At 35.6% G+C, this 144,179-nt stretch overlaps 1 protein-coding gene across 1 annotated transcript; it reads right to left on the bottom strand.

Moving 5' to 3' along the window:
- Positions 1 to 40,974: 40,974 nt before the first annotated feature.
- LOC142358128 (uncharacterized) lies at positions 40,975 to 132,590 on the bottom strand. The gene is given in 12 exon segments (XM_075409593.1): positions 40,975 to 42,619; positions 42,945 to 43,849; positions 56,934 to 57,170; positions 57,660 to 57,856; positions 91,460 to 91,495; positions 91,787 to 92,466; positions 97,512 to 97,534; positions 97,536 to 97,780; positions 98,116 to 98,445; positions 106,168 to 106,443; positions 107,143 to 107,411; positions 132,176 to 132,590. Coding segments are annotated over 11 exon segments (3,993 nt in total). The 5' UTR covers positions 107,345 to 107,411; positions 132,176 to 132,590; the 3' UTR covers positions 40,975 to 41,757.
- Between the last annotated feature and the right edge of the window lie 11,589 nt (positions 132,591 to 144,179).

Raw genomic sequence — 144,179 nt, 5'->3', positions numbered from 1 at the left:
TGCATTTTGTAATAATTAACACTATTTTTCGAAATTACGGTTTTTCCCGTATTCATATCAAATCCGCCTGTGAAGGAAACAAATAAATCATCAAAGTTTGTAATAAACAAAGGAGTAGGCTTTCCACAAATATAAGTTCTTTCATTATTTATCCTCAGTTTTATGTCTCGCGTGTGGTCTATTTTCATGTTGTTTTGCAAACGATAAACATCATTTTGCATGTCGTGCGTACTTATGATGTAGTATTGTGGTGGATCTGGTTCGTTTGTGAACTTTATCATTTTTGCAACTTGAGTGAAAAGTTTTGTAACAATGCAATTTTCTGGCACATCCCATGAGTAAGCGAAGGGGTCTAGTGATGTTGTTTCACAACCTCCTTCCTTGAGTTCGCATGGAAGTTTTAATCCTAATGGGGTAAAAACTGATTTTGTTTCCTGATCAACTTCGAGTTCAACTCTTTGCATTTGTGTTTCAAAGGAATAAAGTTTTACTTCTCCTGACGCAGAGCAATCTGTGTTATCTTCTAAGTGGTCGTCCTCATTTAGACCACCGTGTGTATTGGTGTTTTAAAACGTCATTTGAAATGTCTAGCTTATAAGTTCTATCGTACTCTGTTATTGCTATTTTTCCTGTTTTGTTTGCACGTCTGCATTCTTCTGGCGTTACTATGACGTCAGTTGTAAGAGAAATTTGGTCATATGCTAAAGAAGAGTGCGATAAAAATCCACAGTGCCATCTTAAAGCTTGCGATTTTACTCGACACATCACTGCCTCTACTTTTGTTCTGTACGATCTTTGATACAGTGTCACCGTTGCAGGTGCAACTTTAATATTTTCCGGTTTAATGTTGCATTGAGCTACTTGATTTAAAGCATACATTTTGCTTTCTTTCATTTTTGAACAGTCATAATGAACAACTTTTAACGTAGGGGAGATGTCATCCAACTCATTTCTAACTGAGGGTCTACAAAAAGATACAACAGTAAAGACAAACAAAACAGTTAAATATTTATAAAGGAAGTTATTGTTTTTCATAATAACTTTATTTTATTAGTGATTGACTGAGTTTTTGGTTTTTTTAGTGTCAGAAAGCTAAGAATAAGGCTGGAAGAAGTAAGAGAAAAGGTCTCGGAAGTTAATTTTCCGATGATTTGAACCTTTAAAGTAAATATATAAGATAAGATTTAAGTAAATCCCGCTTGATAGCGAGCAGTAAGTTTTTTCATTCGTCCCGAAATTCGACGATCGATTCGAGATGAACGTTGATCATCCGAGGGAGTTGGGTTTGCTTCGGGTGATTGTACACGGGTTTGGGTTCTAACAGGGCTGACTCTAATGTCAGGTGGATCTGCAAAACGAATACGTGTTTCGGGATATGGGGTAGAACTTCTAGTTCTACTACGACTACGGTTATCAGGTGTTTGTGTGTTATCTACAAACGTAGTTGAAAAACCTTCTTGAAATCCCGAATCAGGTTTTTTTATTGTGGTATTGTTATCTTCAAATGTTTTTTCATGATTATTTTCATTTTGTATGTTATCCGAATTACTTGTAAAATTGTCTACTGGGAAAAATTCAGTTTCAGTATAGGGTTGTTGAAAGGAAAATTTATTCATTGGCTTATTAAGTTTTTCAACTTGTTTATTCATTAAATTTTTGTAGAATGGTTGGAAGTTTTCATTCCTTAAACCATAGTCAACAACTAATTCTGAAATTGCGTTTTCGATTGGGAAGTACTCAATTAGATGGTTTCTATGGGCAACTTTTTTGTCAGTTTTGTTTGAAACAAGTTCTATTTCGTAATTTACATTTGTCAATTTTTTTGTTACTTCATACGGTCCTGATCTTAGTTCATGTAACTTTTTGGATTTTCCGTCCTCGAATGAGTGGTTTTCCATTAACACTAGTTGTCCTACGTCTAAAGGCTTACCTAGTTTATGTTTGTTTCTGTTTTGATGTGCTTTGGAGTTTACTTCTAGGCTTCTGTTGTATGCAGTTTTGTAAATTTGTTTGAATTGATTTTCACGAGCAAGCAATGAACTACTTAGTTTTGGTTTTAGTAGTTTATCTATTTGATCGTTGTTGCTACTTTGTTCTGAATGCTTGTGGAGTGGTAAATCTTTGCAAAATTCTGAATTACAAGTTAAATCGGAAGACCTTAATAATCCTAATTTCAGAGAAAGGGGAATTTGGGGCTTTTGGCCAAAAACGATTTCGTAGGGTGTTAATCCTGTACTAGTGTTTGCTGTTGTGTTATGAGCAAACGCGAACTTTGGTGCTAAGTCACTCCAATTACGATTAGCTTGTTCAAAAAAGATTCGGAAATGTGTGCCAAGATGTTTGTTTTGGATCTCAACTTTTCCGTTGGTCCAGGGAGAGTATGCTGATCTAGGAGCATGCGTAATTCCAAGTTCATGAGTCCAACTTGTGAACTCCTCGTTCATAAAGGCTGATCCTTTATCATACACAAGTTTTTGTGGTATACCAAAAGTAAGAAAAAATTTCTCAAGTGCTGATATTGTTTCACTTGCTGATGTTGATGAAACTGGGTAAACTTGGATGTAACGAGAAAAGGAATCAATTATTACTAGGCAATGTTTATTTCCGTTCGATGGTGGATTTATTGGACCTTTGTGATCTATATGTACCGTGTGGAAGGGGAAAGGTACAGTTTCTGTCCATTTTTCAAGTGGTGCTTCATTTAAGTCTTTGCGTTTTTGTTTATTTTTTTGACAGTCTAAACAATTCGCTATTAAGTGAGAAACCCATTTATATAAACCTGGCCAATAGAAAAAGCGTTTTATGCTTGACAATGTTTTATCTTTTCCAGAGTGTCCAGAAAGCGAATCTTGGTGAGCTAATTGAAAAATTTTTAGGAAGAGGGATAATGGTGTGCATATTTTGATGTTTTGAATATTTGGATCTTCAGTTGGTTGTTTAATACATAAAATGTTTCCAATTAGGCAAAGATTTTCAAAATTATTCAAGTACGTTTTCATGGCTTTTGATTGTCGAAATTTTACATTTTTCTCATCTTTGTTTCCTGATTCAAAAAGTTGTCTTACAGTCTGAATGACTGGGTCTTTGAATTGCTCCTGGCTGATTGCTGCTATGTTCAAGTCAATATCTTTAGCAAAACTAGATAATTTCTCGATTAGTTCTTTTCCATCTGAAATTTCGTTATTTTCACAAATTGGTTTTGCTAGTCGAACACTTGCTATTCTATCAAAACTTGATTTGCTTGCTTCAACCTCGTTCTCAAGACTCATGTCATCTATTTCTAAATCTGATAATTCAACAGAATCTAACAGAGGATCGTCTTCTGTTGTAGAAAATTTTTCAAAGTGCTCTTTTTCCTTTTCCAAATTATCATCAAATTCTAAAGACAAATCAGAGTAGTAATTTTCACTGTCGTCTTGTTCGCTTAGGATTGGCTCTTTTAGTGGGAATTTTCCGCGATAGTGATTTATTGCATTTCCTTTCAAGAAGGATTCTGATATGTCCGAAGTTGAACAAATTCGATCACTGGGTTTATAGTTTGTCTGAAAAAATTGTTCATTTTCAAAATTCAGTTTTTTAACTCCTTGAAAAGTTTGTTTTAGAATGGGGTAGCAATCATTTTTCTGTCCCTTTTCATTGTCATGCAACACGAAGTATTTTTCTTCGTTGCCTGACTCGTCGTAGAATTTAATGTCTTTCGGAATTTTTTTGTGTTTCAGTTGATACTTGTCTAAGTCTTTTATCGAGACGTTTCTACTTAGAATGTCTGGAAAGGCTAGGTTTTTGCCTTCTGTCCAAATTATTTTTAAGTTTTGGAATTGTGAAATGACAAGTTGATAGCGGAAAAATCGATGAGATAATTTTCCTCTACGTCCCCAAAGATACAGTAGGGGCTTGTGGTCTGTGTAGAGATAAACTGGATGTGGAGAACCAATTATGTAATGCTCATACGTTTGTAGAGCAGAAATTACGCCACAAAGTTCTCTAGCTGTTCTACTCATTTTTTGCTCATCTTTTGTGTAAACTCGAGAATTAAATGAAACTATCCGTTTTCCGGTAGGAAATTCTTGGACTAAGATTGAACCTACACCAATTGATGATGCATCTACATGAACATGGAAGGGATATCTGGTGTCGGGAATTGCTAAGACTGTATCTTCACTTATACGATCCTTAATTTCTTTGAACAACTTCTCGTCTTCATCTGTCCATTGAAAAGTGGTTTCAGTTTTTATAAGATCGTAAAATGGCTTACTGTCTACATGCAGATTCTTTATGTACATGCTGTAAAATCCTAAACAACCTAGGACTCGCATTACATCTCGTTTATTCTCAGGTGTCTTTAAGGCTTTGAGATCTTCAACCCTTTTCTTTACTGGTTGAATTCCGTCTTTTCCTACTACATGTCCTAAGAATTGTACTTTACGCAAAAGGAATTTTGTTTTCTCAGGTTGAGCTTTCAGTCCTGCTTTGCGTAGCAAAAGATGGTACTTTTTTATGATTGCATACATCTCTTCAACTGTCTGAGCTTGCATGATTGTGTCATCAATATAAGTTACGGCTTGTCTAGATTTTATTAAGGGTGCAAAATGGATTGTCATTATCCTACTGAAAAAGTTTGGTAGTCCGCAAAGTCCGTAAAAACCACGTTGAAACGTGTATTGTTTTGAACCTATTACGAAACTCGTCAATTGTTGTGTTTCCTCCGTTAGAGGGACTTGATTATATGCAGAACATAAATCACTTGTAGTGAAGTAGTTTCCGTTTAGTCTAGTCAATAAAGAACCTATTGGCTCTAGAGGCCATGAATACTTACTTAGGTCTGTTATTGAGTTTAGATACCTAGCGTCTATTACTAGTTTCACTATGTTTCCCTTTGGAAGGATGATAACGGGATTAATAAATGACGATCCCATTTCGGTGTCGTCTCCCATTTCTCGAATTATTCCTGCTTTACAGAGCTGATCTAGCAAAATTTCAAGTTTTTCCTGATGGTGCAATGGCACTCGTGATGGTCTCTGCTTAGTCAAGGTTGAATTTGGTAGAAGTTTTACGTGAAATTTTTGCTTTATTTTGCCAACGTCATACTTGTGCTGAGAGTAGACGTCCTTGTCTCTGGCAAGAAGTTTCATGAGATCTAGTAATTGTGCATCATTAATGTCAGATTGACTGAAGTCAAATTTTTTGAGAAACTCACGGTCTGATTTACTAAACATTTCCAGTTTTTCTGGTGGTATTTGTTGTGGTCGAATTTCACCTTCTATTGTTGCTTTTGGTTTTAAGTCTTTTAGATCTTGACTAAAATCTGTTTCTAATTCATTGTGGTCTGCAAATTCTTTTTCTTGAACCTTTTTCTGAGCTTTTTTCAACTTCTGTCTAATATCTGTTTTGTCTAATTTCGGATTTTCTAAAGTCTGAATTGGGTTTTCGACTTTTTCAGTCACATGAAAGATGTGATTGAAATCTGTTTCAGTTTCTGTTAAGACATCTAAGAACGCGACGTTATCAATCAGTGTGTACTTTTGTGTTTTTTTACAAATTTCTTCCAAAGTGTATCCTATTGAACCTTTATCTATTGTTACTTTACGATCACCAGGGTTATTTAGCATTATTGGCAACTCTTTTTCTTTTCTTACACAATAGACGTTGTATGTGTAAATACCTTTGTCCTGGAGTCGATTGTCAATTATAAATGATGTTCCTTGTTTGAAAAATTGGTTTGATGGTGTAATTGTTAGTACTCTGCTAGATTTCGGTGCTAGTTCGAAAGGTCTGTTAAGTACAACTTTTTCAAATTTACTTACAAAAGGATAACTTTTTGTTTGATATTTTGAGAGTGTGATTGAGACGTTTGGATAAATTTTTAAATTCATTTTTGGAGTTGTGAACTCGATTGATTTTGTTGCAAAATTCAAAAAGTCCATTCCTAGGATGTTTAATTCGCAACCGTTTTTCTCTGAAACCCATGTTTTGAGATCTGTGTAATATTTGCCTTCAATGTCAAATGAGATTGGGACATGAATGTAGCCTAACAATTTTAATCGTTCACCGTTGACTGCAATTGTTTTCTGTTTTGACTCAATTAGTTTAACATCAATCAGTGACTTAAGTTCTTGTAGGAAATCAAAGTTTATTAGGGAACACGTTGCTCCTGTGTCAACTAGAAACTGCGATTCGAAACCGTTATGTTTATTACTGTCTCCGACGGCGTGAATGTACAAGTTAATAAAAATGTTTGTCTTTTTATTTTTGTACGGAGACTCGTCTAGTTTAAATTAATTTCATCTTGTTGATTGTCCACAAAGAATCCATTAACTTTATTTTCTCTGAATTGAACTCTGTTTGAGTTACGATCTCTACTGTTATCTCTAGAATTCTGATTAGAACTGTTACTTCTTCTATAGTCCTGTCTTGGACTGCTTGACTCACGATACCTTGTTCGGGAATCGTTTCGATCATATTGTCGTTCCCTGGAATAGTTCCTATAGTCCTGGGGTCTACGATCGTTGGATCTGCTATTATAGCGTCGATCTCGATTCTCAAAGCTTTGTGAGCGATTTCTGAAGTTATTGTTCTCAGATCTAGGATGAGGAGAGTATTGTCTGCGGTTGTCTTGGTTGTAGTAACTGTTATGTGGTCTAGTGTCTTGTCTGTATCTGTTCTGATTTCTATCATAACTATCTTCTCTTGGACGACGTCCTCTATAGCTTTGATAGTTATCTCTGAACTTATCTCTTTGCTGTGGTTGCTGTCTGTTTTGTTCTTTAAAGTCTCTATTTGCATAGCAATATGCTATTGTGTGACCTGACTTTCTGCAACATTTACAAAATCGTGTGTGATTTTGTTTGTTTCTAGGTTCATTTGGGTTGTACGCTGCGCTGATTCTGTTATTTTTCATTAAACTTGCTAATTCTTGGAGCTGGTCTTTTATACCATCTATCTCCATTTTATTGTCTATGCTGCTAGATGCTGTACCTGTGAAATCACTACTTACTGCAAAACTTAAGTCTTTAGTGCTAACTTGATTTCTAAGTTGTTCCCATGTTGCGTTAGGTGTTTCTATCAAATATTGATGCGCTTTTTGTTTAAGTGCTGGAGGAGTTAGTCCTCTTACAAAAAATTCCATACACTTAGTTTGCCTTTGAGCATCTGTGAATGGGTCTGGCCATCCCTTTTCCACTGCTTTTGTTAGTCTGTGTACGTAACTTTTGATTAATTCATCTGGTTGTCTACGAATGTTTTCTACCTCAATTCGTTTTCTGTACTTGTCTTTCTCGTCTGTGAATCTATTTAGGAAACCTGTCCTAACATCATCCCATGGTTCCGCTGCGGGCAAAGAATCGAACCATTGGGCTGCTGGTCCTCTTAAGACTGAGCCAAATAATGCTTTTCTACGTGCGTCATATGCATTTTGTGCATCTCCTGGTCCTGGTCTAACTCCTAATGAAAACTCTATTTTTCTCTCTATTAGACTTAGAAAATCTGCTACGTCCTCACTTGGGTCTAAGCCTGTAAATTTTTCAAGAGAAATGTCTGGGTATGCTACGATGTTAGCCATTTTTGTTTTAAGGTTTTTGTTGAATTATTACTAAGTTTTTATATGAAAAAGATACTATAAACGAAAGAAGCAATATAAAAGTCTAATCAAAAGAATTTGAAGCTATGAAAAGGTCAAACAATTTTTTATAGAATTTAGAAAATATTCAGACAATTTGCTTAAACAAATGGTCCTATCTCAAAAACACTATTTGGGGTACGAAGTGCGTCTAAAATTTGGTTAAACTTTGGGTTGTTTTCCGCATGTGTTATGTAACAAGCTAGTCCTGGAATGTTATCAAAATTAATAAAAATGTACAAATATTGCTTTTTCTTATCTAATTTATAACTAGTAACTTTGCCTGTATTATGACCAAGTTTGATAGTAATATTCAATAAGTTAGCGTCAATATTCATTTAATTCAACTTTTGCTCTAATAAAGGTGTAATTTTTGACAGTATAAGTTACAAAACTAGGTACTAGAGTGAACTAGAGTTCAATATAACTATTGGGCGTGTGCAAAGCTTTCAAAGTTTTGTAAAAATCAGGATTAGAACTTGCATATGTTATAAAACTGTGTAGGCGCGGATCGTTAACAAACCTGTAATAAATAATCAGAGATTGTTTATCGTTATTTAATGTGTACTTTTTAACTTTTGCAACTTTATCGTCGTACAAAATGGTTACATTTAGGTGCTTTGTACTAATATCCATAAGCTAGGTTATAAGACAATAAAAAGAAAAAAAAGTTTTTGTTTTGTTTTTCACTTTATTTTATACAAAAATATTTGATATTAAATAATTATAGGCATTTGTTCATTCGTTGATAGCAACCATCTTCTGTTAGCCGATATTCTATCCAGAAATATTTTCCCTCGTGACTAAATTTTGGTTTTTGATTGCTTTCAGAGAAGGCTGTTGTTAGTATTGGTCTGTATACTCTGACTCAATAGGAAATGATTTGATTATTGCTATCAGACTTCATTATTAGAACACAATAAACTATTTCTTTTTGGATTATTTCTTTAATAAAGTTGGGCAATGTGGGTGAAAACATGCAAATGTTTTCAAACTTATAGAGCCTATTATCTGGCAAGGGAACTAGTTTCAGATTTTGGCTGCTTTCACTCATTTATTGGAAGCTTGTGGTTGAGCGTACATACATTGTAAATCGATGATTGAGCCACGTTTATTAAGTTTGTTGAACAAATAATCTAAGGAGGTATTTTCAGTTTTAAATATGGTTACTTGTCCGACAGTTTTTGTTCTTTTGATACGGTAGACTATTGTCACGTATGATTGTTCAACGTCGGTGACGTATTTGAGCACTCGACAGTCTGCTGAGTTATCCTTAATACTTATTTGTTTGTCTCCTATTAGGTATTCCATAAACTTTTTGCAAAAACTTAAAAATTAAATTTGTTGAAGTAAATTTGTATGCAAAATTATACGTAACCCAACAAGTACAATCGAATATATGGCTCAGAAAAACGAAGGAGAAACTTAAATATCACAAAATACCAGTAAAGGGAACGTTTACTTAGAAAGGTTGCACGAAAAGATCGTGTTATTTCCGTTAAGTTTGCCGTTTTGGTGGTTAATTTTGGACAAAACGCTATATTTCTATTAGTATATTAACTTAAAACTGGCGTTAATAGTCTTCAAAAGCTATTTCTTGTCTCTGTGTTCGAATATTTACTCATACTTCAGGATTATCGGCAAATTTCATGAAATTATTTGGAATTTTGAGACCAATTTTGGGATTTGTTCCGCTAATTTGTATTCAAAATGAGATGTTTTTCTCTTTTTGTGTTTCAATTTGGGTAATTTTTTACAAGTTCCTGGCAATTTTTGGATTACCTGGGTGAATTTTGGGTCAATTTTGGGCAAAAAGTGATAAATTTGTGTCAATTTTAATGAATTAGCGGATCAATATAGGCGAAATTTTGAAAAATTTTGGCAAATTTTGACAATCTTTTACCAAAAACGGGTGTTTTCTTAATGAAACAGGGCAAAATTGGGAAAATTTTGGCTGAATTTGACAATTTTTTGACAAATTTGGGCTAATATGTCAATAATTTGGGCCAAATCTAATAGTTTCCGGTTGTAATTATTTCAATTTTGTATTTAAAAGCAAAATTTGTGTTTAAAACTTACGAAATATAGTCAATTTCTATTTAATTTTTGGATTAAAACCGATAAATTTGCATGAATTTTGGGTAAAAATTCAAATGTTTTGGTCAAAAATGGGTAAATTTAGGAAATTTTGGGCTCTTTGGGCCTAATTTTGGGCAATTTTTAGATAAAAATTGAAAGATTTTTGCCTAAATTTGGGAATTTTAGGACTTTGTGGGCTTAAATTTACAATTTTGGAGAATAATCTGGGCTTTTTTAGGTGAATTTTAGTTAAATTTGGCACCAAAATTCAATTATTTACTCAAAACTTTGTCGAATTTAGGCAAAAACACACAATTTCTACACCAAACAGGGCTAAATTCTTCAAAAATCTGATGAAAATTAAAAGTTTTCACTTTATTCCGGACAATTCTAGTGAAAAATCGTGTATAATTGGCTGATTTTAGGAGGAATTCTCATAAATTCCTGTTAAATTAGGCAGAAAATAGGCAAAATCGGGCTAAAAATCTCATAGAACCAACTTTGTTTAACTCAAAACTATGAAATTTTTGGAAATTGGGGGGCTAAATCGAGGCGTTATAGTGACTGCTGGGGTGTTTGGTTAACAATACAACGTTATTTGTAGCTATCAGAGTGATTTATTAACTTCTAGATACATTAAAAGGTACACTATGCATGTATAATGAAGCAAAACAACGTTAAACTAGGCTTATTTGCATGTGGGTCAATTTGTTTTTGCAATACTATGGGTTTGGAGGATGATAAGTTCGACAATTTAGATGATAAATTAAAAGTTAAGATGTATAGGACACGCTAAGGTTAAGTTACGGACAATAAATGCGAGCTAGATTAATGGATATTGATGTATGATTTCGTATATAGGACTAGGGGGGATAGTACAGTTCGTTATGCTAACAGTATTAAAGATTTGGTTAAGTTGAACACAATTATTTAGTCTAAAAGTAACATTAATGTGACCGGTCTTGTCGAATTTTGTGCGGGGGGGGAGTACAAATACGTCTTTTTATGATACACAATTATGTACTCACGTGTGCGCTTAAAAAACCAACCTACAGTGTCAAAATTTGGGTCTGAGAAGCAAAGAACAGGTGCTCAAAGTTATTAAATCAGTGGACTGTTCTTTTGTGGGGAGAACCCGTCTCTTTTAGTCGGTCGTAATTGAGACGTTCAGAATCTTAGAACATCTCACACAGGTACTGGGATAGCGCGGTATGTGGCCCTACCATAGAACCTGTGTGACCTCTGGGTTTTTGGTTTGGAAAACTAGCCACAAAAAGTCCACCAGGCTCCTAAATGTGTGAGCAACCGACGTTCTTTATTCCTCGTCGCACCAGTTTTTAACTCTGATGTGGTAGGTATTTTATTCGCTTGATCTTAATTACCACACTAGAGCTAAACCTATATTATTGTAGCGACCTTAATTGCGTGCTAGAATAAGTCTCACAATATGCTCACAATGTTCTTTGCTAATTTCCAAATCTATGTGTTATTTGCTAGAAAATAAAATTGGTTAGATACAAAGGTTAATTAGTAAATAGATAAAAATGATAGAGCACAATTGGGGGTTAATTCCTACTTGAAAATATGGTGGGGTATCTAATCTTAATCAAGAAATTGAATCCATCTTACTGCTGGATATGAATAATAATTTAACTCTATTTTTGTTAGAAAATTGGCAGACTTACAATTGCTGCAGATAGTCCCGCTTAGCGGAGAAAATAGTGGTTTCGCTCTTAGAGCAGAGAGAGGAAGAGAGAGAAGAGAATTTTTTGGTTAGATTTTTAGCGTCTTACTTTCGCGCTGGTTGAGTTTTGGTCTGATTTCCTTCAGCAGCAAAATCTAGTCTCGTGCGTGTTTATAATTGAGTCAACACGACTAAAAAATCACAAGACCTATGACTAGCTCCGAATCAATTCCTAGGTCATTCGTGGAGCCGACTACTACTCGTCTTTAGTCATATATTCGTTTCAGAATTGGTGCTGAAGAGCGGCCTGGATAGCTTCAGTATCCTTCACGTATTACGCGTTTTAATAGCGGTGGTGAATCAGCCGGTATGGGCCGCTGCATAGTGTATTAAATAATACACAGCAGTATTTGGCTATGAATATTGTATTCATTCACTCAACGAAATTCACGCAGCATAGCTCTCTCTTAATATTCCGTCAGTTTAGACTAAGTCTAAAGTGTTCACAAAGTCGACGGTTAAATAATTATACTCTCTGTAGTATCGGTAATTGCGGCGGCAATTATCCAATTAGCAATACTACATTGTTACGGTTAACGAGAAAATCTCCATAGACGTAGATTGCATTATCCAGAAAGGCTAGTTCACGTTTTTCTCATTCACTTTTCAAAGGCAATCTTATTGTTCTCAGCAAATGAAATCATAAGTGAAGCAAACTATTGGGGTTCTCTTTAAATCTGCAAATATTGTGTACATTTATTTTCTCTTGAAAATTATATTTTTTAATGCGGTTTGTAATTCAGGCATTAAACTGCCAGATTCGTAAATTAGTAAAAAAAAACTGCTAAAAACCTAGTAAAAAGCGAGTTTTATATGGAAGTGTTTATTTTTTGTGGGCGTTTCATTTTTTTCTCATTTTAAGACTTTTTATTTAAATGAGCACTTTAAGTTTTAATCAGAGCACCCCTTTCATATTCCTACGGTGAAAAGAAACTGATTCCTTCTCCACAAATTTGGCGAATCAATGAAACACGATCCATTAACAGAATATAGAATTCAGACAAGATCTTTGAGAGGCATAAAATCATTTACGCAAAACAGCTAACAAAAATATTAAAAACAAATACGAGTTTAGTCTTCAATTGATCAAGCTACAAATTTTAATTCATATAGTGTAAATTAAAACAATTAAAGCCCAAACTAAAATAGTTTTGATAGTTTTATCCAACAGATGACACTCTGATGACGTCCAAAAAGTGGAGAATTTGCGCGTAGTTGGCTGTTTATTTTTGGCTCATGAAGTGAAGTTGAAAGACCTAATGATGAAAAGTTTCCTCGAACACACATATTTTGAACGTTATTGCCTAAAATATTAGCCGTGAATTTTTTTGATTTCTCAATGCAAGTTATAGCCTTTCCTCTCCATTTTTGCCCAAATCACTGCGCTTTGTTTAGAGTAAAACCAAGTGGATTGACCCAAGTGTCCTCGTGAATCTAGTTACCGAAAATTTTAAACTAAGATTTCACAAATGTTTTAGTTCTATTTAATTTCAAATATGTTTTCTCTATGTTTTGTTGAGTTTAGTTTTCAGGCCTCTGATATGCACAGTTTGGCTACAAATGCATTCGAAACTCGATCCACTACAAAATCTGCCTGCCTGTCTTCGATGGTACGAATGTAAGCCCTTCGTGTCTTTTGTTGTGTGTACTGTAGAGAAGACTTGGTTTTAGCAATGAGAGTATACAAATTGAAGCGAAGGTTTGATTAATAAAATGGGGAAATTATGAGTAGGTTGGTGGAGGTCGGTGGAGGTAGAAGTGGGTGGAGGTCGGTGGAGGTCGAAATATAATTATTTGTGATATTTGTGTGTTGTTTTAGCAAGCGAAAGGGAAATCATAAACAGGGTCAAGTCGCTTCCTCCTCCCACTGATCAAATTTGTGATACTCCCACCAATCAACTTAGATGTTAGTTTATTCAGATGGTTCTGTTTGAAATATTCAATCTGTTTGTAATCATCTTTTACCTACTTTAATCTTTTAATTAATGGATTTTTTTGGAGACAGTCATTTTTTCGGCGCTCAATTAGTGCGGCATCCTTTATTAAGAAATTACGTGTAGGTTAATGGAAGTCGGTGGAGGTTGAAGGGAGTGGAGGTCAGTGAAGGTAGAACAGGTGTGGAGGTCGGTGGAAAGCGTTGAAAATGTAAGGTAAGTGCTGAAATTGTGTACGTCAAGGCGTTGAAAATATGAAAGATAAGTGCTGAAATTGTGTACGGAAAGCGTTGAAAATATGAAAGACAGCTGCTGAAACTTTGTACGGAGAGAGCTGCAAACATGTAAGATAAGCAGTGAAAAACCTGAAAATTATGTAAGAAATGCGCTGACAAGTGGTGAAAATAGAATATTTTTTACCGGATAAGTCCTACATAATTATCCGCTTAGTGTGTTGACACGTGCTGAAATTGTGCAAGCATTTTTTTGAAAACTTAGCTCATTCAGCGAAAAATTGTAACATTTATCCGCTGAAAAATCTTTTTTCTCACCGCTTGTCAGCGCATAGTTTTCGTTGTAATTTTTTTAACATAATTTTTGCAAGACATTTTGACCCGGGAGACTATAATGTGCGTCTAGAAACTTACTCCAGAAAAAAATGTCAAGAATTTTACTCCTCTGAAAAAAATGTGTGAACCACGGTATATAGAACAAATACATTATCTCTCTAGCGTTGTCACTAAAATGATCTCAAAAAAAGGGTTCCGTTTTTGAGAAAGTTTATGAAAATTTTTCAGTCCAATTTCAGCCAGTTTTATCAAATTCTTTTAATTATTTGTCCCAATGTCAATCCATATAGCAAAGTGTTGAAATCTTGGCAAACAAGAAAAGGCAAACCTTTGGACATTTGTCACAATTGGTTGGCTTGTTCATCGATTGTGCATACAATTGAAACAATTGTTCAAAAACTCATATAGGATTTCAAAAAAAAAGAACACTAGGTTATGATTTCTAAACAAGGCTTGGTGTAGAGGCAAAAATGCCTCAACAGCAATCATAAAGTACTCGTGTGTTTAATACTAACTTTTGTTACCTTGAAATTTTGCTACCTTGAAAAAAAAATTACATAAAAATAGTTTTTTGTTATAAATCTCAACTACGACAATATTTTTACACATCGTACTACAATATTTTTAATTTGGTCGTATTCTCTACAATATTGAGATTGGTTTGTGCGCAAGTTTGTTTGAATTTAGTCAAATATATTTTGTATATTTTAAAGTTCAGAACAGAAAAATAACATTTTTTATGGAAAAGTGGTTTGTTATCAAATTCAGGAGATTCTGTCCGTTTCTTGCATGCTAACTTACAGCAAATTATTTGACAGATCTCAAAATGTTCTCTTCTGTTTCACCCCTTTGCCACGCCGCTATCGTATGTAACAATTTTTATATTAATTTGTAGAAGAGTTTTTGATAAGTTGCCATTTATGTTCCAATTCTTCATTGTTTTCTATCGAATGCTCAACTTTGTCTGAAATTAAACTCCTAACGTGATCGGCATGGAAAGAGTAACGTCCTAAAGTAAAAAGTAACGATGTTCACTATCAACTTATACCTACAATATGAGTGCCGAGGAGATTATCAACAAAGACCGAGCCCTGGCCAGTGTACAAGACGAGGGATTATGCATGTTTTTGATTCAACTGGACCAGAGAGTTGACCAATAATAGCAGGCAACCCGGAATCAACTCCGAGAAATCCTCTCAATGCTGGAGGAAATCAACGACAGACTCAGGTCCACAGAACGCTATACATCCAAGGACTGCTTGGTTATAAAGAACCCTCCATTTGACCCCTGATACCAGCGAAAAATGTTAGATAAACCACTAGACTTCCAAAACTTTTTGAAAATAAACTTAAAACCTATCATATTTTGCCACGTGCTTCTATGACAACAATTATTAAAGACCCTGTAATTAGTAAATTTGTGTACTTTTATGACAAGGATGCTATTTATGCCGCCTCTAAGAGAAAGTCAATTAAGAAGAACTCGAAAAATCCTTTGAACGGCAAAAACATATATGTGAAAGAACGTTTTTCTTTAAAAAAACTAATTTAAAAATTGACATGGATAAGCTCGGATATGTGACTGTTAGAAAAAATTGTGCTATCAATGCGCTTTGTTTAGATAATGATGGGAACACAAAATATATTGCTATTAACAACTTGGAGGACTCGAAGATTTTGCATGAGCCAGTCTCTTGCAATTCTTAACCAGTTCTTCCTAACACTAAAGCCCGTGCTAGTACCAAATTCAAACGTTTCAATGCTCTAAAAGATGATGAAAAAGCTAAGCTACGTTTAATTTTTTATCGCCTGATCAGAAAAAAGTTTTTCTTGAGAAAATTAATACTCAAACTTCCAGTAATAATGTTGTCTCAATAAACATAAAATAATTCTTGTGTCGTGTGGGTTTTTATTCTTAGACGCATTCTCCACGCGTTAAAGCAGATTCTATAAACATTTCTGTCTTTTGTTCGAAATCTGTTTTGTGACTTAAAGCAATTAATTTGCCTCTTTTAGTTTTTTCGTGTTTATGTTCACGTTTATCAAGAGCATTTCTGAGATATAAGATAGGGGTTAAGGTACAATAATGCCTTCATTCAATTTGAATGAAGGTACCAAACACAAAATAAGAGTCGATATGTTTATTTTTCTAAAATATAAATGACAGATGAGAGTCGATTTTCCTAATCTCATCCGAGAGTGATGCCTTCTCTTCACTTCTCCATTTCTTCCTACTTCCTTTTTTTCATTTTTGTTCTTTCTGATAACTGTGTAGATAACATTCTAAAAAAAGTTGGTAATAGAATAGTTTGTGATCAGAGATGACTTTCCTTCTCTGGTTACATCAAGAACTGTTTAGCGCAGATATTAAAAAACAATAAATGACACTCTGGATAACTGAAATGCAAGATCTGACATCTGAAAGAAGTAGCGTACTGCTGCATAACATAAAATCAGCATGTAATTATCTGGATGAGTTTAGAGTTGTTCTGAAAAAAAACCTGGAAAAATTGTTGCAATTGTTCTGAACGAAACATAGATAATTCGCCGGCAAGCATCTATAAGCTTGATAGTTTAAATTAACCGATAATGTGCAACTGAGCCCACAGAGGGCGGAGTTTCAGTCTCTGTAAAAGATGGGCTAAAATTTAGCTTCGTCAAAAAAGTGCCGAAGATCTTTTGCTAATATTAACCTTTCAAAATCAAACGAACCCAACAGATATCTTCAATATCACATCTCTCTATAAGCCACCACAACTGTCCCAACTGTTCCTAACACATTTATTGATCACTTAATACCTGTGGGATACTTGAGTAGGAATTATTTGTTATGTGGAGTCTTTAACATAAACATGCTTTTGCCTACGAATTAATCAACGAGTTTGAAATATTTATTGAAGTGATTTGGTGTGACGATTATGAATAATCTCTACCCCATAAGAGCTACAGGTAACACAAACTAAAAGTTGAAAATGCCCATTTCCCTATCAATGAATACAGAAAACGCTTTCAGAAGACAAAACTGGAAAAAAACTCGAGCGGAAGCACTTCAAACAGTTTTTCAACTACAATTTAAATATTGCCCATGAAGAACAAAAACAGAATTTTTACCTCATAGAATTGAACTCAGACTTTATTTCGTTCAATTCGGGTATAGAAACTACACTCGACTTTTTTCCTACCCCTCAAGTTCAAGAAAGCTAACATAAAATATAAAAACTGGATTGACAACGATGTAAAGAAAGCTACAAGTTTAAAACAACAGTTCTGGCTACGGTATATAAACGAATTAACCCTCACTAACTTTGAGAATTAGATAAAAAAGACTAGTCAAAGCTATGATAAAACATAAAAAGCAAGAGTTTTTTGAATATAAAACTCTCAATAGCTATGATAGAAACCAATATTTCTACCAAACCATAAAAAAGTAGAAGAAGGATTGCCATGAACCAGAAGTTTTTATTGATAAATACCCAACACCAGCAAAGTTCAATTCGGTTTTCGTAAAAGTCGGACAAAAACTGCAATCCAATACAAACTTTTTTCCAGCTGAAGCTGTTGCAAGTGTGATAAAGATCTCAAATACTTTTTACGTACAGCCCTTTGATGTTCAAGAAACTTTTGATTGCTTTTTGTCTTTGAAAACTAAGCGCTCTTCGGATCACTATGAAATGTGAAACTGGTTCTTGAAAATTATCAACCCAGTGGTGGTTCCTCATCTCTATATTCTATTCAACAGAAATTTGGACGAAGAAAACATTCCCTTTTTTTATAAATAGCTAAGATAATACCACTTCACAAAAATGGAATCCCGAACAAAGACACTAATTACCGACCTATTGCGCTGACTCCAGTACTGTCTAAAGTAGTTGAAAAGCTTTTAACAAGGAACATTCAAGAGTTTAAAATTTTTTTAAATTACTCAATGTTGAACAATATGGCTTCAGGTAGAAAAGAAGCACAGTTGATGCAATTTTTAAAATAGTAGAGAACATAAGATTGTCTCCGATTTTCCAGGCAACTTTCTTTGACTTAGCCAAAGCATTTCACACCGTTGACCATAAAATTTTGATCCTTAAGCTCGAAAAACCAGGCCTCCGTGGCCCAACAAACCGAATTGTTTCTTCCAACCTAACTGGTCGAAAACAATTTGTTGATGTCAATCAGTCCACATCTAGTTGTTTGCCAGTTATTTGTGGAGTACCTCAGGGGTCTGTTTTAGTACCATTTTGCTTTCTTTTTAATCTTTATTAATGACCTTTCCAGTTTGCAAACAAAAAATCAGATAGTTCTCTTCACCAACGATGTGGCTCTCAGTGGTAAACTAGGTGTTGACACAACAGAAAATTTCAAAAAATATCAAACTGGGTGGCTCGAAACAGTCTTTCACTAAATAAAACAAAAACTAAAACACTTAATTTTGGCACAACAGCAGGCGCTAATCAGGCTAAGCAGTTTGTTCCAAAAACTTAAATAGTGACTTCTGCAAAATATTTGGTTCTTGAAATAGGCCACAAGTTGAGTTTCAAGGAGCATGCAAATCAGTTGCTGAAAAAAACTACCAAAAATGTTCCGTTGTGGTATCAAATCAAAAAGTTTTTGCCTTCTTCGTCATTGGTTAAGTGCATATAATGTTTATTCAGCCAATCTATCAGTATGGAAAACTGGTGTATGGTACTGCTTATAAAAAAAGTAATGGAAAAAAATTTAAAATCAACAGAAACTGTTGATCCGGATTTTTTTTTAAAAAAAAGAAAATTTCGAATCGACACTCAAATTGCAATCAAAATACAGTATCAAATAGCTAGTGAGGGAACTTCATATCTACGAGCTTTTGAAGCTTCTGGCAGCTGTTTTAGGAGAAACACATGCCATCCAGAGGTAAATAGCTACATAAGCCCCAAAGCAGTTCACACAATTCTGATCCGGATAAAAGAAATAAACTTTTGAAAACTGAAATAAGACTTACGAAAGAAAAAAAAATCATTAAGTTTCGCGTCAGGATCTTCTGCAATATTTTAGTGAAGTATGACATAAGTGTATCAAAAACATTCTACTACTTGGCAAAAAACATTTAGACTCTTGTTTGCATGGTAATAGAGATGTCTACTTTTATGAGAATCCAGAATTACCCGCTATCTTTTGGTAACAGAAATGCTTTCAAAAAAAATCAAGGCACCTGAGAACGGACAGTAATAGTCTAATGGTGGTCTTGCAAACTGATTATAACTTACTGATTGTATGCTAATTCTGTCTTTTGATATCAGTTTGAGAACGAAGTCATTATTACTATTATTTACTCTCAGGAACTTTATGGAATTGGCGGTTTTTTTTCTCATTTCACGCACCCCTACCCTTCAGGACTCCCCGTAACTATTCTGTTTCTCCACTTTATTTAAAGAGATCTTTTTTTGTTTAATCAATGATTTCGGCTTTTTCAGCAACTTGCGTAAGGCTAGTTTCAAAAATGCCAGGAAAGTTTGACCTCATCAAGTTAGATCCAATGCATTTATAGAAAAGTTAGTCAGCAAATGTTCGCAACTATCTACATTTTCCCCCTTTTTTTCTGCTGCCAAGTTCACTGTTTTTGCAAAATTGTTTGACAATTATTACAAAAGGAACTGCTTTTTTTGTACAGTAATGTTGCATATGTGAAAGAGAACCTCACCGACGTAGATACTATATGGTAGGATTGATTGAATGAAGACAACGGGATGTGATAAACTTGCAATTGCTTACGTTTAATTATTTTGTTCAGGCCTTTATTTTTGCTTATCAAGAGAAATAATTTAAAAAATTTAAAACTTTAAGCAGATTTACACAAAATTCGACAAGCATGTTATTTCTTTCACTTTTTCAGACAAGAGTGCTTCATTTGCAAGACATATAATTCAAATAGATTTAGCGCTAAATCGAAAGTGAATCTATTTTTTCAACTTTGGAACAAATTTAACATTTCTCCCTTGAACTTTTCAAAATTTTGTGTTTGGGTTACGCAACTTATGTAATCGTTTTTGTTTGCCACTGCTATGTGATTTGAAAAAAAATGTGGGTTACTGCATTGTTCTGATAGTTTGTTTTCTTGAACTCAAAGCTTAGTCGATCTCTATGAGTTTCATGGCAGTCATTTAGCACAGTCTGATAAAATATGGTTGTCTTGCCCTCAATTTATAACCACAAAGTTACCTTGTTAAAATTTTTCCAAGAATTGTTAATCTGAGTGTCACTGAGAAACTATTCTTTAAGTGAGTTTTGATTAGTTTTTTTGATCGAAAGTGTGTGGCATCTCTAGCGCTTTAAGACCAAAGCTGTTTTGTTGTTTGTTTGTTGTTTTTTATCTTGGCTCATCAAAATTTTTACTTTTTTAAACAGTAACTGTGCTTGGGATCAAGTCAGCCAGGTGTTCTGGACCGTAGTTTTAACAACTTTGGTGATTGTGTTTTCATGGCTATGTATTTCAACAAAAAGTATTTTTTATTTGACTTACTTTGCCGCCTTTTCAGCATTTGCCTGAAATCGTTTGTTTACTAAATACCAATTTTATACAGTCTTTCTTTGAAAAAAAAACACTTAAAAAGGCTTGAATTAACACTTTTCCTTATGGCTTGAATTTTAGCAGCCATTGATGCAATTAAAACAAACAAAATGAAATGATCTTCCTTCGGTGGATAGTTTTCCTGCTGATGAAAAAAATTTCTTTGCTTTCTTCTTTGGCGGTCTTCCTGTTTAATGACTAATTAACAATTGTATTTCAGCAAGTAGTTGTCAGAAAACCAAAAAATTTTGCATGATAATTTTCATATCGATATGGGAGCAATTATGGCTAAGGCTTAAATGTTGTTCCTTTATTTCAAATCACAGAGGGAATATTTTTAGCCACTCTCAGAAAGTTTTGCTTGTTCAAACTGCATCATATCCAAAATTTTTAAGGAATGTATTTGAAACAGGAAATGCCGCACGTAAAAGCTAATAAATTATTTCAAATTGGTGAACATGAAGAGCAGAGGGAAGAGTAGGTTTTGTTTGTTTGAGAAGTTTTGAGATAGCGAAAAAGCGCATAAAAAGTTACTGTGTTAACGAGCAGCGTTTTCGACGTAGATTTTTTTGTCTTAGCTTATTTTTCTCTGATTTTTGATACCAATGATCATTTTTTGTTCCTCCGTCTGTTTTGTTTTTTGACACCAAGTTCGCAATATTAAAAAAAAATTGGAGAAACGTATAGACTTTCACCATAAATTTTCTAGTTTTTTGTAAACTTTACCATCTTTAGCCGTTTTTTCTTATGTGTATTTCAATCATTCGTTTTCAGTAATCAATTTTTTCAAGCTAACGTGGTTATAATTTTCGAATTTCGTGTGCTTAGTTGCTGACAACTTGTTTTGCCAAATTGGATATATTGTCAAATTCGATCTCTTGTTTCGGGATAATAGTGTTTTCTGCGTAAACTTAAAATTGCAAGATAACTGAGAACATATTGATTGGAAGTATGCGATGGATCAAGTCTTAATTTACTATCTTTTTCATTAGTGAAAATGATCTTAATGAACATCAAATCTCGAAACAATTCAATTTTCTGCAGCTTTCAAATTTCGATAGAAATGAAACATTTAAATGACAACTAACTTAACGGTGGTTATCAGTACAACAGATCAGCAGTTTAGGAATTTCATTTAATCAGCGTTTTTTTATTTTTCCACATGTAAAATGTTCGTTTTTATTGTGCACACTTTGGTCACGTAAGAATAAAAATAGTAGAATTGTACATTAATAAGGCTCCCGTTTGCTGCAATAATTTTGGTAGCTCATCATATCAGGACCACTCGGCACTTTTTTATTCTGAATTGATAAGTATATCTGGCCAAAAAGAGCGAGCCAAAATCAATGACACAGAGCCCTTGATCATAACTGTCGACAATGATTGCAACAGCAATGGATCAAGCATCTCCCATCGGATAGGTCGAGCACACAAAAAACAAAGTAGTCAGTTAGGGAGCCCATGCCAAAAACCTTGCCGCTGATCCCCGAATAGTTGTGATTGACAGGGATTGCATGAGCTTACAGAGAACTACAAACAACCCCTGCGCTCGGAAAGAACGGTTGTCAATTAACACAGCCAACCGCTTGACTGTTTTTTGAAGGTTGCCGATATTCCGTCAAGGCAGTCAATTGCTAGGGGATCAAAAGCCATTCCTATTTTTGCGCAGCTATGGCGTTGAAGCAATAATTATGTTCATCTGCCGCATCAAACGCGTATCTTGCCTTTGTAGCCCCATTAGTGAGAGAGTTGGATTGCAGCAGCGAAGTAACAGTTACATCAAATGCAGAAGGTTTCCGCGCTTTTCAAGTTGGTACAAAGATGTCTCGTGATTAGAGTGATTGGCTTTCTGAATAGAGGTTGTTTTTTTCCAATACTCGTGAGAGATTTGCAGATGGGCAAGCAGACACTATTCTATCTCGAATCCGGTCATGTCTTGCAGTTGCGTCTCCTCGACAGTAACACTGGATGGCATGAACCCCATAGATGTCAAGAACTTCTGCTTTACAGAATAGTAACTTACCTTCGGCGTCGTGGACAGGAACACCCAAACTGTACTTTCACTAAATCTGAACTCATTTGGTGTGATATAAAGCCCATGAGCTGGAATGGGTGGAGCAGACAACCAAGCTCCAGCATGCCGAACAGACAATGAGAGAAGTCGGGCGGATTCTCTCTCACAAGCTATTTTCTCTCTGAGACCTTGAAATTTTTCATTATCAGGAGCTTGTTGGATTGTCCTTTGCGAAATGATTGAAGTCTCCAGTGGCAATCTACTGGAATAAGGATCCTGAAAAAACTTGGCAGCCTTTTGCGTTTTCACCAGTTATTTTTGAAACAAAATCTTTAAAGGAGAGAGCACAACCAACGTATGATCCTTTATACTGGTCTTGGCATTGGCAAACACCCAACCCTATAGGGATATGGGCAGGGTTGCTTGAGTGCAGCATTTTTCTGGAAGAACATTTCAAAGATATTCTTAAGTTTTCGCGCTTTTGGGCATCAATTTTTTTGGGGAAATTAATAACTGAACTTGTAGGCGTTTGACAACGCGAAGAATACACAATTTTGGGGGAACCATTGCAGTGGATTCCTAGAACGCACTGAGGATCATCAAGAAAAACGAACTCAAAAATGATTTATTTTCACTATCCTTTCGTTAAGATTCATTCAGAAAAATTCTGGGGTTCCTAACGCAACTCCAAGAAGCTCACGGCCCGAAGTATTCTTTCGTTTTGTTCTTATATCTAGCCTGTCTAAATCTACCATGGACTACAGTTGGCACTTGTCCACCCTGTCGTGGAGACCCCGATAAGGGCCGAGCTCGCATAGAAAATTCCAAGGTCTAATACGATCGAGTGATTAGTTGTGGTGTAGTGGTATGTTATTATCTTTTTCCAGTGTCTGGATTGAAAACTCAATGGTCTTCATGTGTTTTATATATTAGATTTGATTGCATGTTGCTTTCAATGAGTTTTCGCGAATACTGGTGTTTATAGAAATGGCAGATCCCAGTATCAAATTTTCTTTTGAGTAATCGGTTATTAATTAATAAATGCGAGTCATCGTTGCTTCTTGCCATAACCCATCCAAAAACTAGTCTTTGACGTGTTATTGTTACGTTCAATTCATCTATTCCAGAAGAGGATGAAAGAAATGCGAAAATGGTAAAACTGAATTGGAAAAGAGGGAAGCCAAATCAGAAGATCGAGCGTGATTGTGCTGTGGTTGTTAATAAGCGGCAGGTGAAAAAATTCAAGTGCTCTTATTGTGACTATGTGTCACGTGCACAATATCTCACTGCGCGCCACGTTGCAAGAAATCACGAACACAGAATTGCGAGCTCTTCGAATTCAAAAGCAATTATTCGTCAAATCAATGCACCATTATCAAAGATCTCACAATGTATTGAAACATGAAAGCGTTAAATCTGGAAAATCAAGTTCATAGTTTATCCTTATTCAGTCTTCATTGTTTAAAGTTTGAAGTTTGATTGTTACCTTGTTGTAGTTTTTTGTTATTTTTTTGTTTATTGTTTACTGATTTTGCTAGGTTATGTCTGATAACTGGTGCGTTCACTTGTGGGATTAATCATGTGAATCAGCCAGAAGCAGATACAACTACAAATAAACAGATACAGCCGACATTTTTATGGTACTCTAGTGCAATAATTGATGTGTTGAATCGTCCCTCTGAGGAAGCGTTTTTGTAAGCAAATTTGATTTAAAATCTTAATCATAGCACCCCATTCAAATTCCTACGGTGAAAAGAAACTAATTCCTTCTCCACAAATTTGGAAAATCAATGAAACACTATCAATTAACAGAATATAGAATTCAGACAAGATCTTTGAGAGGCATAAAATCATTTACGCAAAACAGCTAACAAAAATATTAAAAACAAATACGAGTTTAGTCTTCAATTGATCAAGCTACAAATTTTAATTCATATAGTGTAAATTAAAACAATTAAAGCCCAAACTAAAATAGTTTTGATAGTTTTATCCAACAGATGACACTCTGATGACGTCCAAAAAGTGGAGAATTTGCGCGTAGTTGGCTGTTTATTTTTGGCTCATGAAGTGAAGTTGAAAGACCTAATGATGAAAAGTTTCCTCGAACACACATATTTTGAACGTTATTGCCTAAAATATTAGCCGTGAATTTTTTTGATTTCTATTGCAAGTTATAGCCTTTCCTCTCCATTTTTGCCCAAATCACTGCGCTTTGTTTAGAGTAAAACCAAGTGGATTGACCCAAGTGTCCTCGTGAATCTAGTTACCGAAAATTTAAAACTAAGATTTCACAAATGTTTTAGTTCTATATAATTTCAAATATGTTTTCTCTATGTTTTGTTGAGTTTAGTTTTCAGGCCTCTGATGTGCTCAGTTTGACTACAATTGCACTCGAAACTCGAAAAAATCCGCCCACCTGTGTTCGATGGTACGAATGTAAGCGCTTCGTGACTTTTGTTGTGTGTTCTGTAGAGAAGACTTGAATTTAGCAATGACAGTATACAATTTGAAGCAAAGGTTTGCTTAATGAAATAGGGAAATTATGAGTAGGTTGGTGGAGGTCGGTGGAGGTAGAAGTGGGTAGAGGTCGGTGGAGGTCGAAATATAAATTTATGTAATAGTTGTGTGTTGTTTTAGCAAGCGAAACGGAATTCATAAACAGGGTCAAGCTTCTTCCTCTCACTGATCAAATTTGTGATACTCCTATCGATCAAATTAAATGCCAGTTTATTCGAATGATTCTGTTTGAAACATTCTATCTTTTTGTAAGCTTATTTTACCTACTTTAATCCTTTAATTATTGGATTTTTTGGAGACAGTCAATTTTTCTGCGTTCATTTAGTGCGGCATCTATCATTAGGAAAATACGTGTAGGTTAGTGGAAATCGGCGGAGGCTGAAGGAGGGTGGAGGTTGGTGATGGTAGGACAGATGTTGAGGTCGGTGGAAAGCGTTGAAAATGTAGGGTAAGTGCTGAAATTGTGTACGGAAAGCGTTGAAAATATGTACGATGCTGCTGAAATTGTGTACGGAAAGAGCTGCAAACATGTACGATAAGCAGTGAAAAACCTGAGAATTATGTAAGAAATGCGCTGACAAGCGGTGAAAAAAAAATTATACCGGAAAGTCCTACATAACTATGCGCTTAGTGTGTTGACACGTGCTGAAATTGCGCAGGAAGTTTTTTGAAAATTTAGCTCACTCAGCGGATAATTGTAACATTTATCACATTCATCAAATTTTTTTTCACCGCTTGTCAGAGCATAGCTTTCGTTGTAATTCTTTTTCTTACATAATTTTCGCATTTTGACCCGGGAGACTACAATGTGCGCCTAGAAACGCACTCCAAAAAAACTGTCAAAAATTTTAATCTTCTGGAAAAAGTGTTTGAACCACGGTATATAGAACAAATACGTTATCATTCTAGCGTTGTCACTAGTATGATCTCAAAAGAAGGATTCCGTTTTTGAGAAAATTTTTGAGAAATTTTCTGTCCAATTATAGCCAATTTTATCATTTTTTAAGTCATTTGACGCCATGTCATCCATTTAGAAAATGCTGAAGTCTTGACAGACAAGAAGAGGAAAACTTTTGGACATTTGTCACAATTGGTTCGATTGTTCATTGATTGTGCATGAAATTGAAACAATTGTTCAAAAACGCATATAAGGTTTCAAAAATTAAGAACTAAGTTACGATTTCTAAGCAAGGCTTGGTGTAGCGACAAAATTACAAATTGCCTCTACAGCGATCATATTGTACTCATGTGTTTAAAACTAACCTTTGCTACCTTGATATTTGAAAAAAAAATCTAATAGAAAATAATTTTTCGGTATAAATCTATTTAATACAATATTTTTAATTTGGTCGTATTTTAACAATATTGAGGTCGGTTTACGTTCAAATTTGCTTCAATAAGTGAAAATTAGTTTGTAAATTTTAAAGTTCACAAAAGAAAACGTTAAACATTTGTTATGGAAAAGTGGTTAGTTATCAAATTCACGAGATTCTGTCTATTTCTTGCATACTAAATTACAGCAAAATATTTGACAGGTCTAAAAATTTTCTCTTATGTTTCAGCCCTTTGCTATGCAGCTAGCGTATGTAACCTTTTTCATGCTTATTTGTTTAATAGTTTCCGATAAGTGTTCATCTAGGCTCCAATTCTTCGTTGTTTTCTATCGCTTGCTAAAATTTGTCTGAAATTAAACTCCTAAAGTGATCGGCATGCTTTCAAATTTGAATTAAGCATTTATGTTGACAAAACTAACATTAAGTGTAGTTGTCTTTCAACGACGAGATGTCATTCACTGAAAAGAGAATAACAAAAAGCAATCGAGTTGAGCATTTGACCGAAGAGCGTCTGAAACTGAACACAAAATTGCTCATTTTCTGAATTTTTTTAAACAAAGGCCAGTTATTCTACAAAAATTAAAGAATAACGGTGTTCATTAACAACTTAAACCTGCAATATGAGTTCCGAGGAGATTAGCAACAAAGACGAAAACCTGGCCAGTGTACAAGACGAGGGATTATGCAAGTTTTTGTTGGAACTGGACCAGAGAGTTGGCAAAAATTAGCAGGCAACCCGGAATCAATTGCAAGAAATCCTCTCAATGCTGGGGGAAATCAATGACAGATTCGGGGCCACAGAACGCTATATATCCAAGAACTGCTTGGTTATGAAGAGCACTCCATTTGACCCCCGATACCAGCAAAAACTGTTTGATAACCCACTAGACTTCAAAAACTTTTTGAAAATAAATTTTTTGTCGGAAGACCGCCTTAAATTCTATCATTTTCTGCCTCGTACTTCTATGTCAACGATTCCTAAAGACCCTGTAATTCTTAGATTTGTGTCTTTTCATGACAAGGATACTATTTATGCCGCCTCTAAGAAAAAGTCATTTAAGAAGAACACAAAAAATCCTTTGAACGACAAAAACATTTATGTGAAAGAACGTTTACCTTTTGAAATGATATTAAAAAAAAGCCGTTGATAAGCTTGGATATGCGACTGTTAGAAAAAATTGTGCGATCAATGCGCTTTGTTTAGATAATGATAGGAACACAAAATATGTTGCTATTAACAATTTGGAGGACTTAAAGAGTTTGTGGTTTAAAAGCATGAACCCGTCTCTCGCTATCCTTAACAAGATCTTCCTAACACTAAAGATTGTGCTAATACTACATTCAAACGTTTCAATGCTCTGAAAGATGATGAAAAAGCAAAGCTACGTTTAATTTTTTTCGTCTGATCAGAAAAAAGTTTTTCTTGAAAAAATTAATACCAGCAATTAATTTCAAGTAATAATTGTGTCTCAAAAAACATAAAGTAACTCTTGTGTCATGTGAGTTGTTATTGTTAGACTCTTTCTTCATGCGTTAAAGCAGATTCTATGAATACTTTTGTCTTGTTTTCCAAATGTGTTTTGTGACTTAAAGCAATTAATTTGCCTTTTTTAATTTCTTTGTGTTTATGTTCACTTTTATCGAGAACATTTCTGAGGCATAAGATAGGGGTTAAGATACAAGAATGCATCCATTCAATTTGTGTGTTCTGTGTGTTCTGTAGAGAAGACTTGAATTTAGCAATGACAGTATACAATTTGAAGCAAAGGTTTGCTTAATGAAAAAGGTAAATTATGAGTAGGTTGGTGGAGGTCGGTGGAGTTAGAAGTGGGTAGAGGTCGGTGGAGGTCGAAATATAAATTTATGTAATAGTTGTGTGTTGTTTTAGCAAGCGAAACGGAATTCATAAACAGGGTCAAGCTCCTTCCTCTCACTGATCAAATTTGTGATACTCCCATCGATCAAATTAAATGCCAGTTTATTCGAATGATTCTGTTTGAAACATTCTATCTTTTTGTAAGCTTATTTTACCTACTTTTATCCTTTAATTATTGGATTTTTTGGAGACAGTCAATTTTTCTGCGTTCAATTAGTGCGGCATCTATCATTAGGAAAATACGTGTAGGTTAGTGGAAATCGGCGGAGGCTGAAGGAGGGTGGAGGTTGGTGATGGTAGGACAGGTGTTGAGGTCGGTGGAAAGCGTTGAAAATGTAGGGTAAGTGCTGCAATTGTGTACGGAAAGCGTTGAAAATATGTACGATGCTGCTGAAATTGTGTACGGAAAGAGCTGCAAACTTGTAGGATAAGCAGTGAAAAACCTGAGAATTATGTAAGAAATGCGCTGACAAGCGGTGAAAAAAAATTTATACCGGAAAAGTCCTACATAACTATGCGCTTAGTGTGTTGACACGTGCTGAAATTGCGCAGGAAGTTTTTTGAAAATTTAGCTCACTCAGCGGATAATTGTAACATTTATCACATTCATCAAATTTTTTTTCACCGCTTGTCAGAGCATAGCTTTCGTTGTAATTCTTTTTCTTACATAATTTTCGCATTTTGACCCGGGAGACCACAATGTGCGCCTAGAAACGCACTCCAAAAAAACTGTCAAAAATTTTAATCTTCTGGAAAAAGTGTTTGAACCACGGTATATAGAACAAATACGTTATCATTCTAGCGTTGTCACTAGTATGATCTCAAAAGAAGGATTCCGTTTTTAAAATTTTTGAGAAATTTTCTGTCCAATTATAGCCAATTTTATCATTTTTTAAGTCATTTGACGCCATGTCATCCATTTAGAAAATGCTGAAGTCTTGACAGACAAGAAGAGGAAAACTTTTGGACATTTGTCACAATTGGTTCGATTGTTCATTGATTGTGCATGAAATTGAAACAATTGTTCAAAAACGCATATAAGGTTTCAAAAATTAAGAACTAAGTTATGATTTCTAAGCAAGGCTTGGTGTAGCGACAAAATTACAAATTGCCTCTACAGCGATCATATTGTACTCATGTGTTTAAAACTAACCTTTGCTACCTTGATATTTGAAAAAAAAATCTAATAGAAAATAGTTTTTCGGTATAAATCTAGTTAATACAATATTTTTAATTTGGTCGTATTTTAACAATATTGAGGTCGGTTTACGTTCAAATTTGCTTCAATAAGTGAAAATTAGTTTGTAAATTTCAAAGTTCACAAAAGAAAACGTTAAACATTTGTTATGGAAAAGTGGTTAGTTATCAAATTCACGAGATTCTGTCTATTTCTTGCATACTAAATTACAGCAAAATATTTGACAGGTCTAAAAATTTTCTCTTATGTTTCAGCCCTTTGCTATGCAGCTAGCGTATGTAACCTTTTTCATGCTTATTTGTTTAATAGTTTCCGATAAGTGTTCATCTAGGCTCCAATTCTTCGTTGTTTTCTATCGCTTGCTAAAATTTGTCTGAAATTAAACTCCTAAAGTGATCGGCATGCTTTCAAATTTGAATTAAGCATTTATGTTGACAAAACTAACATTAAGTGTAGTTGTCTTTCAACGACGAGATGTCATTCACTGAAAAGAGAATAACAAAAAGCAATCGAGTTGAGCATTTGACCGAAGAGCGTCTGAAACTGAACACAAAATTGCTCATTTTCTGAATTTTTTTAAACAAAGGCCAATTATTCTACAAAAATTAAAGAATAACGGTGTTCATTAACAACTTAAACCTGCAATATGAGTTCCGAGGAGATTAGCAACAAAGACGAAAACCTGGCCAGTGTACAAGACGAGGGATTATGCAAGTTTTTGTTGGAACTGGACCAGAGAGTTGGCAAAAATTAGCAGGCAACCCGGAATCAATTGCAAGAAATCCTCTCAATGCTGGGGGAAATCAATGACAGATTCGGGGCCACAGGACGCTATATATCCAAGAACTGCTTGGTTATGAAGAGCACTCCATTTGACCCCCGATACCAGCAAAAACTGTTTGATAACCCACTAGACTTCAAAAACTTTTTGAAAATAAATTTTTTGTCGGAAGACCGCCTTAAATTCTATCATTTTCTGCCTCGTACTTCTATGTCAACGATTCTTAAAGACCCTGTAATTCTTAAATTTGTGTCTTTTTATGACAAGGATACTATTTATGCCGCCTCTAAGAAAAAGTCATTTAAGAAGAACACAAAAAATCCTTTGAACGACAAAAACATTTATGTGAAAGAACGTTTACTTTTTGAAATGATATTAAAAAAAAGCCGTTGATAAGCTTGGATATGCGACTGTTAGAAAAAATTGTGCGATCAATGCGCTTTGTTTAGATAATGATAGGAACACAAAATATGTTGCTATTAACAATTTGGAGGACTTAAAGAGTTTGTGGTTTAAAAGCATGAACCCGTCTCTCGCTATCCTTAACAAGATCTTCCTAACACTAAAGATTGTGCTAATACTACATTCAAACGTTTCAATGCTCTGAAAGATGATGAAAAAGCAAAGCTACGTTTAATTTTTTTCGTCTGATCAGAAAAAAGTTTTTCTTGAAAAAATTAATACCAGCAATTAATTTCAAGTAATAATTGTGTCTCAAAAAACATAAAGTAACTCTTGTGTCATGTGAGTTGTTATTGTTAGACTCTTTCTTCATGCGTTAAAGCAGATTCTATGATTACTTTTGTCTTGTTTTCCAAATGTGTTTTGTGACTTAAAGCAATTAATTTGCCTTTTTTAATTTTTTCGTGTTTATGTTCACTTTTATCGAGAACATTTCTGAGGCATAAGATAGGGGTTAAGATACAAGAATGCATCCATTCAATTTAAATGCAGGTAATGAATACAAAACAAGAGTCGATTTGTTTATTTTTCTAAAATTTAAATGACAGATGAGAGTCGACTTTCCTACTCTCATCCGAGAGTGATGCCTTCTCTTCACTCCTCCATTTCTTCCTATTTTCTTTTTTTGTTCTTTCTGTTAAATGTCTAGATAACAAACTAAACAGAAAAAGTTGGTGATAGGACAGTATGTGATCAGAGATGACTTTCCTTCTCTGGTTACATCAAGAACTGTTTAACGCAGATATTAAAAAAAAACAATAAAATGACCCTCTGGATAACTGAAATGCAAGATCTGACATCTGAAAGAAGTATTGTACTGCTGCATAAAATAAAATTAGCGAGTAAGTATCTAGATGAGTTTAGAGTTGTTATGAAAGAAAAAAACCTGGAAAAATTGTCGCAATTGTTCTGACCGAAACATATATAATTCGCCGACAAACGTCTATAAGCTTGATGATTTCAATTAACCGATAGTGTGCAACTGAGCCCACAGAGGGCGGAGTTTCAGTCACTGTAAGAGATGGGCTAAAATTTAGGTTTGTCAAAAAAAGTGCCGAAGACTTTTTGCAAATATTAGTCTTTCAAAATCAAACGAACCCAAAAGATATCTCAATATCACAACTCTCTATAAGCCACCACAAATGTCCCATAACATGTTCCTAGCAAAACTAATAAATATCTGTGGGATACCTGAGTAAGAATAATTTTTTATGTGGAGTCTTTAACATCAACATGCTTTTGCCTACGAATTAATCAACGAGTTTGAAATATTTATTGAAGTGATTTGGTCTGACGATTATGAATAATCTCTACCCCATAAGAACTACAGGTAACACAAACTGAAAGTTGAAAATGCCCACCTCCCTATCAATGAATACAGAAAACGCTTTCAGAAGACAAAAATGGAAAAAAACTCGAGCGAAAGCACTTCAAACAGTTTTTCAACTACAATTTAAATATTGCCCATGAAGAACAAAAACAGAATTTTTACCTCATAGAATTGAACTCAGACTTTATTTCGTTCAATTCGGGTATAGAAACTACACTCGACTTTTTTCCTACCCCTCAAATTCAAGAAAGCTAACATAAAATATAAAAACTGGATTGACAACGATGTAAAGAAAGCTACAAGTTTAAAACAACAGTTCTGGCTACGGTATATAAACGAATTAACCCTCGCTAACTTTGAGAATTAGATAAAAAGACTAGTCAAAGCTATGATAAAACATAAAAAGCAAGAATTCTTTGAACATAAAATTCTCAATAGCTATGAAAAAACCGAGAGTTTTTCCAGACCACAAAACAGTTGAAGAAGGATTACCATGAACCAAAAGTTCTTATCGATAAATACCCAACACCAGCAAATTTCAATTCCGTCTTCGTTAAAGTCGGACAAAAACTGCAATCCAATGCAAACCTTATTTCAGCTGAAGCTGTTGCAAATGTGATAACGATCTCAAATACTTTTACGTAAAGCCCTTTGAGGCTCAAGAAATTTTTGAGTGTATTTTGTCTTTGAAACCTAAACGCTCTTCGGATCATTATGAAATCTGAAACTGGTTCTTGAAAATTATCAATCCAGTGGTGGTTCCTCATCTCTATATTCTACTCAACAGAAATTTGGACGAAGAAAACATTCCCAATTTTTAAAAAATAGCTAAGGTAATACCACTTCACAAAATTGGAATCAGGAACAAAGACACTATTTACCGACCTATTGCACTGACTCCAGTACTTTCTAAAGTATTTGAAAAGCTTTTAGCAAGGAACATCACAAAAATTTGAAAAAAATTTAACATACTCAACGTTGAAGAATATGGTTTCAGGTAGAAAAGAAGCACAGTTGATGAAATTTTAAAAATATTAGAGAACATAAGATTGTCTCCGAACTTCCAGGCAACTTTCTTTGACTTAGCTAAAGCACTTGACACCGTAGACCATAAAATTCTGATCCTTAAGCTCGAAAAACTCAGCTTCCGTGGCCCAATAAACCGAATTCTTTCTTCCAACCTAACTGGTCGAAAACAATATGCTGAGGTCAACCAATCCACATCTATTTTTTTGCCAGTTATTTGTGGAGTACCTCTGTGGTCTGTTTTAGGACCATTTTTGTTTGTTTTTAATATACGTTAATGAACTTCCCACTTTGCAAACTAAAAATCAAATAGTTCTCTTTGCCGACGATAGGGCTCTCGGTGGTAAACTGGCTGCTGACACAGCAGGAAAATTGAAAAAATATTAAACTGGGTGGCTCGAAACAGTTATTCCCTAAATAAAAAAAAACTAAAACACTTAATTTTGACACAGAAGCAGGCGCCATTCAGTCTAAGCAGTTTGTTCCAAATACTTAAATAGTGACTTAAGCAAAATATTTGGGTATTGAAATAGACCACAAGTTGAGTTGCAAGGAACATGCAGATCAGTTGCTAAAAAACTGCCAAAAATGTTCCGTTGCTGTACTAACTCAAAAATTTTTACCTTCTTCGTCATTGTTTAGTGCATATAGTGTTTATTCAGCCATTCTATCAGTATGGAAAAGTGGTGTACGGTACTGTTTTTAAAAAAAGTAATGGACAAAATTTAAAATCAACAGAAAGTGTTGATTCGGATTACTTTCAAAAAAAGAAAAATTCGAATCGACACTCAAATTGCGATCAAAGTAGCTTCTGGCAGCTGTTTTGAGACAAACACATGCCCATCGAAAGCTTCTGGCAGCTTTTGAAGCTTCTGGCAGCTGTTTTGAGACAAACACATGAAGCTTCTGGCATCTACGAGCTTTTGAAGCTTCTGGCAGCTGTTTTGAGACAAACACATGCCCATCGAAAGCTAAATAGATACATAAGCCCCAACGAATTTCACACAATTTTGATCCGGATAAAAGAAACAAACTTTTGAAAACTAAAATAAGACTTACAAAACAAAATAAAAAATCCATTGAAGTTCGCGTCAGGATCTTCTGCAATATTTTAATGAAGTATGACATAAGTGTATGAACACTTTTCTACTACTTGGCAAAAAAAAACATTTAGACTCTTATTTGCATGGTTTTAGAGATGTCTACTTATATGACAATCCAGATTTACTCGCTATCTTTTGGTAACAGAAATGCTCTCCATAAATATCAAGACATCTGAGAACGGACAGTAATAGTCTAATGGTGGTCTTGCAAACTGATTATAACTTACTGATTGTATGTTTATTCTGTCATTTGATATCAGTCTGAGAACGAATTCATTATTATTATTATTATTTATTATTTACTCTCAAAAACTTTTTGGAATTTGCTGTTTTTTGTCATTTCACGCACCCCTACCCTTCAGGACTCTCTGTAACTGTTCTGTTTCTCCATTTTATCAAAGAGATCTTTTTTGTTTAATCGATGATTTCGGCTTTTTCAGCAACTTGCGTACGGCTGGTCTCAAAAATGCCAGGAAAGTTTTGTCCTCATCAAGTTAGTTACAATGCATTTATAGAAAGGGTAGTCAGCGAACTTTCGCAACTATCTGCATTTTTCTGCTTTTTTCTGCTGCGAAGTTGACAGTTTTTGCAAAATTTTTTTGACAATTATTACAAAAGGAACTGCTTTTTTGTACAGTAATGCTGCATATGTGAAAGAGAACCTCACTGACGTAGATACTATATGGTAGGATTGATTGAATGAAGACAACGGGATTTGATAAACTTGCAATTGCTTACGTTTAATTATTTTGTTCAGGCCTTTATTTTTGCTTATCAAGAGAAATAATTTAAAAAATTTAAAACTTTAAGCAGATTTACACAAAATTCGACAAGCATGTTATTTCTTTCACTTTTTCAGACAAGAGTGCTTCATTTGCAAGACATATAATTCAAATAGATTTAGCGCTAAATCGAAAGTGAATCTATTTTTTCAACTTTGGAACAAATTTAACATTTCTCCCTTGAACTTTTCAAAATTTTGTGTTTGGGTTACGCAACTTATGTAATCGTTTTTGTTTGCCACTGCTATGTGATTTGAAAAAAAATGTGGGTTACTGCATTGTTCTGATAGTTTGTTTTCTTGAACTCAAAGCTTAGTCGATCTCTATGAGTTTCATGGCAGTCATTTAGCACAGTCTGATAAAATATGGTTGTCTTGCCCTCAATTTATAACCACAAAGTTACCTTGTTAAAATTTTTCCAAGAATTGTTAATCTGAGTGTCACTGAGAAACTATTCTTTAAGTGAGTTTTGATTAGTTTTTTTGATCGAAAGTGTGTGGCATCTCTAGCGCTTTAAGACCAAAGCTGTTTTGTTGTTTGTTTGTTGTTTTTTATCTTGGCTCATCAAAATTTTTACTTTTTTAAACAGTAACTGTGCTTGGGATCAAGTCAGCCAGGTGTTCTGGACCGTAGTTTTAACAACTTTGGTGATTGTGTTTTCATGGCTATGTATTTCAACAAAAAGTATTTTTTATTTGACTTACTTTGCCGCCTTTTCAGCATTTGCCTGAAATCGTTTGTTTACTAAATACCAATTTTATACAGTCTTTCTTTGAAAAAAAAAACACTTAAAAAGGCTTGAATTAACACTTTTCCTTATGGCTTGAATTTTAGCAGCCATTGATGCAATTAAAACAAACAAAATGAAATGATCTTCCTTCGGTGGATAGTTTTCCTGCTGATGAAAAAAATTTCTTTGCTTTAGGTAAATTGTTGTCAAAGAATGATGCCGGCTTTCCTATTTAGTTATAAGTTAACAATTGTTTTTCAGAGCAAGTAGTTGTCAAAAAATCAAAAAAATTGGCATGATATTTTGATATCGATATTGTAACAGTTTTGGCGAAGGCTTAAAGGTTATTCCTTTATTTCAAATTACAGAGAGAATAATTTTTAGACATTCTCACAGATCTTGCTTGTTCATCCTACATCAAATCTATAATTTTTATGGAGCAGAGGGAAGAGTAGGTTTTGTTTGTTTGAGCCAAAGTTTTGAGATAGCGAAAAAAAATACGCTTGAAAAATAATTACCGTGTTAACTCGCAGTGTTTTCCATGTAGGTTTTTCGGCTTAGGAGAAATGTATTGACTTTTACAAAAAAAATTATAGTTTTTCCCAATTTTATTAACTTTAGCCGTTCTTCATTATGCGTATTCCAATCATTCGTTTTCAGCAATCAATTCCTTCAAACTAATGCAATTTTATTTTTTGATTAATGTGTGCTTAGTTGCTGACAAATTGTTTGCCAAATTGAATATGTTGTCAAATTCGATCTCTTGTTTTGGGATAATTGTGTTTTCTGCGTAAACTTCAAGTTGCAAGATAACTGAGAACACATTGATGGGACAGATCTCAATTTACTATCTTCTGCATTAGTGAAAATGATCTTAATGTACATCGAAATTCAAATCAATTCAATTTTCTGCAGTTTTCAAATTGTTTTTTCACCACTTGGGCAATTGGAATTTATTACGTTTCAGACCCTAACACATAAAAGTTTACCCGGTCAACCTTTCGGCAGAAAAATAGGCTGTGGTAAAGGCAAACAAATAAATGAGATCTTGAAAATCATTTTGTTTATTTTTATTAACTTTCTTTATTTCATCGGTTGGCTCTAAATTGGTTTATGCAGCTTGTAATTCAACAAAAAGTGCAAGTTTTTTGGCTTCATTTGGAAATTATTGTTGAAATAATTGTGCTCGAATTTATTCTGGAAACCTTAGTAATATAGAAAAACAATAACAGAAAAATATCACCAAAACTTAATTTCTTTGAGAAATTCTACAAAATGGGAAAGGAAAGAATATAAATTTGACATTGACTACCCATAAAAAACGGAGAAGAGTGATTAGATCCAATTTTCACCTCAAACAAAAAAGAGTCTGGCATCAAAATTAACCCAACATAAAAAACGGGCAGCAGTTTTGCTGAGTACATCACTAACGATTGTTTAAGTTTAGGGAGAATGCAGTATCATCTGTGAATGAAGCTTTAAAACCGACCATTTTGCATTCTTTTATGTAATTATTGTAATTTATGAAAACATTAGGAAAAAAGAGTAAGCCCTTTAAAAGCACAAAGTTGATGAGCCAAATTATTCTCAAAAACTTTCTCACGATTACCTATAGCATCTTTGACCGACTAAATTTTGTACACTGTACAATACACTGCTCTCATTGGGTTTTGAAAGGAGCGCTCTTCTACTGATGTAATGAGTGAGCTCTACCGCAGTGTCCCCCATAAAACTGTTCTGGGCCCTCTACTTCACAACATACAAAAAATGATTTGAGTGATCACAAAAACGATCAATGTTGTGTTTTTCAATGCGCAGTTGAAATATTTGTTTACACTTACAATAGACATCTTAGCCGTGTGAACAAAAACATCAAAGATTCTTTCGAAAGGTTAACCTGCTACTTCAATGGTCTCAATCTTAACACATCAAATAGACTTCACTAAATTTTACACAAATTATGCAACCAACGCATGCTTTATAAATATCGGTGGCCAAAATGTTGACAATAAAATATGTAGTGAAACAAATAGGATACAGAAACTAAATGAATTCCAAGAAGATCGAACGTTACCAACAAAAAAAATGTGTAGTGAAAATGGCGTATTGCATAAGAGCAACTTGAACAATCAAAGAGTTCCTTCACAGTATACACAAGAATTTTTATTTGTGTCATTTTCAATACAGTGCTGGCTTTTGGTTTTCATAAAGCTCTTTCTTTAAAAATTTCTTTTGAGGGACAATTAAACTGAGCAATTAAGTCTTGCTTCACCAAAGAAAAAAGGACAAATTTCATGCCTCAATGTTACAATTTAAGACTACGACTTGAATACCTTTTGAGGTTTAAAGAGGTCACTGACTTGCTGTTTTGTCAATTAGTGCTCTAGTTTTTCTAAAATTAGTGTTGCGTAAACTGCAGTATTTAAAATACGCACAAGTTTATTTCAGTTCGACGCCAAATAATCACATTGACTGTTTATGGCCAGTGCTATAGAACTTGTAATAATTTCATTGCATCCAATTCATTTAGTGAAAACCTTAAATTTCATATTGGAAAAAAAATCAGGACTCATTGTTTTAAGAAATTTCAATGTTCTGGTATCCTATGTTGTGGGAGCTTTTTCGTGGAGTGACTGTAAACTTATTGTCATCCACCTATAATACAATAAATACCTTAATTGATTTTTTCCTGTCCATTCCTTGGTAGTTAAACTTGTACATTTACCCTACACTCCAAATGACATAGTAACTATATCTGTCATTGGAATTCAATTGTTTTTCTTTAAAACTCAAAAATGCTTCTTAGAATCAAATTTATTGGTCTAGTATTGGAATTTTCTCCAATCTCTGTTTGGAAAAATTGCGGCGAAGTCTATTGAACACAACCAATGATTTAGTGTAAATAGCGTACTACTTCGATTGCTTCTCCTTTCACACGATGTAAATTCAAATGTCACGTGTGGACCAGAAAGTGTCCAAGAAATAACCCCACCAAAAAAATCCACCCAATTTTAGACGGGAAAGAATATCCCGAGCAAAAAACTGAATTTATTAGCTGAAAAAAATTGAATTCTTATTATGATTATTTGTTCAGTTGTTATAGATTCATATAACGTGCCATGGGCCGCAAGGCATTACCATAGACTGCGAGGATTGGCCAAACGCTCTAAATGCGCAAGTCTTAAACAGTCAAGTGCGCAATTTTTGGGTGTTTATTTCCTTTCCAAAAACAAATTTTTTCCGTGGGTTATATTTCTTCAAAACCCGACCACAATGGCTTTTCATTTAAGGCCGAACAACAGCCAAGAGCTCAGCGAAGATATAGCAGTGATTTCGTTATCGAAGAGTTCGCAAACTACAAATAACATTTTCAAAATTTTGCTCAGTCAGTTATTGTTTCTTATGTATCTTCTGAAAGGGCTCTGTTAAAGGATTTCTACTAGGTTTTAGCCACTTTAAGCTTTCATTAAGCGTTTATATGCCTATTCAGAGCATTGATTGAGTTAACGCCACCTTCTGCCTGTTAGTCTGCAGTAAAAACATTGTAATGGCAAATGCGTTTTCAACTTATAAGCATTGTTTTTCTTCTTGTCGATGCATTGTTTGGCGCTAGTGAAAAGGGCAGATGTACCAAAATGTTGACGTCTTACCAAGTAGACGTACCAAAACATAGAATTTTAAACGAATTACTGGGTACAAAATTTTATGCGTTCAATTGACCTAACTTTTACTAAGTCTAATTCTAGATTATATCTATTTTACCACGTGAACATGACTTGCAGGACATGGCCATGCCTCAGCAGACCGTGGGACTTGATTTGAATCTATCAAACGAACTTGAGCTGTTTTCCCCCAAAAAACTATCCACATTGTTTTTGGCTTAACGCTCTGAGCAAATTTACGTAAACATTTGTTTCCTTTATTAAAACATGGAGCATTTGTTGTAATCAGCCATTTAGAAAAGAATATTATTTTCTCAATTCTGATTGTACAACAATAAAATATCAATCATAAACCAACTAATGTTGGAAGAATTGCTCTCGAACGACATGCCGGTAGAAAAACATTTGCCATCACCGAGATTCGAACCACTGACCTCCCTATCCATAACAAGATGCATTAACCACTCGGCTATCAGGCCCTTTCGTTTGCTATGCTTTAACCGACTTCGTATTAGCATCAAGCTTTACTTCGGAGTGAGAGCAATAGAGATCACTCAAAAATGCAGAACGAAAGCGTGAAAAAGTCACTTGAGAAGTCAAAGAATGTTCTAGAAGAAAAGCTCAAAATGGTCAAGCAAAAAACTTGCATAAAAAAAGACCAACACGTTTACAATTTATGCTATGAACTTCATTGAAGAGCAATTAACGATTTGGTAGGCGCTAGTGGGCAGATGTACCAACATATCAATATATGGCAGATGTACCAACACATCAATATTTGGCAAATGTTCCAACAAATCAATATATGGCAGATGTACCAACACATAGAAATTTTTATTGTTGTCCCATCAGAATTGAGAAAATGATAATGTTTGCTGATTGCACAAATGCTCATTGTTTTAAAATAGGGTATAAATGTTAACGTAAATTTGCTCATAAGTCGTGTTAAGCCGAAAGAAATGTTTATAATTTTTGGGGGAACGTTCGGTTGTGATATATTCAAATCAAGTCTCACAGGCCCGCTGAGGCATGGCCACATGTGTTAAAATATGTATAATCCACAATTAGGTTACGTAAAATTTCTTAACTAATCAGATTCGTTGAAAATTCTATATTTTGGTATGTCTACTTGTTAAGACGTCGCTGTATTGTTTCTTCTATCGTCCCTTCAGTCATTTTTTGATATACAAACTGTATTATGCCATCTGATGCCAAAATGATTCTCGAGTTGCACCTTGTAACGAAAGTTCTACTAGAAAATTCTGACAGATTTTGTTCTCGATTTAATGCTCGTCCGTCTTTTATTTTAGAATTAATTGAGTAGTATAAAGAAAATTGTATTGAGTTGAGTGAGTAGTTGACTCTGGACTGAGTTAAGTGTCGAGTTTGTATCGGATTCTATGCTTATCTTAAAAAGATTCGTGCTCTTCTTTGATAACATGAAAATTTATCATATTTAGAAATAAAATTTTAGCTCTCCGGGCTAGCAGACTTAAGCCCTGATTTACTAGGTAATAATAATTTCAACTCGAGTCCTAAATAGCAGTAAAAACTAATAACAATTAAGCCTGGCGTCAGCTGGCCCTGCATGGGGAGCTGAAATTTTATTTAATTTTGAACTTCAAAATATAATTATATTCCGATCACTAAGGCTCAAAACTAAAGTGTGCGTGGAAAAACAGATTTGCACGCAAATTGAATTTAACATTAATCGAAAACTTTACAGATATCTAAAACAATCACGCTTAAAAAGTCAATTAATTTACCATTTGATCTCTATCTACTTGATTCATAAAGACTATACATAATAACGGCATCATGGAATAAAATGTTGAGGAGCTTCGGCGCATCACATCATCAAACAGGTCATACCAAAAGTCATTTCTAAACGGTGGCATTTGTGGAAGTTAGAGCAAACAAAATTTGGATTTATTCTGCCAATATTTGCAAAACCCAGCTCATACTGTGCTCATTTTAAAGGTTTAAAATCTGAAAGCTGATTCTGAGGACCTATTCACAATTCCATACACTTGTCTTAATTACTCGATATTTGTCCCTCGCTATTAATGGATGTCAGCAGGGCAAATTTTCCAAAATTTTTACCCCATAGTCAAAATTTATTAGAAGTCTATTTAGCATAATACATCCGTTCGTGATAGAAATGAGTGTAAACAATATTTGCGATCAAATCAAACAGGCTACGGAGACAAAAATTGGGATTGGCTTTCAGATAATTCAATTTTAATTAAGTTACAGAACAAAGAATTTATGCTCAGGTAGCACATGTCATTACAACTATAATGAGTCGAGATAATACGATTATTCCTGTTAACATAGATAAACACACAGTGTGATTCGGAGCCATTTCTTTATTCTAGACAAAAATCCAAAAGTTTACGAGAACAATAGCACGCATACAAAAATAGATTATTTGAAAACATTTTAGCACCTCCGGGGGCTGAAAATTTACTTGTCTTTGTTTTGAGAATCTTGCGACAGCTTATTTCTCTTAGAAGCTGAGGGGTCCAACTTTCCACCATCGCTAGCACTTCGTCTATGAGTCCGGTGGCCTCTGTTGGACGAGGTCTGTTTGCTAATCTTAACCCCCACTCCCCTTAAGCTCCCAGTTAATTTCTTCTCTGGTCCCTGGGAAAACCAGGACTTGTCCTTTGGCCTATATGACTCCGTCAATTTGGACGACACCTCGGGACATTTCAACAGGTGATAGATAGGAGGAAGAAACTTCTGAGAATCACTGATTGGTTCCAGGTGAAAATCCGAAGTCTGTGAGCCCTTCTTTCCTTTCTTCGTGGATAGTGGCAGAGCATTTGAGAAGTCTGCATTATGTTCAGCCATGTCCAATGTTGCAGCTTTCCTTTTATGATTGGGCGTCGATAGAAAACTTGACCCATCCCCACCAACATCGATGATTGGTTCACTTTCCGCTCTGTGGTAGTTTCCATTGAAATCTTCATTAGTGATATCATTTACAGACTGATTTGTCGAATCATAAGCGGTGTCTGGGTTCTGTCCGCTGGCAATTGCGTTGGCGCTGCTTCCCGAAACTCCTGTCGTCGTGCCATTTGTGTAACTTGAGCCAGCAGAAGCACCAGCAGCGGCAAGAATGTTCTCTTCACTCGCTTTCTTGATCAAGTTGGAGGTTTCGATCACTCCATGGGAGACAGAACTGACCATGTACACAAACTTCTTCACACTCCAGTAGCAGACGACAATTATGATTAGAATGAGGAGCACGACCGAGTTCACATTACTCAACTTGGACTCTGTATCCGCTTTTATTAGACTGTAGATGAACAAGAGCACCAGGCTGAAATATAGCATAACTTTGCACAGAACAAGATTTTCCCTATAGACTGTTCTTAACACGTTAGAATGATAACATTAAGTTAAGAAGGGAATCAGACTTTACTACAAGGAAAACACAATTTAGGCTCTGATGTTTGCTGTCCTTTAACCTGCCATAATTTTTCCCCAACCAAGAAACTATATCAAAGAAATCTTATCAATGAAAAAGAAAAATAATTTGGCTCGCATCAAATCATGCAATTTTTTAAGTTTTATTTATACCGATATCCGGATTCAGAATTAATTCAAAATTCTCTGTACTTTTGTCTGTACTAAGCAAAACACACCTGAGGAATCCTGCGGACAACAGAATCACTGTAGAGGATTTATGGATGTCCTGATTGAGCTTGGAGGGCTCGAAGGAGAAGTAGAGGTTGTACCTGTCCACGTAATGCCTCATCAGACTGTAAATGAGTCCAAATGGAGCTATGATGGGACAGATGGGTGAGTATACAATGACCACACAAGCTGCAAGTAGTTGAAACGCATAACAGTAGCCATACGGGAACTGTAGAATGGATTGTTTCTTCACATACTTTCTCTCCGCTTTTGATTTCATCAAAATCAGAAGAATTAGGTAGAACAGCATATCGGCTATTCTCAATAGCTCAGCCATCAAACCCAACATGGCAGCTGATATGATATAGTTGACGAAAAACGCCGTGTTATCAGGTCTGAATATACACGAATAGTTAATTGATTTCACGCCATTGACAAATTTCTCCACCAAATCCTGGATATTGGTCAGACCAATACTGGGAAGTACCAGAATCATGAAGAACAGGAAAATGAACACCCGTCTGTAGTTATAGAAGTTCAGCCTAGAATGAGTGCTGAAGCCTCGCACGTCGGAGATTAAAAGCACCAAGAATGGTAACAAGGCTGCTAAGATCACAAAGATCAGAGGACCCACAAACACCTTCATCAATGGAATCCGTTCTAGGTAGTCCTGCCATTTGGTTTTCGAGTTGAGTTGCTTCGTGAAACCAATAACAATAGAGGGCGTTGAAATGAAGCAGAAAAGAATAACGAATAGAATTTGGGCAATGCACCACCTGACTCGCTTGCTAACTGTGCTCAGAGACAGATTGTCCCAAATGACGTCATCGACATTTGGTGCCAATGTGACCTCCCACTGGTGCGTGTGGAGCGTTTGCTCGTAAGGCAGAAAGTTGCAAATAGTATCCGCCACCTGTATAAATAAGCAGTTCACTGCACAGACATTCGCTGAGATCAAACAGATTGAAGCTTTAAGGCGATAGGCTTTGCGGATATAATAATATTTAAAGACATTTTGAAGAGATGGACCAGTTAAAGTTTTTTCTTGTACAATTTCTGAATTTCAAAAAGCTTCGAACATCTTGCACTTCAGTTGCAAGTTGGGGGCAATGGATTTAAATAGCGCCGTAATCAATTTAAAAATGAAACAAAAGTCATTAATTCACAGAAATCAAAAATGAGCGCGAGAATTTCATCCAATCAAAATACGCTATCAAACGCTAAGCTACTTGCTATTGATGTGCATCTCTATTTATATGATCCTAGTTTGTTTTGTATGCTTGAGTAATAAAGTCCTGCTGAACGCTGCGCAGCTAGGTTACTTGCACTTAACCAACCATCGTTTACAGTTGGTGATCTCAACTCACTGACAAACAGAAATGAGTTCAGCGATACAATTGCATGTATTTCATTTGTTGCATGTATTTCAATTGCATGTATTTCATTTGTTGCTGATTTTCACTCCAATTGAGATTAGAATAATCAATCTGAGCTATCACCAGCCATTTTTTTCTGTTCTTTTTCAATTTTAAAAACTTTTTTGAGGGTGTCAATTTTTGAGGTTGTAGAGAATTTCAATAGACTAATCGCATAGTATCTAATTAATTTCCGAAAATCTAGCAAATAAATCTAGCAAATTCGATTAAAAAAGTGTTGAATCTTCAGACTCAATAAAATAACGAAAATCGAATAACGAAAAAATTCTAAGTTCAGTAATGTTTTTCGCGTTCAAGAGTTCATAGTCCAAAACTATTCATGTAACAATTTTCATGAACAGAAATTCTTAATGAGACATGACCTTTATGAGAACTCTAAGCGACGCAAAGAGAAAACCAATTTTCAAAATCAAAATTCATGAACTCGAAAAGCCAAACACATAACAGACAGATTGCCAGAAATAGCCACAGTAGCCTTGCAGATATTCAGTTTCAAAAGATCGTAAGAAATAGACAAAAAGAGATTTCTTCCTTCCATTAAATGCCGAGGTTTAAATTTGTTATTTTTTATATTTTGATAAAGAATCTGTTTAACTTGTTGCTGCTTCTACTGGCTACTCCTAAATAACCTTTAATTCGAGTGTTGACCATATCTCCTTGAATTCAATTTTAGTTTAGTCATTTTGAGAGTGAGGAAGTCATTTTTGAGAGTAAGTCAAGTAAATCACGCAAATGAACTAGAAAACTCACTCTAAATAGATTGAAAAATGACGTCACACATGTAATTGGGTCATAAATTGAATCGAAGAACGAACGAAAAGCAGATTGTTCATTTAAAAAGGTGATCAGATGTCATACGATCGAAACAAAAATCTTGACAAAAAAAATCGCTTTGCGGCTATTAAACAATCCGTTCGGCTCAAAATTGAAAATTTCACCTCATTACAATAAAATTACGATTTTTTAACGTCTAAGACACACAACACACTTATAGGGTTACTGAATCTAACCCAGGGACTCAATCGCAACTTAAAGCCATCAGCCTTTTCTTGTAGATCACGTTTCAGAAATTAAACGTCATCAAACAATTAAAAAAAACAAGAACTGACTAACGTTGGACGAATTGCTCTCGAGCGACTGACGAGTCATTCAGTTTAGAAGGCGGCACAGAATAGAGCAACTTTCATGATGCAAAAATTTCTGACTCAGGAGGGGTTCAAAAAACATAACTGACTAACATCTCGCGAGGGGTGGGATTTGGTAGTAGCCAAGTGGCATGCTTGTAGCATTTGGGGGTGGAGAAAGCGTGTGAGCTCAAGCGATGGGGGGAGGTTTGGGAGTAATCAGCGAGAGGGGCTCGAAAGTACCAGGCACATTGCCGGAATATAGCCGCCGTTGATCACCATAATCGCAATTGGGATTGGAAAAAGAGAAATGAAAGTTAATTTTAGCACAGAAATATTTCAAAAAATCGAACTCTAAATCTTTTATATCGGTTACAATCGAGAGTGATACGCTTGTCGCATAAGCTATTTGGACTGGAGTCAAGATAAATACGTTCAAATACAAACTAATCAATTTCAACTTTAAAGCAAAACTGCACTTACAGTTCACTGCCAGTGTATTAGTTGTGGTCGAGGTCACAACTACCTGTCACTGTTGCTATCAATCGTAGGACGATTGAGACATGAAGTGAAACGAAGGTTATATACATACTGCGTTCAAGTAAGTATTATATCACTGCACTATGAGTCGTCAAGTGATACACAGGTACCACATTTTCCCCTTGTTCGAGAAAGAAATTTTGGCGAAAAATTTAGGCTAATGAAGTTTATGAAGTTCGAAAGTAAATACATGATTCAAGTAAACGATACAACGTAATGTATAATAAACTAAGTATTGATGTTTTGAGTTTTGTTTATCGACAAAGTTTTTTATCAGTGGAGCTAAGAGCTTATATCCTGTTATCATCAGTCTAGTATTCATGGGGCTGTAAGAGACGTTCTACCGAGCCCGGCTTGTAGATTGCGTTCACGTTGCCTGGGCAGTGTAGTCCTGGTGTGCGTCGTGCGGTGTTGGCGCGGCAACCTCGGTCATGTTGATTCGTGTGATTGGGGTGGTTGGGATGACGCTGTGCGGAGGCGAAGCAGGGGCCTGGATAGCGGATGGTCCTAGAGGCCAGTAGGTTGCGGTGCTTGTTCTCTTTAGTCTTTTGGGAGGGGTGTCGTCGTCCGATGAGTCAGCCGAAAATTCAAGGTCCGTGGTATCGCCGTACCGAGTCGGCTGCTTTTTGTCCCTTGAGCTACGTCGTGTGGGTGTTGCAGTGCGTCCGCTGTTGGTTTGGTCAATTGCGGGGTCTCGACATTGGCAAATTCTTGGCTAAAATATGTGTCCTGGTAGTCGTCTTGTTCCTTGGCGGATTCTTGCGAGGAGGCGGTCAAATACTTTCTCTTCTTTGCAGAGTTTTTCTTAGGTGATGGCTGGTAGCACTTTTTTCGCGGATTTTTATTCGGTTGACTTTTGCAAGGTTGGACTTGTCCTTCTTGTCTGTTGTGGACACTTGGGTTTCCCACTTTCGGATGGTTCGTTGACCTAGGATTTTTGATTTCTGTTCCAGTGTGTGGGTTTCCATGCTCTGGGAGAACTTAGCGTGATGATTGCGGACAGTTTTTCTGGCCGCATAGTTGATTAAGGGAAATTGCCTTTTTTCGGCGGTTCCAAATTTAGCAACATCGGACTTGTTGAGGACTGTGTCTGGCCGCATAGTTGATTAAGGGAAATTGCCTTTTTTCGGCGGTTCCAAATTTAGCAACATCGGACTTGTTGAGGACTGTGTCCTGGTGGCCGGGAACTTTAATCGTGAGAGTGGAATTGGTAGTTTTGATGAGTGCAGTTCCTTCGGGAATGGCTTCGTAAAAACCCCTGAGTTGTTTCTTGCTCCTCGCTGCGGCTATGGTTTTGCGTGCTAATTGTGGGCGTGGGCTAATTCGCGTCTGCGGTTGTGCAAAGGTAGCTGAATGGCGCTTAACTATTTGGGGTACTTCATTTGCCGCTTGCAGCTTCCTCCGCTTGACTTGGTCATCAGTGAGGATACACTAAGATAACTAGTCATAGAACATAGTCTTTCCGGTGGCGGGGATTTAATTGATGGATAATTTGATCAGAATTAGTGTTGTCCATTACTTTATCAAAGTTTTTTTGCTCGTTAGTAGCAAGCGGTTGACTAATGGATGTGTAAATTGGCAAATGCGCGTTTGCTATCGTTCGCTGTGTGACTTTTCTATTGCGTGTGACGTCACTATTTGGTGCGCTTGTTTGTGGTTTCTTTTGGTTTCGACCGCTGCGCAAGTAATATTTGCTATCCTTTTGTGGATTGTTTGTCCTTATAACGTAGTGTTGACTAATGCCTTTGATCACTTTGGAATCGCTTGACGTTTCCATCGGTGTTTTCTTAGGCCTACCCCGTTGTCGTTCAACTTTACCGGGTGTTATTAGTTATTTGGAATCGTGGGGTGATTCCAGCGGTTTTTGTCAATTGACTTTGAAATTGTCCTGTGGGTTTAGCTCTTCATTATTTGGTTGATTAATTTGTGACTTCCTAGGTCTGCCTCTTTTCATTGTAGGTTTTTGGCAGTTTCCTGGTCCAGAGGGCTTAGTCGGCTAGTCCCATTTTTGTGCCTGCTATGTGTTCGATGTTGAAATGGAATGGGATCAGACTGTCGTACCATCTAGTTAGACGGCTTTGATGGATTTTGCTTGTTCGTTTCTTTTAGAATTGATAGTACTGCTCAGTGATCAGTTTATATGGTGAACTTGAACTGACGTCATAGAAGGTAATGCATAGAATGTTCTAATGCTCATACGACACCTAGGAGATCTAGTTCGTTTAGACTGTATTTTTCTGCTTTGCTGAGAAATCGGGAGGCGTAGGAGATTTTCTGTGTATATTTTCTGTTAGGTTCTTGATAAAGTTCTTGATGGTTTCAAATTGGGTTTGATGGTGGTCTGTCTATATGTATTTAGTATCGTTTTGAAATAAATCATTGAATCCTCGACATGAAGTTGCTAGTTTAGTTGTGAACTTTGTCAAGTGGTTAGCACTTCCTAGAAATGACTTGAGTTGTTTCTGGGACGTTGCTGGCTTTAGGTAAAGAACTGCCTGTGTCTTAGAGACAATTGGTTTTTAGACCTTTTTCATCGATTTCGTAGCCGAGCCTTGTTATCTTGTTTTTTTTTGACAAATGGCATTTGTTTAAGTTTATTGCTAAATTATCGTTATTTAGTCTGTTCAGGCAGTTGAATATTTTGTTCTTCTGGTTTTCTATACAACCTCCTTTAACAATTATTATATCGTCTAAGAAACTGAAAGTGTTTGTTAGAATGTATGTTTTGTCCATGGCTTTTTGGAACTCTACCGGCTTGTCTTTTAATCCGTAGAATCTGGTGTCGAATCGGTACGTTCCGGTGGCTTGTCCCCCTATCATATTGAAATTAAACTGTTTTGATGTTTCTTTATCTAATGGTAGTTGGCTGTACGCGTAGCGTAGTTATTGTTGAGAATAGGGTTTCACATTCGTCGGACGATTGAGTTATAGTTTGTGCAATGCTGTCCATTAGGCAGTCGATATTGTGCATCAGGTATTTGTTCTTGTGGATTGCCTTATTGATTGTTTGGAGTCCATTGCTAATTTTATCGATTTGACTTTCTTCACTATAATGAATATTGGGGAAATGAATTCGTCGCCGCATTTTTCTAACTTAGTTGTGTCCGTTGTGTTGTAAATTTCTGAGTTCTTCTACTTGCGTTTCTAGGTGTAGTGGCACTCGTCTTCCTTTTTGATGGACAAGGGTACAGTTTGTCTGAAAAAGTGGCTTAACCTTAGGGTTTATTGATCGTTCTGATCGAGTGGTAAGATTTTTGTATTTAATTGCTACTTCCTTTTTGATCGGCCTTGTTGGGGGTGTGTCGATTGAGTTAATGTTCTTACCGTCTGCAGTTGGTGAGTCCTGCTGATTGAAGTGGATGCTAAGGGGGTTGAACAGATTTCTCCCCAATATTGCTCAGTGTTTGTTGGGGACTAATATCATGTCCGCTCGTCCTGCTTTGCACCCGTTGCATTCGATTTCGCAATAGAGCGTTCCAAGGCTCTTTTTGGGGTTTCAGTGTAGCTTCATAGCTGTTTCCGGTTTGTTGTTCTGTTCCACCACGTGTTACTGTCTTTCGCCTCTGCACCTTTTGCCATCTATTTCGTCACTATGCTTGTCAAGCAGCTTAAAATAGCATGACCAAAAATTTACAGTGGCCGTGTTGTATGTGTAGTTTTCATGGTGTAGTTGCGTGCCCTGCTGTGTCCATCTTATTTACAGAGTAGTCGTCTGCAAAGAGTCGTCATAACTCGAACAAACTTCTGGGTCTAGGGAAATCATATTAATTCCGTGCGACGAATGTTCAATGCCTTGGTTACTGACTTCGTCCACAGATGTCTGGAATTGTGGTCGATTCAGGTTCGATATGCATACATTCGCGTAGTGGTTCAGTTTGTTGCATCTGCGGCACGTTTGACCTATTGCTTGGCATTTCGCCCTGTTATTTATATCCCATGGTTGTCCACAATTTCTGCAGTTATTTGTGGGGGTTCTATAGTAATTACTCCTGAGTCTATTGTTTCCCCTAGTTAGTCCACTGTGTGTTGTTGGTGTTCTGCCTAAACCGCGGCAGCATGAACTTAAGATTTCCATAACGGGCACCTCCCGGCCGATGAATGGGGTAGTTGACGAGTCTGTCGGTTGCCTTGCTTGGATAGCTAGCTGGCTTCTTATGCCTTGTTCGATGCTCACTGCTATTTCAAGAACTTTTTCTGGGGTTAGCGTCGTTTTCAATAACATGTCTATCCTGAGCGTCGTTTTCAATAACATGTCTATCCTGGTCTATCATGTTAGCAGTTAATATATCCCTCGTCTTCTAGGTGACCTAACTGAGTGTTCGGCTAGAGACCTAAGTGCTGAATGGGAATGTTCTATGGTCTTCCGTGATTTTGTTTGCGAGTTAACAGGTATCTTTCGAAGGTGACAATTCTTGGGCGGATGTCTGCTAGAGTTCAATAAGTTTTTTTAAAGTTCATTTGTCTCAACGTTTGTGCGGGAACTTTTGTGGAGTGCATTTTTCGTCCATCGATTCCGGGATTGAGGTAGATAAGTGTTCTGGCTTTCCTGTCCGCCATGTCCCAAGGCTTATCGCCGCACAAGACGCCTACTGTCTATTTGGTTGCACTCGTTTTTCCATTTGATATTGCCTGGTGATACCTCGTTAATCGTTCCCTTTCCATTGTTTGTGTCGGATTTTGGACTGGATTCTACGGGTTCGTGGGGGCGGAGGGGGGGGGGGTAAATGACTGCGGTCGGTCTCTCTAGGAGGATTTCATATAATTCGATGTTTATCTTAGCGACGAGGGCCATATTGAGCTGGCTTCTCCACTTGTTCCATGAGAATTGGTGCGTTACTGCAGGCTTTTTTACAGAATGGTTTAAGGCCTAGTGTCGAGCGTCCTTTCAAAACTGACTGAGCAATGTTATACAAAAGAGTGATACGCTAGTCGTATAAGCTATTTGGACTCGATTCAAGAACAATACGTTCAAATACAAAATATTCAGTTTCAACCTTAAAGTAGAACCGCACTTACAGTTCGCTGCCAGTCTATTAGTTGTGGTTGAGGTCACAACTACCTGTCACTGTTGCTATCAATCGTAGGACGATTGAGACATGAAGTGAAACGAAGGTTATATACATACTGCGTTTAAGTAAGTAGTAAATCACTGCACTATGACTGGTCATTTGATACAGAGGTACCACAATCTCTTTTCGTAAAAAGGCACACTTAAAAACCGCAGAACCAACCATTCAAAAAACGAAGAGAAAAAAATAAGCATCTTTAAAACAGCTTCCAATAGAAAGGAAAACAAATAACAAGACGTCAGAGTACTATTGAAGAAAAATAGTACTTACGCAATTATTATTCCAAACAACGTTAACCTCCAAAGAGCTTTAAACAATAAGTGTAGTCAGCAAAAACCAACTTTGAAAAAACCACTGAAGACGAGTAAAAGAAAAAAATAAATGACATTTGCAAAAAACGATTTTACAATGTCATTAAAAACAACTGGCATAATGGTCAAAGAAACACGGATCTTAAAACTTGAACTCTTCAATATCTATTGAATTATCTATCAATAGAAAGATTATATCAACATAAACAATAATAAATGTAGTAACAAATGCAGGCAATAATCAACAGTTCAAAAATTTTCCAAAAAATGTCAAGTCCAATTCAATTATTGACAATACACATAAAAAAACAAACATACTCAATTAAAACAAGTTCGAGAACAAATTACACCTGTAATTAATGAGACTGACCGAAAAGACGACAAAAACCGGTCATACTATTTAAAAAAATACATTTTTTGAACGCAAGTTTAGTCAAATTTGTTAAAAACAGCACTTTTGAATTGAAAAACCTAAACAACCTCAAAAAAGCGTTATCAATGAGAAAATGAGACCTATCATTGGTTAGATGAAGTGGCAGACTCAAAGAAAACAAAAAAGTGGCAAAATAAGAGAAAAAAATTGATTAAAATGGAACCTCTAAATTGATTAAAATGGAACTCATAAGAGAGCCACTTAGAGCTGTTTAAAATGTGACCAATTGAGAACGAAAAGACTAAATTAATGGAAAAAACCAACAATATAGCTCAAATTTTTCCGAAAACAGTTAGCGACTGCTACCTGTCATTGATCAGACTAAACTACAAAACAGAAACAGGGAAATTCTAAAAAATCACAATATTCCAGTAGCTACTCCAGCGTGGCTAAAGTCACCACTCCAATTCGAGGTCTTGCTGAGGAAAAGTAAAAAAAAGACAGGAAAAAGATAATAGTCGAGGAAAAGAAAAAAAATGATGAACGAAGTCAAAATATAATAATCGTTACAAAATTCTCGGACAGAATTATCCAGAAAATGCTAACACGCTACTTCCCAACCGTAATTTTGAAAAACAGCAACCTTTAATTTTCTTCTAAAGCATTCAATCACCCGACAGCTGAGAGAATTAATTAAATAAGCAAAGAAAGAACTAAAAAAACCTGAGAATTGGAAATTTGTGTAATTTCATAGAAAATTTCATCTTCTAGTCTTAAGTGGCATATATTAGGCAACTGACAGAGTTTGATAAAAATAAGGATCAACCAAGAAAACTAGAGCAGGGAGCAAAAAATGAGAAATATGCAAACAACTTAGAAAAACAGACAAAAAGGCAAAAATTTTCTTAGAAATTACTACGTTATCTGGAAAACAACTCCAAATTTTATTTCATTTCGTAGTTGGTCATATTCTTGTTCCCTAATTACAGACTAGAGTGGATAATATCAACAGCAATAAGCTCTAGACGTGATAACGATGACTTCTAAGAACAAATTCTAAGTAATTGGTATCTAAAATGAAGCTTTATGGTTTATCCCGTTTCTAAATTTGATTTCTCTTATTCTCATTCTGTGCAATTTAGAATTCTTTGCTGAAAACTGCTGCTAAGGAAAACAACTGCTGTTTGGGAAACCACTTGGAGCATAACGACCGAAGAATAAAATTAACCGAGAAAAGTCAAGCACATTTCTTGAAAAATGTCGAAAATGAGGTAAAACAAAACAATTTTTTTTTAACTCGACGCAGTAAAAAATAGGGGCTGAGAAAAAAAATCCACAGAGAACATGAGGGTGACTATTAATTAATTTAAAAGGAAACAAGAACATCTAGAGCAACTTATTTTTCCACAAAACTCCCCAAATGCTATAAAGATTAGGACACATGAACTTTTCAAAACGCCTCGACTTGGAAAAATAGCTACAGTGAGTTTAAAAGTCTATTTTTTGCTTTGGACAGTTGCAAGCTAATTCCAACGCACTGCATCCTGGTAAGAAAGCTGAGACCAACGCCTTTACCTAAAAAAATTGCATTTCAAACAAAACTGCTTTCTAAAAGCGCCATTGATCAAAAAACTCGTTCGCTAAATTTTTTGAATTAAGAAATAGGAGCGCAATAATAGCTGGCCGAGAAGATGGAGGCGGCTAAAAACAATGAGTGAAATTCTTTGTGTCACAAAAAAGAATAACGAAACTATATTTTTAAAATTTAAAAACATAGCCGGCAGATTGCCGGAATAGCTGCGAAAGAATCGACCTGCGTGCCATATAATAGAGATAGAAACAGATACAGATCTAAATTGAAAAAAAAATCGACGCCGCTCAAAAAACTAGGTAACAAACATTCAGCGATAAATTAATAAAGCTTGCTAAATTTCATTCCGTAGAAGCCTCTTATTAGGGACCTTTACTGCACAAATGAGTTCCTTTGACCATAAACAAATTCAAACTAAACTTAAGTTCAAAAGTCATTTTATTGAGTGAGGTAAGTCACGTATGATCAAAATCTAATCACGCAAATAACCTAAAAACGTTTGCTAAAGCGAGTGAGAAATGACGTCACGCGCGCAAATGCCGTTAGTGAGAGGAAGAAGTCACTCAGAAAACTTGACTTTTTCAGCTTTGCTGTGTGAACAAATGTAAAACGAAAAAAGAGCGTCAGACGACGAAACAAAAATACATAGCAGGACACGTCCTGACGTACAATTCAAAGAATTTTCATTGCCTAAACAAAAAAACTAGACCTAGAAAGGACTATGAATGGATTGGGAAAACCATTTAGAAAAAAATCCTATCCGAAAAATCGAAAAAACAGAAAAAATCAAAGCGAAATTGCGGCATGTGAACAAAAAAACCACTAGCGAGAAAGCGAATTTTTGTTCAAACACCGTTTTCTCACTTTACTTTAAATTTAGAGCGAAAAAATTCACGCCGCAAAACCACTCGCTTTTTCACTCCACTTCCTGTTTCGGCGTGACAATTTGACTTCAAAAATCATGAAAATGTGTGAACAGATCTTAAAAAAAAGACAGCGCCCCAATACGATTCAAATTCTTTGAATTGTAAAAAACCAAGAGCACCGCAATATAGCTACGCTCAGCTTACAGCTTCGCAGCTATAAAAATAATCTATAGCGTAATTAACTTCATTTAAAAAAAGTATCTCATATAAAAAATATTTCATAAAAAATATCTATAGCTTAATTACCTTCAAGAGCAAAACAAAATTTTCTTGGGAAAAGTAGCAGATTAAAGCTTCAGCAACCTACCTTGATTCTTTTTTTTGACTACTTGACCCAGAGAGGGAGAGAGAAAACAAATTTTCCAATAGAAATTGCATTGAAGTTTATAGAAACGAATAAAATAACACAACAATCCGGTAGACCATAAATCAAGCCTGTCAAAAAACTAGCTCGGGAACATCGAGGAGAGACGCAACTAGACAAGCGAAACGCTGAAGCTCTGCGCTGAGAAAATTTTGCGTCCGCATAGATTCGTGGGGATCTTCAAAATAGATAAACCTGATCTACATGCTAAAAGGCAGCAAAAATAGTGCAATCACTCTGTGCAATTTAGAATTCTTTGCTGAACACTGCTGCTAAGGAAAACAACTGCTGTTTGGGAAAACACTTGGAGCATAACGACCGAAGAATAAAATTAACCGAGAGAAGTCAAGCACATTTCTAGAAAAATGTCGAAAATGAGGTAAAACAAAACAATTTTTTTTTAACTCGACGCAGTAAAAAATAGGGGCTGAGAAAAAAAATCCACAGAGAACATGAGGGTGACTATTAATTAATTTAAAAGGAAACAAGAACATCTAGAGCAACTTATTTTTCCACAAAACTCCCCAAATGCTATAAAGATTAGGACACATGAACTTTTCAAAACGCCTCGACTTGGAAAAATAGCTACAGTGAGTTTAAAAGTCTATTTTTTGCTTTGGACAGTTGCAAGCTAATGCCAACGCACTGCTTCCTTGTAAGAAAGCTGAGACCAACGCCTTTACCTAAAAAATTGCATTTCAAACAAAACTGCTTTCTAAAAGCGCTATTGATCAAAAAACTCGTTCGCTAAATTTTTTGAATTAAGAAATAGGAGCGCAATAATAGCTGGCCGAGAAGATGGAGACGGCTAAAAACAATGAGTGAAATTCTTTGTGTCACAAAAAAGAATAATGAAACTATATTTTTAAAATTTAAAAACATAGCCGGCAGATTGCCGGAATAGCTGCGAAAGAATCGACCTGCGTGCCATATAATAGAGATAGAAACAGATACAGATCTAAATTGAAAAAAAAATCGACACCGCTCAAAAAATTAGGTAACAAACATTCAGCGATAAATTAATAAAGCTTGCTAAAATTCATTCCGTAGAAGCCTCTTATTAGGGACCTTTACTGCACAAATGAGTTCCTTTGACCATAAACAAATTCAAACTAAACTTAAGTTTTAGAGTTCAAAAGTCATTTTATTGAGTGAGGTAAGTCACGTATGATCAAAATCTAATCACGCAAATAACCTAAAAGCTTTTGCTAAAGCGAGTGAGAAATGACGTCACGCGCGCAAATGCCGTTAGTGAGAGGAGGAAGTCATTCAGAAAATTTGACTTTTTCAGCTTTGCTGTGTGAACAAATGTAAAACGAAAAAAGAGCGTCAGACGACGAAACAAAAAACATAGCAGGACAAGTCCTGACGTACAATTCAAAGAATTTTCGACTAAACAAAAAACTAGACCTAGAAAGGACTATGAATGGATTGGGAAAACCATTTAGAAAAAAATCCGATCCGAAAAATCGAAAAAACAGAAAAAATCAAAGCGAAATTGCGGCATGTGAACAAAAAAACCACTAGCGAGAAAGCGAATTTTTGTTCAAACACCGTTTTCTCACTCTACTTTAAATTTAGAGCGAAAAAATTCACGCCGCAAAACCACTCGCTTTTTCGCTCCACTTCCTGTTTCGGCGTGACAATTTGACTTCAAAAATCATGAAAATGTGTGAACAGATCTTAAAAAAAAGACAGCGCCCCAATACGATTCAAATTCTTTGAATTGTAAAAAACCAAGAGCACCGCAATATAGCTACGCTCAGCTTACAGCTTCGCAGCTATAAAAATAATCTATAGCGTAATTAACTTCATTTAAAAAAAGTATCTCATATAAAAAGTATTTCATAAAGAATATCTATAGCTTAATTATCTTCAAGAGCAAAACAAAATTTTCTTGGGAAAAGTAGCAGATTAAAGCTTCAGCAACCTACCTTGATTCTTTTTTTGACTACTTGACCCAGAGAGGGAGAGAGAAAACAAATTTTCCAAAAGAAATTGCATTGAAGTTTATAGAAACGAATAAAATAACACAACAATCCGGTAGACCATAAATCAAGCCTGTCAAAAAACTAGCTCGGGAACATCGAGGAGAGACGCAGCTAGACAAGCGAAACGCTGAAGCTCTGCGCTGAGAAAATTTTGCGTCCGCATAGATTCGTGGGGATCTGCAAAATAGATAAACCTGATCTACATGCTAAAAGGCAGCAAAAATAGCCACCTGTCGCAAAAAAGTAGAGTAATAGCGGCAATAAGTTGGAACCTTTTTTGAAGGCAAAGTGAGGAAGAACATGGGCAACAATCTCTGTTCGAATGGGCGGGTGTGAACGAGCTTTACAATCTTCTCTACCACCTCGTTCCTCTTCTCGGAGTAGTACTCAAAGGCATTGCGTGTCTCCCTGCCACAGGGGCAGAATACACAACATCTGTTGAACTCCAGGTGCAGCTGATTCAAATGCATGCTGTCTCTGATCTTCATAGACGCCTTCTTGATAGCCACCTGAAGAAAGAGTCTAATTTATGTGACTAAGTTCATTACACTTTCAGCGATTCATTACCACGGACAAGAATTTGCTCAAAATAAACCATAAGCAAGCTCATCCGAGTTTTTGGGCAACATTTTTTAAAGAAAAAAAAGCATCCAGCTGAATTAATTGCAAATTAGAGGTTTTAAAAGATCTCTGGTTTCTTTTTTGAATGATAATTGTGAAATTCCATTAAAAATGTTAAGCTAGAAAGCAGATTGGAAAACTTCACCACTTTAATAATATCAACCGTAACTGTGACAAAATAAGGCCAGCATCGGCCTGTTATTAGCTGACCTTCAACTATTCAATTTTCACCTTGCAAATTTCTGTACAGTAAACACGGTTACCTGCTGTTCTTAACTGCAAACCTTTTAATTTGATGCTGGACAAAGTAATTAAAAAGTTGTGTCAATTCACTTATGTCAATTCAAAACTGACATAAGTGAATTGTTTCAATTTACTTTAGGTGACTGGCTCGGTCGCCGATTGTAAGTGCAATGAGAGGACGATGAGGACGTGGATGGTCCTGCAATCTGAAGATCTTCGTCCTCTCCGTTGATGTTGAGAGTGACCCTGTTGTTCGTCTCAGCAGCAGTAGCCACATCAGAGTCCACTATTGTCACGTCATCGCTCAAGTACTTTGACACTGGTTGCAGATCTAGAAAGAGAAATTGTTCAGCAAGTGATTTATGAACAAAACTAAAATAACAATTTGCTCATCATTCAAATAATTGCAACGCGTACACAAATCTAATCACCGCAAGCAAAAAAAGGTTTGATAGCCCGCCTGAGCTCACGGCTACTTTAAATAGTAGCGCAAGATTATGAACAAAATAGTGTCGTGCAAACTTTAATTTATTTCTTGCCAACGCTAACAAAATCAGATATGAGCCCAGCTCCCATCTTCACAGACCGCTATGCACGTCTCCGAATGTAAAAATAATTCCTGTTAACTGATGAATATTGTGTAAAGTTATGTTTGACAGCATAAACATAACCGACTAAACGTCTGAAGAACTGCTCTCGAACGACTAGTGGGAGCTCTAATCAATTGCAGCCTGCTTCACTCGGGGGGGGGGGGGGGGAGGGAGGGAGGGGGAGCCTAAACGGGACTAAAGTTCAATAGTGGGCTTCAAATAACCACATTAGAGGTTAACATATACCACTATTAGGATTTAAAGTAAAAAAAATGGCACCAGATTCGGCGCACTTTTCATTTGACTTTTAGTATTAAATTACCGCCAATTGAATTCAGCTGCTTGAAATTGCGATTGAGAGAGAATTTTAGATCACGCGAAACGCAAAATGTCAAGGGCGTAGAAGTCACTCAAGTCAAAATTGTCAAGCGAAAATTTTGCATAAAAAAATAGCGGGTAGAATACCGGTAAGTTGGCGCGGGGGCGAAGGGGTGGTAGGTAGGTGGTGGGGGTAGGTAGGTGGGGTGGGTGGGTCGATAGGTTGGGGAGGGGGGTAGTGCTGGAGTAGTTTGGGGGGTAGGTGGTAGGTAGTTGGGTGGGTGGGTAGATAGGTTGGGGAGGTGGGTAGTGCTGGGTAGTTGGAGCAGGTAGGTGGCGGTGGGGGGTGTAGGTAGGTGGGGTGGGAAGTAGCTACGTTACGGGGGGGGGGTAAGTAGGTACGAGGGGGGAGGGTAGGTACGTTGGGGTTGGGGGGGGATAGTTTTTTTTTTTTGGGGGGGGGGAGGTAGTTAAATGGGATCAAATTGTCCTCAAATTGACCTGTTCCCCTTGAATTTAAGACTATTACCAATTGCTATACATTACAAACTAAGCTATTGTTAAATTCCAATGTTCGAAAACAGAAGTCAACGATCAAAAACGGAGGTAAAAACTCGAATAGAAAGAAGTCAAAATTCAAGTCATGAACAAACTTGCTTTCTGCTAAAAAAACATAGCCGGTAGAATACCGGAAACGACTCGAATCGTCGTGCATTATAATCTCTAACATAACTTTACCGAAATCAGAACATCAAAATAGCCGAGAAAAAAACAAAAGTAGCCCAACAACCCACATTAGTGTTTTAAAAATTCCGACAATTTTTTAGGTGCGGGGGAGATAGGTGGGGTGAGTGGGTAGATACGTTGGGGAGGTGGGTAGTGGTGGGGTAGTTGGGAGGGGGGGGGGTAGGTGGGGTAGTTAAGTGAAGGGAGGGGGTAGTTTGGGGGGTAGCTGGGGGAGGGGGGGGGTAAGTTGGCGCGGGGGCGGAGGGGGTGGTAGGTAGGTCGTGGGGGGGTAGGTAGGTGGGTGGGTGGGAAGATAGGTTGGGAAGTGCTGGGGTAGTCGGGTGGGGTTAGCTAGGTGAAGGTAGGGGTAGTTTGGGGGGTAAATTGGGGGGTGCAGGGGCGGTGGTATGGGTGGGGGGGGGAGGGAGGGTAGATAGGTGGTGGTGGTGGTGGTGGTGGGGGGGGGGGTTTGTGCGGTGTAGTTTAGATAATTAGAGGTGACTTATATAGGAACAAAAAATCTCAAAATGACGTCTTCAACTTGAGCATTACCAGCAGTTCCTAATTACTATACATTACAAATGAAGCTACTGTTAAAGTCCAATGTTCGAAAACAGAAGTCAACAATCAAAAACGGAGGTAAATGCTCGAACAGAAAAAAGTCAAAACTCAAGTCATGAACAAACTTGCTTTCTGCTAAAAAAACATAGCCAGTAGAATACCGGAAACGACTGGAATCGTCGTGCAAAATAATCTCTGCCCTAACTTGGACAAAATACGAATATAAAACACTACAAGTAACGAAAATAGTAGACCAATATAACATAAAAAGCGTTAAAATTTTTTCAATTCAGGGGTGGTGTGGTTAGGTGCTGGTGGGGGAGGGGGGTTGGTAGGTGGGGGCAGGTACGTGGTGGTGGGGGGTGTAGGTACGTGGGGGGAGGGGGTAGGTAGGTACGTTGTGGGGGGGGGGGTAGATACGTTGGGGGGTAGGTACGTTGGGGGGGGGGGGGGGTATTTTTTTGGGGGGGGGGGGGCAGGGTAGGTAGTTAACTGGGATCAAATTTTCTCAAATTGACCTCTTCACCTTGAATAAGACTGTTACCAATTGCTATACATTACAAACTAAGCCATTGTTAAAGGCCAATGTTCGAAAACAGAAGTCAAAAATTAAAAACGGAGGTAAAAGCTCAAATAGAAAGAAGTCAAATTCAAGTCATGAACAAACTTGCTTTCTGCTAAAAAAAACCTGTAGAATATCAATACTCCTCTTCGAGTCGTAAAAACCTGTAGAATCTCAATACTCCTCTTCGAGTCGTAATAAAACCTGTAGAATATCAAAACTCCTCTTCGAGTCGTAAACACCTGTAGAATCTCAATACTCCTCTTCGAGTCGTAAAAAGACACACGTTTACAATAATTGCTATGAACTTCGTTCAAGAGCAATTAATAAGCTTCATACGAGCTCAAAATGTGTAGTATTCAGAGAGAGCATCGTAGTATCTACGATTTGAAGAAAAGACTCCTCACTAATTAGCTGTCATACAATCATGGTCATGGATGCTTAGAAGAGGTGTGATGCGTGCCCCTTCATGCTTGAATGTTCCCATTCAAACTACAGAAATTCCGCCATGCCTATCGATATTCGTGTCTACAAATTGGGAGAGTTTGCTGTAACGGGAACACACCCATCATTCTTAAATCACAGAGCTGTTTAAGATGATTTGCGTTGACACTAACGACAAATTAGAAGTTTAAAGCATATCCAACTGGAGAACTAACAAACTCACAAAACTGGGAGTTATGTGTCAGAAAATATGAAAAATGAACATATAGTTTGATTGTTGTTCCCTTTATTCATAGGTTTTACCCTATTTTTTTTTTGGGGGGGGGGGGCGACTATATGCTTAACTAGTTTTTTTGTTCAACTAATTTTGGTGGATCCATATTTTTGCCGCACAAAGATTTGAGTGAAGGAGCGTCGAATATTTAAGGGGAAGTGTATCTTGAATACGGCTTTTTCGAGAAACAATTGAGTTTTAAAATTTTGTGAACTTTTGACTGATTTTTCGTATTTAAGTCCACTTTCACAATTTTCCACGAATTTATGCAATTTTTCTATGGAATAATAAAATTAAAATCATTATATACATGAAAAATAATTTTAGAGATCAAAAAAGGCTGCCAAATTATACGGCTGTACTTTTTGTGTTCAAACTTTGGCTGATTTTGCTATTTTAGCCCAGTCTATCTTCTTTATTAAAAGGGGAATCGAATCACGCATTTTAGGCTGATTTTTGTCAATTATATCTCAGAAATTGCTTCCTATTATTGTGTGTTACATGGGTTCTGACTATCTAACAGATTGATCTGGACAAACGGTTTCGCCCAATATTGTGTTGGTTTCACTTTTGTTTATAAAAAAGTAAGGGTCAAATTAACAGAGCAATTGTCAATCTTTGTAAAAAAAATGGTCGAAAAGAAATGAAATTTTTGTAAACTAGAGCGACGACTGTTGAGGCTTCCATTAACTGCTACATATATCTGCAATTGCAGTTATCCCAGAAAATGTACTCAATTCCAATCGATATCAATATATTGCATTTGTAGCTGTTACTCTTCTCATTGCCACCATATCTTAAAGTTGTCACTTCTATCAGCTGCTTCAATTGACGTTGTGCTAAAATGTGACTCTTATTCTAGTAATGTAGCAACAAATTAAATTAACTTTGTCCAATTTAGCAGCAATCATATAAACATTACCCACTAACATCGGGCGAATTACTCTCAACCGACTCGCGTGTGGTTGCTTCATCTTTAGCTAAGCATGGCTTATTAGGTAGGCTAACATCAGCAGAATCGAGTGAGCAAGGGGTAGGGTGTAGAGCAGTGGATGAGTACGGGGAAGTGGTGAACACGGGGGAGGAGGGAGTGGTGGTGAACACGGTTGGGCCACGCGTTCGGGGTTACGGGTGGAGTGAAGCACGGGTGGAGTGAAGCACGGGTGGGTGGGTGGGTGGGGGGGGGCGTCTTCTCGCATACACTCTGAGTCGATTTTCGTTTATTTGTTTCATTGAGTACATCCGCCGTTTTGGAAACTTTGCTATGGCAGTCACAGACGTACACAGTGTGAAATCTTTTGGGAGTTAACTTTTTTTGGGTTTTTCTGATCTTCTCATCAGTCAGTCACCCGACTTTGTGCACCAGCGAAAAACTGACTGAAAGACGTTTCGTGTGTTTTGTTGACTTTTGAATTTGTTGAGTTAAATGAGAAAAATCCGCTTTTAATTGTGCTTGAACTATTTTAGACTGAAAAAATGAACATCGCTTTACAAAAACTTTGCTCCTGTGTTGACTACAATTTATTTTTTGTTCATTTAGTTCAAATGCCATTAACGGAAAAATTTGTGATGGCAGTCAAAACTAAATTTTAAACATAACCGACTAACGTCGGGCGAATTGCTCTCAAACGACCGGCGAGCGGTTGGCTTCGTCAGTAGCTAGTCACGGGGGGGGGTGCACCGGGGGCTGATGGGGGGCAACAGCGAGGTGGGGGGTGGAGGCAATAGTGGGGGAGGTGTCTCAACCTCTAAGAACCGCCCTTCACACCATAAGTATAAGTCTCCAAACCAATTTGAGCTGAAACAGAGCTGAAAGGCTCTAAGAGCACTTAATGCCCGCTGGGCGCTACCTGTTTATCCCGTTTTTGAGGACAAAAAGTCAAAAGCGTCAGACGAAAAATTGGTCTAGCGAAAAATCGCATAAAAAACATAGCCGGAAGAATTCCGGAAGCGACTCGAATCGTCAAAACTTCACTAACAAAACCGTTATTGAAGCGGAAGTCACTACCTTTTGTATTAAACCATTAACTCACTACCTCTCCAGGTCTGCTCTAAAAATTGGTGAAACTTGAACCACTGTCACCAAGAGAAACAAAATGCAGCAAAATTTTAAATTATTGAAAACGTTTGGCAACGTTAAAAAATCCGAAATAATTAAGCTGGTCAAAAACTTGATAGTCTGAAAAAGCTGACCAGGTTATCAACTGCCTTCATACAATTCATGATTCTAATCTGAAAAAAATTGCAAAAGCAAACGGGAGATAATAATCTTAGAAACTAAGTTCTAAGTTTGAACCAAGTTTAAAATCTTTTCAAAAAAGAAACCTGAAAATTAAGAATCAGAAAACACCAACAATTACAATTCTAATCACTGCAATTAAGACAAAAAACAACACACACCTGATCCTTGTTGTACATGTGCTAGACAACATGATTTCATACTAAATCAAAAATAAAATTGATCATAGAAAAGACATAAGTAGAAGAATATTCAAAGGCAAAAAATCGGTTAAAATATTACCAAGGCCAGAAGAAAGCTGCAGTAAATAGTCATAAGTGGAAATTTTGCAAAGGGCTTGCTGTCAAACGCTCAGTACTGCCTTATGTTGAATGAAATCAATTGCAAACCAAAGAAATGACGAAAATCTAAGAAAAAGCCGAAATCATTCATTTTTTACTACTGAAAAAATCAATATACCGAAAATAAATGTAGGTGCCAGGACAAAGCTACAAAGATACTAACTAGAATGTGAAGAATATCGGCACAATGTAAGGAACACTGTAACAAAAAGACATTCTTAATTTTTGAAAGTTAAAAATCAATTTCAAAAATTCAAGAAAAACGAATACATTTCATTGTTCAGCATTCAAGACATAGAAAAGATAACTAGTCATCCGATACAAAGATCTATCCTCCTGAAGAAAACAAAAAATAGGAAAAAGCAGAATTCATAAAAACGAAACATTGAAACATTTTGCAAAAAAATGGTCAAAGAACTTTTAAGTTAAGACTGCATTTATGAAAAAGTTTTAACTGTTTTTCCAAAAATTAACGCCAAGAAATGATTGAATTTTCATTGAAACGAAATTAAAGTCCCAAATGTTGCTCAAAAAAAACTATTTCTAGCAATTACAACCAAAATACAAACAAAAAAACTGACGAAAATCGAAAAAAACCACCAAAATCGGATTAGCATGTGTATAATTTTATGAAACAAATTTACATTGAGGTAGAAAGAGGCGTTGAGTATATAAATTATCAGAGAGAAGTTGCCATATGAACTGATTTTTGACAAAAAGACGGTTAAAAGACCCAAAAATGAAAAAAAATTATTAGAAAAAAAGCCAAAAACTAACTAAAAAATCAAGAAATAACGCATTTTTAGGCTCTGCAAAATACTGTGGCATCAATTTGCGAGGTTGAAATTTCAATATAGTATCGAAAAAAATTCATTTCTACAAGAAATCAAATTAAAAGTAAAAAACTTGGGCCACTTAGACGAAAAAACGGCTAAAAACGGTTATTTATATGTGCAATTCAATCAAAAACTACTTTTCAAAGTCAAAAAGTCGTTCACTAAACGCAGCGCATGATCAAAAAACTTCTCTCGCTTAGCGAAAATCTGTTTACCAAGACACCTTTTCTCACTTTCGCTTTTAGGTCAAAATGCCGCGTGAACAAATCTACTTCCTGCAAAAAAAACCGAGAGAAAACCAATACTCCTCTTCGAGTCGTAAAAAGACCGACAGGACTAATATAATTGCTACAAACTTCGTTTGAGAGCAATTAAACATCAAAAAATGGCGTAACTTTTATGGAAGTTATCTTGTTACGTTTTGTTGCTCCTATGATCAAGCACGTGAGTTTTTGCACCTCTGATTCGTGTCTCCACCCACTTTAACATTTTTGGAAGACACTAGAGGACAAAACATACCCACAGCCTTCTCTTGCCAATTTTGGAAGATTTATAAGAATGAATCCTTTGAAACTGTTTCAATCTCATTGTGGTTGAGCTGTTCAGTGTTCATCTTTCATTTTTAAAACTAAACTTACAGATTAATCAGATTTTCAGCTACAGTAAAAATAACACCTGAACAAATCATTTTCTTAGTTTTGAAAATTGTCTATAGTTTATCTTGTTTTTTTAAATTCTAACTTTTCATTAATGAATCCGATTCTCTTTCTTTGTTAAATGATCTTTGCTTAAAAGTTTTTTCGATACAGAAAAACTGATTGAGTGAAGTTCCGTTTGGTTACAGAGCTCAATTTCAAACACTGTACACATAAATGTTCGGGATCTGAAGGCCAAGATCAACGAACTTTTTGATTTAGCTGCATTCTGTTAAACAATCAAATAAAAACAAACAAAAATCATTTTCAAGTAAATCTATGGAAACATTACATTTTTATTTCTACTTTTTAAAAAAAAGTATTTGAGAATTTTTTTTGATTGGCTGGTTTTTTCAAACAATTCTTCTGGACAAAACTTGCCACCTTTAAAAAAATCATTTGGAGCAGAAAAGTTGACAACTAAATGCAAACCAATTTCTTCATTAATCGTGAGAAATTTTAAGATTTTTTATTTACCTTGATGCCTCTGATTAATGTTTTCACTTTAGCATTTTGGAAAACCATAGGAGACAAAACATGCATTCAACGGTCAATTTTCAGACTCTTACAAATTCCTGAATTTCTTAATACAATCTATGCTTCAATATATGAAGAGTCGTAGACACAAATGCTTTAAAATTGTTCCCATCTAATTTTAATTGGGGTCTTGAGTGATCAACTTTTACTTTTTTAGTTGAATTTCCAGATTAGTCAGATTTTCAGATATAGAAAGTAATAGTAAATTTAAGTAAAATGACAGCTAAACAAATCTATTTCTTAGTTTCGATCACAGTTTGTTTTTATTCTCTGACTTTTCATAAATGAATCCAATTATCTCTATAAATTTCGGCAAGAACCTCGACGTGTTTGCAAAAAACTAAAAAGTTCTCTGAGTATTGAATTTTTGCCCTTCATGCTGCGCATTTCGACTTCCTCAAGCGTTCCGAAGCAGCTTCGCTAAACGATTCACATTTAGTTGAATGGAAGTCGAATCACATTTAGCTCAGTGTAAGTTTTTGTTTCACAACTTTGTTCATTGCGCGAAAGAACGAAGTCATGAAACAAAAAAGGTCAAGCAAAACTATTGCATAAAAAAGAACTTACAACAACTGCTCAAAATTGCGTTCGAGAGAAATTAATGAAAAACTATGACAGCATTCTAATTTGCAATAGACAATTTACTATCCATGATACACATCCAATACATGCATTTGACGGTCTGCTGAATTTTAGTTTTGTAAATGCCTTGCCTCCCTTCACCTCTCACCATTATGCCAGAAAACACAGGTCAAGGTAAAAGGTCCCCTCCCTCCCTCCTCAATATAACGTCCATTCACAGTTTCTAAATAAGAACCAGAAAAAACAAGGAAAAGCATCTCGATAGCAACTATGCAAAACCAAATTTCTAAATAGCCAATATTTAAGCAGTAAAAAACAGAATGAAAAAGGATAACGTGCTTGTTAATTCAAACACGACAAAAATATTGCAGTCCTTCGAACTTTTTGTAATACACTATGGAGCCAAAAGGCTCCATAGACCTTCACAAACATCAAATAAAACACGAGCTTGAGTTAAAAGAAGTTCTTTGGTTACGCTTCACAACTACATTAGCTTTTTGTACAGTTCAGTAGACTGTTGATAGTTTCATCATGTTTTTTTACAAAACCCAAAGCAAATTTTCTCTAACTTTCCGAAAAAATTGTCTTGTTTCTGGTTTCGTCTCTGTTGCTTCAATATCGCACATATTCAACTGAATTCAGGACCAGGCTGTAAGCTAGTCAGTCTCCTTATCAATCTTTCGAAACCCCGCGCTCTTCGCCTGAACTTTCTGTTTCCAAGTGCACTCCAAGATGCAATCAACGCCATAATTGGACTTCAAAAATTGGATTATTTCCGTTTGCGCCCCTCCCCCCGAGTACAAATAAAAACATAACCGACTAACGTCGGGCGAATTGCTCTAAAACGACCGACGAGCGGTTGGCTTCGTCAGCAGCTAGCGACGGTTTAGTGACCTCTGTGCGCTACCTCTTTATCCAGTTTCTGATGACGAAATTCAAGTGGGTCAGACGCAAAATTGGTCCAGCAATAAATTGCAAGAAAGAGAAACAGGTATAATATTTGCTACAAAATGCTTTTGAGAGCAGTTAACAATGATTTTCTAAAAAGTGCCTGTTAGATCGTTAATGATTTAAAAAAACATTTCTACTATAACTCATTGTCAATGAGGACCAGAAATGATGACATTACGCCACATAATAGCAGCTGAAGGGCGGCATCAACAAAGAGATAGTGAGAGATTAAAAGTGAACGAAAAAAGTAAAGGAATCCTAACCGACAGAGAGAAAAACTGACAGGAATATTTTCCATGATTGGATTCGTCTCTGCAACTTCTAGTTTTCTAGCCTTGTTAATAAAAAAAATCATATAAAAAACTGAAAAAGTCAAAATCCGAAACGAAAAATTTTCAACTTCGCAGTAAAAAAAGTTCAAAACCATTTTTTTGTCTCCTGCAAAATCTTGCTAAAATTCAATATATTAAAATCTTAAGAACAATTTCATTGTCAAGAGACTATCCGGTATACCTGTTTCAAGCCTGAAATAGTGAAAAAGTTTCACAGGCTCAAACATCCATACATTTGAACGAAAAATTTTCCAAAAATTTTAAAAGCTTAAAATTTATGCAAAAATTACTAAAAAAGGAGTAGCAAAAATGATGATTACTATCCCAGTAACTCTGGAAACTATGCAGCAGCTTATCATCAGACCTTGGAGGAGGTCTCAGAGCCTCTGGTGCCGGAAAAAAATTCAAAAACAGTAAAAATAGCAAACATTTAAAAAATTGCTTAAATTCGTGATATTAAAATCTTGGAGAATCCATTACATCTATAAATTATGCAGTAACATATTAAGAAACCCCAGAGAAAAATCCGTGGCTCTTGAGGCTTAGGAAACCAAAAAATGACAAAAAAAATTTTAAAAAACTTAACAAATGCAAGTTTTATAAAAAAAAAATGCTAAAACTTGTGATATTAAAAAGCTGAAAATTAATCCATGACCAACAAAAATTTTCCAGTAACTTATTATCAAACCCTAACGGAGGTTTTCTGACCCTTGAGGTTCAAAAAATCTGAATAATGACTATAAATGTCAAAAAATTGCAAAATGGCAAAAATTGTAAAAATTATGCTAAAACTCGTGATGTTAAAAAAGTCAAAAGCGTCAGACGAAAAATCGGTCAAACGAAAAATCGCATAAAAAAAGACCGACAGGACTAATATAATTGCTACAAACTTCGTTTGAGAGCAATTAATATGGCACGTGCGCGTCTGTAGGTTGCAAATAATATGCACCCACTAATCTGGGGGATCACAAGCGGAAAAGATCCCAAAAACCAATATTTGTCAAACGTAACCGACTGACGCCGATGCGAATTCCTCTAAAGCCACATATCGGTTGGCTTCGGTAGCGATCTGGACGTGAGGATTCCAAAACAACATAATCAAGAGAGAACGACCAGTCCAAACTACCATTCAAAGACTTAAAACAACTGAAGACAACAAAATCTTACTCCTACAACAAACAAAACAAATACCAAGATGTTCACGAAAGCAAACAAAACATTACAAAAATTGAAAAAAGCAGAACCCTTTGAAAACCGACCGAACAAATTCACTTCATTTCATTTCTTCCAGAAAAATAGTGTCATTGAAGTTATTATTCCCAAAAACGTCTGGAGAAGACTTTTACACAAAGGGAGTTTAGACAACAAACACCAACTTTGAAGAAAACCACTGCAGAAAAGGGCAAAAACAATTGGCAAAAATGATTTTTAACGAATTTCATTAAAAACAAGTGACATCAAATGAAACACGCAACTAAAAGTTGAATTCTTCAACATCTGTTCCACTATATATAAATAGAAAGAGTATATCAAATTTATTGAAAACAATTGGGGGAACACGCAATAAAATTAGAAACAATCAAGTGTTCAAACACATCCAACTAAATTAGGGCGAATTGCTCATGAACGACCGGCTAGAGTCGCATTAGGGGGCGTGAGCGGAGTGGGGGGTTAAGCAACGAGAGCGCTGGACGAGAAGCGGGTCCAAATCGCCAGTTTGTAGCAGGGTGGATGGGGGTGTCAGGGGGTTAATGGGGGATGACTTTGGGGGAGGGTCACATTTCTAAGACCCAGAACCGCCCCCTAACACCTTAAATTATCTCCTCGGAACAGTTTCGGTGAATCGCACACTTAGAGAACATTAAGGCTCTAAAGGATTTTCTAAAGGAAAAATCGGTCAAGCAAAAAATTGCATAAAAGACCACAAACTAATATGATTGCTACAAATTTTGCTCGAGAGCAAAATAGTCGAAAACAAATGGTTTCGAAGCCAATTAAATTATTAGCTAAACCATTATATTGATCCAATTATGCGTAATTGAAGAGCAAATAAGACATATCATTAATGAGACTAGCCGACAAGACAACAACGAACAACTAAAAAAAGGCCATAATCCAAAAAACTAAGATAATTTTTGAAAACAAATCGTTATAACATGCAGCTTTGAATTGAAAACACTAAATTAACTCGAATATGCCCAAGAAAGAAAAAGCCACAAAGAACTATATTTAATGAGCTTAAGTGACAGAACAAAAAACGACTACAAAGGACAAAAATCCGAAAAAAGTAAGTGGTATCAAAGTAGTAAAAACTGTTTGATGTTGATGAAACCTTGAAAATGATCGAAATGGGATCCATAAGTAAAAGATAGAAAAATCCAGAAATTGCTAATATTTTCGAAACGAGATAGTGTCAATGTCGCTAAAACCAGTAATTCCAAGTCGAATCAGTAAATTAATTCGAACATGCATCAAAAGAGCCATTGAGACCGACCTATTATTGATGAGACGAAATAACAAAACTACAAAATAACAAAAATCCAAAAAAATTCATTCATTTCATGAAGATAAATAGCGTCAAAGTCTTCGCAAACCATTATTGGCTATTTGAGGGGTTAAACAGTGCAACTATGCATTATTAGAACATACGTATTTTTTTAACTTCTAGCTTTTCACTGCGCTTACTACTCATTTATTATCATTCTAATTCAGTAAAATCCAAGCTTCGGTTGGCTTAGGTAGCAGCCAGCTGGGGCTTAGGGATGCTAACTAGAACCTGCGTGCATTAGGGGGGGGGACTGGAGGATGGAGAGAGGGGTGGGGTAAGAACTGGGTGGTGTGTCAAACGCGAGAAATTTACCTTTTACCTTAAAACAGTATGAATGACTTACTTAGAGACTAACAAAGCTCTAAGAAAGCTGCTCAGCCACTTACTGCCCTCCGGACTTTCCCTGATTATCGTTTCTGAGTCAAACGATGCAGACAAAAAATCGCATAAAAAGCCCATAGGAATAATAGAGTTGCTACAAAACGTTTTTTGAGAGCAATTAAAAACATAAACCAACTAACGTCGGATAAATTGCTCCCAAACGACGGGGGCAACTTAATTTATAGGGGTGGTAGCTCAGAAAACACTTGGGTGCAAAAAAACAAACCCAAGGGGGTTCGAAACCCGGAACTCCAGGATGTTAGTCTGACATCTTAACACCTAAGCTAAAATGTTTTAGGTTAAGCTTCGCCACCAATCGCCGTTATAATTGCAAAAAAAACTTTATTTCAAGATGAGAGCAACTTGAATCACTCAAAAAGGAAGAATTGAAGCCTGAAAAACTAACACAAGAAGTCAAAGAATGTTCTAGCACAAAAACGCCAACGTCAAGTAAAAATTTCCATACAAAAACATACGCTGACAATAATTGGTTCAAATTTAATTCGAGAGCAATTAAACAAAATACATCCACAAATTGGCCCTTGACCTTAAAAACGATTATTTTGTTTTCAAAAATCATTCGCAACAATTGAAGGTACGCAAATAGCTCCGAATTGCCTCTTGTTCATACTTGCCAATTGTTGAAAAATACCGAAATGCCCCAAGCACTAATTTTTGCTACAACTATCAAAAATTAACATAACCGACTAACGTCGGGCGAATTGCTCTCAAACGACCGGCGAGCGGTTGGCTTGGTCAGTAGCTAGCCACGGGGGGGGGGGGGTGGGGTGCACCGGGGGCTGATGGGGGCCGCACTGGGTGGGGGGGGGGGCAAAAGCGCGGTGGGGGGGTGTGGGGTGGAGCCAATAGTGGGGGTGGGGGGTCAACAAAGGGGGGGGGGGTGTCAACCTCTAAGAACCGCCCCTCACACCATAAGTATAAGTATAAGTCTCCAAGACAGTTTGAGCTGGAACAGACCTGAAAGGCTCTAAGAGCACATAATGCCCGCTGGGCGCTACCTGTTTATCCCGTTTTTGAGGACGAAAAGTCAAAAGCGTCCGACGAAAAATTGGTCAAGCGAAAAATCGCATTAAAAAAAGACCGACAGGACTAATATAATTGCTACAAACTTCGTTTGAGAGCAATTAATAATTAAGAACAAAATAGTTAAGCAAAAAAAGTATTTCCAATGCCAGACGTGAAAAATGTCAGAGCAAAAAGTTTAATCTATTTTTCAGCAAGGAGTATGAACAAAGTCACTCACTCAATCAGCAATTCACGCTCTCACTCTCTCTCTCTTTCTCTTTCAGGAGAGATCGCAAACTTTATTCATTTCTCCAATTTGGGGCCTTATGTTCACTCCAGGTACACCAACTGATATCTAGTAAAAACCAACTTTAGAAAAAATATTTTGTTATTGATCTCTCCTTTATCAGAAAAAAGAGGAACATCCTTTCTCTATCGCAGTGACGTTTATTTTCCAAAAACAATGCTCAGCGCATTTGCTGTATTTTCTGCGAATCGTAGAAGTTGCCATTGAACAAACATTCAGGAAGTAAAGCAATTGCCAGTTCAAAATAATTATAAAATAAATTCTCAAAATGAACAACACCAAGCCAATAATGCCAAAAAAGAAGACAATGTATTTTTCAAAGAATCCAAAAATGTCTAGCAATAATAAAAGTTTTTTCAACTTTCAGCGCCAAACAATGTTTTAAAATCTCATTTAAACCATGAAAAATGCTTTTAAAAAGATACATACAAACTTCATACATACAAGCAACTTCGTTTTTCGAGGTCCAGAAAACAACATGAACCATATTATGAGTAGTGAAAACAAAATGTTTAAAAAACAAAATATTTGCAATTCTGATGTGCATTCCAAACATTTTTCCCAAAAAAGAGAAATGAAACCCACGAACTTGTGCTGCGTTATCCCGCCCTCCAATCGAAAAAAAAGTAGAAATGACCAAAAGAAAACCAAACAAATAAAACTGAACAAAATTTGCAAGCCCAGCAATTTTGTAACCAATCTGGCCTCAGCAACTAAATATAAACAATTAGCAAAAGCAGACTTGAAAAGACAATAGGAAAATATAAGCCTCATTGTTACGCACTGATTTTTAGTAGTGTTCCTCGTGGTGTTATTGAGGTTTATATTAGAAGTAATTGACTTGAATAATTGGCATTTTACAAGGACTTATTTTGGTGTTTCACAGTGCGATTTTTAGCAGATATATTTTGAATAAAATTAGCGAGTAATAGCCTTTTATTGAGCGGTTCAGATGCGTGATATATCCACTAGTTTGCCTTGCATTTTAGTGTTAAGTTAGTCGCTATTTCTTCTGTAACTAAGTTTACCAAACTTGGAGGTTTTCAAGAGAATTTCCAGTTCAATCTTTAATTAATTTTAGCAAGAATTATTTAATAATTTAACAAGAAGTTTCTCAAGTTTATCAAGTTTTATAAGATGATAGGCAACTGATTTTTAGGCTGGTTCTCCGGTGTTCTGGTGATAGTTGGGTCCGCAGGGTTGTGCCTTTAGTTGTATTGGTCCTTCGCAAATATTTACTGATTTTCAAGTAGGGCGATTTCCGGCTTTTGTACGTCTCTTGGTGTTTGTTCAGTACATATACAAGTTCCGTATTAGCACCTACTTTATCAGAACAATTACTTCACCAAGTACATAATCTCTCATGAAGTTATTTACTGATTATGTGAATTTATCATCAAGAAACTCAAAAAAGTAAATATTGAGGCTTTTAGGCACTTGAAGTGTTTGCTAGTAAAACTGTCAATCTGCGGTTGTTTCTCATAAACATAAACAAATTAGGGGTTACAGGCCTAGATGGAATACTGGCTATATATGGCCTTGAAACTAATTGAATATGAACTAATTTATAGCACTTATTTATGGATATTTAAGGGAAAATCATCACGTAACTATAAGGAACGAAATAGGGGCGTGACACTACCCGACTTTATGAAAATTTTCCATGAAAATTTTGGTGAAAGAACTGGGGTTTTACAGTTTTTCTATAAAACATATAATCTGCACAAGTATAATGGTATAAACATATTTTTGTGGGAGCCACCCAATTTATGTTTTCTTAGAAAGAGTTTTGGAACGAAAGCATTTAAGTTAAAGACAATTAAAGAAGTTAAGAGAAATAAAGGTTAAGTTAAGATAAAGTTAAAATGAAGAAGGTTGAGACAAGGTTAAAGGCTTTAAAGAAACATTTAATGGAGATAAAATGCGCTAAATCAGAAGAAAAGAGTGAAGACATAGATAAAGTGGCGGTTAAAAGAACAGCGGGAATTAGCACTGGGAATAATCATGGTTATTTCTGTGAATAATGGCTCTAAACTTTTGAGGAGACACATATGGTCAAACTAGAGGGATGGTTTAAAGCACTGGGTTAGGTTGTGAATTGAGGTACTAGTTTGAACTTATGAAGCACTGATTTATAGAACTTAATGAATGAAGGGATATTTTAACTGTTAAAAGAATAATACTTGTCAAATTATAAAAGACTTTCAAGAGCTTAAAGCATACTCTCCTCTCGGGGTTGAGCTTGATGATCCAGTTCGTCATCTGTGTTAAATCGGTCCATGGTATTAAGTGATATGGTAGAAGTTGCAGGCATGGAATTTCGTCGTTGTCGTTTGAGTGTTCCAAGTTCTTCTGGAGAGATGACTGTTGGCGGTTGCTTGAGTTGTTTGGCAAGAGTTGTGACTACATCTGCTTTTAGATGTTTGGGCACGGAAACTACTGGGTTTAGCGGTACATTGGTTCCGTTGAGCTTCATGAAATTTGGTACCATTCTTCGTACAAAGGCTACTTTATGGTATAAGAACATGAAGAGAACATGTAACGCTAGATTTCCGATAAAAACAATGATGGTTAATGAAAGGGAAAGTTTGATCGGTACGTAAGATTCAAGTTTATCAATTAGTGCTGGCTTGAATGTCTTCATTTCAGTGGTAATTGGCTTTGCTATGGCATCTAGTGACTCTGTTGATAAATTTCTGTTCGAGTAAATAAATTCCGTTTTAACTTTCTTCAATAGATCGAGATTTGCTTCGGTGGGAGAGTCATATTTCGGAAGTTCATGTATGTTAGGCACTGAATCAATTAAATGGGCAAGTGGATCTGGTAATTTAACATTAATTCTGGTTGCTGGAAGGTACTGACAACTTTGTAAATCAGCTCGAATCTTAATGTTGTCACTGAACATTGTATGTCCACATTTTAATGTGATTAAACAGATGTTACAACCTTTGTGAGGAACATTGATGTGTCGGCCATTTTCGTCCATACCAATCTCACTAAGGGTATAATCACTTGAAGCTGATGTTAGGAGCCAAATTCCATATCCGAGGTTCTGTGCTCGTTCTGGGTTGGGTAACACAACCTTCTCTGTATCACATACTTTCAATGCTGAGATTGTGTGGTGAAACTTGAGGGTTGCTAGACACGAGGAGAATCCTAGGTGGGTTTCCATTGTCTCATGACAGATTCGGTATCGAGGCGATCCAAGACAGTTGTCATACTGAGCTTTCGTCAGTACTGTGGTTTCCATCTGTCCTTCTGAGATTGCTAAGTACTCTCCCTCTATTACATATCGTAAGGCGTCTACGGAGTCCTTTTGAGGCATAGGGATTACTATTGCACGATAAACTTCGAACACTGTCTGGCTAGAGGCTAGGGGAATGGCTAGTGTCAGTAAAAGTCCGTCTTCAACTGTCGAAATCTCTTGTACTAATTTCGCATCGTAGTACGAAAGTATGTCAGTCATGGGTATTGCCAAAGTTAGACGATCTAAGGCGTTCTTTTGGCTATCATGGACTGAATCAAGGATCTTTATCAAAGATTTACGAGGCACTAAAGAGATTGGAAGACGTTTGTAAAGCAAAGTAGGAATGGCATTTATAACATTAACGCGAAAAGAATATAAGGCTGCTCTGTAACTTTTAATATCTGCATAAAGAGTGAGAAGTAATGAAGCTGCTGTATCAAAGTTAAAATTCAATTGTTGCTGTGATAGTTGGATTTCCATGCAGGTTGCTAGTGCGTTCAGATTGTGATCTATAATTGCAAACTGTTCCTCTACTAGTTTCCAGTTTCTGTTCTGGTTTTCTTGCATTTCGTTTTGAACTTTGTAAACCTTTGCAAGTTCGTCAGCAACTAGGAAGAATTTCTCATCGGTTTGTGCACCGATTTCCATTACATAGTCATTGAGGCTGTTGAAACTGCTGGCTAATCTGTCGATGTTCTCAGCATTTTGGGACGTTCGCTGACAAGATCCGAAAATTCCTGTAATTCCACCGCATCCTCCGCTACTCATTGCAATTCCTGGACCAAAGAGTCCAATTCCAGCGACTGCGGCTGCGATTGCAAGCGGGGCGGCTCGTTTTTGTCGATTGTGAGAGTCTTCTTCGACTCTGGTAAGGAGTTTTTCAGTCTCGTTGCGTAATTTAAGGACTTCAATTTCGGCTTCTATTGTTTCATTGAGTATTTTTGCGTAAAGCCAATCAACATTGAAGGAAGCTGTTTGGTTCCGGTAAGTAGTGCTGTGGGTAAGGTTGCAAAATTCCGATTGCGTGATCCATTTTTTCGAGAGTTCACTAAGTAGAGTCTCTACTTGTTGTCTGATAGTGAAATTATAGCGAGGAAACGGTACTAAAAATTCCACATTTATGAACTTTTCGGTAATCAGAATCTTTCCTTCTTTATGGAAGATGATGCCTTTATCCAGAGCTGCTTCTGTATTGATCGGAGTTTCAAAAGTGGGGCCGAATTAGGGTACGAGTTTTACAATGACATTTATGCTGAGCATGTGGACATAGTGTCATTTAAAACTCCAAAGTTGCTTGGTGCGGCTGGTGTTAGGGCCGAAGTTGGTGGTCTGTGTGCTCTCAGTGCTCTGTACTACACTTTAACTGGTCGGAAGTCAGGTATTTGTTATGTTTTATCGCAATTTTCACTAAGTTTTGTTACTTTAATTCACGTTTGTTTGGTTTGTTGCAGACAAGAAGGTTCCCAAGCATAATGTTCGCGCTCTACGCTTGGCTATTGTGGCCAAGATGCGTTCGCCTGGGTTCTCTGAGCTTGTAAAGGACCAGTTAGGGTACTTTGTGTCGGAGTATGAGATTGCTGAGAGTGAAGATAATGGGTCGTTGGCCGAGTTCTGGGTAAAGTTTTGTCGTAATTACTGTTAATTTTGATATGTGCATGTGTAGGTAGGTACGCTTTGAGGTTTTGTTGTTTAGTTTGTCGGTATGGCTTCTTTCCTGGGATGCAACGTCAATATTTATTGGCAGTATACTGAGGAAATGGGGGGCGGCTGGATGTGTTACAGGCATTCTATCAATGCTAAAACCACCGCTCCTGCTGTACTGATCCAGTGCATCGGGAAGTTCATCGACAATGAATATCGGTACCATTGTGAGCCAATTGTGGACTTTCCAAAGTGAGTATTTAACTGTTTTTGTGAATATTTATCGTGCTTTTCATATAATTTTGAGGCTTTTTATTTATTATAATGACATTTAAACAGGTTGGACGATGCTGAGCGGTACGTGACTCGTTCTACTAGGACAAGGGGTCAGTCCCGTCAGTGTACTAGTGGTGGTGGTACCGTAGCTGAGGATAGTGCCGATGAGAATTGACTAGTGTCGGTGCAATTATATTCATCATGTAGTTTAGTTTCATCTATAGGTGAGTTTTTACTTGTTATTTGTCAATTGTAGCTTTGTTAATTGGATTAGAATGTTGGAACTAGCAGCTGTGAAGTGTGTGAGCATGTGGTAACATTTTAATTGCAGTGTGTGACTTTATAATAACATATTTGTGAAAGTGAAATTTTGGTGACATAACGACTTTTTTGATTTTTGGGCATTAACTTTAATTTACTTGTCAATTATTGATCATGGACTGGTTCTAATGGTTCTAGATACTTGTCCTGGTTGCTAGCAGCACTTGTGTGTAATTTGAACTGGTTTAGAAGAGTATTTGGTACTAATTTTCACAAGTAATTTTTTCGTAATTTTGGCCATTTTTCCGCATCAGGGCTAGTGTGGCAAATATGTGAATTTTTCAACTTTTAATGAACTTTGGGCAAATTTTTTGGCTTGGCCCACTCAGTAGACATTGTTGGGGAATACCTATGCAATAAATTCAGGTTTTTGGACACTTTTTGGTCAACTTTTTTACTGATGTCTGAAAAAACGAAAAATGCGAAAAATTGAGGGCTCCAGCGTCACTCAATTTTTAAATTGCTCCGATCGGGCTCAAAATTGACAGATCGCTTCAGTGGCTTAAAAAACCCTGCAGCGCAAAAATTTGGCGCAATTTAAGCATTTTTAGCAAAGTTATGATTGTTTTCGTGATCTGAACCTGGCTATTTTTGAATCATGAAATTTCGGTCTGAATAAGTCGTCACTGTTCATACATTATCGGTATTGAATGGTTAAAATGGTACTGTCAGTGCTTGGTACTAATGTATGTTACTGAATTATAGGGTTTGAAGCTATTTATCGGGTCAGAACATTGATTTTTGCGTCCAAAATGCTAATTTTCAGGCATGATTTTTCCACTAATTGAGCTTCTTCGAGACATGTGTCAGTCTGGTGATTCTCTAGTGGCCTAAATCGGGTGCTAACTGTTGTTACTGATATCTGTGGCTATCAGAGGTAGCATTTTGGTAGGTTTGGAGTTGAGTAACTTAGGTTTTATGCCAGATTTTCTGTGAAATTTACTGAATTTTTACTTGTGATGCGTCATGTTTTGTGCATAAGTTGATATGGATTGAAGATGATTGATTTTTGGCGGTAATCGTGGGTCATACTAGTAAGTACTATGTTGGTGGCAGCTATTGGTTTGGTTTAATGCATTATTTGACTATAATATATTGAGTTTTTCACTTTAGAATTTCGGAACAAATTTTGTGAAATATGTGCAATTTTCGATTTTTTCACTTTTTTCAACATTTATGAATTTCTATGCGGTTGTATGGATTTATTAGGCTTCGACAACTACTAGGGAGACTGAATATTGGATATGGGCTCATAATTCGGCTATTTGATACTAGTTTACTGATCTAAATCTGGCTCTGTTTTGACAAATTTGAGAAGAGTTTGGTAGGCTTCAGTTTTTTACTATTATTTCAACATTTTACTTAACAATTTTCAATATTTTTGATATGAGCGTGTAGAGCTTGAGCATGCGGATGTTTTAAGCTAATAATATCAGGTTTGCGATCAATATTTTGGATTTTATGAACATGTGCGTGAATTTTCAAAAAGTCTCCAAAATTGAGGGGCCCAGCGTCACTCAATTTTTAAAATGCTTCGATTGAGCTCAAAATTGGTGAATCGCTTTATCGGCTCAAAAAACCCTGCAGCGCAAAAATTTGGGCGGTTTCAACTATTTTTTTACGAGTTATAACGTTTTTGCTGCAGTGAACCTGGGTTTTTTGGAAAGGCCCAGATAGGGGATAGGTTATTGGCTATGAGGTTATGAAAAACTTGTTCAAAATGATTGATATTGCTATGGTTGGTCTGCTCATGAGTAGGGCTAACTGAATTAACAATAAAATTGGGCATATTCGGGTATTAAGATGCATTTTTGATCACTTTTTCTGGAAATTACACTCGATTTTTTGTGATTTTCGTTACTTTGGCAGTCTTTTCTCAGCTTGTATTAGCACTAGGGGGCTGGGAGTGCATATTCTGAGAGATATAGATGTGGGAGTGCTGATGGTATGGTTAATTTTTGTCAGAAGTTAATATTTTTGACTCTAATGGGAAATAACTGGATTTTTCCTGACAAAATTGTGGCGTTTTTAGAGCTTATTTGGGTTTAAGTCTTCAGGGTTGATACTGGGACGAGCTGGGACTGGTTTTTATGGTACTGCGAGGCTAGTGGGGGGTTGCACTAGGGTTGTATGGGGTATAGGTGGCTTCAATCGGGTCATGTGGGAGATAAAATGACAAAATTTTTGAAGCAGTGAATTGAAGCAGAAGCGCAATTTTCGTTTTTTCATCATTTTTCAACATATACTTGGAAATATTGGGTTTTAACGGTTGTTTGAGGTTGTACCATGTGGGTGGCAGCTGGGGGTAGCTGCTGGAGGCATTTGGGACAGTTTTTGGCATATTTTTGGGGTATAATTTACACTACATTTTAATCAATTTTAGCACACTTTGATAGGGTTCGGTATTTTTGTCATAACTCAACTTTTATTGATTTTTGACGGGATTTTTGGGTACTGGGATGTCAAGCGTGAGCAGTAGGATGGTCTAAGGCTATAAAATGGGTCAATTGGGTGTTTTTTGTGGGAGTTATCATTGAATTCGAGCGGATTCGAAAAGTGTCAAAAATTGAGGGCTCCAGCGTCACTCAAATTTTAAAGTTCTCCAAATCGCTTCAAAATTTGCATGTCGGTTCCTCGGCTTGAAAAATGCTGCAGCGCAAAAGTTTGGGGTGATCGGGGCATTTTTCACAATTTTATGACTATTTTTCTGAAGTGAACCTAGGATTTTCGGAAGGGTCAATGTTAGGCTAAGTTTTTGGCACTTAGAACGGGTCGAATGGGGTCAATAATGGCTGGAATCGCTTCTACTGGATAAGGGCTTTTCAGAACAGTAAGTTAATCCAGGTTCGGACAAGTAGTTTTGGAGATATATCAAAATAACTGGATTTTGAGGTCAAAAATTTTCGGTTTTTTGGCGATTTTCGGGCTTTAGGGCTAAGTTGCTCAGGCTTGTTGGGCTTTTGGGGCGGATGAAGAGTACTGCTAGACTGTACTGTGTCTGTACATGCTAATGGATATAGATGATTATGGGTAGAGGGTCGAAGACTTGACATATAAGCTCAAAAATGATGTTAAAATCTAATTTATCATAGCCACTAGCGAGTTTTGGAAGACTTAAGTGTGTAATTCCTGCATCTATTACTATTTCTCTCAGTTCATAGAGGCTTGCTAATACAGATTCGTAAGTTGGTTTGTGGTAGTATCTGAATTTTGTAACTAAACTGAAGATATAACGTTCGGAAATGGGGTCGAAGTAGATTAAAACTGAGCCAATATCAGGTGGATATCTAAGTCTAATTGCACTTGGGGCTGCTGGGTACCAGCTTTTGACTTGTCGGGCTAATCCCTTTGCCATTGCAAGGTCTGCTGATATACAGTGTGCAAAAGAGTGTGGAGAGTATAAGATATCCGTTGGTGAACTTAGATAAGTTGCATTTATTTCTTGACTAAAGTGATTTAAGTTTTGATTAGATGAGCCTGGTGAAGATTTTTTTGATTGAGATCTAGTTACTGGTCTATTTGCTGAACTGCTGGGCTTTCTCCCTGAATATTTTGCTATGCTAGCTCTTACTTGATCTAATTTTGTCTCTCTACTTGGTGTATTTGACTGTTGTGCTGCTTGTGCTGATGCTTTTATTGCTTCACGTTTTTCTTCTTGTTCCAGTCTGGCACGTGCATTTTTTGGTCTAGGACTGCCTGTTCTTCTAACTTGGTTGATTAGGTAAGGGTTTGTTCTATCTTCTCTATGCAACATTATTTCTCTATCGAATTTAAATCCGCGTACATTTTTTCGCCGTTGGTAGTCTAGTGGTTTGAATGAACTTTTCTCTGGTTTTCGTTTTGGGTTATAAGGTCTGGCTCTTATTTTTCTATCAGTTAAAGCAAATTGTTCTTCGTGTGTTTCTGGAGGCGATTCAATATCAAGTGGTACTATTGACGGCTGTGGCTGTTGAGCTGGTAAAAACATTTCATCGTCTGATGAGGATGATACAAGAGGAACGCGAACTTCTGGTTCTTGCTGTCTAATTTCGTCAGCAATTAACGGATTAACTGGTATTCGGGCAATTTGTTCTGCGTCCAGGTTTAGGTCAGCTAAATTTTCATCTGAACTGCTATTTTCATCAAATAAATTTGGGATTGCTTCGTCTGAACTTGAGGAATCAAATACTGGAAGATGGACTGGGGCAGTTCGTGGTCTAACTGCTGGTGCTACTATTCTTGGTGGGGCTGGTGCTGCTGGAGGTGCTGCTGCTGCTGGTCCTGCTAATGGTCCACCTAGGGGAACATTTATGGTAACTCTGACTGGGTCTGGTTTCACTTTCTTGGATTGTTGTATCTCTGTTTCTTGTTCATTGATTAATTCTGGGATATGTTTATCAAAAAGATCTGGTTCCATGTGCTGTCTTCTAGATGGGTCTGGTTGAAAGTTTACAGGGTTGATGACTTCGAGATCTTCAGGGGTTTCACTTGGTTTAATGGGCTTCAGTCTAATGCGATGCACACATTGGGTGTAATTCGTATTTACTTTTCGAATAATGTAATTGGAATCAGTAAGGACTTTTTCCACTTTATATAGCGGTAGCCATTTCTGTACTTGGGAAGCTATTACTGTATACTGTTCTAGTAGCTTAGGATTCAAAAGTAAACAGAATGATTTCTCCGGAATCGGTTTCGCTGAAGCTTTTTGATCATAATACTTTTTGTACTTCAGGTATGCGGTCGTCAATTTTTCTTTGTTTTCTCCAAACTTTTGCATCATGGCATCTTGCAGTTCATTTACAAAGTCCGAGTTTACTGCTACTGCATCCATTACTTTTCTAGAGAACCTAATGTCGAGGGGCTTTATAGGTTCTCTCCCATGGAATAAAGTTGAGGGACAACAATTTGTTGCTGAATGATATGAAGTATTATGAATAAAGGTTGCAAGAGGAACATATTTGTGCCAGTCTTTCCATTGTTCCTCAGTATTGAGTTTCAAGATTCGGTTCAATGGTCCATGTGATCGTTCTACTGCTCCAATGGTTTGAGGGTGCTTTAGCGAGGCATGTTTTAACTTTACTTCAAGTAAACTTGCTAATTCTGACATTAATTCTGAAGTAAAATTTGTTCCTAAGTCACTAAGTATTGTTTGAGGAATGTAGCTGTGTTGGAAGAACACCTTTACTAGTTCTCTGGCTACTGTATCAGCATATCCATTGGTTAACGGAACTGCGAATAGGTACTTTGTAAATACATCTATTCCACTCAAGACATACTTATATTGTGATGACTTTAGGGGGCCTACTAAATCAATTTGGAGCATATCTCCTGGATATGATTGTAGTGAACTGACTGGTTGTAACTTGGGTGTGATGTGGCTTTTTGGTACTCTGTTAAGTTGAAGACAAGTGAGGCAATTTTTGATGAAACTAATGAAATGTTCGGTGAAGCCTGGATAATAAAATCGCTTTCTAAATTCCTGAATTGTTGCTTTAATGCCTAAGTGACCTGCTGTTTGTGAATTATGGAGCCTATATATAGTCTCTTTCCACAAATGCTTAGGTACACAGAATTGTTTATGAAGTACTTTTCCAGTATCATCATAAAAATTCCGGTATAAGACATTCCCTTCAAGAATTAATCTATTTAAGTGCTTGTGATACTTCTTTAAGTTTGTTGTAGCATACTTTAAGTCAGGTTGTTGATTATTTTGTTGAATCCAGCTTATTACTGTTCTAATGTCTGCATCTTTTTGCTGCTCATCTGCTAAGTTAAGGCTAATTAAGTTGTCTGTAAGATCTGGAAATTCATCTAATGGATTTGGGTACTCAATTGAATTTATTTCTGTTTTTCTTTTAAGTTTTAATAGCCCTTGTATTTCTGTGATTGGTGAATTACTTTGTTTCTTTTTATAATCTTCATACACTCCAAGTTTTTTAAGGACGTCTAGTTCAGCGTTGTTAGCTTCGTCGTCAAAATTGTCAATATCAAATAATACGTTCAGTTCAACATCAGGATTTTGTGCTTCTGTATCAATTTCTATTTCTCTGACTGGAATTCTATCTGTTAACTTTAAAGACATTGTTGCTGATTTGTCATTCTCCATTCGCGAGAGAAAATCCGCTGCGTAATTAGCGCGTCCAGGAATGTGAGCAATTACTATATTAAAGGCGAGTATTCTGTCTAAACAGTTCCAAAGAGATGGCGGTATTACTTTTGACTGAAAGAATTGTGTAAGGCTTTTGTTGTCAGTGAGTATAATTACTTGTTTGCTTGATCCCCAAATGTAGTGTGAAAAGTAGTCCAGTGCATAGTACAAAGCTAGGAACTCTTTGTAATAAATTGAGAACTTTAATTGTGTGGCATTAAACAAATGCGATCCAAACGAAACGGGAGCGTATGTTTTCTTTTCTTTCTTTCCTGTTTCATTTACGTAGTCTTCCACCATTAGTACAAAACCTGCACCGTGGTAACTAGCGTCACAAAGAATTACATACTGTAGCCCTGGTTTTGGCAATCGCAAAGTTACATTCGTTGCTTCCATTAGATCCTTCTTTATTACTTCTAATGCTTTTACATGTTCTTCTGTGGTTTCTATTACTGCATCCTTCTTCAGGAGCTTGTAAAAGGACATTAGTTTCTCACCTAGATTAGGTATGTAATTACGGAAGAATTGCGTGAAGCCAATTAGTCGTTTTACTTGCTTTGTTGTTTTCGGCATTTTAAATTTATCAAGAAATTTCGTTATTTTTGATTTTTCTGGTGATATTCCTTCTGCACTGATGTTATTTCCAAGGAATTTCATCGTATCTGTTGCTATTTCACACTTTTCGGGCGACAGTTTCAGTCCGGATTGACGTATACATGTAAAGATTTCTCGTAAAGAGGGTACCAATTGTTCAAAATTTGTTACTGCATTTCCAGTATCATCCATAAACTGGGTACAGTTTCCTGATGCTAAACATGGGTCCAAATAATGTCTAATGAAGGAGCTAAATCCGGTTACTGACTTATTCAATCCTTGTGCAAGACATTTATATGCATAAGTTCTCGAAGCAAAGTTAAATGCTAGCAGTTGCACTGATACATCGTCTGCCATTTGCACACAGTGATATGCTTGAGAACAGTCAAGTTTCGTAAACAATTTTTTCCCGGCAAAGTAGTTTATTGCGTCACTCATGTTTGAAATCGGGAAATTCGTATTCACGTAGTCATTTTTTAACAAGTGGTTTACTTTTCTCAAGTCAATTAATAGTCTGAGTCTTCCTGAATTCTTTCTTTGAGCGAAAAGTGGACTACTATATCTTGATTGAGACAAAGTTGTTATCAGACCGTAGTAATGCATTAGTGCTAGTTCTACTTGTAACTCATTTCTCAAATGCACAGGTGTTGGAGGACCTTGTTCATAAATTGGTATACTTCTTTCTGGAGTTAACTTTATTTCTAAATCTGTATTATATCCGACATCAAATCTGTGTTTTGCGAAAATTTCGCTGAATTCAACTAGTAATTCACCTACCACTGCTTTTTGCTCATCATTGAGGGCTGATTTTTCCCACGGAAACTTGCTCAAAAATGTTATTTTATCCTGATGATTACCCTTTGGGTCTAATTTCTCCATTTCTTGCAGTTTTAGCAGTTGCTCATAGATATCTCTCTGCAAGGGCGACAAATTTGTCGGATCTGGGCACGTTTCAGGCGTTGGGAACCACAATTTTTCATATTCTGGCGCTGGTTTCACTGGTTGAGCCTTTCTTTTTGGGGTGTCTGTAACTTGAATTAGTTGGTTTATTTCTGTTAAGTAATTTTCGCTCATTTTTGCAACATTAATTAATTGAGGATCTACTTCTAACAACTTTTCAGCTTGATCTGATGTTAAGAATGAGAATTTGGCTATTTCTTCGCCTTTATTTATGGTAATTGGGTGGTCAGTAATGTTCAGGACATAGATATACAGAATGTTATTTTCAGCAACTTTACTTAAAGAGGATGTTAATATTACTTCGCTATCTTTTTCAAAGATTTCATTTGGAATTATTACCCCACAAAGGTCAGTGAATGATTCTAGTTTGTCATAAAGCTTGCATTCTAATATTGCTTGTTGATTTGGCTGTAAGACTTGCTTTTTCTGTGTATAAACTCCAAATTTTTTACGTTTTACCACTCTTCTAGGTTGCTTTTCTGGCTTTATTTCATTTATTTGTAGTGTTTGATGAGGGAATTTAATGTAACTTTGTCCTGGGCAGATGCTAACTTTATGTTTAACGAAGAACGGGTTGCCTAGGATTACGGGAGTTGTGACAATTAATACAAGGAAATCTTCTGTAAATGTTTGTGTGCCCAATTTAAATGTAATTTTAATTGCTTTATCAATTTTAACTATGTTGCCGTTTGCCATTTTAACTTTGTCTAGATCTGGCTTTTCTATTTCTGTTATTGAATTGATATTTGTATTAATTAGTTCCTTGTAAAACTCACGACTTATCACATTTGCAAATGCTCCTGTATCAACTAGTGCGCGTCTTTCTAATTCTCCATTAAATTTAACTTTAACATAGGACAATGTTCTGCCTAAAAGTGGGACAATGCTGAATAATTGCTGAACATGTGGTGTTGGCTTTGGTACGGGTTGAGGTACTTGTGTTGGGAGTTGCGCAGATTTATTCACTTCACATTTATTATTATTACTTTTGCGTTTTCTACGCTTTTTGTTACTTTTAATATAAACTGGCTCTATTACTTTATCTAAACTAGGACTAGACGTGCTTTCGTTATAATAGTTAACTGAGTTTTTATAATTTTTATTTATTTTTTAAAGTTGGGTGGCTTTATTAGTTTTTTTGTTGATTAAATGGGAAATTCATACCTCTCATATTTCTGCTTTGGAGTGCACCAGCACGACTAAATTCTTTTGCTTTTTGCATACCGTATCGGTCTTGTGCTGGACTATCGTAAACTATACCCTGTCTAAGAAGGTTTTGGGGGGTATTTTTTGTTGGGAACCGATAAACTGGTCTATTAACATAAGCTGGATGAACAAATGGGGGACTATCTGAAGGTTCGGTCCAATAATTACGAGTTTGTGACTGTTCGTTATAATGAAACGGTCTAGGGGCATTAAATTGTGGTCTAAACTCTCGGTAATTATTAGCACGGGGGGCATACTGTTGCTGGGGCCGATAATTTTGCTGAAACTGACGATAATTGGGCTGATATTGACGGTAATTTGGTCGATAATTCTGATATTGAGGGCGGAAATTTTGTCTATAACTTTGTTTATAAGCTTGCTGTGGATAATGTGGTGTAAAAATGTTTACTGGGCCTTGTTCTGGTGGCTCATTTTTAGGTGCTGTTCTCTGCTCAAGTTTCTGCTGAAGTTCTTTTTGATTATTTGAAATAACAGTTATTGCTTTTAACATTTTATCAGTGTTTGTTTCCGTTATTTCATTAAAACCGTCGTCAAAGTACTCTTCTCTGCTACACATCTCCCTTATTGCAATTTGTTGGCTAGCTAAGGTGCATAATTGATCAATGGTATCTGTTTCTGGTCTTTCTAAGAGCTTAGGCTTCAGCCAGTTTGGCATTGACTTAATAAAGAAGCGCTTTATTTGCTCGTTTTTTCTGTTTTCTGAAGTTTCTAGAGCAGAATCTCTTGCTGCTGTCTCTATTTCAAATCTACGAGCTTCCGCATCACCGTGTCCTGCTGGCGCTACTACTATTTCAGGTGCTGGATATGCTTTATTGGCTTCAGTTCTTAACTTTACTAAGAAATTTTTAACAGTGTCTGTTTTTGGATTAAACTTTTGATTCTCTAACTTTATAATTCTGATCTCTCTCAAGTCATCCTGCGTGAATCTATTTCTTAGGGCTGTTATACTGTCTTCGAAGACTAGTCTGGTAGCCTCTGGTAGGGTTAAGAAGTATCGTAAAGCGTCTCCTTTTAAATGTAATTGCAGAAAGTTCGCTTGTTGCGCGTTTGCGATTGCTGCAACTCCGATTGCACCTGTTATTAGTTGTTCAAACTCGTTAAAATTGTCCGTTTCTGATCCGGAAAAAGGCGTGATGTTGATCTGCGCGTGTGCCATTGCGCTTTTTACCCGATTAGATTATATACTTTTCGTTCAATCAGTCTTACTTTCGTTCTAAAGTATTAGATAGCACGCTTAACTTAACTTAATGGAGAGATTAAGGGGATTTAAGTGAAGAAAACAGTTAAATGAATAGCACAAGAATATCAGAAAAGAAACTACTGAAACCATTCGTTCCGAAAGTAATAAAGAAGGGCTGCTTATAAGCCTATTCCTAAAGCTCTGGTCGAATCGTCAGACTTATATCGTTGAAGCCGTATGGGCCGCCGAAGTCTCACCTCTAAAGAGTGCCCCTTAGTTTAGGAAAATTCGTGGGGACCACGACCGCACAGGCCTTGTGGAAGCTGCACTCAAATAGGCAACAGCATAATTGACTGAAGTCACTGTTTGATTCATTAACCTCCGGAGCTGGGCGGGGAAATAAAATATAATTGTTTTTTATTTTTTGTTTAAACTTTGTTTTGCCCTCTTTTTAGTTAATAATTAAGTGATGGTTTCAGTAATTTATTATTCTGATGTTATCTGATAATCAGTGATGATGTTATCAAGGTTAATATCTCTGTCAGATTGAAGTTTGTTACGAATAAGGCCAAATTTGCGAACTTTTTGATTTAGACTTTTTGCTGTCCAATAAATTGCTACACGTTTATCATCTTTATCTAGCACATAAATAACGATAGACTTATAAAATGAAGAGGAGAAAGCGGTTACTATCTGAGCTTGCGTTTTACTGTTGTTTTGGGTATAATTAATGTGATTTCCTTCAATATGTTCAACAAAATTGGGGGAAGAGCGACAATTATTAATAGCGGGGAGAATTTGTTCTTTATAAATTGACATAAATAAAGCACCAAAATTAATTTTACAAATTCATTTACTCACAATATCCTCGTTTGCAAATACCCTGTGCTGTTTTTGTCCGTTGTGGCGGCTGTGGTTGAGTGTGTTCCAGTTATTGTCCACTCAAACGCTTTTGAATTATTGTTGCTTTTTGTCCACAGAGACACAAACACAGTTTCCACCCATTCTTTCCTTTGTTACTGCTTTTTGTGTTATCATCTTGCTCGGAAAAGAAGCGCTGGATGTGGTTCTGGATGATTGGAGGCTCTTAAGGTAATGAAGAAGAAGAGAAGAAAGAAAAAAACAGAATAAAGAAAGGAAATATCGAAAATATCAAGGAATTAATCGAATTATTGGTCCGTTAAACTGAAAAACAGTTAATAACTCCTGTCACCATGTTACGCACTGATTTTTAGTAGTGTTCCTCGTGGTGTTATTGAGGTTTATATTAGAAGTAATTGACTTGAATAATTGGCATTTTACAAGGACTTATTTTGGTGTTTCACAGTGCGATTTTTAGCAGATATATTTTGAATAAAATTAGCTAGTAATAGCCTTTTATTGAGCGCTTCAGATGCGTGATATATCCACTAGTTTGCCTTGCATTTTAGTGTTAAGTTAGTCGCTATTTCTTCTGTAACTAAGTTTACCAAACTTGGAGGTTTTCAAGAGAATTTCCAGTTCAATCTTTAATTAATTTTAGCAAGAATTATTTAATAATTTAACAAGAAGTTTCTCAAGTTTATCAAGTTTTATAAGATGATAGGCAACTGATTTTTAGGCTGGTTCTCCGGTGTTCTGGTGATAGTTGGGTCCGCAGGGTTGTGCCTTTAGTTGTATTGGTCCTTCGCAAATATTTACTGATTTTCAAGTAGGGCGATTTCCGGCTTTTGTACGTCTCTTGGTGTTTGTTCAGTACATATACAAGTTCCGTATTAGCACCTACTTTATCAGAATAATTACTTCACCAAGTACATAATCTCTCATGAAGTTATTTACTGATTATGTGAATTTATCATCAAGAAACTCAAAAAAGTAAATATTGAGGCTTTTAGGCACTTGAAGTGTTTGCTAGTAAAACTGTCAATCTGCGGTTGTTTCTCATAAACATAAACAAATTAGGGGTTACAGGCCTAGATGGAATACTGGCTATATATGGCCTTGAAACTAATTGAATATGAACTAATTTATAGCACTTATTTATGGATATTTAAGGGAAAATCATCACGTAACTATAAGGAACGAAATAGGGGCGTGACACTCATTATACTGGAAAAGACACTGACAAAACTGACAAAAAGTCAATTTTTTAACATTTTTTAGTTAATTAATTGAAGTTAATGTTACTAAAATCAACAACAACAAGGGACTCAATGTGCCCAAAAGACTCCGAAAATATGTTTGACATTTCATTTGGTTACAGAAAAACATTGGCCCCAAATTGAGAAAAACGTGTCGAGATTCCCATAACAGATTGAAACCAGAAAAATGGTCACAAAACGCCCAACGACTACCTAAAATGGTAGAAACATCCGTAAAACATATCTTAAAACGCGTGCATTACACTTCAACGAAGAAAAAAGACACCTCCAATACTTCTCTCAGAGTCCTAAAAATAAATCGCCATAACTGCTCATCCACTGGTAGAAAAAACAGTGCCCCAAAAACAACAATTCATTGCAATAAAATTTAGAAAACAATTTTTGCACAATTGTTTACCTACAATGACTTGCCTACGCAATTCGGATAATACAATGTTAATCTACCAGATACCCAAATTAAAAGTTGATGACATCCAGTTTCACAGGCAAAAAAATATTGTCTGAACGTATGATATGTTTTCACGTTTGTTCAACTATTCTTGAGTTTGCATTTGAGTTAAACATTAGAAAGTGAAAATTAGGGATGAAAATGTAATTTTCGTGACATTTTTTCTCTCGTGAAACATGCATGAAGTTCATCAAATTTACATTGGGGTACCCGGCAAGTTACCATAGTGTATAATCTGAATTCCATGGGTAGACAAGATTAAAAGAATACGGGAAAAATTTAGTACAAAAAATTTTTGAGATTTTATCACAAGTTTGCGCAACATCCCGTCAAAAACTGAACTTTTACTTCGCAATACACTATAGTGTTAACTTAGTTTAGATGGCTGGTATAATTGCTTTATTTGAAAGCAATTAAAAAGACACTATTACAATAATTAAAAAATAAACATAACCGACTAAACGTCGGAAGAATTGCTCTTGAACGACTAGCGGGAGCTCTAATCAATTGCAGCCTGCTTCAGTCGGGGGGGGGGGGGCTAAATGGGACAAAGAAGTTCTAAAGTGGGCTTCAAATAATCACATTAGAAGTTAACATATACCACTATTAAGATTTAAAGTAAAAAATGACAAGAGTTTCGGCGCACTTTTCATTTGACTTTTAGTATTAAATTGCCGCCAATTGAGTTCAGCTGCTTGAAATTGTGATTGAGAGAGAATTTTAGATCACGAGAAATGAAAAAAGTCTAGGGCGCAAAAGTCACTCGAAAAGTCAAAATTGTCAAGCGAAAATTTTGCATAAAAAAGACACACACGTTTACAATCATTGCTATGAACTACGTTCAAAAGCAATTAAAAATCAAACTTCATTGGAGAGCAATTAAAAATTTCGGTCGCTCTTTGCACCATATCCCATTGGACCTTTCCACAAGGTTGGAAGCAATCGAATTAGCAGGAATATTAAATTCCTTTGATTCTTATTACATTTGCGAATAGTAAGCAGATTGAAACAGAAGAGTTAGCAACCCAGCCCTTATTAGGAAGTGAGTGAAATAAAAGGAAACAGTTTTGTTTTACCCGCAGTAGCTCCTATAAACAACGACAAGCAGCTCAAACATTGTAAGGATTGTGAAAACTTCCAATCCGTCACCACATTAACAGATGGCCCAAAATCTAACTCATTGCCTTGATATTACTTCGGATGATTTAATGTTTTTGTGGTCAAAAAGGGTCCCGCATCCACCCTAAAGGTTTTGCGTTATAAAAATGGAGCCATGTAAATGAGAAACGCCGGACTTCTCGAGTTGCAAGAGCCAGCATTCTATTTCACAGCTTTTGAGTTATTTTTCTTGAATTCTCAACACAAGCTTCAAGTATGACCGTCCACTATTCACTTGATACGGACAGAGAAATGGGCACACGGGGAACAACAAAATACGCCTAACCAGATTTTGGGCCAGTTATTCAAGATGCATGAAATCAGTTACAGATATGTTATTGAGTGAAATAAAATGAGTACAAACTTATGTAATCGTTTTCATGGCTCCGCCACTTCAGTCCTGAAAAGCACACAGCAAAACCTATACTCTCATCAAATATAGGCACAAGTTCACGCACGTCAAAAATTCAGCAACATTAAAAGGAGATCTAATCAAGTATCTTTACATAAGTTTACACATTCCCTGTGCAATCAACATTAAGCAATATAATACAACCAGCCGTTTTCAGTTACCAAACAATTCTTTGTGCAGTCAATTTTCCAAGTATGAATCACTGCATATATTAATCACTGTATATATTTGTCATCAGTATAACCGAAAATATTGACATTTCATAAGAACTAAACTTACTTTTAGATGCAGAGTTTTGTCTCGCTGCGAACTCCCTTGTATTCATTACATAACTTTTCTCCACAATTTCAGAAGGACTGGGGGAGTCTTTGTCCTCGCCTTCAACGATTTTATCGTCAAGTGATGCTCGTCTCTCGGAGGGTTCCTCGTGATTCTCAACAGTGACTATAACTTGATCGAAATCAATGATATCTCGAGTTGGATCCTCTTCTCGAAGCTCCGGTTCTGGCGGCTTTCTTCTCGTCAAACTGTTCAGTTCTAGATTGCTGTCTGTAAGTGACCGTCTATTTTTCTCTTTCGCATTTTTTCTAACTACATAGTCAATACATTCTGTGAACTTATTGTATTTTTTCACCAGCTTTTCCAAGTCGCTGACGTCAAAAGTGAGGTAAATTTGAAAGTTAGAGGGCAAAATTTTGAGAACCCTTACAAAATAAGTCTCTAGTCTGGATATCAACAAATGAGGTTTTCCTTTGATTCCAGACTCGAACAGTGCTCTTGAGATTGGGAAATTTTTCACCAAAACGGTTGTTTGTGTGGATGGATCTTTGTTCACATATTTGTTCTCGAACCGGCTCATAATTGAGAGAATAAGCACGCAAACGACAAATGCATATATACTGTGTACAACTAGAAGATTGCTCCCGGGTTCCAAATTGTTCAGCGTCAAACGTCCGAAGCTAAATCATACACACAAACTCTCAAACATAGCCAACTAATATCCGGGGAAATCTTAGATATACTAGCCGTAAAGGGCGACGGTTAAAAGTAGGACGGGGTAGGGCGTCCAAATCTTCCTTCACATAATAAATTTCTGTCTACTCCTAAGTAGCGTTCCTAAGTAGCTTTGATGATGTGTACACTAAAAGCTTAAGCAAGGAACTTAATGACCTCGCTCGTTACCAGTTTACCAGCAAAACCCAAACGTCAAATAACTGCTACAAACTGTTCGAGAATAATTAGATAGCTGCAGTATAGACTCCATTAATTGACATTTCCAAAAATTGTAGAGATGGTTGTTGTACTGTCAGTAAAAACTTCGGCATAACTCCCTCGCCCACTCGTGCTACTTTAGCACACAGTAAGGATTGTAATTGACTTAAAGGGAATTGGCTTGAAAGGCGCGAGTGCATGGAATCCTGATTTTGATTAACAATATTTTCGCTCATTTTCAGCGGAAACCCGACAAATTTTAATAAATCACCGTTAAGATTTTTTCAACATCTGATTAAAAACATGAACCGACTAACGTCGGACAATAGCTATCGAGCGACAGGCGGGCAATTTAATTCAGCGACTGTAATTCATTTTATATGGACAAAAACATCTGACCAGGGAGGGATTCAACCTCAGAAGCTTCGTCAGAAGCTTTAACCCTTTGTGAACCATTCTCTAGTGCTTTTCATTGCTACAATTGCTTTTCAAGCAAAAAAAACTCAACTTAGTAGTGAAAGCAATTGAGATCACTCAAAGATGAAGACAAGCACGAAAAAGTCACTTGAGAAGTCAAAGAATTTTCTGAAAACAGCGCGAAAAATGGTCAAAAAAACATAGCCCCGTAAAAAACCCGAAACGACTCGAAGAATTGTGCAAAAAAATTCTTAAGTAACCTTACCGAGATCATAAACATCAAAAAAGCTGAATCTAAGCAATATATGGTTAGAAACAACCAGTTTTTAGTTAGAACTGTTTGTAGGTGTGCGAGTAGATCAGTGAAGGGGCGGTATGTGGAAAGGGACAGGCTGTTGGGGGTGTAAGTAGGGTGGGGTGGGAGTTGAGATAAGTGCCCATGGGGTAGGTGTGGGTGGTAAGGTATGCGTAGGTGGAGGGTAGGTATGGATGCTAGGTGGGCGCAGGGGGTAGATAGGTGTAGGGAGGGGTAAGCAGGGGGTTTTGATAGGTAGGTGGTAGGTCTCTAGTTCAGGTAGATAGGATACTTAAAAGGGATCAAGAATTCTCAAATGACCTGTTCACCTTGAATACCACCAGCACTTCCTAATTATTATACATTACAAACTAAGCTACCATTGAAGACCAACCTTCGATAACAGAAGTCAACGCTCAAAAACAGAGCTAAATTTTTTAAAGGAAGAAGTCAAACTTCAAGTCATGAACAAACTTGCTGTAGCAAAAGAAGCAATTAGATGAATTCGATTATTCGAATTACAACTCGAACAGTCGTGCAATAAACATATCTGACTAATGTCGGGAGACGGATTGCTCTCAAACACTGGCGAGCAGTCGGTTTTTTACTAGCTGTAATTCAGCGAGATTAGCTTTAGCTGAATTGAAGAGGGAATGAGGTGATCATTGGAGGGGGAGGAGCGGGACGCGGAGGACAAGGGGAGAAGGGTGAGGTTGCTCCGGCGTAGTCCTACGGAAGGCATGTAGAGGGGGTGGGAGATGAGAATTGATTGGGGGTGTGAGAAGGGGGTGTGTGGGCAGGTGAACACGAGGGGGGAGATGACGAGGTGGGGGAATAAAGTGATGGCACCAAACTCTTGAAAAACAACTCTTCACACCATGAAATTATGCCTCCTGAACAGGTTGTGAACCGCAAGGAGTGTGAGAAAGGACTGTGAGCTGAGAGCAGCGAGGGGGGTGGGGGTGGTGGTGTGGGGTTAGCTTCTAAGAACCGCCCTTGACACCATAAGTATAAGTCTTCAAAACAGTTTCTGTGAGGCGCATACTTGGAGACTAGCAAATCAAAAGGCTCCAAGAGAACTTAATACCCTCCGGGCGCTACCTGTTTACCTCGTTTTGATGAAGAAAAGTCAAAAGCATCAGACAAAAAAATGATCTGGCAAAAAACGGCATAAAATGACCACAGGACTAAGGTAAGTGCTATTAACTTTGTTTGAGGAAAAATCAAAAGCTCTTAACTAATTCTATCTAATTCAGAAATATATATATATATATATATATATATATATATTTATATATATATATATATATATATATATATATATATATATATATAAATATGTATGTATGTATAAAACAAAAACGCAACATATAGTTGGAAACAACTAATTTATAGGTAGAAACGTGCTTAGGGCGTTTGTGTGCGTGCGCTGCGAGTGTGTACAGGGGATGGAGTTTGTAGGGAGGGGATAGATAGCTGAGGGGGTGTGTTTGGGAGTTAGGTAGGCGTAGGAGGTTGGTGGGCTGGAGGGGGAGGGGTAGATATTTGGGGGGGGGGGGGGGGAGTCAGTGGGTTTGATAGGTAGGGGCTGGCCGGTAGTTTAGATAGGTTCGAGGGACTTATATGGGTCAAAATCTTTCAAAATGACCTTTTCACCTTCAATATTACCAGCAGTCCCAAGTCTTATACACAACAAACTAAGCTACAGTTAAAGAACATAACCGACTAACGTCGAGCGAATTGGTCTCAAACGACCGGCGAGCGGTTGGCTTCTTCAGCAGCTAGCCACGGTTTACTGACCTCTGGGCGCTACCTCCTTATCCCGTTTGTGAATACGAAAGTCAAATGGGTCAGACTAAAAATCAGCCAAGCGAAAAATAGAATAAAAAGACAGACGGGATTAATATTTGCTACAAATTGCTTTTGAGAGCACTTAACAAAGATTTCCAAAAAAGTGCCTGTTAGACCATTTATGATAAGAAAACATTTCTACTATAACTCATTGTTAATGAGGATCAGAGATGCTGACATTACGCCACATAACAGCAGCTGAAGTGCGACTTCAACAAAAAGAGAGAGAGAAAACAAAAACGTGAACGAGAAGGAGAAGGAAAGGACCCCTAAGCGACAGAGAGAGAAAGCGACAGTAATATTTTCCATGATTGGTTGCGACTCTGCAACTTCTAGTTTTCTGGCCTTGTTATTAAATAAAAAAACTGAAAAAGGCAAACTAAAACTCACAGTAAAAAAATTTCTAAAACATTTTTCTGTCTCGAAAATTGTGTGAGGTGACCCGTCTCCGAGACTTGAAAAGTTTCGTTGGCCAATTTAAAGGACAAAAAATATTGATAAATTGTGAAAAACATTTCAAATTTTAACGAAATCTTGCAAAAATTTGGGATATTAGAATCTTAGGAACCACTTGACAGGCTCAAGAGACTATCTGGTATCCCTGTTTTAGGCCTGAAATAGATTCACAGGCTGATAAAGATCCATACACTTGGAACATAAAACTTTTCCAAAAATTTGAAACGTTTCAATTTCATTCAAAAATTTCCTAAAACTGGAGTCATAAAAAATTGATCGCCATCCCGTTAACTCTTGAAACTATGCAGCAGCTTATTATCAAACCTTGGAGGAGGTCAGGTCCTCTGATGTCGGAAAAAATTAAAAATGAAATACGTTAAAATTTTTTTTAAAATTCCTGACATTAAAATCTTGAAGAACATTTGGTTACATCTATAAACTATGCAGTAACATATTATCAAACTCTGAGGAATTTCCGTGGCTCTTGAGGCAAGAAAATCTAAAAAAACGACAAGAAAAATCAAAAACCAAAAAAATTGCAAGTTTTATAAAAAAAATAAATAAAACTTGCGATATTAAAAAGTTGAGATATAATCTATGACCAACAAAAATATTCCAGCAACTTATTATCAAACCCTAAAGGAGGTTTTCTGACGCTTGAGGCTCAAAAAACCTGAATAATGACAAAATGTCAAAAAAAAATTAAAAAATGGCAAAATTTGTCAAAATTTTGCCTAAAATCGTGATGTTAAAATCTTGCAAGACATTCCATTTCATCTAGAAATTATACAGTACCCTATTTTCAAACCCTAGAGAAGGTTCCCTGGCTCTTGAGGCTGAAAAAACTTAAAAAAATCACGAAAATTTTCAAAAATTGAAAAAAAAGCAAGTTTTATCAAAAAATTGACAAAATTTGTGACATTAAAAAGATGAAAAACTATTCCGTTTCCAACAAAAATTTGTCAATAACTTATAATCAAACCCCTTATTTCTTCTGGCTCCTGGGTCTGGGAAGACCTGAATAAGGAAAAAATAAATGTCAAAAAAATTGAAAAAAAATTGCACATTTAAAAAAAAAAATAAAATTCGTGAAATTAAAATGTTGAAATCATTCCATTACCACTAGAAAACTATGCAGTAACCCATTATTTAAACGTAGAGGAGATTCCTTGACACCTAGGGCTGATAAAAACCAGAAAATGTCAAAATCAAAAAATTTTCAAAAAGCTTGAAAAAAGTTGCAAAATAGCATAAATTTGCGTTTTTAGCCAGCGGTTGTTCGTCAGTAGCTATCCAGCCACGGAGGGGGGGGGGGGGGGGGGGGGGGGTGTGGGGGGCTGATGGGGAGGGGCAATACTGGGTTGGGGGAGTGGGGACAAAAGTGGGGGTGTTTTCAACATCTAAGAACCACCCTTCACACCATAAGAATAAGTCTCCAAAACAGTTTGAGCTGAAACAGAGCTGAAAGGCTCTAAGAGCACTTAATGCCCGATGGTCACTACCTGTTTATCCCGTTTTTAAGGACGAAAAGTCAAAAGCGTCGGACGAAAAATCGGTCAAGCGAAAAAGCGCATAAAAAGACCGACAGGACTAATATAATTGCTACAAACTTCGTTTGAGAGCAATCAAACAATGTTCGAAAACAGAAGTCAACCAAATTCCAATGCTCTTGCTCCAGTCGTAAAAATCAGTGTCAATATTCCTCTTCGAATCGAAAAAGACACACTTTTACAATAATTGCTTCAAACTTGTTTGAGCTCAATTAAAAACTACCTTTTGGTGTGATTGGTATGGTTGAAACTGGTTCCCACAGACGAGGTTGATGGGCAGAAGCACCAACATGCACACAATGGTATTGAGGAGCATGAATCCGATCACGTGTCTCTGGAAGTGGAGGTACTGGACACAGTCCTGGTTCACTTTATGTCCGAAGTCAGCAATGCTCAAAGTGAGAGTGAGGCGTAGCCATGAGAACAAGTGCTGCTCGTCTTCTTCCGCTATTCGCATTCGTCTCTTCTCCAGTTCCACTTCATCGTCGTTTCCTGGATAAAGTTCCCACAGTTAACAACTGAGATTGGCAGTGTAAGTTAGCTACTATTTAAAAGGCCACAATTTATCCACCCTAATGACTTATAGAAAAACGTGAAATCCATTCACGAGGATTTATAAGTCTTCGGTTTTCAAAAAAATCTAATGATGACACACTACATTCTGAAAGCAAAATAGATACCTGTAAGCAGTGAACAAACATCCTTAAAAATCTAAGTTAGACTGTGAGAAACCCGTAGGGTATTAATCTAGTTATCTAGTTATGGAATCTAGTTATCATTTACTCCTCAAAAAAATAAAGACTTTAATAGATAAAGCCTTTCATTACCAGTTGCGGAAATGATCTTCACACCAGGTGCATAAGATGTCGAGGCTGACATCGTGTTCATATTATCGCCAACGTCTCCCTCATTTCTCGACAATAGAATGACGTCACCGTGACCTCTACTACCATCCTGCAGGTGTTTTTCTTCACCCTCATTGTTATTGTTCGCATAATGCAGAGCTGTAGCTTGTGAGTTTGAGGGAGGGTGATCTAACTGAATGTCTCCGAGGTCTACCACTTCAGACTGAGGTAGAGTCGCGAACTCGTCCCCTTCCTCAGCTCCGAGAGTGATTGTACTGCGTCGAAGACTGGTGACCCCAAGAGGAAGAGAACCTGTTGCAAATTTTAAACAAACATTGCTATCCAGGACTAACAACAAGATGTGACCAACACTCAAGAAATATACAACCTAATTAGGCTGACGGTGTGCACCTCCCCTTTGGTGGAGGCACACGTATTTAGTCCATTGAACTTTAAGTAAACCAGAGCATAGTGCTTTGTAAATTTGGGAACTTCGCTAATTAAGGGGTTGTGTCCCGAGAGAGGACTATGAATTAACATTTACAACACCATGTCAGAAGTCATGAGATTATAGGTTCTAGTTATCTAAACCCTAACAATTTGTAGCTCCATGTCATCAACTGCGCATTATGACCGCAAAGTTTTGTGCTACGATAGATTTGTTCGATCACGGATTAACAGAAAATGAGCAAAAATTTTAATCAGAATCGACACACAAATAGCACTATAAGCAGGAAATTGGCTAACTTGTATTCCTATGGTAACAGAAAGGTTGTAACCAGAGTCAAACAGCCGTTAGGGTCATAAAGTAATAGAAATATGGGTCACAAGTGAGAAATTAACTTCACCTGCACAGTTGGTACAATAGAATTGAGATACAGTTCGAAAAATTCGTCATTAGTGTGGTTAAATTTGAAAACCAGCAAAAGTTAAAAGTTAGTGCAACAACTCACGTGTTCTCAAGTTCATGGCTGAATACAAAAATCATCCCAATCTTAGAAGATAAAAAGTAATAACATAACCGACTACCGTCGGGCGAATTGCTCTCAAACGACCGGCGAGCGGTTGGCTTCGTCAGTAGCTAGCCACCGTTTAGTGAGGCCGGCTTAAGCTTGATTCGACTCTGCCACTTTTAGTTTTCTAGCCTTGTTAGTAAATAAAACTGATATTTTAAAAATTTGCAAAATATTGCAAAATTTAAAAGAAAAGCTTCCAGATTGCGCAGTGAAAATGTTCAAAACTATTTTCTGTCACTGGAGTTATGTCAAGTAACCCATCTGCATCAAATTATCAAACCCTTAAGGAAGTTTTCTGGCCCCTGCGTCCGAAAAGACGTGAATAATGAAAATAAGAATTATGTCAAAATTTGAAAAAATGTGCAACATTTGTCAAAGAAAAAGCTAAAAAATCGTGATGGTAAAAGGTTGAAACCATTCCAGCGTCACTAGAAACTATGCAGTAACCTATTACAAAACCCACGAGAAGGTTCCTTGACACCTAGGTCTGAGAGAAATGAAAACATAACCGACTAACGTCGGGCGAATTGCTCTCAAACGACCGGCGAGCTGTTGGCTTCGTCAGTAGCTAGCCACCGTTTAGTGAGGCTGGCATAAGCTTGATTCAACTCTGCAACTTTTAGTTTTCTAGCCTTGTTAGTATATAAATAAAACTGATATTTTAAAAATTTGCAAAATATTGCAAAATTTAAAAGAAAAGCTTCCAGATTGCGCAGTGAAAATGTTCAAAACTATTTTCTGTCACTGGAGTTATGTCAAGTAACCCATCTGCATCAAATTATCAAACCCTTAAGGAAGTTTTCTGGCCCCTGCGTCCGAAAAGACGTGAATAATGAAAATAAGAATTATGTCAAAATTTGAAAAAATGTGCAACATTTGTCAAAAAAAAAGCTAAAAAATCGTGATGGTAAAAGGTTGAAACCATTCCAGCGTCACTAGAAACTATGCAGTAACCTATTACAAAACCCAAGAGAAGGTTCCTTGACACCTAGGGCTGAGAGAAATGAAAACATAACCGACTAACGTCGGGCGAATTGCTCTCAAACGACCGGCGAGCTGTTGGCTTCGTCAGTAGCTAGCCACGGTTTAGTGAGCCTAGCTTTTGCTTGATTCGACTCTTAGTTTTCTAGCTTTGTTAGTAAAAAATACAAAAAACCGATATTTTAAAAAATTTGAAAATTTTGCGAAAAAAAAGCTTCCAGATTTCGCAATGAAATTGTTCCGAACTATTTTTTGTCATGGAGTTATGTCAAGTAACCCATCTGCAAGACGAAAAACTTCGTTGGCCACTAATGATCGTCAAACTCGAAAACAATAGCAAAAAATCTTGCTAATTTTCAGGATATTAAAATCTTCAAATCCATTTCATTGTCTCAAGATACTATCCAGAATCCCTATTCCCAGCTTTAAATAGTGTCACTGGCTCATGAAGATACATAAACTTGGAACATTATAAGATCCAAAAATTTGAATAAAAATTAAATTTTATCAAGAAAGTGCTAAGAGCTGGAGTCTATAAAATATTGAGAACCACTCCATAAACTCTAGAAACTATGGAACAGCTTATCATCAAGCCTTGAGAAGGTCCCTATGACCCTGGTGCCAGAAAAAATGATTAAAAGTTCAAAAAGATTCAAAAACTTGAAAAATTGTAAATATTTTAAAAATGGCTGATATTAAATACTTGAAAAACATTCCATTACATGTAGAAGCTATGCAGTAACCTAAAATCAAAACCTAGAGAAGGTTATGTGGCTTTTGAGTTTGGAGAAACCTAAAAAGCGATAAAAATTTTTTAAAAAATTGAAAAAAAGCAAGTTTTATAAAAAAAATTGATAAAATTTGTCATTTTAAAATATTGAAAGCTATTCCGTGGCAAATGAAATTTCTTCGGTAACTTATTATCAAACCCTAAAGGACGTTTTTTGGGTCCTGCGTCCGGAAAGACGCGGATAATGAAAAATAAATGTCCAAAAAATTGAAAAAATTTGCACGTTTTGTCAAAAAGATGCTAAAATTCTTGATATTAAAATCTTGCAAAACATTCGATTACATCTAGAAGCTATGCAGTAACCTAAAATGAAACCCTAGAGGAGGTTATGTGGCTTTCGGGTTCGGAGAAACATAAAAACCGACAAAAATGTTTGAAAAATATGAAAAAAGGCAAGTTTTATGAAAAATCCTGATAAAATTTGTCACGTTAAAACATTGAAAGCTAATCCGTAGCAAATGCATTTTGTTCAGTAATTTATTATTAAACCGTTAAGGACGTTTTCTGGCCTCCGCGTCTGAAAAGACGCGGATAATGAAAAGTAAATGTCCAAAAAATTGAGAAAATTTGCACGTTTTGTCAAAAATTGCTAAAATTTGTGATGTTAAAACCATTCCACTAACACTAGAAACTATGCAGTAAACTATAATAAAACCCTAGAGGAGGCTCCTTTACATCTAGTGCTATAAAAACTCAAAAAATGACAAAAATTGTCAAAAAGCTTGAAAAAAATTGTGAAAATTAGTATAAAATTGTGAGTTTTTAGCGATCGGTTGTTCGTCAGTACCCACGGGGGCGGGGGATGGGGGGGACGAGTGGTGCACCGGGGAGCTGATGGGGAGGGAGGGGGGCATCAGTGGGGTGAGGGGCAACAGCGTGGTGGGGGGCGGTTGGGGGGCAATAGTGGGGGGGGGGGGGGGTCAACAGTGGGGGTGTCTTCAACCTCTAAGAACCGCCCTTCACACCATAACCCTTCACACCGCCCTTCATATAAGTCTCCAAAACAGGTTTGAGCTGAAGCAAAGCTGAAAGGCTCTCAGATTACTTAATGCCCGCTAGGCGCTACCTGTTTATCCCATTTTCGAGGACGAAAAGTCAAAAGCAGCAGACGAAAAATCGCATAAAAAGACCGACAAGACTAATATAATTGCTTCAAACTTCGTTTGAGAGCAATTAATTAGCCAATGAGCACCAACTTGCTCTAAATTTACCCAAAACATAAACTGCCCCAATGCAGGGCTGTAGCAGACCGGCTCCAACAAAGAGCTTTCAACGAACACCAACTTGCTCTTACTTTAAACCGAAAAACTGTCCCAATGTCAAAATATATCTGAAGAGTTAACGCAGTTGACATTGTAGCATTTTCATATTTGTTTATGATGATTTTTTATAATTTTCATGAGAAAGTCACCAACAAAACAATCTACGTCCCGACAACTGTTTCAAAAAGCTCTACTTTGGCCTCATTTTCAAGTTTTTGCATGCATTGTTTAGATGGCTTCAAACGTGTGTTCTGAATTGCCGTAGACAAGATCAACAATTTTTGGGCACAAAACCGAGAGCTTTAAATTTCCTGTAATTGCAAATCTTATTCTTCGCGCATTCGGTTGTAAGGTAAGCTCGAAACATCGAAAGAAACTGTAGCAACTGGTTTGAAGATATGTTGAAACACTCACGTGCACATACTAAAATGCCAAAAGTCTGCAGTGCCAGAAGTTCCTACTTAGCCCTACTTAGCCAGAAGTTTACTTCCAGTGATCTTCGTCATGTTAAAATGTGCGCGTTCTCAGCATAATTATGTGACTCTACAGTCACTTAACAATTCCGACTTGATATCTCGAACCACTTTAAACGTCAGACGTTCTCAGTGACTTCAGGCAGAGTCGGGTAACCATTACTTAAAGACCTAAAAAGGGAACGCGTTAACATAATTCACTTTCAAAATTCTTCGATACCTGTCGGAGGAAGGAATGATAAATTCCTTGAGTATCACCATACTTCAAACCATTTTCCAGAGTCTCTTTTATCATCAACAAACAATTGATAGTAGCCAAAATCTAGATTTCAGAAAGCGTTCTAGGCATAAAGTACACAATACCGGTTTAATTGTCTAAGCTTTAACTTACTGGGGGAATGGCTGGCGTGGAGGCACTCAATATACTTTGCGCAGTACTTTGACATTCACTATGTAAATAATAATTACTAACCAATCATTGGTGAGTAAACAGTGTTATAGATGCTATCTTAAATGTTAGTTACTTTAGCCGGATTGCTTGAAAAGTACAAATACTATATTTGGAATCATTAAAATCTGTTACAAAGAACAGTTGGCTCTCGTTTTTACTATAATATTTACTCTTAATTCACTTTTGTGTTGAAGTATTGCTAGATCTTAATATCGGCGAGGTTTACGAGGTTTATAAGTTTGTTGAGCTTTCTTACAGGAGGTTAGCAACAAAACTATTAATTGACTGAAGCCTTGTAAACTTCAGCACCAGATTGAACATAGTTTATCACTGAGGATATTCATAATAACCTCAATTAACTTAAGTTACCGAAACTTAAATACACGACAGAACAACTAATAATTTCGACGAGGTTATAAGTCAATCGGAATCGTAGTAACGAACCACGCCGCAGAAAAACTCCAGAAACAGGCCGTAAAGATGAGATTTTCGAGCAGTGGCAAAATATATTTATATACAATAGTCGTTAAAACCTTAAGAATACCAATATTGCTCTTCGAGTCTTAAAAACCTGATGAATGCCAATACTTCTTTTATGGCCGAAAAAAGAGCACAGGAAAAATATAAGGCTACAAACTTTGTTAGAGAGCAATTAATATTATAGACTCAAAGTAGCACGTGGTGGTTGACTTAGCTGACCGCTACAATTTCCGCAAGATCATACTCCGAAGCATTAAAAATGCTTATGAACACTGCACTAAAATTACTTAAGAGATTCGAATCAATTTGTTCAAGGCCGATAATGCCTTTACCAACAAACATCTGGGGGAAAACCAACTTAAAAATGCTGACTTTCAAAACAAGGTTTAAATTTCAGCGAAAAAAGTTGTAAATTATTCATTTTCTATAAAACTTAAATATAAATGACCCAGCAAAATGTTCCATGGAAATTTAACTCATGGTCACGAATGGTGCGTAAAACATCGCAATGAAAACAAAAGAGGCACAAAAATTTTAAAGCTCTTTGAAATCATTTAGTCGAATACTCGGTTCATTTATAAATACTCTGTTAACAAATTTCGTCCGATAACGAAAGTTCGTCAAATAACATCCGATAACAGTACAAACGTCAATTTTTATAACTTTAATAGCGAAACGACGATATCTTTTTCACATAAAAAAACAGTGGCAGAAAAATTAGACTATCTAGAAGATGCCTGCAAAATTTCATGTATACTCAGAATTTTTTGGCGATTAAAACAATATGTTGTCTCAATGAGTTTTTCTCAATGTTGTTTCATTGTGCAATTTTCTTAGAAAAGGCAATGTTGAAACAAAACCCACCAACATAGGGCAAAAACTCTCAAACGACTGGCGAGTGGTTGGCCTCGTCAGTAGCTGCTTAGGGAGGCTGGCTTTAGCTTATTTGAGTGGATAGTGGGGTGAGCATGGGAGGCGAAGGGGAGGTGGGTGATGAGGGTGGGCGTGTGGGGTTACGGAGGGAATGAGGTGGAGGTGGTTGAAGTGCTGGGGGAGGGGGTGGGGGGGGGGTGAAGTGGTGTGGGAAGAGAGTTAAGTGGGAGAAAGTGCTAAGAGGGGAGGCATTGATGTGGGATGAAGTTAAACTTTAACATCAGCCCGTTACACCATATTTATGTCTCTTGAATAGTTTGAGTAAATCGCATAATTAGAGATTAGTGAGCTGAAAGGCTCTACGAGAACTTTATGCTCTCCGGGCTCTACGAAAACTCGATGCCCTCCGTGCTTTACTCCGTTTTTGAGGACGAGAGTCAAATGCCCAGACAAAAAAATGGTCAGACGAAAAGTTTTAAGTACAAAAAATCACAAGACCAGAAGGACCAATCACTCCAAACTTCGTTTGATAGCAATTAAATAGTCTGAACAGTGTAAGACAGGCCCGCTTGTTTATAGTACCTGAGTTACCTCCCCAAAAGTAGGACTTCCGCCTCACTTAAGAAACCAGGCCACTGTGAATACAAACCTAATTTCTATGGCCAAAATTGAATTTTTTATTGCAAAGAGAAAAATATATCACGCGTACTAATCATGAACAAACATAGCAGACTAACTCCTTTGGAAAAACTGCTCTCAGATAAAAGCTTCCTTCAGCTTGAGAGAACTTTTACACGTAAAAACTGAAAGACAAGCGCAAAATAGTCACTCAAAAATGCGCAAGGGTTGCAGTCTCAATTTCTCCTTCCGTAGCAGAACACTAGTCTCGGTGAACTATTAACCTAATGCCTACTATAACCCCAAGAGAGATATACAAAAACTTAATTCCCTCGGGCTTTAGCAGTTAATGCCTTTCTTCATGACTGAAATACAAATCGATCAAAAAATTGATGAAATGAAAACTGCATAAAAAGACCAATCGGACTCAAATAATTGTTACATACTTTTCTTGAGAGCAGTTTATAGCTATCGAACTACTGAATAAGTTTTTTTTGTTAGAGTTTTGAATCACAGAATTTGTTGACTAAGACAAATGGAATAGGATAATAGTTCAATTGGTAGGCCCTGCCAATAACTCTTGCAAGAGCAAAAGTGTACTTAGTATCCATAATCTCAGAAAATGTACGAAATAAATGAGCCTCAAAAAAAGAGTACTAATTCGGATGAATTTGGTTCCATTTCGTTCACTCGAAACAAAACATACAGCTGTAACAATATCAATTCGCAAAAATCAACGTAGGAAAAAGCCTTCAATAATATTCACATGAACCGTGAGCAACATTTAGTTTTGTTTAAAAGGATATTAATTGATGACCGTCATCAATACATCATTGATGCCCAATAAGAGAACATCTATGCATTATTATGGATACCCGCCCATACAGACCTTCAATCATTAAGAGAAGGATGCGACAAATCAAGAGTATCAAAGCAAACCAGTCCATTTTGAATATCAAAAACTATTAAAACTGGAAAACTGGGAACTTATTTTTTTTAATCTTAAACGCTTGTATCCTTATGAATTCAAACAAACAAAAATGATTTTATTAGTGATCCTAAGGCGGCCAATGCTTCAATCACTCCTTACTTTTACTTCGCATCCGAGGCACGGTCGTGTTTTTATCGTTCAGATCAGCAGCCATCTTGTCCCCTCTTCCCCCGTTTGAATCCAACTCAGTGGCCCCATTAATCTCATAGTTTTGGAAATTGCCACTCACAATTCGAGAATGCCTTAGTTTATGTCCAGCTTCGCTGATTCTTGTGGCCGCGTTATTCGCCGTCGTCGTAACTGTGTGCACAATATTAGGAAGCACATGTTTCGATTTCTTCAACGTAACTCCCAGTCTCGCGTAACTGCCGATACCTAAACGTACTTATTCGATTAGTTGAATAGTCAAAAGAATGAATTTGAAGTCACAAAAAGTGAAAAACATGAAACGACTGATTTCTAGACAACATAGTAGTTCGAGCTGTCAAGAAAGACATTTATGTGAGCCCAACCTTTCTCTAATAACAGTAACAACGTTGCTGAAATTATCAACCTACTGTGACGTATTGTGATCGAGAAAAGAAAGATGCACAAATCTTAATTAAAGTGTTAACTTATCATCTATGATCACAAATGAATTTTCATGGACAATTATAATTCAAAACAGGTTCTGATCTCAAATAGTGTACTCAACAGAGCATCATCTGGCGCTAATTTCATTAGCTCAAATCAATTTAGAAAGGTACAAATTTATCTCCGGCATTACGTGCTAAATTTTTGAAGTCACAATTAGCATTTGAAAACCTTCGACAAAATTAACCAGCCAGATTTCCTTCATATAGACCACTTCAATAGACCAGATCAAATACTTAAAAATGTAAATATGAGCTAACAGAACTATTAAAACTGAAACGATGCTTCCAAATTGTTTTTCTTGCGCATTATAATTTTTTCTGATTTGCAGTCTGAGCTACGTTAAGATTTCACACTGACTTAAAATTTACTACTGTGACCATAAAAATCATGTTTTCATAAGTAAACACACCTTATCGTTGAACTGTATTTTTGACTTACCTTTCCTCATAAATGAGAAAATGATAAGAATGAGAATGGTGAGAGCGGCATTGAGTGCAAATGTGAGATGAACTCCGCCATAGTCCTGTCGGTAGATGTCAGTATAGTTCCTGTTATCTGTCAAACAAGAGGCATCGTCTGATACAACCACACCAGACCCACCACCACCCGCAGTGGAGCCATTCATGGAACCATTTGTCATTTTGAATTTACCTTATCGATATCGCGTCTGATCTCAGTTGATCAAGCTTTGCTGGACATCAACAAATCTAAACACAAAATATTACGTACATGAGGGTGTTTCAAATAATAAACATATCTGGCAGATTTCAAGAAAATAGCCGCAATAGCTTTCCACACCAGTCTCAAAATGATAAAAGAAACAGACCAAGAAAAAACTTCTTTTAATTAAATGCCGAGATGTTATATTTTGATTAAGAACGTAAATAAAATATTGCTGCCTCGATTAGCTGCTCGCAGATAACCTTCAATCAGAGTTACACACATTCGACCATATATCTTTGAAATAAAGTAAAGAAAATTTAACTTCAGAAGGAGGAAGTCATTTTTGAGTGTGAGGTAAGTCACGCGTGACCAACAATTTAATCACGTGAATAAAAAACTCTCTCCAAAAATGACGTCACGCAGGCAATTCGGTTGAAATTGCATTTACGAATGAACAAAAAGCAGATTTGAATTGACTGACGTCATATGATTGAAACAAAAAACTGGACGACGAAATGGAAACAACCGGAAAAGTCCAGAATCGTCAGAAGCGTCAGAACGTCACATGTAAAATCGTAATTGGAGCTGGAACTTCTGCCTTTTGTCCTAAAACATTCACTCTTCATCTCATCAGTTGTGATTAAAAAATAGGTAAACTTAAACCACTCACCATGAAAGAAAAGATTTGAGCATAGACAATGGTAAAAACAATTACAACATTCAGTAACAATGCAAAGAGTCAACAGATTTGAAATATCAAACAAGTAGGAGGACTCTAACTGACAGAAAAAACAATCGATATATTGATGCCGGTAAACTCAATTTCCTTCAAACATTCAGTAACGTTGAAAAAGGGTCAAAATACTTAGGATGGTCAAAAACCGACATATCAAAAAACTGAGAGGGCTACGAATTAGCATGAACAAAATCTGAAAAAGATAGAACCACAAATTCAATGTGCGACCCAAAAGATACATTGTGAAAGCATAAATCAGGTAATATTCTTAGAAACTAAACTGAATTTTTCGAAGAGGAAAACTAAAATATAAGAAAAGAAAACAGTTTTTTGTTTTGGGGTCAGAGCAATTAAGGCAAAAAATAGGACATTAATCTCTCTTATTGGAGATATCATAAACAAATTGAGTTCAAACTACTGCAAAAACTAAATCAACAAAAAGAAACAATACAATTCAACGGCAAAAAAATGTTTAAAATCAAATCTGTGCGCCCATTAATATTCACAGAAAGTAAAAATCAGTCAAAATGCTCATACGGCACTTCAGCAAATTTCATTGCAAATAGCAAATACTCAGCGGAGAGCTATATTGAATGCAAACAAAAACAAATCTAAGAAAAATGCTTAAATCATTATCATTTTAACAACTGATAAAAAAAGAGCTGATAAAACTATAGGCCTTAGGATAATGATAGAATGATCAATTTTAAAATGCGGGGAAAATGGCCAAAAACAAAACAAATTCTTGATTTTTGAAAGATAAATTTACCTTTTACTTATAGTTCAATTGTTTTGTCGTTCAGTCTTCGAAATTTAGCCGAATTTAAAGTTTGACAACTTTCGCCAATTATGTTTTTCCGATCTTTGAAGTCTACTTCTATTATTTTAACTATACAGGAGAATAGGTATAATTTTTTTCTCAGCTTTGAATGCTAAGTAATGAAATATTTTTTTTCTGCTTTATTTTTTTTTCAATTATTTCATTACTTAGCATTCAAAGCTGAGAAAAAATTTATAGCTATTCTCCTGTATAGTTAAAATAATAGAAGTAGACTTCAAAGATCGGCAAAACATAATTGACGAAAATTGTCAAACTTTAAATTCGGCTAAATTTCGAAGACTGAACGACAAAACGATTGAATTATAAGTAAAAGGTAAATTAAGATCACTAACGGTGCACAAAGACATTCTAATAAATAAAAAACAATTGAGAACAATTGGATAAAAATTTCCAAAACCGAGCAAGCATATGTACTGCTCTATAGAACAAAGATAACTCACGATATAAAGAGTAATTCAATGCATGAAATATCAAAGGTCAGTTGCCATATTCACTTTTGAAAAAAGCCAAATATTATGATAATTCAAAGTCAAAAATGAATATAAATTGAGCCATATTTTCTCATCTAGAACTTGAAACGCATTAGTAGACTCACAAAGACACTGATATCAATTTCAGAGCAGAGGTTCACATATTAATACAGCTTCTAATAAAAATTATTTCTACAAAAAACTAAACTATAAAAAAAACTGGGCCAATCGGACAAAAAACTGCTGAAGATGATTATCTATATGCGCCATTCTGTCAAAAACACTGTTCAAAGTCGAAAAGTCATTCAATGATCGAAGCACGTGATCGAAAAACTTCTCTTGCTAACAAAAAATTAGTTCAGACGGAAATTCTAATCTTTGGCTTTTAGGTCACAGCCGTATGAAGAATAGTACATTCGGTAAAAAGAACCCTGAAGAAAACCAATACTCCTTTTCACGTCGAAAAAAATCCAAGCCATGAAATTTTCCGAATAGAATATGACTCAGTTAATACGAGTCCTGAAAAACAATTATTACGTTATTGTAAGCGCAGTCTTTACAAAACATGTACAACATATTTTTCAAGCAAAAGAAATAAAATTTTGACCGTTTACAGCTAATGATAGATCAGATTGCAAGAAAGACTCTACCCTGATCTATTTAATATTCATCAGTTCCTATTTCTGGAAACATTTTCTAGCAAAATGCTACAGAATGTCGAACAACTTCCAGATTTCATAGTTAACGCAAACAAAGCTCAAATTCGGTATTAAAGCAACATCTCGACAAAGTGTTTCTGGAATGATATCTTCAGATTTGTATTTGAATATAGCCTTAGACAGCTAACCATTGTTTTTTTTTCATTAGTAGCCACAAAGCGATAGCTGGGGTTGTTATTGGGCCTCTCTCGGTTTTTTGTAGTTGTCAAGATTTTGGTTACGACCATGTGACGTCACAACCACTTCAAATCTGTTGTTTTGTTAATTCGTTCATGCAATTCAATTGAAGTGCGTTAGTGACGTCATTTCTGACTCTTAATGGAGCTACCTTTTTGTTCATTCGCTTGAATAAGTTTTCCGTCACACAATAAGTTTTCAAGCATATCGAACAAAATGAAGAATAACCTGGAGATTTACTAACACCTACCATAATTGTTTTAAAAGGAATTGGTATCCTTTTAAGTAGCTATCCCTAGGGATAGGGTTATTTTGATGTCCAGTTTTTCGCAAGCATTAAATATCTTACGCACTCGCATTACCAAAAATTTCTTATAGTTCGTTGTCGATTTCACTAAACCCTTAAGCTGTCTTTCTAGCCTCTCCACTTTCTAATTGGAACCTATTAATGGCAAAATTCAACAAAGTGTGCTGAGTCTTGTCTAAGAGTCCTGGAAAGCACCTTAATTAGTTCGTAGAGGTGACGTGCGTTTAAAATTTTCAGCTCTTCTTCGAACTTCGAAACGCTTTCAATTTTTGGAAGCCAAAAAATAATTCTTAAGATTATTAAAAATGCAGATACATTCGCAGTGCCATACACTAAGACTATAAATTGTAGATTTGGTTGAAAATACGTTTTGTAGAAGAGTTTTTCGACAGGAAAATTTCTTAACTGTAAAAAAAAAATTGTTACACGTTTCAACTTCTTTGTTTCTTCTATATGATCGGCAAAAGTTTTTGGTCTAGCGAAACACCCAAATAATTCATCGTTTCAGTATTGATTACTGAAAAATTCTGAAGTTCTAAAGACGCCTTGGCTCTCTTTGAGTTGATTTCCAAAATTTTGTTTCATGATTAATATTCAGCTGGTTTTCCTACATCCAGTCGAAGATTTTTAGATCTTGTTCAGGTTTTTGGTGTCCTTCTTTCTGAGCCGTAGATTGAGGTATCATCAGCAAATAGGGTTGTATTGCTCTTTTTGCATACAAGCGGAAAATCATTAATATAAAACATAGCTGACAGATTTCCAGAAAATATCCACAATAGCCTTGTAGATCTGCAGTTTCGAAAAGAAACAGTAAAACAGACAGACCAAAAAATCACTCTTTTCACTATAAGCTGAGATGTTATATTTTGATTAAAAATCTGTATTAGTTATATCTGTCTCTATTAGCTGCTCTCAAATATCCATTTCGAGTTATAAAATTTCACTTGACCTTATCTCTTTGAATTAAAAAAAGACAAGTCAATTTTAGAGTGAGGAAGTCAATTTTGCGAGCGACGTGTGACCGAAAACTTATTCAAGCGAATGAACAAAAAGGTAGCTCCATTAAGAGTCAGAAATGACTTCACTAACGCACTTCGATTGAATTGCATGAACGAATTAACAAAACAACAGATTTGAAGTGGTTGTGACGTCACATGGTCGTAACCAAAATCTTGACAACTACAAAAAACCGAGAGAGGCCCAATAACAACCTCAGCTACCGCTTTGTGGCTACTAATAAAAAAATACAATGGTCACAGCACTGACCCTTGAACAGCGCATTTTATGGCATTGATTAAATATTTCCTATGCAAAACTGCTTTCTTTCATTTAAGTATGATTTCAATAGACGGAAAGAGGGACCGCGAATTCTATTTTCAGTAATGTCTCACGTTCAACAGTATCAAAGGCTTTACTGAGGTTAAAAAAATATACAACATTATTCATTATTGGGTATATTATATTGCATAATTTCTACTTCTGAAAGCATACTGATAAATAAGGACTTATAACTTCATATTTGATTAAAAACCATATAACGCGCTCGAAAAGTAATTTTCAAACGCTGCCAAGTAACAGCAGAGGGATATTGATCTGTAATTGATTGGGTTCGCTTGGCAACCAATCTTATGACAAGTTGTCACCTTAGACGTTTTTAGTATTTCAGGAAAATACTTGAGATAAAAACATTTCTTGAAAACGTTACATAATGTCTCACAGATTGCAGAATTTTCGGTTTTCAGCATAACATTACCGATTTCAAACCTATCAGCAGATCGTTGGTTATTCAGACCTTTCATTGTTTCATAAATTCAGTGTCTGAAAGGACAATAAAATTCTAAACATGCTTCAGATATGTAACGTTTTGTCAGTGCTGCTGCTATGGCATCACTTGACCAAGCTTACGAAAACTGCCATTTAGTTCACATCGACTGAATTGAAATAGTTTGAGACGGTGGTCCATCTTTAAAATTTTTGAAAAGCTTGCAAAAAAAATTATTGTTAGTTTCACTTTGTACCTCTGTACCATTCGTTCATAAAAATTTGTTTAGCTTTAACTTAGCTAATTTGCATGCAGCTTTAACTTCATCGAATATTTTCCTGTATTTCTTTTTTTTAACTCGGCAGCTTTATTTGTCTTATATTGGAAAGCACTATTCCGTGGTTTTTGCGGCCAAATTTCTAATCTTAAGAGTAACCCAATTTTTTTGTTTGGTTTGTATTTTTTTCTATAGTTTGTACAAATGTTTTCGAATCAAAGATTACTTTTTATGGCCATTCTAATTATCAATGAACTCTTTGCTTTCAATATTTTAATTAATTTTCCTCAACTTGAGGAATACATCATAAATTTTGTTTTTTCGGACTTCCTCTTTAATGACATTCTGAAGTTATATTGACATTAAAAAATGTTCCTCTGTGTTGTCTACTTATAACTTATTAATGAAGAAAAATACGCAATAATGATCGGATACGGCACTTTCAAGAACGCAAAAATTTCCAGTAGTTTCTTTTGAAAAAAAAAACAGATCAGTTGCTGTCTGTGAAAGAAATGGTTCACGTGTTTACTAAAATCGAACTAATTAAGTTTACTCCAAAGTATGACAACAATTAAATTTGAACTGTTTCTATTATTTTTCAAAATATCTTTATTAAAATCCCCACAAACAATGTGTTTTTCTTGTTTCTTTACACCTAATGACATTATGTGATTTGACACGAAGTTCCAAAGTTTGTCAAATAGATAATATGGTGATGTATAAACACGTGATAAACACGTTTTTTTCTCAAATCAATTCACTGTTCAGAAAACAAAAATTAGATCGAAAACTTAATGTTTAAAATATCATAGTGCATTCTGGAAAACACTTTTAACTTTATGAAATTAAAAAACTCATACAGCCTATTCCATTAGATGGAGCTTTGTTTTTCTGTTGAATATGAAAACATCAAATGGATAATATGCTGTCAGGCTGGAAAAATAAAGTCAGGTTTTTATCGCCAGTTTTATGTTCAATCTTAATTACTTCGTTAGCAGATGAGCACCATACTGACTCAATTTTCTAGGGACTGGTGTTGAAGCTATCTCATCGTATCTAACAGTTATTAAGTATATATTTGTTCCGACCTCGTGTATTGATGGCTGGAACTATATGACAGCAATTCTTGAACCCCCGGAAACGCCGATTGGATGAAGATGTAAGTCTTATCATTCGGCAGCAATAAAAGCGTAAATATTTTCAGCAGACACTTCGTTGAAAATTTATCCAGGAAAATCAACGAAATTAATGATATTTTGGTTTATTCAAAATTTTAAGAAAATTTTGGTTTCCAGAAGTAGCAGCTGTGTAACGACTACAGGTTCTCCATTAATCCAAATTAATAGATATTTTACTCAATCTTCTTTTTCTGGGTTATTTTAAACATTTGGGCCTAAAATTCATTATGAAACGGGATAGACTTTAAAACTCAACTGAGTTGACGTGAGTTCAGGTGCTTGAGTTACCTGATCTGTATTGTTACGCACTGATTTTTAGCGTTTTCCTCAAGGTGTTTTCTGAGGTTAATATTGGAGGTAATTAACTTGAATAATCAGCATTTTACAAGGACTTATTTAGATGTTTCACAGTGCGATTTTTAGCAGATATATTTTGAATAAATTTAGCTAGTGATAGCCTTTTATTGAGCGGTTCGGATGTGCGATAAATCCACTAGTTTGCCTTGTATTTCAGAGTTTTAATCGTTTGCAATTATGCTCTTAGGAAGCCTGATTTAACTTAGTAGTTTATAAAGATTTATCCAGTTCAATCTTTAATTATTACAGCAAAAATAAGTTAACAATTAATAACGAGAAGTTTTCTAGTTCTATCAAGGTTTTCAAAGATGTTAATCAACTGATTGTCAGGCTGGTTCTCCGGTGTTCTGGTGATCGTAAGTTCCGCAGGGCTGTACCTTGAGTTGTATTGGTCCTTCGCAAATATTTACTGTTCTACAAGTTCCGTATTAGCACCTACTTTATAAGAATAATTAGTTCACCAAGAACATAATCTCTCATGAAGTTATTTACTAATTATGCGAATTTATCTTCAAGAAACTCAAAAAAGTAAATATTGAGGCTTTTAGGCACTTGATATATTTATCAATAAACTGTCAATCTGCGGTTGTTTTTAATAAACATGAACAAATTAGGGGTTACAGGCCTAGATGGAAATACTGGCTATATATGGCCTTGAAACTAAATGAATATTATAGCAATTATTTATGGATATTTTAAGGAATATCATCACGTAACTATGAGGGACGAAATAGGGGCGTGACATGTATCAATCTAGGGGGGGCAATTTGGGGCAACCTTACCAATGGGGCAATTCTTAGTGAAAAATCTGATCGTGCAACAATTCTAACACAACTTTTTCGCTGTTTTCCAACTATGCCTATTAAATGGTAGAGCGATCAAAAATGCTCTATGACACGGAATTCCTAACAAAAAGCGCTTCCAAACTACTACAAATCAGAAGTACTGACGTTACACAAAAAAATATTTTCAAACAATTTGTTTGTTTGAAACAAATTGTTGGAAAATATTTTCAAACAAAAGCTTGTCAGTTTGGCCCACATTTTTGTTTTTTATAGTTAACTGAAGCCTTGTAAAGAAGTCTGTTTAGATGCAAAAAATTCCCAAAAGTAAGCGATTTCAAACTACAGCTATTCAAAAAAAGATAAACAAAGATTTACAAGTAGTCTCTGTTAAATAGCGAAAAGTTCGAGAACAAATAATTTATATTAGAAGTAACTGAAAAGTAACTGAAATTAGACGGAATTTAGGTTTTTTTTTCAAAACCGATTCAGTGTTCAGTAAACAAAAATTAGATCGTAAACTAATGTTTAAAATATCATAGTGCTTTTTGGAAAACACTTTAAACTTTATGAAATTAAAAAACTAATAAAGCCTATTCCATTAGATGGAGCTTTTTTTTCTGTTGAATATGAAAATATCAAATAGATAATATGCTGTCAGGCTGGAAAAATAAAGTCAGGTTTTTATCGCCAGTTTTATGCTCAATCTTAATTACTTCGTTAGCAGATGAGCACCATACTGACTCAATTTTCTAGGGACTGGTGTTAAAGCTATCGCATCGTATCTAACAAATATTAAGCATATATTTGTTCCGACCTCGTGTATTGATGGCTGGAACTATATGACAGCAATTCCTGAACCCCCGGAAACGCCGATTGGATGAAGATGTAAGTCTTATCATTCGGCAGCAATAAAAGCGTAAATATTTTCAGCAGACACTTCGTTGAAAATTTATCCAGGAAAATCAACGAAATTAATATTTTGGTTTATTCAAAATTTTAAGAAAATTTTGGTTTCCAGAAGTAGCAGCTGTGTAACGACTACAGGTTCTCCATTAATCCAAATTAATAGATATTTTACTCAATCTTCTTTTTCTGGGTTATTTTAAACATTTGGGCCTAAAATTCATTATGAAACGGGATAGACTTTAAAACTCAATTGAGTTGACGTGAGTTCAGGTGCTTGAGTTACCTGATCTGTATTGTTACGCACTGATTTTTAGCGCTTTCCTCAAGGTGTTTTCTGAGGTTAATATTGGAGGTAATTAACTTGAATAATCAGCATTTTACAAGGACTTATTTAGATGTTTCACAGTGCGATTTTTAGCAGATATATTTTGAATAAATTTAGCTAGTGATAGCCTTTTATTGAGCGGTTCGGATGTGCGATAAATCCACTAGTTTGCCTTGTATTTCAGAGTTTTAATCGTTTGCAATTATGCTCTTAGGAAGCCTGATTTAACTTAGTAGTTTATAAAGATTTATCCAGTTCAATCTTTAATTATTACAGCAAAAATAAGTTAACAATTAATAACGAGAAAATTTCTAGTTCTATCAAGGTTTTCAAAGATGTTAATCAACTGATTGTCAGGCTGGTTCTCCGGTGTTCCGGTGATCGTAAGTTCCGCAGGGCTGTACCTTGAGTTGTATTGGTCCTTCGCAAATATTTACTGTTCTACAAGTTCCGTATTAGCACCTACTTTATAAGAATAATTACTTCACCAAGAACATAATCTCTCATGAAGTTATTTACTAATTATGCGAATTCATCTTCAAGAAATTCAAAAAAGTAAATATTGAGGCTTTTAGGCACTTGATATATTTATCAATAAACTGTCAATCTGCGGTTGTTTTTAATAAACATGAACAAATTAGGGGTTACAGGCCTAGATGGAAATACTGGCTATATATGGCCTTGAAACTAAATGAATATTATAGCAATTATTTATGGATATTTTAAGGAATATCATCACGTAACTATGAGGGACGAAATAGGGGCGTGACATGTATCAATCTAGGGGGGCAATTTGGGGCAACCTTACCAATGGGGCAATTCTTAGTGAAAAATCTGATCGTGCAACAATTCTAACACAACTTTTTCGCTGTTTTCCAACTATGCCTATTAAATGGTAGAGCGATCAAAAATGTTCTTTGACACGGAATTCCTAACAAAAAGCGCTTCCAAACTACTACAAATCAGAAGTACTGACGTTACACAAAAAAATATTTTCAAACAATTTGTTTGTTTGAAACAAATTGTTGGAAAATATTTTCAAACAAAAGCTTGTCAGTTTGGCCCACATTTTTGTTTTTTATAGTTAACTGAAGCCTTGTAAAGAAGTCTGTTTAGATGCAAAAAATTCCCAAAAGTAAGCGATTTCAAACTACAGCTATTCTAAAAAAGATAAACAAAGATTTACAAGTAGTCTCTGTTAAATAGCGAAAAGTTCGAGAACAAATAATTTATATTAGAAGTAACTGAAAAGTAACTGAAATTAGACGGAATTTAGGTTTTTTTTCAAAACCGATTCAGTGTTCAGTAAACAAAAATTAGATCGTAAACTAATGTTTAAAATATCATAGTGCTTTTTGGAAAACACTTTAAACTTTATGAAATTAAAAAACTAATAAAGCCTATTCCATAAGATGGAGCTTTTTTTTCTGTTGAATATGAAAATATCAAATAGATAATATGCTGTCAGGCTGGAAAAATAAAGTCAGGTTTTTATCGCCAGTTTTATGCTCAATCTTAATTACTTCGTTAGCAGATGAGCACCATACTGACTCAATTTTCTAGGGACTGGTGTTAAAGCTATCGCATCGTATCTAACAAATATTAAGCATATATTTGTTCCGACCTCGTGTATTGATGGCTGGAACTATATGACAGCAATTCCTGAACCCCCGGAAACGCCGATTGGATGAAGATGTAAGTCTTATCATTCGGCAGCAATAAAATCGTAGAATATTTTCAGCAGACACTTCTTTGAAAATTTATCCAGGAAAATCAACGAAATTAATGATATTTTGGTTTATTCAAAATTTTAAGAAAATTTTGGTTTCCAGAAGTAGCAGCTGTGTAACGACTACAGGTTCTCCATTAATCCAAATTAATAGATATTTTACCCAATCTTCTTTTTCTGGGTTATTTTAAACATTTTGGCCGAAAATTCATTATGAAACGGGATAGACTTTAAAACTCAATTGAGTTGACGTGAGTTCAGGTGCTTGAGTTACCTGATCTGTATTGTTACGCACTGATTTTTAGCGTTTTCCTCATGGTGTTTTCTGAGGTTAATATTGGAGGTAATTAACTTGAATAATCAGCATTTTACAAGGACTTATTTAGATGTTTCACAGTGCGATTTTTAGCAGATATATTTTGAATAAATTTAGCTAGTGATAGCCTTTTATTGAGCGTTTCGGATGTGCGATAAATCCACTAGTTTGCCTTGTATTCCAGAGTTTTAATCGTTTGCAATTATGCTCTTAGGAAGCCTGATTTAACTTAGTAGTTTATAAAGATTTATCCAGTTCAATCTTTAATTATTACAGCAAAAATAAGTTAACAATTAATAACGAGAAGTTTTCTAGTTCTATCAAGGTTTTCAAAGGTGTTAATCAACTGATTGTCAGGCTGGTTCTCCGGTGTTCTGGTGATCGTAAGTTCCGCAGGGCTGTACCTTGAGTTGTATTGGTCCTTCGCAAATATTTACTGTTCTACAAGTTCCGTATTAGCACCTACTTTATAAGAATAATTACTTCACCAAGAACATAATCTCTCATGAAGTTATTTACTAATTATGCGAATTTATCTTCAAACTTATCATCTGTTAATTCGTCTGACTAAGACGGCTTTTGCGCGAAAGAAACAAAAATTTTCACTTTCTGATGTTGACCAAATTTGCGATTTCCTGCAGTTGGCAAAGGGATTGAAGATGGTATTATAAGCACTGGTTATTATCATGACCTTAAGCACTAGTTTTGAATATAGGCACTTCGGAGGAGAACTTAATAAGTGAAAGGATACTTAAACTATTAAAAGGATAATACTTGTCAAACTATATAAGACTTTTAAGAATTTAAAGCATACTCTCCTCTTGGGATTGCGCTTGGTTGTCCAGTTCGTCTTCTGTGTTGAATCGATCAAGTGTATTTAGTGACATTGTTGAAGTTGCTGGCATTGAGTTTCGTCGTTGTCGTTTAAGGGTTCCAAGTTCTTCTGGAGAGATGACTGTTGGCGGTTGCTTGAGTTGTTTGGCTAGATTTGTAACGACATCTGCTTTCAGATGTTTTGGTACTGAAACTACTGGGTTAAGCGGTACATTGGTTCCGTTAAGCTTCATGAAATTTGGTACCATTCGTCGTACAAAAGCTACTTTATGGTATCAGTACATGAAGAGAATATGCAGGGCTAGGTTTCCAATAAAGACAATAATTGTTAGCGAAAGAGAAAGTTTGATCGGAACGTATGCTTCAAGTTTGTCAAGTAGTGCTTGCTTAAATGACATCATTTCAATGGTAATGCGCTTTGCTAGATCATCTAGTGATTCTGTTGATAACTTTCGATTGGAATAAATGAATTCTGTTTTGACTTTTTTCAGTAAATCAAGGTTGGCATCAGTGCTTGTTTCGTATTTTGGTAGCTCGTTTGTGTTTGGAACTGAGTCAATTAAATGTTCTAGTGGGTCTGGTAATTTTACATTGATTCTCTTCGCTGGAAGATACTGACAACTTTGTAAATCAGCTCGAATTTTAATGTGGTCACTGAACATTGTATGTCCACATTTTAATATGATTAAACAGACGTTACAACCTTTATGAGGAACATTGGTGTGTCGGCCGTTTTCGTCAATACCAATCTCGCTAAGGGTAAAATCACTTGAAGCTGATGTGAGGAGCCAAATTCCGTATCCAAAAATCTGTGCTCGTTCTGGGTTAGGTAACACAACCTTCTCTGTGTCACATACTCTCAATGCTGTAATGGCATGATGAAACTTGAGGGTTGCTAGGCACGAGGAGAATCCAAGGTGGGTTTCCATTGTCTCGTGACAGATTCGGTATCGTGGCGATCCAAGGCAGTTGTCGTACTGGGATCTCGTCAGTACTGTTGTTTCCATCTGTCCTTCAATCCTTCAAAGTATTCTTCCTCAATCACCCATTGTAAGGCATCAACTGAGTCCTTAATGTCAGTAAAAGTCCGTCTTCTACTGTTGAAATCTCTTGTACGAGTTTTGCATCGTAATACGAAAGTATGTCAGTCATGGGAATTGCCAATTTAAGACGATCTGGGGCGTTCTTTTGGCTATCATGGACTGCATCAAGGATCTTTATCGAAGATTTGCGAGGTACTAAAGAGACTGGAAGGCGTTTATCAAGCAAAGTAGGAATAGCATTTATAACATTAATTCGAAAAGAATATAAGGTTGCGCGATAACTTTTAATGTCTGCATAAAGTGTAAGAAGTTATGATGCAGCTGTGTCAAAATTAAAGTTAAGTTGCTGCTGCGTTGCTTGAAATTCCATACAGAATGCTATTGCATTCAGATTGTGATCTACTTATATCGTTGAAGCCGTATGGGCCGACGAAGTCTCACCATTAAAGAGTGCCCCTTAGTCTAGGAAAATTCGTGGGGACCACGACCGCACAGGCCTTGTGGAAGCTGCACTCAAATAGGCAACAGCATGAAGACCGAAGTCACTGTTTGATTCATTAACCTTCGGAGCTGGGTGAGGGAATTAAATATAATTGTTTTATTATTCTGTTTAAATGTAAGTTTTGCCCTCTTTTAGTTAATATTTAAGTGATGGTTTCAGTAATTTAGCTTATTCTGATGTTATCTGATAATCAGTAATGATGTTGTCAAGGTTAATATCTCTATCAGATTGAAGTTTGTTACGAATAAGGCCAAATTTGCGAACTTTTTGATTTAAACTTTTTGCTGTCCAATAAATTGCAACATGTTTATCATCTTTATCTAGCACATGAATTACAATGGACTTATAAACTGAAGAGGAGAAAGCGGTTACTATCTGAGCTTGTGTTTTATTACTATTTTGAGTGTAGTTGATGTTATTTCCTTCAATATGTTCAACAAAATTGGGGGAAGCGCGACAATTATTGGTAGCGGGGAGAATTTGTTTTATAAATTGACATAAATAAAGCACCAAAATTAAATTTACAAATTCATTTACTCACAATATCCTCGTTTGCAAATACCCTGTGTTGTTTTTGTCCGTTATGGCAGCTCTGTCAACAAATAAATGATATTAGAAGTAACTGAAAAGTAACTGAAATTAGACGGAATTTAGGTTTTTTTCTCAAATCGATTCAGTGTTCAGTAAACAATAATTAGATCGAAAACTTAATGTTTAAAATATCATAGTGCATTCTGGAAAACACTTTTAACTTTATGAAATTAAAAAACTCATACAGCCTATTCCATTAGATGGAGCTTTGTTTTTCTGTTGAATATGAAAACATCAAATGGATAATATGCTGTCAGGCTGGAAAAATAAAGTCAGGTTTTTATCGCCAGTTTTATGTTCAATCTTAATTACTTCGTTAGCAGATGAGCACCATACTGACTCAATTTTCTAGGGACTGGTGTTAAAGCTATCTCATCGTATCTAACAGTTATTAAGTATATATTTGTTCCGACCTCGTGTATTGATGGCTGGAACTATATGACAGCAATTCTTGAACCCCCGGAAACGCCGATTGGATGAAGATGTAAGTCTTATCATTCGGCAGCAATAAAAGCGTAAATATTTTCAGCAGACACTTAATGATATTTTGGTTTATTCAAAATTTCAAGAACATTTTGGTTTTCAGAAGTAGCAGCTGTGTAACGACTACAGGTTCTCCATTAATCCAAATTAATAGATATTTTACTCAATCTTCTTTTTCTGGGTTATTTTAAACATTTGGGCCTAAAATTCATTATGAAACGGGATAGACTTTAAAACTCAATTGAGTTGACGTGAGTTCAGGTGCTTGAGTTACCTGATCTGTATTGTTACGCACTGATTTTTAGCGTTTTCCTCATGGTGTTTTCTGAGGTTAATATTGGAGGTAATTAACTTGAATAATCAGCATTTTACAAGGACTTATTTAGATGTTTCAGAGTGCGATTTTTAGCAGATATATTTTGAATAAATTTAGCTAGTGATAGCCTTTTATTGAGCGTTTCGGATGTGCGATAAATCCACTAGTTTGCCTTGTATTCCAGAGTTTTAATCGTTTGCAATTATGCTCTTAGGAAGCCTGATTTAACTTAGTAATTTATAAAGATTTATCCAGTTCAATCTTTAATTATTACAGCAAAAATAAGTTAACAATTAATAACGAGAAGTTTTCTAGTTCTATCAAGGTTTTTAAAGAAAAGATGTTAATCAACTGATTGTCAGGCTGGTTCTCCGGTGTTCTGGTGATCGTAAGTTCCGCAGGGCTGTACCTTGAGTTGTATTGGTCCTTCGCAAATATTTACTGATCTACAAGTTCCGTATTAGCACCTACTTTGTAAGAATAATAACTTCACCAAGAACATAATCTCTCATGAAGTTATTTACTAATTATGCGAATTTATCTTCAAGAAACTCAAAAAAGTAAATATTGAGGCTTTTAGGCACTCGATATATTTATCAATAAACTGTCAATCTGCGGTTGTTTTTAATAAACATGAACAAATTAGGGGTTACAGGCCTAGATGGAAATACTGGCTATATATGGCCTTGAAACTAAATGAATATTATAGCAATTATTTATGGATATTTTAAGGAATATCATCACGTAACTGTGAGGGACGAAATAGGGGCGTGACATGTATCAATCTAGGGGGGCAATTTGGGGCAACCTTACCAATGGGGCAATTCTTAGTGAAAAATCTGATCGTGCAACAGTTCTAACACAACTTTTTCGCTGTTTTCCAACTATGCCTATTAAATGGTAGAGCGATCAAAAATGTTCTATGACACGGAATTCCTAACAAAAAGCGCTTCCAAACTACTACAAATCAGAAGTACTGACGTTACACAAAAAATATTTTCAAACAATTTGTTTGTTTGAAACAAATTGTTGGAAAATATTTTCAAACAAAAGCTTGCCAGTTTGCCCCACATTTTTGTTTTTTATAGTTAACTGAAGCCTTGTAAAGAAGTCTGTTTAGATGCAAAAAATTCCCAAAAGTAAGCGATTTCAAACTACAGCTATTCAAAAAAAGATAAACAAAGATTTACAAGTAGTCTCTGTTAAATAGCGAAAAGTTCGAGAACAAATAATTTATATTAGAAGTAACTGAAAAGTAACTGAAATTAGACGGAATTTAGGTTTTTTTTCAAAACCGATTCAGTGTTCAGTAAACAAAAATTAGATCGTAAACTAATGTTTAAAATATCATAGTGCTTTTTGGAAAACACTTTAAACTTTATGAAATTAAAAAACTAATAAAGCCTATTCCATAAGATGGAGCTTTTTTTCTGTTGAATATGAAAATATCAAATAGATAATATGCTGTCAGGCTGGAAAAATAAAGTCAGGTTTTTATCGCCAGTTTTATGCTCAATCTTAATTACTTCGTTAGCAGATGAGCACCATACTGACTCAATTTTCTAGGGACTGGTGTTAAAGCTATCGCATCGTATCTAACAGTTATTAAGTATATATTTGTTCCGACCTCGTGTATTGATGGCTGAAACTATATGACAGCAATTCCTGAACCCCCGGAAACGCCGATTGGATGAAGATGTAAGTCTTATCATTCGGCAGCAATAAAATCGTAGAATATTTTCAGCAGACACTTCTTTGAAAATTTATCCAGGAAAATCAACGAAATTAATGATATTTTGGTTTATTCAAAATTTTAAGAAAATTTTGGTTTCCAGAAGTAGCAGCTGTGTAACGACTACAGGTTCTCCATTAATCCAAATTAATAGATATTTTACTCAATCTTCTTTTTCTGGGTTATTTTAAACATTTTGGCCGAAAATTCATTATGAAACGGGATAGACTTTAAAACTCAATTGAGTTGACGTGAGTTCAGGTGCTTGAGTTACCTGATCTGTATTGTTACGCACTGATTTTTAGCGTTTTCCTCATGGTGTTTTCTGAGGTTAATATTGGAGGTAATTAACTTGAATAATCAGCATTTTACAAGGAGTTATTTAGATGTTTCACAGTGCGATTTTTAGCAGATATATTTTGAATAAATTTAGCTAGTGATAGCCTTTTATTGAGCGGTTCGGATGTGCGATAAATCCACTAGTTTGCCTTGTATTCCAGAGTTTTAATCGTTTGCAATTATGTTCTTAGGAAGCCTGATTTAACCTAGTAATTTATAAAGATTTATCCAGTTCAATCTTTAATTATTACAACAAAAATAAGTTAACAATTAATAACGAATTGAAACAAATTGTTCCAAAATATTTTCAAACAAAAGCTTGTCAGTTTGCCCCACATTTTTGCTTTTTATAGTTAACTGAAGCCTTGTAAAGAAGTCTGTTTACATGCAAAAAATTCCAAAAAGTAAGCGATTTCAAACTACAGTTATTGAAAAAAAGATAAACAACTTTCGAAAAATGTTAATTTGTCGTGCCATTTTTCTGTTTTTGTTTTTCAAAATAATTTCAAGCTTTGCAAAAAAATTTCTTGATATTCATCAACCAATCAATAGTTATAGCTGCTTTAAAGCTGCAATATGTAGCTCAGTTTTCCGGACTTTCAGCAATGAAGTTTTACAACATTCTTCGCTTTTGATGCGATTTCATTCAGTACAATTAATATGCCACGATATTTCTTTTCTAATAAAACATGCTTTTTTCTTTAAGATATCAGTGCGCATCTGTTAATTCGTCTGACTAAGACGGCTTTTGCGCGAAAGAAACAAAAATTTTCACTTTCTGATGTTGACCAAATTTATTGCTGTTTCTGCATCAAATTCATTGGCGATTTCCTGCAGCTGGCAAAGGGATTGAAGATGCGTAGATCGCATTTCTTCTGATTTTTGATGGTTTCAATATGCAAGTGCTGACTAAAATGACTTCTACTTTAGATCTTTTTGACATTTTTGCGCATATGTTGCTCTTTTGTTTCATTTTCATTTCATGCCTTTTTAACAATTTGCGTGCGTTATTTAAAGGAATTAAGTTTAAATGGAATGAGAATGTTGCTGGACAAGTGTTTGATTTCGATCAGTTCGGAACGTAAATTTGCAAAGAGAAATGATCTCTTTCTCTTTCAGTTGTAACAGGACCTTGCAAAGCTATTTGTAAAGGCCGCTTCAAGTTTTCATGCAACGCCATATTAATTGCTTGACAGGGCCAAAACTCAGCTCCTGATTTAAGTTGCTGTAACAACGGTTGATTTTTGAAGAGTTTAATTTCTTCGTTTTGCTAGCACATTGTCGATTGTAGTTTGTTAAATTTCTGGCTATTATTAAAAAACAAACATAAACAGATTATAGAGAAGTTTTTATTTATTAATTTTATTTCTACTTACTTGATGAAGGCAATATCTACCCTCTGATTATGCGTGTAAGTGAAAGGTCGGAACTAGCTGCGCAAAATCACAGAAGAGAGCCTCCTTGTCTAGTCGCATATTTCGCATATAACGTATTTGACGAGCGACACGTGAAAAATTTTGGAAACATTAAGCCTCAATTTAAAGCACGATTATAAATCTGAAAATCTGGTAAGCAATCGATTCACTTCTTTTTGGGCGTTTCAATGATAACATCCTTCTTTGTTTCAGCAAAAGATCAATGGACATAAAAGATCCTGAACGCCAGTTACTGGGAGACTTGGAACCAAAATAATCACGAAAAATCAGCTGATAAAAAAAAGACTATTTACCTCCTTTGAAAAAGATGAACAGAGCAAATCAAAAATATCCCAGCTTCCTGTAAGTTTTGCCCCCGTATCTTTAGCATCATAAGCGCGCATTCTTTACTCATTCTTAAAATGCAATGTGAAATGCATACAGTGCACTATCATGTATTCACTAATGATCTGAGAAACATTACATTAGAACATTGATTTGACGAGAAAAGTTAAATTCTTCTTTTGAAAGTAGTACATGCATGCAGGTCAAAGAACTATTCACTCAATGGCTAAAATAAATTACCAAAAAATACATTCACAAAAAATTGATTAAATAGTTAACGTTAGATAGAGATCAAATGTACGTATAAATAACGTTATAATTGGTTTAGAGGTCGGCGCAGTACGTAACTAATCAAGAAAAACTAATTAAGAGGCTAATTGTCTATCAAAAAAATTCTCAAAATGAACTAAAATATACTTTAGCAATTTACCAGATTCTTTGATGAATCAGATTGCCTCTTACCTGGTAATGAAAATCTAGCTGTTAACTTTTACATTCGCTTCAGGAGAAACCTGTTAAAAACGCTGTCAAAAGGCACCTCGTTGATCTCTGATCCATTAAACCTCAGAAATAATCCGTAAAATGCGCTCATGATTGTTATTTGGTCCCATTGACATTAATGGGAAAGAAAAATAGAAAAATGCCATCAAGGGATCGAGTTTGTCTGTGCTTGTAGTTACCCGTATATAAGCTATTAAAAGTGATATACAGAACGATTAGTCGAATTAGTCACTATACAGTTTTCATAGACAGTGGAGAAAACGCTTGTATCCATTAATGATCTCCATAAAATTTCTAGAAAAAAAGCGACGAAAAATAAAGCACATAAAATCAGTCACATGGAGACCCAATTGAAACAACAGCTCATTTGACTGCAGATAATTGACTTAAAGATAGGATTTTGCCTTGACAACGGTACAGGCAATGCACATGAAACAATGGCAGGTCAGAACCAAAATTTAACAACTTGAATTTCCCACGAAAAACACAAGCAAGAACCCGATACACTTGGAACAAATGTAAAATTACGCCAAACTGCAGACCGTGAAAAAAAATCATAATTAACTCAAACAATTTCTCGCCACTAACTATCGTAATTAACTTTCGGAAAAGTAAAAAAAAATTGTCAGCATATCAAAAATTTTACCTATAATTCTCAAAAAGTTCAAAAATTCAACAAATTACAAAATTCTGTTTTATCAAAGTTCTAAACATTGACAAAACAGAAAAAAACGAGCACAAAAACCCGAAAATCGAATTAGTAAATAAGTATCTAATCGAGTAAAATAACGTCAAAAATTTCTTACAGTTCAAGACATGTTCAAAAACATTACTAGAGTTGAACAATCCTGTTTCAAAAAGAAAGCTTGCCCTAAAAAACAATCGAGAAACTACTCTTTAAAACTTAATGCAGCTTTGCTTTACTTTAAGCAAGTAAAACGACTCTCCCGAGACTGCGTGTATCACAAAATGTTCCAACATACGTCAAGTTTATCAAAAGCTTCCTTTTATTGGCTGTCAAATGTATTGACTGTCAATTTTTTGAAGCTTTAATTCAAGCACTTTTTTCCGTAGAAACCTTGCGTACGGCTTTCTTATTTTGCAAAAACGAATATTTCAGAAACCTCATGCTACTATAGTTTCACCAGATGAAAAAAACTGTTCATCTGGTAAAAACTGCAACGAATAACCGATTTTTAGAGACTTACAGTTGAAAAAAGAGCCAATTGAGAAGAGTAGAATATGTGAAATCTACTTTCTGGCCAGCACTGAATTTCAGTTAATTAAAAATCAGCTGTCGCACAAACTTGAATGTTACAATTTGAAGCGAACTAAAAAGGATTTTCTTTACGTTACAAATCGAAAAAACATTTTTTAATTTCTTTTTCTAGTAAAAATGACGTATTTGTATATTAGTTAACTCAAGATTGTTTCATCTGCTGTATTGTGATTTATGTCTCGATGAAATTTGGATCAATTGGAGAAGGTAAGACGCTTGGTTGACTTTTGAACATACTTTCTTCAATTGATCCAAATTTCATTGAAACATGAAATCACCATAACGCAGATTACAATCTTGAGTTAACTGATATACAAATACTTCATTTTTTCCAACAAAAAAATATATTAAAAAAATGCTTTTTCTATTTGTAAAGTAAACCTTGAAACGAAAATCTCTTTTTAGTTCGCTTCAAATTGTAATCAAGTTTTTCGACACCTGATTTAGAAATAACTGAAATTCACTTCTGGCCAGAGAATTTATAGAAATTTACAAGAAAATTACAGTTCCTTTTTCCCTTTTTCGAAAATTTCCCGATTCCAGTTATTTATTTCTTAATGAAAACAAAAATAGTAATGAAAGATTTACAATATTACTGAAGTCAAATTAGCAGTGAACTGTAAGAGCCAGTTGAGAGCCCAAATCGGAAATTCTTTGAAGCGTCAGGAAAAATCAACAGAAAAGAGAAAGCAACGTTTCGCTTTTTTCCAAAGCACCAAAGCACAGAATCCTTTATTTAAACTTCTAATTGATTCAATTTATACATTAACCGTAGGATGTGGGTCAGCGTATCTGTCCGCAGAAATTGACAAAAACTTATAAAACTTCTATCTTTCTATTTAACCCGAAAACGTAATTTTCAAAAACTGCCTCTGTTGAATCGACTAATTTACATAACAATGGACCTAATATACACAAAACCAGGACGCCAGAGAAATCAGCAGAAAGATGCACGAATCGTTAAGTCTTTTCCTCATTCTCCAGAAAAGTTGTTTCCTATGGTTTTTGTGTGCATCAGGGGTATCGCAGTTGTTGATTTGGATTCAATTTCAGGCAAAAATTTTGCAAATATTAGTTTCAGAGTTAAAAGGAAACAATTTTCTAAAATTTGTTTGCTTCTGTTTACGTTTTATTTAATTTCCACATTATATAACATTTTTCTGTTTCGAAACATCGGGAAACTGTTCAACTACCAGCAAAAAAACATTAGACAAATAAAAATAACAGCCAAGAGAACGTGGAAAATTTGGAAAGCTTTTTTCCTGTTTAAACTTTAATACTTCTTATAACGCAGAAAATCATATATTAAAAAAATTACAACATAGTCCAAATTTTACCTGAAATAGCTGCCATTAGATTCGTAAGCTTTTATTTGAACTTGATCTTTTGTTCATGAACGTATTAAAAATATTGTATAATTAATTGAGTGACTGGATTTAAAATCTTTTCAGTAGCAACGAGTTAGGTTAGTCAGAAATCACGAGAAGTAAACAATAAACACGCTCGAAAGGTCACACGAATTAGAAAAACATCGGCGGAAAAATTCGAACATCGACTCAAAAAGTCCTCTTGTCATAAAAAAAAACTTTTTCAAATAACTGGTACCTACTAAAGTGATAACAGAACTTTAAAAATTGAGTCAAAAAACGAAAAAATAGTTTTAAAGAAATTACAAGAAAAAATTCATTCTTTATAACATACAGAGAGATTGTCGGAAACTAGCCGTCATTGATTTGCATAACCGCGATAGAAAGAACAGGAAAAAATGGGAAACTCATTGATGCATAACTTCTTTAAAGTAAGAACTATTCTGAAATCATTTTGTTATTGGACACACTCCTGTTACTTAATGAAAAGATAGAGGGGCTAGTATCAACAGCCAGAAACATTAGATATGTCACTAAGACTTATAAGAACAAACTTCAAATAGCGGGTATCTTAAATTCGGCGTTATGGGTTTATCTCAGTTTCTATTTTTGATTCCACTTTATGATAATGACTGCTTATTTTACATCACTGCGTAAATGCTGTTTAAAAGCACTTTGAACAGAATGGGCAAAGAATAAAACTAGCCCAGAGAAGTCTAAAAAGTTTCACGCAAAAAGTCGAAAAAGCGGCTAAATGAGGTAGAGCGAACAAATTTTTGCTCGACGAAGTAAAACAAAACAAAAGCGCAATAATGGACTGCTGAGATGATGAGGGAGGCTATTAATTATACCAGTACACCTAACAACAAAAAATCTTTTTCTACACAATGAAAACAGAAAATTTGCTCGCTTAAAATAGGCGTTTGCAATAGTTTTACAGTAGACGAGCCTTGAAGGCTCACAAACTGTTCTATTTTAAAACAATGAAAAACTGCAAGATATTTGCGCAGTTAAAAATTTTTTATTTTTGCGTCATTTGTCTCCACAAGAACACTGTTTTATACATTAGAAAAGGTAAATTTCAGCCAGCTACAAAAATTTTGAGAACATGCAGTCAATTTAATTCCCAATGAGAGATAAAACATAAAATGACAACAATTGCTAAAATTGCTTAAAAATTCGCTAAATAGCTCAAAAAACTCAATATTAAATTAAAAAATCTGACTATTTAAAAAAAAATTCAAAACACCGAACTGAAATAAAATTATGATAACAGCCTAATCATTATTACAATGTATTAACATTTTTATCGCAAGAAAATTATATTTTAATTATCAAACTCTCCCACTTCTGTTGCTTTTCCGTTTCCAATTATTTGGAAAGCTCCACCTTTTCAACGTAAACGGAAAAGCTACACGCTAACTTTTAGAGCTGTAATCGCGATGTTTTAGAGGTAATTATTCGGAATAATAAAATAGGATTATCGCCATTTTACAAGGACTTATTATGGGTGTTTATAGTGCAATTTTAGCGGATATAATTTTAATACAATTAGCTAGTAATAGCCTTTTACTGAGCAGTTCGAATGCGTGATATATCCACTAGTGGTCTTGTATTACAATAGCTTTTCACTGCTCTGTTCAAGTTCTGTCAGTGTCTATTATAACCTCATTTTAATAAAGATTTTCCAGTTCAATCTTCAATTATTTGGTCCAAAATATAACAGATTTTCGAAGGCAGAATAAGAAGTTTCAAGATTTTTATCAAGTTTTGCTATCAAATGATTATCAGCCTGGTTCTCCGGTGTTCTGGTCTTCGTAGATTCCGCAGAGTTGTACCTCAAGTTTCCTTTGTTTTACCGAATTTCAAGTTAGGCAATTTCCGGCTTTTGTATGTTTCATGATGTTAGTTGAGTACACATACAATTTCCGCATTAGCACATACTTTATCAGCATAATTATTTCACCAAGTACATAACTTCTCATAACTTTTTGCCAATTAGATTAATTTATCTTCACCAAACTTAAAAGGTAAACATTCAGGCTCTTGGATACGTAATATGCTTATCAGCAATCTGTCAATCTGCGGTTGCTTTTGATAAACATAAACAAATTAGAGATAACAGTCCTGAATGGAAAATACGGGCTAGATATGGCCTTGAAACTATCTGAATAAGAACTTACTCATAGCACTTCATATGAATATTTAAGGAAGACCGTCACGTAACTATGAGGCACGAAATAGGGGCGCGACAAAAAGTAAAAGAAAAAAATTTTGACTTAAGAAAAAAAAGTCGACCTCGCAAATATACTCCCCCATTTTGAAAACATGTTGGAGGAATAACAAACATCATGTTCCAAAAACTGATAGGCAATCGGCAAATAATGGGATATCTAAAAAAGCCTCTTAAAGTCTTGTCTGATTTGCGTGAAGAACAGAAACTCCACTTTGTTCTCTGCTGTTTCCACGTGCTTGATTTCCTGTTTCAGATACACTCCAACCAAGATCAATTTTTAAAAAAACACGTTACCAACACTCCTGTTTGAGATTTATCTTCGACCCGTTAAAAGGCAGCGTGCAACACAAATCAAGTTTGATTTTTAAAATGTAAATATGATGCTCGCATGGGATTGTGGAAATCTGAGTTGATTGTACAAATTTTCTACAGTTTGTTTCCAAAGAAGTTTCTTGTTTTTTGACGATGTGTCTTCCTATGATATTGAGTCTGTGCATCTATTAATTAAATGTGACAGTTCTTTGATGTCCTACGCAGAGTGAACGTCGGAAACTAAGTCAAATGTACGTGCCTATTCGCCGTGTAATCTAAAGTATGGAAAAATATGCACAGATTCGGCGTGCGTAGAGCCTTTTGGGGACAACGAAGTCCATAAATTCGATTCAATCTTTCCACTGAGTACACTTGTCAATCAGCAAAAATTACCAGACCAATATTTATTCACCGAATAAAGTCCAGCTGGTAAAATTTCTTATCTCAATTAAAATTGCAGTGCTAGAACAATAATAGCGCAATGCATTTAAATATTTCTAACATTTGAACACCAGAACATTTATATTAGGCACTTTTGACTCCGGGTTGACGCAACGTTCTACTAAGCGACATTAAAACCAAATCAAGTCAGATGAATGAAAACTGTTGCTGTAGCAACAAAACTTACCCATTGCGCCTGACAACGAGTTCCTTTTAGCTTGGGTGCTTTCTTTCACTTGCAAAAGAAGGAAGTAACAATGAAGCGAGAGTAAATATCTCTAATATTTGAATGAGGTGAGCGAAGGATGGGTACAAAATGAAAGGGGGCACGGATAATAAATAATACACGGAATGGAAGAATATGGACAACTATTGTTGAATCTAAGATAAACAAATTTCCTTTCCCACGAGTTTGCAGGGGGCAAGTCAACTTCTATAAAAAAGCAGCTACATGGTACATCTAAGCATCTGAAAAGACATACATTTAATATACATTGAGTGATAATTCTTGTTAAATAAACATTCAAATTCAAATTATTCCAAAACTGGGGAATGTCTGTGCCAAAGAATTGAGGTGCCCCTGAACCACCAAGCATTCAAATAGGCATAATTATCAACTGTAGGCTGTTAGTTCATTTGTTTTTCAAGTCGTCGACAAGTGCGAAAGAAAGAAGTGATTAAAATGATTAACCATTCCCCAGGCTGATGAAAGTAATTCAGCTTTTGAATAGTATCTTTTTAATAAAGAAAAGATGACACAATTTAGCAAGTGTACCGTACCACCAGTCGCTAAGCTAGCAAGTAGCAGCTATTTCTATGAGGATGTTTATTTGTTCATACATACAACTAGTACCAATGCTGCTATTGTCTCTCGCTAGCACCATATTCCCGTCCCGTTTTCCACATCAAATTTTGAAAACAACGCAATATCTAAATTAGCAGGATATAAATGTGTTTCCATGTACAAGAATGCAGGCTAATTGAACCTGCAGAAAGCCGAAGGAAAAAACTGCCGAAAAGATGCTCACCATCTACCGTTCAAATGGAAAAGTTGGTCCTGTTATATAAACATAGAATTCCTTATTTGGTTCCGCCGACTGTTTAGACCATCATATACAGAAACCCTCAAACCTGAACGAAATGACCGACTATTCATACAATCTATGTTCTGACATTCTAAATTCAATTACGCTACCTTTGTTAGACCAAGTAAACAGCTATAAACAATAACAACACGCGACATTGCTGTCCTGGCAACTCTGTTGATGAAATCCAATTCTGTTCTCAATAGATTCCATTTTCTTCTAATTCTATTGTAAGTGTCTATTATACAGTCGGTGTTACCGTCTGTTGCATTGGACCAAAGCACTGAACACTTATTACATTACAATCCTAGGACATAAAACACTTTTCAAGTCCTTTTAAGTGACATTGTCTAGATCAAAATACTCACTAAAAGATTCTCGAGCGCAGTGTTTTTTTTTATAGAGGCAAAACACATTTTCGGGAAACGACGACAGCATTTGCAAATTTTAACGCCAACTAAGAATATGAATAGAGTTGTCCAATATATTCTAACTACAAGTGGGAGAACGTATATTTTTCTTAAGCTAATTATTCGAATCAATTCGTTTTTTAATCAAAGTTATACTGCAGACGTCAAATTGATTTCTAACAACGATGAAAAAAAGCTAACTCCTATTCTCCGGAACCAAATCTTTTCTTTACCTTATTGGCACTAACACGTACTGACTTTTTTCAATCGACCGTCTAAGAAGCCTTTTAACCTGGTCCACTTTCTGACATCGGCTAAACGGATAAATTCTAAACGAAATGTATATATTTACAAAATTAAATTGATCTATTTTTTATTCTGAACTTCACTTCAGGAAACGCTCGTTTATCTTCTAACGAAGCCATTTAAAGCAATTTTCTCCGAATAGTTTTCTACTTCTTGCACTTTCAAAATGCGTCAATTCTACCATGTCATCAAACTATTTACAAAATTAGAAATGAGTTCATCTATCAACTCTTTTAGGTCTCTAATAGACTTTTACAATGACGATGTTATATCACGTCGTATATCTACCACGCCATTTTCGGTTTGATGGACGTAATAACAGACAAATAACGCAATTTGTCTGAACAAGAATTTGTCTGAACAAATTTTAACATGAATTTCTTCATGAGCGTCAGTTTTCCCAGCTTTTTTCCAATTGCCTGCATGACGAATGGCAAACGACGACAAATAGATGCGTAAATTCTAACAAGGAGGCTCGTTAATGTGCGTTCGCACATGATGTTCCGACCCGCGCTCATCTACATTTTTGAATTAACTGTCTCTCGACTTACATGTTTGACAAAGAGATAATCAAAAATAGATGTTTGAGTTTAAAAAAATCGTTACACAACCAAACTAATAATTGAATTACTTATTACCATGCCTCATTGACAGTGCTCACGAGATCTGCCATTAAAAAGATTACGCGAAAAAAAAGAAACAACAGAATAAGCAATACAAAAATTTCACGGCAAAAACTCAATATCTAAATTTAAAAGCACCTAGTTACAACGTCAACTTACAATCAGACAAAACCCTAACTATACAAACTTAATTTTGTCCTAACTACACAGCAGATGGGATTTTTCCTTAATGAGACTAGGTAATAAGTCGACAAAAAGAAGAAATAATGAGAAATTCAAAAATCAATCAACATTTTTTTAAACCAATTAAATTCAAGTCTTAAAAATCATTAGCTTTTAACGAAATAATTCTTGATAAATTTACTAAGAAGTCAAAATGAAACCAATAGAACCTGTCGTTGGTTAGACTAAGCCATTGAAACTATAGATGCAGAAAAACTCAAAAAAATACGAACAACAAATTACAAACATTGCGAAAACACAAATTAGTGGAGCCATTAAAATCATTAGCTATTATCTGAATAAGATGTATTTTTATTAAAATTACTATTTATACTAATTCAGCTAAAATTATACTGAATGAACAAATAGGTTCAAATGAGCCATAATTGAAAATCATTGGGATCTTTTATTACGCGATTGTGCTAAAGGAGGAGAAAAAGAAATACAAATACACCAGTTACATAACTTTATGAAAACGCATACTGTCCCTGAATTACTATTTATACTAATTCAGCTAAAATTATACTGAATGAACAAATAGCTTCAAATGAGCCATAATTGAAAATCATTGGGATCTTTTATTACGCGATTGTGCTAAAGGAGGAGAAAAAGAAATACAAATACACCAGTTACATAACTTTATGAAAACGCATATTGTCCCAGAAACAAAACATCGGATACGTCATATTATCAGTAAACAAATTAATTTTTAAAATACAGCGAAGGGTATGGGACCTCTCAATGATGAGAAAAATTTACAAGTTGACAAAAACAACAAAAACCGAAAAAAATAGAAAAATCCTTAAAATCTTGAAAATGTATAAAACTATGAACTTTAATTCGCTATAAACTGACTGCTTCGGGTAACTTTATTCAATCAATCAGCAAATTCAGAAAAAAATTGAGCGATAAAAGTATCGAAGCCATGAAAAAATGAAATTTTCAAAAAAACGTTTCTACTTTCAATTCACTTTAACAGCAATGGGATTCTTCTTGTTGAGAATTTGACTCCAATAAATCAACAAACGAACAAATACATTAAAACGAAATTTTTTGAGAAAGGAAAACCCATAGTATCAACGCCATTAAATTGAATAGTTTTCAATGGAAGCTATTTATACGCTAAGCTTTGCCTCAATGAGAGGACGCAGATGTTTGTCATTCATAAGTCACCAATAAACCATTACAAAAAGTCACTGACTATGAAAACAACAAACACAGGCAAAATGCAAAAAAAACAAGTAGAAAAGTGCGAGAAGTGTCGCAGCCATTTAAACTATAAGTTTTCTCTAAAAACTATATGTATGATCCATTGAACGTCTTCTCTAAGCCCATAAAACTATAAATCTTAAAATAATGTGTTAAGATTCCAAAAGGAACCAAAATTACAAAAAAAAAATTTAAAACGAATTATGAAGTCTCGTGCATCGAAGTAATAGTTCAAACATAAAACCGCTCGATAGATTAATTTTTGCTTGAAGGAGAAAAAAAGCCCAGTAATTACTGACACTGACTTACAGTTCACGAAATAAGGGTTAAGATAGTTTAATGTTACAAAAATGTCTCGAAAAATCATTTTTTAAGTCTTAACAGCAATTAAATTCAATAGCTCTAAACGGAAGTGGTTGATAAATACGCTTAGTTTTCCCTGGAGTTGAGGAAATATGAATAAGACGTCACAATAATCTTATGACTATGGAAACAACAACAAATTCAGGCAGAAGACAAAAATTCAGTGGAAAAGTGCGCGAAGAAAGTGTCAAAGCCATTTAAACCTTGAGCTTTTCTCTGAAGAACTTATCCATTGATCTTATTCTCTGAGCCAATGAGAGATATCAATATCAGGTAATGTGATAAAATTTCAAGAGTGACCAATAATACAAAAAAATCCAAATTTTTTAAAAAATTTTTTTGAAATCTTGTGGCATTGAAGTCGTATAACAAATAGTAAGAAGATAAATCTGCTAACCGATTCATTTTGGTTGCAGTAGAAAGTGAGGGGGTCCTGTCATTACTCAGACTAACTGACAATTCACGAAAATAAGTTTATGATTGGTTAATGTTAAAAAATTTTCTCAAAATCATTTTTAAAGTCTTCACAACTATTAGCTTTCCACTCAATGCTCTAGTTCAGTTCAGTTAAAACTCATTGCGATAACTATTGCACTTTTAGTCAACGAGTTTATGCCGAAGGACTCCAAAAATTTAGTATAACCTCAAAAAAATCAAAATTTCAATTAAAATTACGAAAACTCGAGTCCAAACCAAAAAAAAAACACAAGCGATTCCTTGAAAATGAATTTTTGTTCATTGGGCATCATTAGACAGTATATCAGGTTTGTCATTAACGGAACCTCGGTATGAAAAGTGACTAGTCTCTAGGTGACTTAAGAAAACAAAAAAAATATGAAAAGTTTTCTAAAAAAATATCTCAAATAGAATTCGAATTTTTTTATAGTAAACTTCGCATCGATAGTATGAGACCGGAACTAGTCTTTTTTAACGCTTTTCTTGCGTCTATTAGGAACTCAAAATCGATTCGTTTTGTGGCGTGAGATGGAATTTTGAATCAATTTTTTTTTATAAAAAAATATCTCCCACACAAAACCTCAATCCTCGATAACTCCTCGAAAGAAACAAACCTTAAAAAAAATCTTTTTAGTTTCGAAATCTACGCTGGACCAGCTTTTAATGATACGACTCAAATTTCTCTGCGATGAATATATTGATTGGCCAAAAATGTCTGAACAAAAAAAACCCATTTGAGTATATAGTTTCTCCCCCCACAAGTGGGGTCGGAACAAAAATCAGTTCAGAATTGAGCTTTATTTCAGCATGCACAAATTCCCTAGCGTTTTTAAGACCGTGCGTTTTTTTGACGGAGTCCACCGAAAGACCTTGCGGAAATCCATTAACATAGGTCAAGGCAGAGATATAGAACAAAGCGCCACCAGATGAAAGATCAGAACATTTCCACATAGAGACAAACAAAAATTTTGTGCATGGTTCACAAAGTTCCTACAAGCTTATGTCATAGCATACAGTGCTTCAACGTATGATTGGATAGGCTATTAAAATAACGTTTCCACCACGAACTTTTTCATCCACATTTTAAGAAAAAGTCTCCTTTAATTTATTTGGTCACAGGTTTTCAACAAGTACGGAAAAAGCACATTCCCAAAAACAAATTGAAAGGATTTAAAATCAACAACAATTTCTACTCAAACTACTCTAATAGATTTTTTTAAAAAATGGTATTATTGTCCCGACCAACTTAAGTGGGGTAAGAACTCTATACTCAAATGGGTTCTATTTTTGTTAAGTCAACTTTGGCCGATCGATATATTCATCGTAGAGGGTTGTGAGTGGTATCACTGGAAAGCCCGTCCAGCGTAAAATATCCAACTCAAAAAAATTTTAATTTCTTCTTCACCGAGTTATCGAGGTTTACAATTTTGTGGAATATTGACCGATTTGCGTTGTTTTTGTCACATTTTCGGTGTTTTCAGGCATTTTCTACAATTTATGTCGATCATTATTAAACTGTGAACGATAGTAGTGTTGGTTTTAACTGTAGATATAGGGGAGGAGTGTTGTTAAACTGTTTGATCCAAATTTTGGCTAAAACGTTTGCAACATTTTTCAAAATTTAGCCTTTTCTCATCAAAAATGGCACAAAATATGCTTTGCTCAACTTTGATTAAATATGCCTGATTAACACTACAAAATACTGCTGCCACAATCTTCTTTAACCACAATTTTACTTTTGTAACTTTTGAGAGTTCTTGAATTAAAATATTGCCAAATTTTGTTAATTTAACTCAATATTTAATCAAAATGCATGATTTTTTGACATACTTTTTTGTCAAATTGTTCATTTTCAAAAGATTTGCAACAATTATGTTTCCCTAATGGACGAACAGCAATAGCGAGGCTAGTTTTGGTCTAAAGATGTTTTGCAGTCCAAAAATAATTTGGATTGTAATCAGTCGCCGTCTTTTTGACTTTTAAAAGAACTTGTTTTTAAAATAAGCACTGAATTATTGAGCTTTGATTTTTTTCTCTCGCTGCCTCGTCCCAATAGGTTCAAACTTATCATTATTTGCGGTTTTACGTTATTAAAAGTGTTGCTTTGGGGGGAACAAGTGGGGTGAGAACAAAAATCAGTTCAGAATTGAGCTTTATTTCAGAATGCACAAATTCCCCAGTGTTTTTAAGACCGTACGTTTTTTTGAAGGAATCCACCGAAAGACCTTGCGGAAATCCATTAACATAGGTCAAGGCAGAGATATAGAACAAAGCGCCACCAGATGAAAGATCAGAACATTTTCACATAGAGACAAACAAAAATTTTGTGCATGCTTCACAAAGTTCCTACAAGCTTATGTCATAGCATACAGTGCTTCAACGTATGATTAGATAGGCTATTAAAATAACGTTTCCACGAACTCTTCCGTCCACATTTTAAGAAAAAGTCTCCTTTAATTTATTTGGTCACAGGTTTTCAACCAGGACGGAAAAAGCACCTTCCCAAAAACAAATTGAAAGGATTTAAAATCCACTACATTTTCTACTCAAACTATTCTAATAGATTGTTAAAAAAATGGTATTATTGTCCCTACCCACTTTAGTGGGGTAAAAACTATATACTCAAATGGGTTCTATTTTTGTTAAGTCAACTTTGGCCGATCGATATATTCATCGTAGAGGGCTGTGAGCGGTATCACTGGAAAGCCCGTCCAGCGTAAAATATCCAACTCAAAAAAATTTTAATTTCTTCTTCACCGAGTTATCGAGGTTTACAATTTTGTGGAATATTGACCGATTTGCGTTGTTTTTGTCACATTTTCGGTGTTTTCAGGCATTTTCTACAATTTATGTCGATCATTATTAAACTGTGAACGATAGTAGTGTTGGTTTTAACTCTAGACATAGGTGAGGAGTGTTGTTAAACTGTTTGATCAAAATTTTGGCTAAAACGTTTGCTACATTTTTCAAAATTTAGCCTTTTCTCATCAAAAATGGCACAAAATATGCTTTGCTCAACTTTGATTAAATATGCCTGATTAACACTACTAAAAACTGCTGCCACAATCTTCTTTAACCACAATTTTACTTTTGTAACCTTTGAGTTTTTGAATTAAAATATTGCCAAATTTTGTTAATTTAACTCAATATTTAATCAAAATGCATGATTTTTTGACATAATTTTTTGTCAAATTGTCCATTTTCAAAAGATTTGCAACAATTATGTTTCCCTAATGGACGAACAGCAATAGCGAGGCTAGTTTTGGTCTAAAGATGTTTTACAGTCCAAAAATAATTTGGATTGTAATCAGTCGCCGTCTTTTTGATTTTTAAAAGAACTTGTTTTTAATTAAAATAAGCACTGAATTATTGAGCTTTACTTTTTTTCTCTCGCTGCCTCGTCCCAATAGGTTCAAACTTATCATTATTTGCGGTTTTACGTAATAAATAGTGCTGCTTTGGTTTCAATACACAGAGTTTTCACAAAAGTTTTCAATTTTTTGGACATTTTCCCATCTTTCAGGTTCTCTTTTGTCATATCAAATTACTGGCGTTCAGCATGAGGACACAAGTGAACATATCAATTAATTCAGCGAACGGATATGGTTTTTGACAGCTTGACTCTTTGTCTTTATTTGTTCTTTTTGTAGTCGTAAGAAAAATACTGGATAACAGACTCTAAACTAATTGATTTACTAAAATACAATGTTGTTTTCAACTTTTTGCGCTTTTGTGGTCTTTTTATCTGCTTGTTACTCAGTCTCATTATTCAGTCGCATACCATTTTCTCGCAAAATTTAGTTAAATTTTTGTTTTTCGTCGCCTTTGTTCGTCGTTTGTTTTCGTAGACGAACGACATAATCTGGAGAATGTCAGATCTGAATGTCTTCATTTTTTGGTATGAATGAACTTACGCCTGTTTTAAAACTTCAGTTGCTTTCGAATGGTTTTCATTATCTGAAATGATTTCTTTTCAGAAAGATATAAACGCATCCTTTAACTTTGTTCTTTTTATTTTTTGTCTACTTGTGACCTAGTCTCACTAATTAAAGGCTGCATATCACATTTTTCGTGTTCACAAAATGCACAATTGAACATATCTATTGATTTTTAGGGCATTGCTTGTTTTAACGGCTTCGACGCCGGTTTTTCACAAAAATTTAATTTAATTTTTGATTTTTCTCTGCATTTGTCGCTCTTTTTGTAGATCTCTGATTCATTACAGATGCCAACGGCCTTCTTTCGGGAAATAAATGAACCATTTTAGCGAAAGTTTTTATGACTTTGCAATTAATTTAAAAAATACAAATGTAGATTTTTAACTCCTTTTGTCTTTTTATCGAGTCTCGTTATTGATTGACTGGTCCCACGTTTTTTCTAGTTTTTTTTCTAGTGAATCATAAATTAATTTATTTAATTTAGGTTTTATTTGACGCTATTCTGACTCTGTTTTCTTATTCCAAAGCTTTCTTTTTTCAAAATAATAGACAATGAGTTCTGGACGAAAATAATGTTTGGTGCTATTTGATGTTGTTGTCTCTCTTGTCTCGTAGTCCTCGTAATGACAGGTTTCATTAGCCCTCTAACGTAGCATTATTTAATTTACTAAAAGTTTTGAGTCGTAAGCATTTTTTGATTCAGATACCAATTATTTTTGAATATTTGATTTTTTTAAGGATTTCTATCTCTTCCTTATTTGGTAGACAATTGAACCAAAAATGTGGATGAGCGGGGTCGAAACAATACATGCTAACGCACATTATCGAGCCTCCTTGCTGTTTGATCAAAATCATCTCATAGTTCATAAAGCTTCAAAACACCTTTTTGATAGATTTCATCCTCTCTTTGTTTTTCAATTTTATAAAGCTCAAACTTGCCAGCAATGTGAATTATTCTGATCGTTTTCAAAGCGAGCGGTGCAGGCAGTAAAACACAATTTTGCGCCTACTGTTCTGAATAAAAACACTGAAATACCTCCAAGTGAACCAAAAACAGTTATACTTTTATAATCAGTATTTTAGGAGCACAGCTGGAAGAAACTACTTTTTGAACACGGATAAAAATTGCTGCCAAAAGTGTGGACAACGTAACAAGAACCCGATAGGCAATAATTGATACAAATTGATATTGTCCTCAAAAACAAAGCAGTTTATTCGAAAACCTACAAAATGAAGCTTTCAAAAAATTCAATATATATGTTCAACTTTTTATGCATGTTATTGACATACAGCACAAAACTTTTCAATCTAATTTGAAAGCTTTAGTAAAGCGAACGTCAAGCGCAGTTGCATTTTGAAAACATATATTTTTAAAAAACAAATATTTGAATGTTCCAAAAGATCATTAAAATTCCAATAAAAGATTGTTTTCTTTGCAAAAACATTTCTTATAATACAAAATCGTCTTTTCGAGTTCCAAATTTTAGGTAAAAAATCGAAAAAGGACGACTTGTTAGCTTAAAATGAATTTTGAAAAGAATGAAAGTTCAAAAGATCTATCGATAAAGTTTTGGTGCAACACAAATTATGCGACCCACCAACTCCTTTGGGATAAGATTATATTACACAAATTTGAGTTAAAAAAAATTGTTAAGTAGTTTGGAAAAAAAAGTAGTTTGGAAATGAATCAATAGAGTTAAGCAGAATGAATTGCCAATAATTAGGAAACTGACTTACATTATATAGACCATACGGAAATCAGTATAGGTCAATAGCAATGGCCAATGTTAAATGTAACAAATTTTGCATCGTTTTCCCGCTTGACAAACTCGAACTTTAATTTACGGGTTAAAATCTTACGTTTAACACACTTGTTTGGACAGAGGGTACAGCACAGATCTTCAGACCTAGAACTTCAAGGTTCACAAACACACTTATCACTTTTTTGCTCTGAAATTAGACGAGCACCAAGTCTGACAATCACATGAATCAGTCCACGATGCAGTACCGATTTGCGATTGACCAGTACTGATTTACATTTCGATCCGGAAACAACATAAGTAACCAAAATTCTACAAAACGGGATTTTACCAAGTCCAACGATTGTGGTCAAAATTATTAAGAAAAGTGACGAGAGGAGTCTTCAAACTAGAGAAAAACTCGAATATGAATACTTGAAGTATGACTAGTTCTGCGTCAGTTCTCGGAATGCCGCCTGTCAACTCATATTATTGAGCTTCAAAAATTTAGAAAAATATGAGGTCATCAAAACTAACGGAAAACATTCTTAACGTCCATATTAAATGAGTGCTATGGTTGAAAATCTCTGAAAAGTAAGTGTACACATTTCATTTACTTTCATAAAACGGTTAGAGGTAAATATATCGTAACTTAGCTTTAATAGTCTCCTTTCACAAAACCGGAGCACTAGCATTCTGTGTATAGAATAAAACGAGGAGGCTCTTTAATGTGCGTTCGCACTCGATGTTCCGACCCGAGCTCATCTACATGTTTGGCTTGATTGTCAACCAAAGGAAGAGATAATCAAAAATATATGTTTGAGCTTAAAGAAATCACTGCACACCCAAACTACTAATTGAATTACATGATGCCGCGCCTCACTAGAACGCTCACGAGATCTACCATTAATATGACTGTGAGACAAAACGACAAACAAGGCGAAAACTCAATATCTAAAGTTAAAAGCAACTAAAAACAACGTTAAATTACAATCAGAAAAAACCCTAGCTGCACAAATTTACTTCTTCTTAATTACAAAGCAGATGCGACCTTTCTTTAATGAGACTATGTAACAAGTCGACAAAAAGACGTCTTTGGTTAGACTAAGCCATAGGAACGGACAAAACGTGCACAATAAAAAATAAACAATTTGCGATAACAAATTATTTAGGTAATTAAAATCATTAGCTATTATCTGAATATTATAAATTTTTATATTTCAGTTGTCATTAATACTGATTGTTACAATTATTCTGAAAGATTAAATATGATCACCGGGGCCTCATTTGAAAACCATTGGGATATGTTATTACGAGAATTTGCTAAAAGAAAACAAAAAGACAAATAATGACCACTCACAAAATAATAATAAAAACGCATATTGTCCAACCATCAAAAAAACAGTTACAACTTAATATCAATAAACACGTTAAAGTTTGAAATACAAGGAAGCTGATGGGACGTCTCAATGATGAGAATAAGTTACAAGTTGACAAAAAGAACAACAAAAACTGAAAAGTTTTTAAAAATTGCAAACAGCCATCAGAAACTTCAAGACGTTTAGCTATACACTGACAGCACTCAATTTGTTGATTCAAACCTCAATTAGAAGCTTATATTCTCAGCTTTTAGAAAATTTTTTTTTTACCACTACAAAGAATAAAACAGGCGAAACAGCAAATTCAACTAATTGAGAGAAGTGTGTCAGTCATTAAAAAAGACAAATTCAATTAAAAAATTTCAATTAATTTTGAACAGCGATGAAATTTTTCTGGTAAGAAAACTGAAAAAAATACTGAAAAAACCGTAGTATCAAAGCCATTAAATTCAATAGCTTCA

The sequence above is a fragment of the Convolutriloba macropyga genome, chromosome 2 (assembly GCF_964194025.1).
Source record: "Convolutriloba macropyga chromosome 2, txConMacr16.3, whole genome shotgun sequence".
In the NCBI taxonomy this organism is placed as follows: Eukaryota; Metazoa; Xenacoelomorpha; order Acoela; family Convolutidae; genus Convolutriloba; species Convolutriloba macropyga.
This window is presented reverse-complemented; position numbering and strand designations above follow the sequence as displayed.